General features: G+C 36.1%; 11 protein-coding genes and 3 pseudogenes across 12 annotated transcripts in view; 7 read left to right on the forward strand and 7 right to left on the reverse strand.

Annotated features, from left to right (window-relative positions):
• Positions 1-5,890: 5,890 nt before the first annotated feature.
• LOC143636040 (pentatricopeptide repeat-containing protein At4g21300-like) lies at positions 5,891-11,424 on the reverse strand (annotated as a pseudogene).
• A 1,115-nt stretch (positions 11,425-12,539) lies between these two features.
• Positions 12,540-15,418, reverse strand: LOC143636057 (uncharacterized). Its single transcript, XM_077103739.1, has 3 exons — positions 15,362-15,418; positions 14,491-14,719; positions 12,540-14,407 (listed from the first exon to the last, which is right to left on the reverse strand). Exons 1-3 carry the CDS (start codon positions 15,364-15,366, stop codon positions 12,740-12,742), a joined length of 1,902 nt encoding a protein of 633 aa, XP_076959854.1. The 5' UTR covers positions 15,367-15,418; the 3' UTR covers positions 12,540-12,739.
• Positions 15,419-19,737: 4,319 nt separating this feature from the next.
• On the forward strand, positions 19,738-21,780 carry LOC143636041 (early nodulin-like protein 17 pseudogene; annotated as a pseudogene).
• A 1,729-nt stretch (positions 21,781-23,509) lies between these two features.
• LOC143636058 (cyclin-dependent kinase C-2 C-like) lies at positions 23,510-27,178 on the forward strand. Its single transcript, XM_077103741.1, has 9 exons — positions 23,510-23,941; positions 24,104-24,388; positions 24,462-24,773; positions 24,848-25,075; positions 25,490-25,584; positions 25,675-25,759; positions 25,835-26,098; positions 26,174-26,276; positions 26,752-27,178. Exons 1-9 carry the CDS (start codon positions 23,564-23,566, stop codon positions 26,763-26,765), a joined length of 1,764 nt encoding a protein of 587 aa, XP_076959856.1. The 5' UTR covers positions 23,510-23,563; the 3' UTR covers positions 26,766-27,178.
• Positions 27,179-31,975: 4,797 nt separating this feature from the next.
• On the reverse strand, positions 31,976-34,801 carry LOC143636059 (uncharacterized). Its single transcript, XM_077103742.1, has 3 exons — positions 34,741-34,801; positions 33,346-33,673; positions 31,976-32,996 (listed from the first exon to the last, which is right to left on the reverse strand). Exons 2-3 carry the CDS (start codon positions 33,614-33,616, stop codon positions 32,917-32,919), a joined length of 351 nt encoding a protein of 116 aa, XP_076959857.1. The 5' UTR covers positions 33,617-33,673; positions 34,741-34,801; the 3' UTR covers positions 31,976-32,916.
• A 19,801-nt stretch (positions 34,802-54,602) lies between these two features.
• Positions 54,603-56,198, reverse strand: LOC143636004 (ethylene-responsive transcription factor ERN1-like). The gene has a single exon (XM_077103700.1). It carries the CDS (start codon positions 55,940-55,942, stop codon positions 54,791-54,793), a length of 1,152 nt encoding a protein of 383 aa, XP_076959815.1. The 5' UTR covers positions 55,943-56,198; the 3' UTR covers positions 54,603-54,790.
• A 12,044-nt stretch (positions 56,199-68,242) lies between these two features.
• LOC143636060 (ATP-dependent RNA helicase HAS1-like) lies at positions 68,243-71,742 on the forward strand. The gene is made up of 12 exons (XM_077103743.1): positions 68,243-68,775; positions 68,842-69,027; positions 69,474-69,659; positions 69,769-69,852; positions 69,964-70,005; positions 70,092-70,163; positions 70,246-70,545; positions 70,664-70,702; positions 70,780-70,884; positions 71,029-71,097; positions 71,198-71,323; positions 71,419-71,742. The coding sequence occupies exons 1-12, from the start codon at positions 68,395-68,397 to the stop codon at positions 71,587-71,589; spliced, it is 1,761 nt and encodes a 586-aa protein (XP_076959858.1). The 5' UTR covers positions 68,243-68,394; the 3' UTR covers positions 71,590-71,742.
• Positions 71,743-73,274: 1,532 nt separating this feature from the next.
• On the forward strand, positions 73,275-74,931 carry LOC143636061 (uncharacterized). The gene is made up of 2 exons (XM_077103744.1): positions 73,275-74,216; positions 74,668-74,931. The coding sequence occupies exons 1-2, from the start codon at positions 73,314-73,316 to the stop codon at positions 74,743-74,745; spliced, it is 981 nt and encodes a 326-aa protein (XP_076959859.1). The 5' UTR covers positions 73,275-73,313; the 3' UTR covers positions 74,746-74,931.
• A 10,727-nt stretch (positions 74,932-85,658) lies between these two features.
• On the forward strand, positions 85,659-89,042 carry LOC143636063 (phosphate transporter PHO1 homolog 9-like; annotated as a pseudogene). Its single transcript, XR_013154178.1, has 10 exons — positions 85,659-86,272; positions 86,348-86,606; positions 86,839-86,887; positions 86,957-87,028; positions 87,101-87,230; positions 87,330-87,709; positions 87,784-87,933; positions 88,004-88,153; positions 88,420-88,698; positions 88,780-89,042. The product of XR_013154178.1 is annotated as a phosphate transporter PHO1 homolog 9-like (transcript).
• Positions 89,043-90,107: 1,065 nt separating this feature from the next.
• LOC143636062 (phosphate transporter PHO1 homolog 9-like) lies at positions 90,108-94,022 on the forward strand. Its single transcript, XM_077103745.1, has 10 exons — positions 90,108-90,872; positions 91,151-91,418; positions 91,563-91,611; positions 91,688-91,759; positions 92,185-92,314; positions 92,404-92,783; positions 92,864-93,013; positions 93,094-93,243; positions 93,336-93,614; positions 93,715-94,022. Exons 1-10 carry the CDS (start codon positions 90,344-90,346, stop codon positions 93,949-93,951), a joined length of 2,244 nt encoding a protein of 747 aa, XP_076959860.1. The 5' UTR covers positions 90,108-90,343; the 3' UTR covers positions 93,952-94,022.
• Positions 94,023-96,523: 2,501 nt separating this feature from the next.
• Positions 96,524-99,196, forward strand: LOC143636064 (protein COBRA-like). Its single transcript, XM_077103746.1, has 6 exons — positions 96,524-96,731; positions 97,390-97,469; positions 97,632-98,088; positions 98,166-98,325; positions 98,408-98,685; positions 98,772-99,196. Exons 1-6 carry the CDS (start codon positions 96,647-96,649, stop codon positions 99,053-99,055), a joined length of 1,344 nt encoding a protein of 447 aa, XP_076959861.1. The 5' UTR covers positions 96,524-96,646; the 3' UTR covers positions 99,056-99,196.
• A 510-nt stretch (positions 99,197-99,706) lies between these two features.
• LOC143636042 (uncharacterized) lies at positions 99,707-100,054 on the reverse strand. The gene has a single exon (XM_077103727.1). The coding sequence runs from the start codon at positions 100,052-100,054 to the stop codon at positions 99,707-99,709; it is 348 nt and encodes a 115-aa protein (XP_076959842.1).
• Positions 100,055-133,828: 33,774 nt separating this feature from the next.
• On the reverse strand, positions 133,829-137,414 carry LOC143636065 (protein trichome birefringence-like 19). The gene is made up of 2 exons (XM_077103748.1): positions 136,727-137,414; positions 133,829-134,720 (listed from the first exon to the last, which is right to left on the reverse strand). The coding sequence occupies exons 1-2, from the start codon at positions 137,189-137,191 to the stop codon at positions 133,902-133,904; spliced, it is 1,284 nt and encodes a 427-aa protein (XP_076959863.1). The 5' UTR covers positions 137,192-137,414; the 3' UTR covers positions 133,829-133,901.
• A 5,559-nt stretch (positions 137,415-142,973) lies between these two features.
• Positions 142,974-144,179, reverse strand: part of LOC143636043 (uncharacterized) — a 1,414-nt gene continuing 208 nt past the window's right edge. Inside the window, exons 2-3 of the mRNA XM_077103728.1 lie at positions 144,074-144,179; positions 142,974-143,591 (exon numbers count right to left, since the gene is read on the reverse strand). The exon at positions 144,074-144,179 is cut by the window's right edge and continues 28 nt beyond it. Coding sequence (XP_076959843.1) covers positions 143,348-143,591; positions 144,074-144,179 — 350 coding nt within the window. The 3' untranslated portion in view covers positions 142,974-143,347. The remainder of the gene's footprint in view (positions 143,592-144,073) is intronic.

Raw genomic sequence — 144,179 nt, forward strand, 5'->3', positions numbered from 1 at the left:
TTGGTCGGTTGATGTGAAACACTTTAATTGCTTAATATCTATCATTATGATAAGATACATTTTTTAGATATGTTTGTTTTGTTTTGCCGTTTGTGTTCGTGTGAGAGAGAAGGAGTTACTAATTGCTGAACACGTTCGTAGTTGGAGGGCATTCATGGAAGAAGACTTTGGCGTCATGTTTCATTCGCATATTACCTGCTAAGTCTTTTCCATTTATCTAGCTTATTAACATTTGTTTTGCATTTGTTTTTAATTTTTAGAGTCTTAGTTTTTGTAGTCCGATTTTATTATATTTTTATTTTAAGTCTTCCTTATCCTTGCATTGAGGACAATGCAAAATTTAAGTGTGGGGATAGGATATTTGAGTCGTAGTTTAAATCGAGTTTAAATTTAAAAAAAAATATTTAAAAATTAAAAAAAATTTAAAAATTTGAAAAGAAAAAAAATTGAAAAATGTTTTAAAAATGTCCCTTGAATCTAGTTTTTGTTGCGTGAAAGTGGGAGATGATGATATTTATCGGAAATTGGTTTTTCAAACTACTAATAATATGAGATAAATAAAAGAAAGCGCACTTAACTTGGGATGTGTCGGTAGGCTCAACCTTGAAAATGAAAGGGCAAATTTGATAAAATGGTTAAAACGGAAATCTTTTGTGGGTAAAGCGTTTTATCCGTGGAAAATAAGTAATGAAAGGTCGGGCCATACTCAAGCCTCAATTATTTGTATGAAAAAGTGGAAATATTATAAATTTTAAAAATCTGAATACGTTATCATGTTTAAATATGTTTTTACTAATTAGTATTTGAGTATGATAAGGAGGTTGTATTCTAGTCTAATTAGGTTTTCATGTTTAAACTAATATATATACCCGAGCTTGTGTGTTATATCATTAAGTGAGATAAGAGTTTATGTATTGTAATTTTTCTAACTAATGAAAGTTATAAAGATCGAGCTTATGATCTAAATTTCTTTTTTGTGTTTATCGATCTTGGTCACCAAACTTCAATTTATTCCATGGGTGAGAATCATGCATGCAACGTTTATAAATTCTGAAAGGGGAAAAATGTTTGTAGACTTTGGAATTTGTCATCTCAGATAGCGGATCCCGGTCACCATTCTCTATGGAGTAATTTACTTCGTGATGATGTTGTAGAATAATGAAAACTCTGTAAGGTGTAATGTATTATTGATCAACTATATAGAGGAGTAAACCTGCCAATACTAGAACATACTCTAGAAAAATATAAATACTTCTAGACTTCTTCTCTACTGATACAAGTACAAACTTAAATGCAGCTAATACGTGACAATATATAGTGTGTACGTATATCACCTTTTCATTAGTGTCTAATTAAATAACGACGTCCCTATTGTATTAAGCCGACGTCCCTATTGTATTAAGCAGTGTATAGCTAGTACATGACTACAAAGTGGATAATATATAGTATTTCACATGAGTTTTTTGATGTTTTAGTCTTTTCATTTTTTATCTTCAGAATTTCAATCTCAAGAGGTTCAAGCACTTGAAGCACAAGTAGAGTTTATACACTCAAACCAATAATGGAGGTGCTGCGGTGACAACGGTTATGTTGGCGGTAGTTGGTGGTGGTGGTGGTGGTGGTGGTGGTGTAAAGAAAGTATGGTAAAGATGGAATGTAATAGAGAAAAGAGCAATGGAGTGTAGTAGAATAAGGGAATTAGAATATCCAAAGTTTATTACTTAAAAAATTAAGGGATATTGGTTTTTAATACTCCCAACTTTCCCTTATTGGTAGATAACACTTCCAACTTTTGATTTTTCGCCTACCACTCCCAACTTTCACCTTATTTTCTTATACCACTCCCCGTCTAAATGAACACTAACCTAGTTGATGTTTTGGACTAAAAATGTCATTCAAATTAGTTGAGGGGGTAAAACAGAATTTTTATTTTTAACACACATAAGCTACCAGAGAGAGAAAGAGAGTGTCAATTAAAGAAAGAGAAAGTCGATGAGAGGGAGAATTATGGTCTTCCATGTTTTCCGGTGACGATCTGGTCTGGCTTCCCTGTTCTTCGACGAACTCCCAATACAACGACAAGACGGGGACGGTGGTAATTGTACAACCTCAACAACCTTCATTTCCAGTGACCTCTTTTTTCCGGCGACCTCGTTTTTTCTGGCGAATTTGAGTTTTACGGCTATCTCGTCTTTCAGAAAATGGAGATGGTTCAAAGGTGTAAAAAGGTGATGGAGATCATGAAGATTGTGCACCAGTGGAGATATGATGAAGATGGTGCTCGCCGGAAATCTGCAACTCGTTTTTCCGGCACGTAGCGATCCCGGAAGGTGGCTGGGTGACACACTGGTGGTGGTGGGGGTTGCGGTTTTGGGGCGGTGGGCAGTGAAATAATGGATGTAGTGTTCGCCGAAAACCTGTAACTCGTTTTCCGGCTAGTAAAGGATTGCTTCAAATCGATATGTTGTAGATGGGTTCGTGTTGAATCAGAGGTGTAGTGGTGGTGGTAATAGATGAGGATGGAGTGGTAATGCTTGATCCAGGGTTGATTGGAGGTAAATTTGGTATATGTTAAACAATTTAATTTTCTTTTTCACCCCATCAACTAATTTGAATGACATTTTTAGTCCAAAACATTAACGAGGTTAGTGTTCATTTAGACGGGGAGTGGTACAGGAAAATAGGGTGAAAGTTGGGAGTGGTGGGTGACAAATCGAAAGCTGAGAGTGTTATCTACCAATAAGAGAAAGTTAGGAGTATTAAAAACCAAAATCCCAAAAATTAAAAACTAGATTGAGTTAAGACGATATATATATTAATAGATGTTTTTGTATCTTATTGGAGTTAAGACGATGGGCTACGTAGTTACTTTATCATAGGTGAAACCATAGAGTTTGTTACAAACACTAGCATAGCGACTCTAGATACATATATACTTTTTTCCTTAATTTTTTTTTTTTGGGTTACGGCCGGGAACACCTTTAACAAATCTGGTTCATGAAACTAAATGAGAGAGAGAGAGATTTGGAGGGATCAACCAATCAAATTTTATTTTGAAATTTTGTTCATCTATCAATTTTCAATGGAGGTGACACTCCCTCGTCAGTCCACTTCTCTCCATAATTTTACGTCATTCTCTATACATAATATTTTTAGAACATATACAACAAACCCATATAAACGTTACATTACATTCTTTTTTATTTTTTTTCAAAACCCTCACTTTCTTCTATAGCAACGAACTTGCACAAACGTCATTACAAAACATTAAACGTATATATTTATATGAGAGGAAAGAGAAAGCAGCTTCATTATGGTGTCCACCACTTATATGAAGACAATGATCTCACCCTACAAACTTTACTCCACTGAAGTTTATATATGTCTCCGTTGTTCACTTGATGTCAATTCACCCACCTGATGTCACCTAGATCTAAACATTGGAGTTTGGAGTTTATTATAAAAGCTCTTAATTCATCTAGTCATCTCTTTTATTTTAACATTTAGCCCCTTCCTTTGAGGCGCCAAACATCATGCCATCCTCAAGAAACAGGGCACCACCATGTCTCTAGCCAAAGAATTGGCGTCCACCAACACCATAAAAGGTGGGGTCAACCTTGTTTTTTCTCTAATATCTAATTAAACCATAAAATTAGTTTTTTGGGTTGGCTAGTTAATGAGAAAAACTAACAGCGTCAGGGCCAAAAGACAAACCGCGTAATATTTGAAAACATAAAGTATAAATCCTCACGCTTTTAAAGGTAAACAGCATACGTTAAAATCTTATATATTTATATTTTGTCATCCGAAAATGTTTTGAAAACCAAAACAGTGAGAGATACATTCTATCAGTTGATAATAACTCACGTTATCACGTAGACTCATACCACGTGGGGAATCAAGCGGAACAAACTAACAAGTGTTGTTTCACTCCTGCCACTTTCCAACACTACAAACCACAATTCACAACATTATCCTAATCGATTACACAATTTTTAAGATTACAAATACTAACTTCTGGAAAAAGTATATACACTCATTGTCAAAATAAACACCCCTCGTTAAATGTCCGGCTGTATTTTACCCGTCAGCGCTTGTTCCCAAAAAAGAAATAAAAATAGAAAACGCTACGACAGTCTCTTTCTACTAGGCGCCTGTTTTTAATATAAAAAAAATCAGGGAAACAGGCACCCATTATGAAAGAAAAGTTGGGCTCTTGAGAAGTTGGGCTTGGAAAAATAAAATCTAATAAAAAAAGCAGGCGGATGCCCATAGTAGCCGCTGGGTTTTCAAAAACAAGTCGGAGCGTGCTGGTTTCTAAAATCCAGACCGGCCGCCATGAACATTGTTGTGAGATTGTCTGACAAATAGGCAGGCAGGCAGAAACATTTTTGGCAGGATTAGTACACGTGTCTGTCAGTTATTGGTGTAAAATATATGGGCCACCCAAGCAATTTTGCAATGGACAGAACGAAGACTTGCGGATTTAGATAGACATTATAGGAATTGGGTCAAAATGGACCTTTTGGTCGTTTTCCCTATCTTGAGACATCTTTCTTTTAAATATAGTACAGCGCGAGAAAATGGTATGTGGCTGCACGTTTTTCCAGACTTTCTTAATTAACGTACGAATCAACCCGTTAGGCGCGATTGACATAATAAAAAAAAGTTGGTAATTCAAAAGAGAACAAATGCAGCTTCAAAATCATTTACCCAAGGCCTCATACCTCATCACCTAACTCCCAGGGGTGGGTGGACATGGACACTGGCCAGGTCCATTTTGTTGCATGCTTTAAGAGTAAAAAGTGTATAGTCTGTCACTTTAGTTTTCCTTGATGAATGACAAATAGGTTCTTGAAGATTTGGAACTCATCCAAGTTAAGAAATTAAACCACTACAACATCATTCACAAATCCCATATTCTTCATAATCTGCAGACGCAATCAAATGCAGCAAATTGAAATATATTGTATATTCAAATGGTTTTCTCTATGCGAATGTGAATAAAATAATATAGAAGGCCACGATAACTATTAATGATTAAAAAAAGTTACTGTTGGTGATTGCAATACTTATATTCTTATGCCTACAATACCATATGGTTTTTCAAAGACGCAAAAGACCATAATATGCTACGATCAACAAAGTTCAGTTGGATATAATCAAATTTTGCTAGCTGTAGCCTACAATAAGATTGATTAAATATGCATGATTAACTTCATGCACAGATTTACACAAAATACTTATGGTCTACACTGCAAGTTGTAACCTTTCTCTAAAAAGTGAGTTTCGTTGCTTTTGTGAGCTTCAATTGCACACATTAATTCTTCATTCTAAACCTAAAACTCTAAAAGTAAGAAACTTACACTGGATTCCTTTTCCTTGGATTTGAGCCTTAAATCTTTCTAAAGTAAGTTGTTGACTGCCAGACTGATTTAAGGTAGACAAAATCTAGCAACAGAAAATAACAAAAACCTGTTACTTATTACTGCATAAATTTACTGACAATAATATTGAACTATAATATTGAAATACAAGAAAGCTTACTGTTAAGATAGGTTGCAACAGAAGTAGAGAGATAAATATCTTCTGGACCTGCCCACGACATCGAATTCAAGACCGAAATATTCTGTCAAAGTAACAAATTTGCATTGGCAGCAGCCTCCCAATCTTCACTCTGCGCCTTAAAAGAACCCTAATCTTCTACAAGTACAAACCCCTATTTCCAATGATGAACAATAAAATAAAATTTTTTAACCCTAGTCAAATTAGTTGTTACATTACACAAACTAAAAACCAATAATAATCACCGAACCTTTTGCTTTGGTGTAGGGTTGGGCATTTTGTTGTAGTTAGTCAACAAAGGGAGTTACAGTCTTACAGACCGAAAACCATAAATCAAGTATAGCTTCTTGAATCACTTTTTAATTCGTAACCTTAACTCTGCGAAAATAATAGGCAATCGGGGAAATATCAAAATAGAATGATACCCACTGCTCATTACATTGTATAAATGTCTCTGAACAAGCATCTTTCATGATTACATAATGCCCATAATCTTTGAACACTACCGTTCTATTTCTATTAAGCTACAGCCCGTAGTTGTTTTCAAGCCTCTCTGCTTTGCAGTAGCTCTTATATGTGCAGCCTCATTCCATCTTTCACTTTCTGCATACAAGTTTGAAACCAACCCATAAGACCTTGAATTTTCAGGATCAAAATCCAAGAGCCACCTACCTAAAACCTCACCCATTTCACGGTTTCCATGAACCCTACACGCAGCCACCAGTGCACCAAGTGCAGACCCAATCTGTGTTGATGGAACACACATTTCAACAACTCAAACGCTTCCTTAAGTTGACCGGCCCGGCCCAACAAGTCAACCACACAACCATAATGCTCTTCACCAGGAACAAGACCCGTATTCCTCTTTCATCATCTTAAAAAGATTTAAACCTTGTTCTACTAAACCAGCATGACTGCAAGAAGATAACGCTGACATGAATGTCACCTCATCGGGAACGACTTTTTCTTTTTTCATTTCGTTTATTAATTCGAGTGCGCCAAAACAGTCACCGTGCATCCCTGATGCAGCTATCATTGTGTTACATGAAGCTAGACACTTGGTACGCATTTGACTGAACAAATCTCTTGATGTTTTGTACATTCCATATTTACTGTAATTAGTTAACAAAGAGTTCATGATGGTGATTTCATTCTCCATTGATACTCGAATCACATGACAATGAATCTCCTTAATTTGGCTGACACACCCGAGCCGAGAAAATGCTTGAAGCAAACAAGTTAAAGTGACCAAATCAGGGTTCGGTTGTTTTCCCGAGTTTACCATTTTGTAAAACAAGGTTATCACTTCATTGGCATGGCCAAGATTCTCGTAACCCTTCATCATTGATGTCCAAGATACCAAATCTTTGTGCTTTATATCATCAAAGACTCGCCTCGCATAGTCTAGATAATCACATTTTACATACATGTACATGATCTGATTAGCAATATCGGTTTTTGACTCAAACCCATGTGCAATCACAAATCCATGGATGCTTCTGCCATGTCTAATATCTTTCAGATCAGAAAATGCAGAAACTATGGTCAATACGGTAGCTTCGTTTTCAGTCAAACCAGATCTTCTCATGTTGTGGAATGATTTGATTACTTCACGGGGGTAACCATTTTGGAGATAGCCCGCCATCATCACGTTAAACAAAATGACATCTTTGTCCTTCATAATATCAAAAAGATTCTTAGCTTTGTCACAACTGTTACATTTTGAGTACATATCAATCAGAGCTGTCTTGGTGATAACATCAAGCTGAATCCCGGTTCTAAACATATAACCATGGATGCTCTTACCGACACGTAACAAGCCCAAACTAGCACAACTCAGAACCCCGTTTGCTAATGAAATTAGAACAACTTTATGACCTTCTTGAGCCATGAGAGAGAACAGATTCAAGGCTTCAAAAGGCCGACACGATTTCAGATGGCCATCTATCATTACATTCCAACAAACAGTCGTCTTTATGCTTATTTGATTAAAAACCGCGGCAGCCTTATGTAGCTCACCACACTTGACATACATGTCCATAAGACTCGTTTTCAAAACTTCATCAAAACAACCTATTCCTCTTCTAACCGCATAAGCATGAATAACATCCCCATAATTCAACAACCGCAACTTCGACGCTGCCTGTAATAACATCACCAAAGTCACACGGTTCAGTTCCACGTCATCAGCCTGCATCCGTTGAGCAACAGTAAACGCTTCATAAACAGCAGGATGATCATTCGTTTGAGTATACCCGGTTATCAAAGACGTACACGCAACAATATCTCTCTCAGTAATTTCATCAAACACCTTGTGTGCACCCACCATATCTTTACACATTGAATAAAACCCGACCAAAGACGAACCGACAAACCGGTCCGAATTCAAACCAAGCTTCAAAACATCAACATGAATAGCTTTTCCAAGTTCATGTCTACCCAACTGAACACAACTCTTTAAACTAAACGTAAATGCCGAACCATGTATTCCAATTTTCATTTGCTTGTAATTTAAATAAACCCTTAAAACTTTATTAAATTCGCCAGATTTAAAACACCCAACAAGAACTGATGAATCAGAAGGTAATTAAAATAAAATGGACTTTATTTCGACTATCAATATAAAAAAGGCTTTGATAATCTTAGAAATAGTAAGGGGAAGTCACATATTTTTTTTTATTTATCTTACTTGTCACAAAAATATGTATTTTTCAAATTATCACAAACCCAGGTTATTCACTTCAATAAGTTCAGATCTATTCTTCAGTATAATGGACCGTCTTTTTTTCTTAAGAATGAAATAAAGGATTTTTTTGAAAGACAAGGAATATTTGATTCCGAAGTAACACATAATCAACTTCCAAATTATGGAATGAATCCCTGGAAAAACTGGTTAAGAGGTCATTATCAATACGATTTATCTCAGATTACATGGTCTAGATTAGTCCCACAAAAAGGGCGAAATGGAAAAAAGAAATGCCAGACGTATCAAAATAAGGATCTAAACAAATGGTATTCCTATGAAAAAGACCCATTATTTGATTACAAAAAAAAAACTCGAAAGTCTATTTATTACCAAGTAAAGAAGATAATTTTCAAAAAAAACTATAGATATGATCGTTTATCATATAAATATATTGATTCTGAAACTAAAAAGAATGCCTATATTTATAGATCATCATTAGAAACAAATAAGAAGCAAGAAAATTCCACTAGAAAGAAAGAAAAAATTGTTAACATACTCAAAAATATTCATATCAAGAATTATCTAGGAAAAAGCAATTATATATATATGGAAAAAAATAAAGATAGAAAATATTTGGGTTGGAAATTGAATAAAAATATTCAGGTTGAACCTAATAAGGACCAAAACAAAATAGGGGATATAATTCATAATAATGGTCTTTTTTATCTTCCGATCGATTCAAATTCCGAAATCAATTACAAAAAGGTCTTTTTTGATTGGATGGGAATGAATGAAAAATTATTAATCTTAAATCGCCTCATATCAAATCCGAAAATTTTTTTCTTTCCAGAGGTTGTGATACTTTATCATAAATATAAAGAGAAACCTTGGTTTATCCCAAGCAACTTACTTCTTTTTAATTTGAATAGAAATCTAAATTTTAGTGAAAATCAAAATAGAAAGGGAAGGCAAGAGGAGGGTGAGGATTTTTTAAATTTTAGCCCATCCAATTCAAAACAATATTTTGAATTAAAGAATCAAAACAATATTGAAGAATCTTTTTTAGAATCAATTGAAAAACTAAACATATTATTTAAAGGAGATTTTCCTTTGCAATTAAGATTGACTGGACGTTTGAATCAATTGAATCAAAAAATGATGAATAATATCCAGATATACGGTCTCCTGGTTAGCCTCATAAATGTAAGAAATATTATTCAGGGTGTAAGGTGGATGAACAAAGAGAGTGAGAATTGATAGAGAATAAAGGGGTTGTTTTCTTTAAAGTTTTGATTACAGATGAGACGGGATACATAATTAATTACACAAAGATTAGCTTAATTCTTCTAGCGTTAATCTATTGCAAAACATTATATTAGTAATTCCGGTGAGTCTTCTCCGGAGACCCGGCTTCCGGTGTATATAAAATATTTAAAAAACATATTTTTCACAATCGATTGTTTTTTAAATAAACCTTTTAAGAATTTTTTTAATAAATTATGTGTATAATATTAAGGTGTTATCTGATAAAGTTCATGTTTATATACATACACGACTAAATATATTTGCTGCCAAGCATTTAGGGTGCGTTCGTCCCACATAATAGAATTCACGTAATGTGATGTAACTGGAACTTACATAGGATTTAGATTGTAAAGAATTGTATTTTGAATCTAAACATTCCAATATGAATTGGAATTGAAATCCAATTTCATTTTTGATGTGTTCGTTTGATAAATGAATTGGAATCGGTTTTTTTTTAACGAGGATAACGACGGAAACATTTTAGTTTGTTTAGATTTTTTTATTCATATTTTTGTGACATTGTTTTTTTTTATTATCTTTTTTGAAATTTTTTATGGGTTTTCTATCAAGATTAAAAACCCCTCAAAAAATATTCAAAAATAATATAAAAAAATTCACAACTTAAAATATAAATCAAAAACAAAAAAAATAAAAAAAACTAAAATTTTTTATTCGTTATCCTCGTTAAAAAAAACAAAAAAAAAACTCGAGAAAAGATTTCAATGAATTCACTTGAATCCTCTACATTTTGGAAGGATTTGGAATCCCTTTATTTAAAGGAATTTGAAGGAATTGAATATCAATTTCAATTCCAATTCTTTGACAACGAACACACTAAAATGGAATTGAGATTTCAATTCCAACGAATCGAACACGCTATCACATGGGATTTTAATTCCATTTTCTTTGAATTTCCACGAATTCTGTGAAACGAACGCGCTGTATGTGGGTGGGATTTTGTACAAATAAAAATTAAACTACTAAATATACAAATAACTGGAGTAATTACAGTTTTGAACTAGGGTAACTATGTTATAAAAATTAAAATAGCGTAATATAATTACTCTGATGTTAACATAATTACTCTAGTTATTTGTAATTTATCACGATAAAAATTATACGTATTTAACCAAAACCCTATAAGAATATATCATGTTTAGTGTCTATGTAAATATATCATCTATGCAACCAATAGTCAGTGTCATCATAAAGTCTCTTCTCGGTTATAACTAGTTGTTAATGTGAATGTTGCTCATATACAAAAACAAGCTGATTATATGTGTATCAACAAAGACATATACACACGTATGTAAGGGATGTTTGTTTTTTTCTCAAAAGCTCTTCATTGCCTCTTTTGTATGCGCTGCGCAGACCATGCGCAGACCTTGTGGTCTGCAGTGTGCTTGTTTTTCGAAAAACCTTTCATTAAAAAAGGTTTGTGCGTCTTCTCTTCCTAAGAGACATGGACCATAGTCTTTTGAACTCTTCTCTTTTTTTTTTCATCAGATATAACATAACATACATTCTCTTTTCCTGCAACTCTATAGAGGTGTGAATCAGGTAGACAATTTCGTCATTCTAACTTATATACATATAGAGAGAGTTTGTGACATATGGAAAGTCTGTTAAAGAGGGCGCTAAACCATTATCGATCATGGAAGCCACTAGCGTAACGTGGGAGGTATTTTGGATTGTATGGTCAATTGTTGCTCACTTGCTCATGTTTGGTTTATAAGATCAAATGCTCACATGACTAGAATTTGCATGTTGATCAAGACATTACGGACAAAGCTAGAGCAATGATTAACCTTCGAATCCAAAGATCCCTCACAAAACTTCGGTGGCTTCCATGTTCGATATTGGTCCATGGTCCTCTCTAACAAACCTCTAGAAATCATGATCTCTCTAGTCTCTGTTTATGATTTTTAAATTGTAAGATTGTCTACCTAAATACCTTTATAGTAAATGAATGTTTATGTCATTACCAATAGTTCAATACACACGCGTGATTAAATGTCTGTACATGAGCTAAGACTACCCACTATTGTGACCATTTATAACAACCAGTTGCAAGGTGGCACAAAATGACAAAAAAACATTTTAATTAAAAAATTGGAAATTCTTATTTGTCCACAACCGGTTGCAACCTTGGTTGTTCCAGCAACCCAAGTTTGCAACCAAACTTTTATATCTAACTTGATTTTTCATGAAAATTACAACTTTTAACCTTTTTTAAAAAAATGTAACAACATGGTTTTATTTATAAAAAAATACTGAACATTTTGATATAAAGTTTATAAAAAATGAAGCATTTTTATTTAATAAAATATTGGTTTAGGTTGGGTTGTGATAGTAAGTAAAATATTGGATTGGGATGGGTTGTATAAGTGGAAGAAAGAGAAATTAGTTTTTTAATAAATGGTTGGGTTGGTTTGAGTTGTGATAGTGGATAGTCTAAGGTTGTGTAGACAACGAAAATTTGCCGGTTAACTATCACCAAAGAAATGGTTTTTAATGATCCGCAACTGTAGATCGCCAAGAAAATACATTTACATATCATCAAAGCAAGTTTATGGCATGAAAATAAATATTTTAACACTTGGAAAAATAACTAACAGATGTTATGTATGTCTTGTCTACAAACATGATTATTATTTGACATGGCAATAAACATATAAAACTTAATTAGAAAAATGACTACTATTTAATTTTAAAAATAGTTGATCTTAAACCAACTCTAAATATATATTAATATTGAAAAAAAAACTTTATGTTTGGTTAAATAAAGTTAAGAATTGCGTTCACTATACAAAATATCTTTGTATATTTGATTTAATAATTTCATATGACCATATCTTCCAACAATGACATTGGTCCCAACTTTTGGTAGAACAAACTTATGTCACACGTTTTCCCCTGCCGACTTTTTGTCCATATGACATTGACTGACAAAATCTATGATATTTGAATCATATAAAATATTACGAATAAAAAATTAAAATAAAACCTCGTAACTAAAAACAAACAAAATTCGTTAGTAGTTGAGATTGTGAAGCACATGAACAAGCAAACTGTCTTTCCATTTATATCAAACTCATAAGACAAAATGTAGTTTATCAATTGTACAGGAGACATGATTTAAGAAGTCTACTGTATAATTATGTACAACAATATTGATTTGAATCAACACTTCAAAGCCAGAGAGTGATGATTATTACCATTTTGACATCTCTGCCTCGGCAAACGCCTCGTCTTTTTTCCCCACCCGCTAAGGCTTTTCCCGTCCAACGCCACCTCCCAACATACACTCTTCTCAACAGCCACCACAGCCACTGGCGGAGGCGGTGGTGGTGACGTTGATGGCAGCCGACGCCTGCCCCTGCCATTCTTACCACCTGTTTTCCTCTTTGGCTGCCAAGAAACACCAACACCATTAAATGCCTCTTCAAATGTCTGAAGATCTTCAGTCACTTCTCGCCTCGATAAAGAAACAATTCCCGGTAATACATCCCTCTGAAAATCTTTCCTCGCCTTACCCCGTTTCCCCTGTCCCCTTCTAGCCGCTCGTTTTGTCAGTAAACCGCCATCTTCTTCCTTTTCCTCCACAATCGGTGCATCATAGCAGTGGCACTCTTCCTTGGTTTCTTGCAGCTTTAATGTCATGTACTCAAAGTAATCCATACCTTCAGGAATACAATCTTCATCTTTATTCACATTTACTGAATCTTTGTAATCATTATCAGATTCAATAACCTCTGCCAACAACCACAGCAAAGTGTCGGCTGGTGGCGGCTCGGATGATGATATGGAGATAATAGCTTCAGCTGCAGATTTAACAAGTTCCTGATCATCAGCATCCATATGATCATCGTTTGGTTCGGTTTCAAGGGCTGCGGGAGTCTCTAGGTCAATCTCCATTAAAGCAACTTTGACAACGGCTTCGGGGATGTTTGGTGTTGATGAAGGATCTTCTTCTTCATTGAATGACAAATTTAAATCAAAAACTGGTCTTGATTCCAAATTGTGTTTACTTTTGTCAATTTCAGCATTCTTATCATGAGTAAGGGTGGTTAAATCTTGAACGTTAACGGGGACACCTAGAATTTTTGTAATTCCATGGAAATGATCAGTTTGAAGTTTCTCAGCTTTTTTGAAAAACTGCTGAGAATGTTGCTGCAGAGAATCCAAGTTCATCTGATAAAGTGTTGGTTCTTTCACTTTGGCTTTCACAAGCCAATGAGGCAGCTGTTTTCCAAACTTTTCATGGTTCTTTTTCCCATCAAAAACTTCATGTTTTAGACAGGGTTCAATCCAATGGCTACGGTTAACTGATGAAGCGTTTTGATCTTGTGAAGAAGACTGCGAAGTAACAAAAGATTGCTTATGGCTGCTTTCAGAAAGTTCAACACCAAATATTGTTCTGCTTCTGGATAAATGCTCATAGGCTTTCTTTGGCTCACCTTGCAAGCACCAAAACTTTGAATTTGTAGATGAATCTTGCTTTTGTAGTTTAGTAGTAGCACGATAATCACTATTAACAGATGCTGCAAATGACGCTTCTTCCATATGGACTGGTTCATTAAGATCAGCCAAATTATAAGCTCTTTTTGTGCTTAAATTATGAAGATTTTTTACTGCTTGGTTTCCTTCATTATAGTCAACCACATCAGCAGGAAGTTCTAAATCAATCACACTTCTCTGAGTATGCATATCTTTGAAAATCTGTGAAGAAATTTGACTTAAAAAATGACTCGAATTTGCAGCTGCTACTGTAAACGTGTAATGCTCTTTCATTGTGACTTCGTTCATCAAGTCTTTTTGTCTTTTATACAGGCGATGAAGTTCTTGAAGCTGAAAAAACGGCCACATCAGTAACACAGAAAGTTTAACAAAACTACATTCATCAATTTAACAAAATCACATTTCTTATGGACCTGATGCCTGAAGATTGACTCTTGCTTCAAAATCGTTAGCTTCATCTGTTCTTTCGGATATCCAGGGTGTCCATCCATGGTTTGACTCATCAAAAACGAGCTATAACCCTGGTTTCTATCACCATGATACGGTTCCCACATACCATTACACGAACCGTTGTTTAGATCCATCATCATCACAGAGCCCAGAAAATGTGTCTTAGTCTGTACTTTGGTAGCCATTCCTGCACTAAAATCAACCAACACAACACTTTGTACTCAATAACAGTTTCATATAGACTATGCCAACATAGTTATTGATTACAGTGATAGATCCTATGCTTTCAATTTTGCAAGTAACCTTAAGATAATAAATAATCCATAAATGATAGTTGTTTGGAAAGTGATAAAACCAATGAAAATACAACATCATCATATATATATAGGGGTTGGATCAAATACAAATGAAATTAATGTGTTAAACGTGAGAATCAAGTAGAGTAATTATATATAAAAGTAGAGTAATTATATAATTACTCTATGATTTTTTACATAATTACTCTACTTGTATATATAATTACTCTACTTGATTCTCACGTTTAGCACGTTAATTTCATTTGTACGTTAACCTTCCCCTATATATATATATATATATCACCAAACAATTAAAGTAGCTTTTGAACAAGTTTCAAACACAAAAGAGCACTAAAAACAAAGATAATAATAATAATAATAATAAACCTAAATTCAACTATCAATCCAAACTCAACAGCTTCACATAAACTGTAACTCTAAATCTAATACACAAGCATTTAAAGGAATTGAAATTAACGCAATTAAATTAAATCTAGAAGTAATTAAACGGTTAATTAATTAAAGAAGAATCTACTACCTCATGCCGTTAGGTTTCCGTCAAATCGTCTTCAAATTAAGCAAGCACGAATTTGAAATTTGAAGAAAAAATTATAAAAAGAAAAAAGAGGCGAAATAATAATAATAATAATAATAATAATAATATCCGATCTGCAGGTCCACTTTTCTTCTGTGATCAACAGATACGAGAGAGAGAGAGAGAAAGAAAGAAAGAGAGTGATTTGAGATAAGAATAATAATAATAAGATAGATAGATCTTCACTTTCACTTTCTCTCTCTAGAAATGAAGTGAAGGTTACTTTGATTCCATCAGTAATTGGTTTGGCCAGCAAATCTGTATGTATATATAATAAAGAATTTATATATTTATAAATAAACAAATAAATAAATGTGTTTCTGGTTTTCAGCTAAAGATAGATATAGAGAGGGAAACATATATGTATGTATGTATGTATCACCTATCAGTTCACATTTCTAGATTCTTTCTACCTTCCGTCCTTTTTGGCCTTTTGGCATCACATTATTATTAATTATTTTTTCTTATTATTCCGTCCATAACAAAATAATAATATTTTAATGTGCCAGATCCAATGGTGTTGCTTTAACTTGAAAAGAATAATATATTTATTTATTTGAGTAAATATTTTTAAAAAAAAAAAAATCTTACGTGATTTCTAGGTGGAAGTTGATTACTTGATTGTGCACATCATTTTGAATTGTGTCCACCATCTATGTAACATAAACAGCATGCGATACAAGTACTAGTACTTGGCATAATAAAATTAGTGATGTACATAGTAATTATAACCATCTATAAATAACCTCTCTTAAAACTTTCTCACTCCGTTAATATCATGGTTTCATATGTTCGTTTCAACCTTTTAGATTCAAACTTTTTTCTTATATAAATTTTCAAGCTACTACAAGTTTATCTAAAAACTAATAATATGCTTTCAGATACATTATATAAAGTAGGGGCATTCTTTGTGTTATTTATTCGGGTTTCGAATTGTTCGGGTTGGGTTGTTCGGGTCTGAGCTCAAAGCAAATTGACCCAAGAACTGACCCAAATAAGATCGGGTTGTTTGGGTTTTGGGTTCATTCGGGTCGGGTTTAACAAATAAAAAGTTTCACCTTTAACAAGATCATAAATAAAACCATAATTCAAACCTTTCATAAAACCATAATCAAGTCAATTTCAACATACAACCATATTTAACTATAACAAATTCAAAACCTTCATAATCTTAAAACGTAATAGAATAAAATGTTTGAAACGTAAAATTTGGTAAATATTATGGGAACTTATCATATTTAGCTATAACAAAATCCAAGACCTTTGGTTACCTAGGGTTATAAAACATTAGATCCAACTATTTGAGTTATTCGGGTTGTTCGAGTCAACCCGATTTCGGATATTTTAACCCAAATACTAACCCGAATGTTTATTCTCGGGTTCGGGTTGAGAGTTTAATCGGGTCGGGTTATTCGGGTCTTGGGTTGCTTCAGGTCGGGTTTTTTATTCAGGTTCGGTTAAAAAACACACCCCTAATATAAAGCTTCAAACGTCTTTCTTATAGAAATTTATAAAGTGAAAATAAATAACGTTCCCACTCGATGCTCAATTGAAAGATGCTTGGAAAATGCTCGTTCGATTGGCTCGGTTTGTAAATGAGCCAGTTGGCTCGATTCGATTTGTAAACAAGCCAAGCAGTTCGACTCATGAACAGGCCTAGGTTAGATTGGTGTTTCAAAATATCGGTTTTTATTTTTCAGATAAGGAAAACATTTTCTTTAACAGTGAATCTGAAACAAAGATAAAGACAAAGTTTTTAAACACCCAAGTTTGAAAAAAGAGATGTTTTGGGTTCAAGTCGTACAGAAGATATGGATTAAAAAAAATTCACCGCTAAAAAAATAGAAAAAGAGGGAAAAAAAAAAGGATTCTGGATTTCTGTCTAGACAAAGTATTATGGGCTATTCCTTTAAAATGATTCAAAATAAGAGCAGGTATATGCCTTTACTCATTACTTAAAAGTAGATACTCGTAAGATAATAATAATCTTTATATTATAAAGGTTTTGTAATACTATAATAGCTTATAATTATATTGTTGTTATAATAATAATAATTATTATTATTATTATTATTATTATTATTATTATTATTGTTATTATTATTATTATTATTATTATGTCTATGTCTATGTCTATGTATGTTATTGGATCAATCATTTCTATCTGGGCCCAATCAATAAGTTACGAGGCTGTAATGTTTAACAAGAGGCCCAATAAATTTTGAGGTTTTATTGTTTTGATGTTTTATCTAAAGGATCCTATAAATCTTTCAGTTTTATATTAAACTAGTAATTTACCTGCGCGTTGTCTGGTGAAATTTGTCGGTAAATCCGGGTGTGATACCGGCATGTCAACACGAATTCGGTAGGTATTGGCTACAATCGTTACGGTACCATAATTAAACATAAAAAATAAAATCGTCAAATTAACATGTTTAAACTAAAAAAAATAAAATAGCGGCAGTTATATAGCGTATCATACAAAAAAATTAGCAATTTATTCGGTTGGTAAACCGGGCCGTTAGTTCCCTGGCATTGGAAAACCCGAGCGTTATAACGGTGAGTAAACATGAATTTGGTCAAGCATTCAAACCCAACTAAATTCATCAAATTAACATATAAAAAATTAGATATTTAAAACGACATTTATTCGGTAGGTCAAACCGGGCGGTGGTAAAACCCAAGCGTTGTTGTTCCCAAGCATCGAGGCGGTAATTCTGCGTGACTTCGGTCGGTTTCGGTAATGCTCCTTACGATATCGGAACTAAATCAAAAACAAAAAAAAAAGTATAAAAATTGAGGTGGACAAACAGGGGTGCCATCGGTTGATAAAACCCGTGTATTGGTAAAACCCGGGTGTTTCCATCATGTCAGTTACAATTTTGGTCGGTTTAAGTTACCTTAGTTACGTTACCAAAACTAAAACTAAAAAAATAAAACTGGCGTTCGGTCGAGTACCGCTACGTTTCTATGGTATCGAAATTAAAAAAACAAATTTAATTGTAGTCCCGCCACTTAGCCCAATTACAGGCTTGCGGCCGAGCGTCGAGACAATGATTCGGCGTGAATTCGGTCTGTCTCGATTACGCTCCTTATGATATTGAAAATAAAACAAAAACAAAAAAGAAGTATAAAGTTGTGGTGGACCACTGGGGTGACGTCGGTCGATAAAACTTGGGTGTTGGTAAAACCCGGGCGTTTCCTTCATGTTCGTTAAAGTTTTGGTCGGCATCATATACGTTAGTTACGCTACCAAAAATAATTGTTTTTTGGTGTTCGGTCGATTACCACTACGTTTCTTATGATATTAAAACTAAAAACATAAAAAAATCAATAAAATTAATAGACCCACTTGGCCCAATCACGGCCTGCGGCACCAACATTGCCAAATTCGGTCGATTTCGATCACGTCAGTTACGGTTTCAAAACTAAAACTTAAAAAAACAAAAACAAAAAACATTGAGGTGGCCCAGTGGGGTGAGACATCAGTCGATAAAACTCGGGTGTCGGTAAAACCCAAGCATTATCGGCCCCGGGGCGTTGAAGTCGGTTAGGCTACCGATAGTTTCAGTGCCAGAACTAAAAACACAAAATAAGGCTGTTGGTTAAACCCGAGCATTTTCAGACCGACGTTAAGACGGTAAGTCTATGCAACGTCGATCAGTAAACGAAAAGAAAATACAATAACAAAGTCAAATTGCAAAAATTGGAAAAAGCAATAAAATAGCTTAAAATTCATTTACTCAATATCTATTTACAGGAAGGAAAAAGGAAAAACAGTAAAAGGTCAAATTGCAAATTTGCAAAAGATAAAAAAATAATAAAAAAACTTAAATCTATTCTTGTGAGTGTCTTTTACTTATATTAGATAATAAAAAAAACATATACATAATACATAAATTTAGTGCCTCGGAAAAACCGTGCCTAGGCCGGGTGCCCGACTCGGGCCCCGCTCTGTATAAGTAGATGGCAAAAGGCATCGTGTTTAACAAGTCAATCACAACATGACACAATATATTAACAGCAATCACGACATAACACAATATATTAACAACATGACACAATATATTAACAACATGACACAATATATTAACAAGAATAATCAACCTGGACACAACACACTATATTAACATGAATATAGAACCCGAACACAACTCATTTGACTCATAACACTTATTTAACCATGATACATGTATAAGGAAAACATTTAATACAAAGAGTCCAATTAAGTCAATTAACATTAGACAATACATTTTGTAGTACGTATAAATAGAAAACCTAAGACCTGTAAAAACCTTCAAACATTAATATTGGCAGTAATGTGCAGCTATAAATTGGTCTCAATGATCGGAGTGATGATGTTATTACTGATGATGCTACCAGATGTTTCTGCCAAACGGTACACCGTGGGCGGAAGCATGGGATGGACATCCAACGTCAACTATACTCTTTGGGCCGGAAACCAAACTTTCTACGTCCATGATTGGCCATGTAAGCAACAATTACACGTACCCGATCAGTTCTCATCTTCATCTTTGTTACATTTTGATTATATTCAGTAAACGCGATAAAAATATTATGTTAACCTTTTGGCCTAATTTTGCGTCATTTGAAATGAACGAATACCCAAAATTGTGTTAATCTTATAAATTATTCACTAAAGGTGTAAATAATCCGAGCCTGAGCTCAATTTAAATTACACTAAGCTTGACCTCGGTTTGTTTCAAGCCCTATTTCTTGCTCGTGATTAGTTTTTTAAGCTTGAAGTTGGCTCGGGCCTCTTCTTTATTATTTATTAATTAATTTATGTATATTTATAATTATTTTCATACAAATTATTAAACTATAAATTTATATATCTATAATATATATAAACGAAAACATAAAACTCTTATGTGTCGCGATGTGGTCGCTCCCCCTTTTTTTTTTGGAGTCACCAGATTTGCTTGATTTTTAAATGGAGATTTCCCATGCATTTGACCCGAATTCATGTGTATGGGTCTTACCAAACCCAGATATTCCTTAAACGGGTTATAACATCTCATTAAATAAAAAATTATTCTCACCAACTTATAGATGTAAAAATCCTATAAAATAGGAGATACTAAAAATTAATATCTTATTTATTTTAAAAAAGATATATATATTATTTAAATTACAAAACCAATTTTATAGTAAAAAAAATAAACGGGTCTTGGGTCTCATCAAAACCATATAGCTTTTAAACCGAGTTATAACATCTCATTTATTTGTGAAACAATTTATCATCAAACCATAAGTATATTATTAATATTCATACAATAAAAAAATATAAATTAAAAAAAAATAAATATTAGAACAAACAATATAAAACAACGCCTGATCAAACCATAAGTATATTATCAGCTATCATAAATATTATTTATAATTAAAAAAACCAACTTTATAGTAAAAAAAATAAACGGGTCTTGGGTCTCATCAAAACCATATAGATTTTAAACCGGGTTATAACATCTCATTTATTTGTGAAACAATTTATCATCAAACCATAAGTATATTATTAACTTTCATACAATAAAAAAATATAAATTTAAAAAATAAATAAATATTAGAACAAACAATATAAAACACCCCCCGTAATACGGGGGACAAAAACTAGTAACGTAATATATATTATATATTTTTATCATAATTTTACATATATTAATATTGATTAAATAAATATATACTATAAATAAAAATTATATAGATAATAGGCTTATTCAGGCTCGCGAGCTGGCTCGAACACGATAAGTGAAGCTCAGGCTTGTTTATGAAACAAGCTTATTGATCAGCTCGAGGTTATTTTAGCTTTGCTCGACTTAGGCTTTTTGCAAGCGGCTTGGCTCGTTTCCACCCCTAAATTTCAACCCGTATGAATGCATGATTAAGCATCCATGGTCATGGTGGTTCAATATCCTTGAAAACTGATTATGATCCAATCTTGACCATCCATTGACTATATCTCTGTTGTTGCAGATTTCGTTTATGATAGGTACCAGAACGATGTACTGGAAATGAACAAAACAAATTATGAATCATGTAATGCGGAACATCCGCTTCACAATTACACAACAGGAGCTGGAAGAGATGTGGTGTGGCTCAATGTGACCGGTGATTACTACTTTATTAGCAGCAAAGGGTTCTGCTACGGCGGCATGAAACTGCACGCGCATGTTAATAATCTGCCACCGCCCCAGCTCCTGCCGCTGAAAAGAGTCATTCTTCAAGATTTACAGTTGCTAGAGGCCAGTTTTTCGTTTCATTGGTTATTGCAGTAGCAGCAGGCATGTGGGACTTATTTTTGGTCTAAAAATCAACTTTTAAGCATACCAATATCATGTGGTGTTAAAACATGAAGCTTTCTTTATGATATGTTAAAATCTTTTTATGGTTTAGAAAAAGGAAAAGCTGTATAAAAGGTATGATCAGTGTATTCATAGGTTCATAGTTAAGTTGTCAAATATGTTCTGCAAAATGATATACTTTGGGTGCCCATGAATTTTCAATAACCTCACGAACCAAGACTTGCTCGAAATAGCTTCAAAAAAAGCTAGGTAGATATTGGCTCGTTTGTAAACAAGCCAAGCCGAGTCAAGATAAGCTCGCTTGTTGGCTTGTTCGTTTGGCTCGTTTAAATTGAAGTCCGAATTTTAATTCATATTATTATTAACCAAAATTATATCTTAATATTTTAATATATAAAAAGCATAAATTTTGTAATTTATAATTTGTGCGTTATCTGTATGGTAAAAATATTATTTTCTCGTTTTTATGTATATCATGCGTGTAAAAAATATAAAATTTAAAAAGTTTCAAATAATAACCGGGCTGGCTCTGAACCAAGCTCAAGCTAAACAGTTTAGCTCGTTAAGATAAACGAGCCGAGCCAAGTTGGGTCACTTGTTTAGCGGTGGGCTATTTTTGGCTTTTTGCTAGGGTTGGTTGAGTTATTTTCTTTAAATAGAAGCCTAGAGTCAAGAGAGGAGGGAAAATAGGAATATGATTGGGATTAGAGGTCGACGTTGAAACCAGGTTAGATCCGAAAACCGCTTACTTAACCGAAACCCATCCCATCAAGAACTGGTTCAGGAGAAATCGTTTTGAAATTGAAAAGAACCAAACTGCCAGTTTGAAATCAGTATGAGAACTTTGTTGAAATGGGTTAGCTTTGATTCAATCTGGTATGGTTTTGATCCAAACCGGTTTGTGCACCTCTAATTGGGACCAAACCGGTTTGTTCACAAGTTGATATCTTGAACTTGATACGAACTCGAACATTACATGGACCTGAAAATCATGTCACACCAATGAACACGAACACAACACGTGTGTTAGCAGGTTGACACGATTACACGAACATGACACGTTTAACTCGAACGTAATTTATTTTTATATTTTTTAAGTAATTATGTATGAACTATGTCAATCTATTTTATAATTTTAGCATAAGAATGCCTAGATAACTTAAGTTATGATATAAAAAAAATTAAATGCACATATATAATAATTATACGAATTTATCAACGACCCGTCAAGTTGAAATGAACACAACTCGTTAGTTATATAAAAAATTCACACCCTTAACTACACATTACACAAACTCTTCAAAGACCTTTATGGTTCAGTAAACATATTGAATGAGTGTTCTTAACTTCTTATAAACACTAATAGATTATAAAATACTGTGTGTAACAAAAAACTTTGTATTAATGACATTGCAATAAAAAAAATGAATGCTTACAAAAGGGTTATTTGAGAAAATTATGTAAAAAAATATGTATATTTAAGAAAAGCTGTGACGGTCAGTTTATAGTTGTTAATAATGGCGGGAAATGTTGACAAAGAGAAAAAGAGTGATGAAGAGAGAATAATGGTCCACCTCCTATGATGACAAACACGAAAACAACCAGTAGAACAGATCAAACCACCTTTCCTTAATTTTCCCGAAATTAGAGCTGATTTGTGTAATTTGAGAGTTTGTTTTCTGCAGGTTTATTTAAGGGGGCGTTCATCCCGTCATCAGTTTCAGGCCCGGTCGATTGATCCCCATCCATCTGGGTCTGGGTCTCCCCAAAATCTGTCAATTGATCTCCGTTGATTGATGGGTTTTGGGGGAAAATTTAAATGGGTTGCATCAGCTCCAAACATGTTGCCAACTCTACTGTTTCCCCTCTCCCTCATTCTTCCCTAACCCTTACTCATTCCTACAACAATCATGCTTACGCCTCCTCACCCGAAAAATACATTAAACATGAAACAAATGACGATAATAATAAGATCATTAACCGTGAGGATCCCCCCAATGATGATGAGGTGTTGAAACAGCGTTCTAATAACAAGCACTCCAAAAAGCCCTCGTTTACGTTTAACCTAAGGTTTGGAAGATCGAGTGTAGCGGAACATGTTGCCGCTGGTTGGCCTGCCTGGCTTAGTGCCGTCGCTGGTGAAGCCATTGATGGTTGGCTTCCTCAAAAGTCCGATGGTTACGAGAGATTTGAAAAGGTATGTTGAAAGAATTCAAAAGAACTGAAAAACTGTATTGTTTGAATAATATTTCATGTGCATTAAATAATAATTATAAAGCTAACCGACTAATGACAATGATAAAAAAAATTCAGATAATAATAATTATAATAGATAATAAACTCACTAATATTGATGTAGATTGGACAAGGGACATACAGCAACGTGTATCGTGCACGTGATCTCAAGACTGGTAGAATGATGGCTCTGAAAAAGGTGAGATTCGACAATTTCCAGCCCGAAAGTGTGAGATTTATGGCTCGTGAAATCACGATTCTTCGAAAGCTTGATCATCCAAACATCATGAAACTAGAGGGCATAATTACATCCCGCTTGTCATCCAATATTTACCTTGTTTTCGAGTACATGGAACATGATCTTGCAGGACTTATATCGTCCCCCAACATCAGATTCAACGACTCCCAGGTTTGCATCATTCAAACACCAAATACTTTCTTTGCCGACGTGAATCTTTTCAAAAAGATTTTGTGGAGTGCAGATCAAATGCTACATTCAGCAGTTGTTGAAAGGAATTGAGTACTTTCACTCGCAAGGAATTCTTCATCGCGACATCAAAACATCAAACATTCTGGTGAATAATGAAGGTCAATTAAAGATAGCCGATTTCGGCCTGGCAAATTTTGTTTCCAGCGGACAACCATTGACTAGCCGTGTGGTGACATTATGGTATCGTGCTCCTGAGCTTTTCTTAGGTTCCACAACATATGGAACATGTGTTGATATGTGGAGTGTGGGTTGCGTTTTTGCTGAACTTTTTGTCGGTAGGCCAATTCTCAAGGGAAGAACAGAGGTAAATAAAGTTTCAGAATGATTAAAGATCTTTACTTAATACCTATTTAGTTCTTAATCTAACCGCATATTCAGGTTGAACAATTGCACAAAATACTCATGCTTTCTGGCACGCCACCGGATGAGTATTGGAGTAAACCAACACTTCCTCTAGCCAAAATGTCTAAGCCGCGACGTTCTTACCAGAGCTCTCTTCGGGAACGCTGCAAAGAACTCCCGAAATCTGCTGTGAATTTACTCGAAGCTCTCCTTTCTGTAGAACCTGAAAAACGTGGGAGTGCCACATCAGCTCTTCAATCCGAGGTAACTAAAGAATTTAACGAAAAATGATATTGGTGAACAAAATTTTCTCTGTGTTGTTGACTAACTGAATACCAAATCTCTTAATATACAGAGATTACAATAAAAAGAATAATGAGAAAGCCAACCAACAGATGATAATGATGAAATGTCATAACTACACTAACATTCAAAAGGATATAGAATGATGACTAAGTATAGGACTTAATTACACGAATAGTCCCTATGGCATACCCATAATTCAATTTCGGTCCCTAAGTTCGAGAAATTGCTGGTTTAGACAAATAGTTTGCATAAATGTAACACATTTGATCCTTAAATTGGATGCCAGTTAACTTTTAAATCACAAGAATGGATCGTTGAGGAATCAAGCCATTCTTTATTTAAATGTGTTTCTTAATTTTTGTTGATTTTCAGTATTTCCACATGAGACCTTTTGCTTGTGATCCTGCAAGCTTGCCTAAATACCCGCCCAGCAAGGAGATTGATGCAAAGCTTCGTGAAGCACACTCGTATGTGGTTTTCTTTTACTTTGGTCGTAGACTAAAGTTTATAAAGATTTGTATGCAAGATAATATTTAATGTACACCTATGACTTTCAGAAACAAGCCCGGTGGCAGACTTCGGGCATCTCTGACTTCAAGAAATCTAAGAAAAGGCCGAACAGCTTTGCTGGAACAAACAGAGGTTTAACAAATTATTACATTCTGATTATTCTATATCACATTATCACTTTCTAATCTCAAACGTTTGGTTGGCCAGGCACGCCGGAATGCTTATTTTCATGGGCCTATAGGACTAGCTGATAGTAATGTTATATCATCAGATATTTCCCAAACCTCGGATGTATCTGAAGCTGACACAGTTAGCACACTGCCTGTGTTGGCGACCACGTCAGATGGGACACTCGGGTGGTCAACAAAAAGACGAAAACATGTCAGTTTTGTGACCCCAACAAGTCAAGATGTTCGGACAATTGAGCCAATTTTTGAGCATGATGCAACAGCTGATCAAGATTTATCATCTGTAAGGCATCTTTATATTGAGATGAAACAACCACTAACATATAAAAGATTAAAATATCAGTTTATTAACCTACAGGGTTGTCATAAAAAAGAAAGGATACGGCACTCAGGACCTATGGGAATCCCATCACATAGAACCAATAGAATGCAAGATGTTCCTAGATCACGGTTTTCTAAAGGTACTAGCAATATCTGACATTAGGTGTTAATAATGTGTTCATGTTGTGTTGGTGAGTTGGTGGGTTAAAGGATTTTGGTTTAACTGGTTGAATACGTGAATCTGACCAAGACCCGTATAACTATTTGTGTTAAAGATGTCAGCTTTAACTCGTACACACCTAAAAATTATGTCTTGTTTCGGCTGAGCGCTTTACTTAATTCATTTTGCAAATTGAGTAATCACCTGTGATGTGGTAACATCTTAAACAACTAATGATTCAAGCTATAATCAACTTTTCAAATAACCCCTCTCAAATCAAAACAGAAACTTCATAAAAAAAACACTCAAAATCAAACGAGTCAACCTATTTATTTAATGGGCCTTGTTCGGGTAATTCCGTTTATTAAATAGAACTTGATTATTTTTGTGTTGTGTAAATAAGAAACTAAAGGCTGGTTAATAATGTGATTAAGGATGTTTTTATTGGATTATAGATACAGAATTATGATGTAAAATAGAGGCAATTGTGGTTGGAAGTTGTACCATGAGCTTGGATGATTGTACTTAAGAATGAGAATAGGTAGGTGAAGAAGAAAAGAGAAATGGAATTGAAGTGACATGCATGGGAGAAATGGGAAGTGGAATACAAAGCACAAGTAAAGGCATCTTCTAATTTAAGAAGGTTGATGGAACATAAGGCTTGGTGCTCAAAATTTCACCTCTTGTCAACCCTTGATTGATTATACTTTGATTTTATTTGTTATTGTTGTGTTTTATATTGTTCATTTAGCCCTTTCTCTAACTTACTAGTTACTATTCAATGTGAGATATAATTGGTGCCTATCTTTGTTGCAATGGTGGTAGATAACTTTTTATACCCGATTTCATCACTTCGTTCACATTTTTCTCACTCCATGAATTGGTCTGGTATCCGGTACCATTTAAGGAATGGGAGAATACACAAGGTGAGATTTATTATTATCCAATAATAAATACTTTATTTATTTAGATAGTCACATCCATGTAAACTTTGTATTTAAACAAAAAAAAGAAAAAAAGAAAAGATTTTCTGAATCGGGGTAGAGGAAGGTTTGCTCTAATACCACCCTCTCCATACCCTACCAATAGCTTGCTCTAGGTGAAATTATACTGAGTAAGTTAGTTTGTTTCTAACTTACTACACACTCGTGTTAATAATATATTCATTCTTGGCATATATGTAAATTTATGTACAAATACATAGTTAAATGATATTAATCCAACTACATTTATACAGACACAGTTGTAAGGTACTTCTAGAAGTTAACAATCCCATTATGACGTAAAATAACTACTTTATGCATAGTTATTAGAGTGAGCAAACTTTAGACAGATTATAAACCAAATATAAAACTTCGACCCGTCAACCCATGATACTACCCATTTAACACAGGTATGTACAATGAAGAAGAAATGATGGTGCGTACCTGATAACAATTTTGTCGTGGTCATGAAAGAAGAGGTTTTCATTATAAGCATGCAAAAGCTTTCTTTCAGTGCAGTTAGAAAACAATATTTTCTGGGTTCATCACACCTTCCATGATCTACAGTCTTTCTCTGAGCTGTACAACATTATTTTTTCTGAATCCCTTCACCTTTCATCAAACTCTGCGTGCAAATAAGGAAATCATGAATATTTCCTTTCCAAAGAACACACAAAAGACACATTTGATGCCTTGATCACCATGATGCTCACGTGAAACCAAAAAGATGTATCTTTCTCATATGTTTCCAAGAGTTTGAAACATAAACTATAAATGGCGTATGTTGGGACTTGGGACATACAAAACACTACTATTAATAAAAAAGTAAAGGATGCTTACGTTCATATGCCACCGTGAACATTAAGAAAATCATCTGAATCAGATTCATAATTTTTGCTGACTGAATTGAACCATGATTCTTCTTGGCAGATCACTGCAAACCACATTACTTTCATTGGAAACAAAGTTTTATCATTGAATTATAAAAAGACAACAAAATAAAATAAATTACCGTTAATATTATATTGGCTGTGGTTGCATTCCATCTGAGTGAGGCTGAAAGTAGAATTTGATGATGTGTTTCTACAAAAGGTGATGGTATGAAATGAACAAAACTGTTTCCTGATTTGCTGTTCTGTTTCCTCATCTTCTTATGCTTGTAATCATAAAAAATTTGCACAATTAACTGGTTAAGTAATTCACCATATAGCTTGTAAGAAACAATAACACATCCAAAACAGGTTCAAGTGCAAAAAAATGATCATTTCCTTATTCTATAAGTTACCCGTTCGTTCACTCGAAGCAATTAACATTAATACATGTATCATAAAGCAATCCTCCTAAAAATTATGGTTGTCACAACATTGCTTCAATTGCAAATTTGTAATACATGAAACAATGTTCTAATCTACATGAAACAATGTTCTAATCATCAAATACAATTTTGCACTTATAAAAAGAAAGTTTGTCCATTCAATGTAATAAAAATGACTGAGCAGTATAAACTAGAAATTAACACACACAACAGATATTTGTAGTTTACTAGTTTTATTCATACATGGTGACGTAAATAAGTATATTTGTAGTTATTTGCATTTAAAAAATAATGCAAGTCTCACACAGGCATTTCATCGAGCAGTTGGTTTGCACATATCAAGTAGTGCGTAAAAATGACAAATTTGATTCAATTCAACCCTATAATCACAAGCTTATATATGTAAACTTCACAATTCAAAACTGATAAGAAAAAACTACCTGCAATCGAATGTCATGGTGAACGGTTGGCAGTTTGGAGTCAGGGCAAGCTCGGGCTAGGCTAGAATGTAAACCTGGCCCGGGCTCGAATCGTTTAAAAACCGGCCTCGGCTCGGCTCGGCTCGGCTCGACTTTTTGAACTTCAAGGGGTCTTGGTCGGCTAAAACACTGTTTTGGTAATAGATGGTGAGCTAGTTCAAGTATGTGATTACTTAACTATTTTCACGGGATTGAAATAAGTATGGTATAATATAATACCCACCCGATTACCATACCCGTTCACCCACGTCACTAGTAACCAATTTTGAAATTTGTTCCAATCAATCAGGTTATTGAACTTTCATTTTTGTTTCAATCCTAGATATTTTACCTGGATAGCAGGTATTCTAGGTTTTTTTTAAAAAAACCCTAAAAAAATTCAAAAAAATTAATAAAAAAACCATAATTCAAAATATAAAACAAAAACAAAAAAAAGTAAAAAAAAAAAACTAAAACGTTTCATTCGTTGTCCTCGTTCAACAAACAAAAAAACAAAAAAAAAACCGACCCGAAGCCCGTTTTGACCTTTCCGACCTGGACCCATTCCGACCCGGACCCGTTCTGACGCGAACTTGTTGACCCTAACCCGTTCCGACCCGAACCAAAACAACTCATTTTAGTCAAAACGTGCTGAAACGAGCTGTTAAGTGCTGAAACGAACTGAAAAATCGTTTAAACGAGCTGTTAGGTGCTGAAACGAACTAAAAAATCGCTTAAACGGGCTGTTAGGTGTTGAAACGAACTGAAAAATCGCTTAAACGGGCTGTTAGGTGCTGAAACAAACTGTAAAATCGCTTAAACGGGCTGTTAGGTGCTGAAACGAACTGAAAAATCGATTAAACGAGCTATTAAGTGCTGAAACGAGCTGTTAAGTGTTGAAACGAACTGAAAAAATCGCTTAAACGAGCTTTTGCTGTTAAAACGAGTTGTAACGTGTTGAAAACACACTGATTCGTTGGTCCAAAAAAAACTGACCGGAAACCCGTTTTGACTCGTTCCGACCTTGACCCATTCTAACCCGAACCTGTTGATCCTAACCAGTTCCGATCCGAACCAAAACAACCATTTTTTTAAGTGACCCGTTTCGACCCTAACACGTTCCGACCCATGACCCATTTTGACCCAACCCAACTCATTTGCCACATCTAAATTAACAATATAACTAAAAGGGTTGTATTTTTTTGCAATTTTCCAAAAAAAAATGAACATTTTTGCATATTTTTTTTTTCAATTTTTGCATTTTCTTTTTCAATTTTTGCAATTTATTGCAATTTTCTGAACTTTTTTTGCAAATTTTCGGAATTTTATAATTATATTTCGCATTTTTACTAATTTTCGTAACCTTTAAAAGTTATTATGTAAAGTAAAAACATTGAAAAATAAAAAAAAAAAACTAGATTTCCTGCTATCCAAATAAAATATCTATGATTGAAACAAAAATGAAAGTTCAATGACCTAATTGGAACAAAAGTTTTTATCAGTGACCTGAATGAAACAACTTTCAAAGTTTGTTACTATTCAATGAATGAAACAACTTTCAAAGTTTGTTACTATTCAATGGATGGAGTAAATATTATACAATCTTTAAAATAAAAGACATAACATGTTAATTTTATTAGAAACATAAAAATTATTGAGTTACGGTTTGAGTATTTTTAATTAAATTCACTTTTTACTTTGAAGTGAGATCAGGATTGAGTTTCACGTAGTAATTAACTAATTAACTATTCAACACCCACATATATTTTTATTTAAGTTCACTTTTTTACTTTTGAGGTGAGATCGGGATTGAGTTTCACATGGTAATCTTTAACCATAGGTCCACATCTATGCAATATCCACATCTATATATATATATAGAAACCCATAGAATAACAATAAATAGGTTGTATCATACTGGTATGAAACACGATTTTATGATCGAATATAAGAGTAACATCAGTGGCGGATCCAGGAATTTTTTTCAGGTGGTGCACAACTTTTAGATGATTCAATTTCATAGAATCGGGTATAAAAAATTCCGGGTCGGTTTGAGGTTCGGGTCGGTTAGATGGTTTGGGCAAAGTTCATTACATAATAAAAATACAATAATAAATTCCGGGTCCGTTTGAGGTTCGGGTCGGTTAGAAACCATATTCACACAATTAACCTTACCTCAACAAAAAACATCCACCAACACCACCACTCTTATCTTTCCAACCATTTTAACACCCAACACCAACAACCATTATTTGAAATATACTATTCGTGACCACAAGCCATTAAAACTAAATTTAACAAATAACCTAACAATTAAGTAGTTAGCAATCAAGAACAATTAACAAGTCAAGAACAATTAACATTTAACAAATGAATGCAAACTTACCTTCAAAGTGGGAGGATTCGAGCAATCGAGCTTCGAGGAAGAGTAGAAGACAGGAGGAGAGGAAGGCAGGAGGTTGGAGAATGGCCGGAAAAGCTGCGGTGGTGGTCGGGGAACGGCCGAAGGGGAAGAGGGGACAGGGGAGATAGCAGGCGCCATTGTGTTTAGTGTCTGTGTGTTTTATTTTTTGACTAATAAAACCCTAAATGGGTTGTGCAGTAGTTAGTAAAAAGGAAGAGTTCAAGAAAAAAAGTTCAAAAATTATATGGAAATCCGGAATCGAACTTGTGACCTTCAAGTTACAAAACCAGCATCTTACCAGCTGGCCAAACGTTTCAAATGTTTTTAATGTGGTTCCTTCCTAATTTATAAGGTGGTTCCTCTAATGTTTTATATATACAAATACATTATTATTTTGAAACTCGGGTGGTTCCGGGGAACCACCCATTTCTACTATAGATCCGCCCCTGAGTAACATTATCAAAAGTCAAAACCGGTCCCATGCTAACATGTTGGCACCCCAATCATTATCTTATCAATACACAAAAAAGACCCTCATCCTGCATGTTATTACTTTTTGTGTCCTCATAGTTTGAACTTTGAAGTTAACCAATCACTCATTGCATTTTCAAAAGAAAATTACTTAATTTGAAAGCTACAATTTCGGGTTTTGGTTCTTCACTTCGTCTTCCGTATGTGCTTGAATCACTTTCGAATATTATACGGCATTCTTCACGACAAAATTGAAAGCTACAAAGTTTGCTATTTTGGGCTTTTGTTCATCTAATAATGATGGGGTCCTTTTTCATACACCTTGTAAACCGTAGTTTACACAAAAGTAAACGATAATTTACTATATAATTTCCTTTTGCCTTTTTCCCTAGAGGTGTATGAAACCAGGACCCAAAGAATGTCATATTCTTGCAGACTTGCAGTCGGTTTTGGGCTGAACACTCAAAACTCCCAAATATAGTATCATACTATCATAGCAGTGAACAAAACCAGTTTTTGGGCCAAACTGAACCAGTTCAATAACCAGATCAAATCGAGTTAAACAAAGTCAAAATCAGTTGACCCAAACCAGATCGATTCAGAAACTAGTTCCTAAGAAGAAAACCATATCAGAACGGATCAGTTTCAAACCATATTCAAACTAGTTTTATCCACAAACGGGTTTCAAAGTATATGAATACCCAAACCGGTTCCAACCAGTAAACTGAATTGAATTGGAACCAGTTTCACCCAAACCGATTTCAGTGTGCACCTCTACCCAATACGAGAAACCCGATAATCATCATCCGACAAACAAAAAACCAAAAATCTATTACCACACACCAATGCTATAGTTTTAAAATTCGTAAAAAATCACTTCCAAAACAAAAACTTAACAAAACAATATTAACCTACGTAATAGGAAGGTGAAGCAAGTATGTTACATCCAGAATATACACCCAAACAGACCAGAATGAGCATATAATTTCTCAATAACTAGGAATGGCCGCAAAACGGTAGCCTTGTGCACCCCTCATTGAATAATACGCGATTCGAGTCTCATAGAAGCCTAAAACAGATTAAATATCATCAGAAGTTTAAAAAGAACCGTTCAAAGTTTTATGTTCATGATAGCATTTTGAAAAGTGTTAGTTGACACAAAACACACTCGGTTATAACAAAACAATTTCAGAGATCCTGTTTGGATTCAGTAATCAGTTGTTTGAGTGGTTGACGAACTCTGATTTTTAATGGTTTACATGAAAAAATGCCACTAAATTATCACAAAATCAAAATCACTTTCACTATACCCAAACACTAGAATCTAATTATCTGTGACTTGATAACATAATGAATTAATGAAATGCCAAACACCCCCCAAAACATCAAACATGTGTGAAGTGATATCATTAAGATACCTGGGAGGAAAGTGAGAACCCCGAGCCCTAACAGCCCGTATGCTTGTGATTTGTCTCCGCCCATGTGACCCGTGAAGATGAAGAATGATAGAAAAAGAAGTCCACATCCAAGAATAAGAAGAAAAAGGGCAAGCACAATAGATTTCCATGGAATTTCATCCATGCTGCCTGGCGAGTAATCGAACCGTGGGTCATACTTTCCTTCATTGCCTATATAGTCATTGTCCTCGTCAGGAAGACGAGTATAGTTAACGTTCCTCCTTGATGCCATGTCAATAACCTTAACTTTTCAGAAAGAGAAAAGACGTCCCGAAAAACCAGAAACACCCTTTGAACAAAAACATAGGACGATTAGGTTTACAGATAGTGTTAACTGATAAGAAGCCAAATTACCAAACCATTAAAGCATGCGTTATCATTTTATCAAAGACCTCTTTATATGGATTACCCTATTAGCTTTAAGGTAAGGCATTATTTAGTCCTTCTTAGCTACTACAAAAGGGTGCTAGCAGGTGAACCCTCATTGACTCATTTACACAATGTGTGAAATAAAAATTCTATTGAAAATTGGTTCATGGCACTTGATTACAGGATAAAACTCAGTTACTACTTTAATATTAATTGTTTATAAACCTTCTGAATACAGAAAACAAGTTTCTACAAGAAAAGGGTTTAACAGTTGGTGTGATTTATCGGTTATCGGCCCCCAAGCAAAATATCGGTTCAAAAATTGGTCAGAATATCAATACTGATATTATCGACGATATTGACCGATAATTAATCGATGCTTGACGGATATTTTGGATGCCTTGGTTAATGTGGACTTGGAGGAAGATTTCATGGCTTACGATCAGATCGTGTTTCAAATATTGAAACTTCTGAGTTTTGACTTTTGATATTACTATTAATATTATATATGTTTACGCTTTTTATACATGTATATATATAAATTATTATGCATGATACTATCCCACCGCGATAACCGATATCTCAAATCTCGGTCCTTGCTGATATTTTACCGCATTAACTGCATAGCTAACTTATAAGCATTTAAAAAGGTATGAGGTGATGGATGCTCTGTAAATAACGAATTTGTAACAGAAATACATACATATTAAAAAGCTTATATTCTAAAACCTAACCTAACTATGGAAGTGAACAGATAACTTCATTTGTGATAAACCAACAATGGAACCTCCAACAGATTCAGCATACAAGTTCGCTGTTAATATCGAGATTGATCATATAACTAACGGCCGATTGAAAAACAAAAGGCGAACTGAAATGATCTAAAACCTGACCGACGGATCTACTGAGAACATAGGTTATTAACAATGAATCACAGTGCAGTAATTAGGTTATATAGATATGATAAAGGCAAACATACATACATACCCGATTATTAGGTTTCCGTTACAGAGAGAGAATGGTCAACGATGGAGTTAATCAGAAAAATGGTATCGCCTACGCCTTACGTTTCCTACACGAAGAGAAGAATTTGCGACTTTTCTCACACCGGGCCTTTTACAGTAATGGGATGAGTTTGACACGGTATTGTTATTATTACTTTAGTCCATGGTACATAAATTTCTTCATGTTTTATTTTTCTGTTGTTGTTATTATTACTTTAGAAAATTAAAATTAGAAAAATAGTGAATATTCTATTCTTAAAGAGATATGGTCCCAGATCTGAGTCGAGACCGGATCTTCCAAAGAGACTAACATGTCAAAGGGAAACGAAAAGAGGAAATAACCCCACCGGCACGCACTCTTACTCAACTAGTCTAGAGACGTCACACAAATAAAGGTACAGAGACCATCGTTTGTACAATAACTGTGTGTGTGGGGGGGGGGGGGGTGAGCACCAGCAAAGTAACGCCACCTATATAGAAGGTACGCGTAGGGACCATTGTGATAGCTATATAAAGGAGGCAATGGTACTGCATAGTGGGACCTGTGCAAAATAGCATTCGGAATCTCTACTATGACGGTTGCGGAAGGAAAAACTTTGTATTACAATGACACATTGTCTAATAGACGTTCCTTACGTTCGACTATAGATTATAAACTCCATCAAATAGAAAAAATGTTCTATTATGGATCTCTCTTAACTATATTCTTATTAAATCATCACTTACAATACTGATTATCACGTCAAATGGTGGTTATAGGAAACCTTCCTGTAACGAGGCTAACGATGATATTAGTCTTGTATATCTAGCTTATTCACCCAGATACAAGATCCCAGGGTTGCAAAAGTCGTTAAGCGGACCCTAAACGGCCGACTGGGGAGTTAGGTGTACTCGAAGAGTACTCCGATATGGTAAATATAAAGAAAATTAATTTTGGGATATTATATCTATATGTCAAATATCATAAGTATACTAATCTATATCTATATCTCTAATAAAAGCCTACATTTTTTGCAACTTGTCACTTCCACATTAAACCCCACCAAATTTAACAAATTTATATTAATAAAATAATAGTTACTATTCTTAGAATTTTCTTCAAAATTTGTTAATTTAATATTTATTTTCTATTTTTTTTCTCAAACATTTTATATTTATAATTATCTTTTACTTTAAAATTGTTTTAAAGACTATTGTATAGCGACTGTATTAAATAGTGTTTAACAAGTTTATTGTTTCTTGTATACTGATTATTTGTTAAATATTGTATTTTCAAGAACTACCCGTGTAGTACACGGGCCTCAAACTAATTTTTATAACAAAATAAGCGAATATCAATATAAATAAGAAAAATATATTTTTAAATACTAAAAGATTCTAAAATTTGCTAATCATTAACTAAAAAATTATATTCTTTTTTTTAATATTATAGAAATATGAATTATGTTTTATTTTTTAAGTCAAAATCGGTCCTAATTGACCGACTAGATGCGACTCTTGCTGAGGTTGACCACATTTTGATCGATTCTTAATAATTAGACGGAGTTAAATAAACTCTCATCGGCGTCATACCTTGTAGCGAGTACTCGGGGAGTACTCGGTCTTGTAGACCTACTTTTACAACATTGCAAGATCCTCAATTCGCTCAACCTTGGGGAATACATGTCTAAACCCTGTTTTAGACTCGTGTTTATTCAATTCCAGTAACACCTGGCCTAATATCATTACAAACATTCAGACATAAATAAGAGACCTCATCAAACGGTAAAAGCATCTTGCTCTATCAACTCTCACTCCTTATTACCTATGATATTGATTTTCACATCGAAATGAGGTTACATGAAGTCCCCCTCCCTATAATGAGGCTAATGGTGTTGGTTAGTTTTGCAGATTCAGATCGCTCACTCGTATTCAAACCTTCGGTGTCAATATACCCTGTCGAAATTCTCTTTTAGACCTCGGTTTTAGTTCCGTGTTTCTCCAAGTGGATTACTATATTATCAGTAGACAAATAACATAATAATAAAAATGTTAGCATTCATTCAAATATACTAGTGCGTATTTTTTAGATAATCGGGCCAGGTATCGTATATGCCTATGTTGATTAATTATGTTATAGAAGATAAAGAACGCGTTGTAATCATAAATCGTTTATTTATGATCTCGTCGTATGTGGATAAGGAACTCCTCATGGTTTTGATGATGTTGGGTTCTCGGTTAGGGTGCATGATTATGATGGAGATGGGCAGAGAGAGAAAGGAGTAAAGAATAATGAATTGTGGTGTGATGACCGTCGTTCAAGTCAATCAAAAACCCAATTTAAACTAAATAGTTAGAGCAAGTAGGGTATCGTATCACAAGGAGTATGTGGTCAATGTAATTCATGTACAGATTTAATATTATGAAGTAACTAGTGTTTAGTGCTGATCACACAAGCAACTGAAATGAATTTAGAGAACTAAGCAACAAGCAAGTAAACGAGTTTTAAGCAGTTAACAAAGAAAATCACACCCGGGAATTCAAGTAAGCAACCTATAGTTATCTCTTGCAACCTATCAGATTAATTATAAATGATTAACTAAATACTGATTAATCAGACAAAACCTTAGACATCAACAATCACTTTACACACGGCACTGGTTATCAAACAGTCATTGCCAGTGTGACTCAGTTAAGGGTAATTGTATGTTTTATTGTATTCAATCTAACCAAACAGTTATATGATCAATTATCTAGCAGCTTGTAACATATCTTTCAGACTAACGTAAACCTAAACTGACCGAACACTCAAAAATACCAAACATCAATAATCATATATCAATCATCAATAATAAAACAATAATATTTTTAGTCACATGAGAAAAATTGTAAAGATTACAAACTATACATCCCGGGTGCGATTCTAGGAGATTAGCTGAGCCTTGACATCATTAGATCTTCAATACGGATAATATGTATCATGTGTAGGGTCTTGGCACAAGCTATGGTGGTGAAAATCGCCCCTTTGGTTGCTGGAAATCGCCTCTTGGTCGTTAAAACGAAGTTAGGGTTGTTTTTTATGAAGAATGGGATATAACCCTAATTTTCCCGTCGGCACCCCCCATCGCGATACGCGATGGGGTCTTCGCTGGTCAATCGCGTATCGCGATTGACCAGAAAGTCAACATTAATTTAAATCCCATCGCGTATGCCCATCACGTATCGCGATGGGCCTGGTCAACAGCAAACTTTATAAAACTTCCTCATTTCGCGTGCAGGACATCTCGGGTCTTCATTCCGTGTCACAACAGGTCCATATTGAGTACTTTAACACCTATGACCTGAAATCCAATAATACACGTATGAAGTATCGAAAGTTCTAGAATAAACGATTAAAACTAAATAATAAACAAACTAAAATATGTTCAAATTAACCGACCATCACATCCCCACACTTATCTTTTGCTTTCCCTCAAGCAAACTCTAAAGCAAACATCAACCTCCATCATAGGTATGTAGATTATCGTCATTAATACTAGTGAGGTTTAAGGTCATACCCAGTTTCCCAGACTGACACTTTTTATAGATTGACATCCCACAAATAAAGTTAAGTGCTATACTAAAATCAATAGAGCCGCCCAGACGAGTGTACTTTGTTTCCGGTTAAGGCACACATGTAATATAACATCTCTCCTCTCGGTTTAATATATGGACTAGCAAAAGATGTGCCAATATCACTTTGCTCTTAGTATCACTTATAAGCAAATATCCATACATAAAGCTGCTTTGACACAAATGCAAATCAAGAGGTCTTAAAAGGGTTGTAACGGGGCCAGGTGTAAGGGTATGGAAGGGAAATATTTAAGTAGCTCAAACGATACAACCTCTAAAAAAACAAACTAACATACATACTGATTTTTTTTAAACGAACTACTGAATACATAACTGAAGATACAAAGACATATTTTTGGCTTTTTCCTCAACTTTTTTAAGCATAATAACGTGATGCTTAATACTGGAACAAATACAAATACAAAATCAAAAACAAATATAATTACAGAAAAACCTAGTAAATCGGATCGTCTCGTAACATAATGTCAGGGTTAAACAAACGAAAAATAAGTCCAAGAAATGTTTTCTAAGGGACCAACCCCCCGCCCCTCACATTAACCATCCTCATATGTATAATGTATGAGGCCCCAACCCCCAGTATCCACACTCGCGCTCATCCAGACGAGGCTTAACCTAATTGCCTCTATCACTTTTGCATTTTGCCAACTACGATCCCGTAATCCATGAACATCAATGAAAGAACTCAAATGACATGTGTGTACTATATATTATATGTGTATTATATATATTTGGGTCATCTCACACAAGTACCAGAGGAATAGGGTTAACGATATAAACATGTGTACCTGTCCCTATGACTCGTTATCCCCGCCTAAACGACCTCATTTTCAACTTCTCGTTATAAAAACATTTGTGAGTAAGACTAATGAGAAGCTGAAAAACCAACCATGACCAGAAACCTATGACTTGGCATTAATGGCAATAATTAACAGTTAACAACTTTGGTTTCTGAACACTCTTCGAGGTACTATCGGGCTAAAATTTTTCAAATTTCCCCTATCCCCACACTTGAGGTTTACATTGTCCTCAATGTAAGAATACTTAAACATTGCCCTCAAAGTTAAAATAGATAAAATGATTAATGACATTTGAGGGACGGGGTTGAAATTGACTTTTTGACTATTAAGCAATTTTAAAATTCGAGGCTCAAATGTGGCGGTTCAACTAACACTTATAAAATTACACTTTTAACATTTAATGTAATAAAAACAAAATAAATTATGAATCTGAAATCACCAGACATCAATGGGACTGGAGAAGGACCAGTCGGCTCGTGAACTCTCAAAAACACTCGTGTACTCTCGTCTCATCCAATTACCAAACTGACAATCGAACCTGCAAAATCTCGAAGCGTGTAGAAGCAAGCTTCTCACAAGTGTAAGACATAGGTCTTTTAAGAGTTATGAAAATGAATATATGTTAATTTTATTAAAACAATTACCGAGCCAAATTAAGTCGTTTCATAATAAATTCTGTTAAATTAGTTAAAAACATTAAAAGACCTAACTCACTTTCGTAGGAATCACGATTGCATTTAGCGTATGCAACAAGCTCTGTAAACCTCCCGGTAGCCCGGGAGGACGAGTGGGGTCTCGTGAGGGTTTATATCGAACAACACCCACAAAGTTCGACTACAACAAACTATACAAATAAATCAAACACAGCAGCCATCAAAAGATATATAAACATATACACCCAACCGGTTACCCACACAGTATTCCCACGAATATAATATTAATATAATACAACCCATGAGAATAATAAAAACAAAATAAAGTAAAAAGGTAACTCAAAAATCTACTGCTGTGGCTGATCGTCAGCAATGTCCACTGCAGATCCACAGGCTACTCCACTGTGATAATCAATGACTGCGGGAGCGGTACCTGCGAAGAGAAAAATAACAAATGAAAATAGTCATCACGGCGGGCCAGATGGGCCCGCGTCTCCAGCCTATGTGCTCGGGCCCCCTCCATCTCGGGCCGAACCTCCTGTCGATGGGCTCGAGCCTCCTCCATCTCGGCCCGAGCCTCGTCCAATATCTGCTGCTGCCTCTGATAGATCATCGCTAGTGTGACAGGCGGCTGCGAAGATGATGATGCTGATGCCTGTCTCATCGGATGCTGCTACTGAGGTCGCTCAATGCGCGGGATCCGAATGCGCTGAGATGAGTCAGAATCCCCTGCTGCATGGCCACGTCAGCTGCAGTACCCTCTGGTGGTGGTACTTGTGGTCCCTGTCGGACCGGAATGAGCACCGGTGGATCGTCATAAGTAAAGATCCCGATCCTCTGAGTATCTGCCAACGCAAACGGCTCTGTAGCCGGGCCCGGTGTGAAGTACCCTACCGGATATCTGTCAAATACGCCCAATCTCTCTGAAATCCTGGTAATATACGGCCCCAATGCTAACTGGGCCGATGCACCATGTAAACTCAGGCCTCGTGCAAAAGATGTAAGGAGCAGCATCGCGATGTTGGCCTCCCTGCTAGTAATCATGGACAGGAGGCACAACAAATCTAGGTTGCTATACTTATCGCAGCCCGAATGACGGCTAGAGATAGTGTAAGCAACGATGCGGTGTAAGTATCGGTGGACGGGGTCCCTGATAGCAGATGCCACCACAGAACTCGAGTGGGCCCCGTCCGCGATCTGCCCCCAAAACTGAGCCAGATCAAGCTCAGTGAGCCAAAAATGTCGGTCCGCCTGCTGATGTTGCGTATAGCCGTGAAAGCTCTGTAAGAAATCAGGAGTCCGAACATACTCCTGAGTGTAGAAGCCCGTCGCAACAACAAAATCAGGTAACGACATCTCATACACATGTCGTCCAAGTGAAAACGACACAACATGTGGCTCGTCGAAGTCGGGGGCGGTGTATGAGAATGTCGAGTAAAACTCGCGTGTGAGCTCGACATATGAAATCGAGTCACACTCGAGTACTGCCCGCCACCGACCCAACATCAATCCCTGGAGTCTGGTATCTGCTTCCAGGGTAGCTAATAAAACCCAATCAAACGTCTTCATATGCAAAAGCTACAAACCTCTAATCCGGGTGTACTTGGCGTACTCCTCGAACGTAATCCCAAATCGGAGGACCTGATGCAGCGTGTGGCGTCCATCACCCATGATATCCGCACGCTCAACTCCAGCAATAATCAGCACCTCGTCGCCATCATACCGTATGGTGCGGGGCCCAGTCCGCTGTCTCTCGCGCCGGTGTGCGCGAGGACTCTGGTGCATCAGACATATCTGCAAAATCAAACATGCAAAATTAGATCTGTCAACGGTCAATATGATGACGACCTAATAGCATTTCGGTCGCGATCGTCCCACTTAACAAAATAATATTAAAATAATATAAAAATAATAAAATAAAAATGAAAAAATTCGGGGACACCCTGTGCATATTTCTCAAAACCAGATTACCCCGCCCGAATGGAGATTGAGCACGTACGGGTAATCAATCTTTAATTCAAAACAATTAAATTCAAACTAGGCAAGTGTCCCCGCAACTCGATTAACAACTCACAAACAGACTTGACTCGACTAGAAACAAACAGAAGCAATTAAGAAACCGACACAACCAGACAAGACAAAACAACACAAACCAACTGACTCTAACCAACAAGACACACAAACAATTTGTCCCGAATAACGTGCGAAGCAAACAAACGTGACGCGTCGGGTTTAGGCTATAACATGTTCATAAATCAATTTCAAAATATATCTTTTAATTCTGAACCTTCACATTCATTAAATTAATAATAAAATAATTACTTTACATTTTCAAACCAACCCGACACGTCACTCGTTAATCAATAACTCAATATTCATCCACCCAACAAACCCGACAACCATAAATCCAAAGCAAAGCAACAAATAAATAACCGAATAAATGTCCCGGCACACCCAACAAACCCGGCCTCCCAAATAGCAAACGACCTATAAAGCTGAAATCCGAATCAACCCGATAATAACCCGACAACCCAAAAGACAAAACTCCAACAATTCACGTATTTTAACGAGCAACTTCCTTTAAAATTCCGACATAAATAATAATAAAAAGCGTACCTCGATGTCGGTTTCGAATGAAAGAAGATAAAATGAGTGGTGGCAGTGGCGGTGGTAGTTATCGGTGATGATGGTGGGTAGGTGACTGGAAAACAGGAGTGGTTACAGGGATGGTGGTTATTGGTGGTGTTATGGTGGTGGGTAGGTGGGGTAGTGGTGTTGACAGTGGTGGACGACAGACGACGGTGATTATTGGTGATGGTATGGTGGTCGGCGGGGTGATTGGTGGTGAGGATGGTGGACAGCAGTGGTGAGTGTGAACGGTGGTAGGTTGTGGTAGGGATGAACGGCGACTGGTGGAGGCAGTGTGCAGCGGTGGGGGTTATGGTCGCTGGAGAGGAGGGAACGGAAGGGAAGATGGGAGAAAGAAGAAGAAAAGAAGAAGAGAAGAAGAAAAGGAAAGGTCATTGTAATAAAAACAATTTAGGTTAACCCGTGACCCATCGCGATACGCGATGTGTCAAAAGGGTGGCGATCGCGTATCGCCGCCTAATTGAGTTACAATTAGGGTTTGACCCATCGCGTATCGCGATGTGGTAGTTTATGACGTCATCGCGTATCGCGATGACATCATTTGCCAGGAATGCCAACCTCCATAGTGATACGCTATGGAGGTAATAACAAGCCCACCGCGTATCGCGATGGGCTCTGTTACAGAATCAACATTTTATAAAAATGCATCTTTTGACATCCCGACATTACCCTGCACATATTTCCAAACTCAAAATACCTTTACGTACCTGGAAAGATGTATAATTTGACCAACGCTTACCGAACTTCTCTAAATTCCCGTTCTTCAACGAACTACACAAAACTCGAGACGACAATTAGTATAAGACTCAATAAAATAAAAACAAACTGGACAGACACTTACAAACCCCGGGTTGCCTCCCGTAAGCGCTGAATTTAAAGTCTACAGCTCGACAATGCCTCGAACTCAGTTATCTTCATAAACCGGTGAAATCACAACGAAATTCATCGATTCCTCATCCAGCTCGTGTGTGTTCTTCATCTCCAAATATGGCTTCAGTCTATAGCCATTTCCCACTTATCTCAAATGATCATCAAAATCTTCAATCTCGTACTAACCATGATTCCCGCCTCTTACAATCGAATATGGGCCCGTCCACTAACTTCTTAACTTACCCGGGAAGAGCTTCATCCTTGTGTTGTATAACCACACTCGTTGACCAACTTCAAATTCTTCAACCGGATATTTGCATCATGAACTTTCTTCATCTTTGCCTTGTTAGCAGACGCGCAATCGTATGCCTCGTCTCTCAACTCCTCGATCTTGCACAAAGCCAATTTCCTCGCCTTACCAGCATCATCATAATCCATATTAACCTGTTTAGTGGCCCAAAACGCTCTTTGTGCAATTTCAACCGGTAAATGACAATCCTTTCCGTACACAAGTCTATAGGGAGTGGTTCCAATTGGCGTTTTATATGCGGTTCGGTAGGCCCATAGAGCATCGGTCAACTTATGTCACACCCCCATCTTAGGCCTAGGAGTGCGACTCGACAGTTGGTACCACATTTGTATATAAATCAGAGTTACGGGTTATTAGCGGAAGACTTTATAAAACATGTGTAAAAAATAAAAATATTTACATTACCAAAAGATGAGACGAAAGTCTCGTTTAGATTTACTTGTTTATAAGTTTTAACAAAATCATCATATTTTAATATTCAACAAAATATCCGAGCCATCGGATTCTTGAGCCTTCGTCCTTCAAGCTCTACTCTTGGTTACCTGCAAAATGTTATAAAAATACGTCAACAATGATTGCTGGTGAATATGCTGACGCAAAAAAAAATATTTTCTTTTTTACTTTGTTACCCCTCGAGGGTTACGCAAGCCTCGGCCCATCTTGGCTTAGGAATAACAAAGTTAAAACAACATCATTATAAACTTGAGTCTCTAAACTAGGTCACCCCAGCAAAACACCGCAGCGTTTCGACGTACTTAGGTACCATAAATATACACAAGGTCATTCTCACTCGAACATACTTTGGTTCGGCCTATCGTGGCTGGAGGTCGTGACCAGGCGTGGTGCGATGTGCCCACCGCACTTAACCACATATGTAAGGATCCAGACAAACGTATATTACAGCCTGAGGGCTAGGCTTTTACTCTTATTCATAATGTTTTTAGAGACGCTTAGTCTCATGTAAAGTTTTATAAATAACACATTTGATTTGTTTGAAAACAAGTTTATAAAAGTGGGGCGTATTCACCTTTGATTGGGATCGGTTTCCAACACCGTCCTTGTGTCTCTTTCTTGTTATCTCGCACCTATAGTACGAGTATAACTATTCGTTATTCAGATATACAATCCGGCTTAAGACCTTTAGTCTTTATTTTACCTCGATGAACCTTTAGTCCATTTCTCAATTACTTGAAAACCTTTAGTTTAAAAGTATTGTGTATAAACCTTTAGTTTATTATAAAAACCCTACGTTTCTTCTTTTTTTAAGAAACGCATTCTTTCCTTTATTATTTAAGAATACTCATTATACTTAAATAATAATAATAATTATAACAAAGAATTTATACAACACATAAGTATATATATATATATATATTTCTTTTCTTTCTTTCTTTTCTTTGTTATATCATTTATTCTCGAGGTATAGTATAATTTCGAATTAGGGCTTAAGCCTTTAATATAATATTATATTATATTCATTTGACATTACGCCTAACCTTGTTGGCGTCTTGGACTTCCTAAGGATTCGAGCAGCACTTCCACGCCACTTCATCAACCCTTCTTACGTCAACGAACCTCTTGTCGGCATGCTTTTCGAGGCATCAACACTTCACGGTATGCCCTCCAAAATGATCGCCGGGACGTCGGTACGGGATCACCTTCTCGATATACACATTGTCGGGAAATGGCACGCTTTTCGAGGTAGGGCACGGAAAACGAGGATTTGGGCACGTTTATCGAGATGGATCGTAGGCACAATTTTAGAGGTGTAGTGAGAGAATAGAGAGAAGATTGTATGTGAAATTTTGGTGTGAAGTTATGAAGACCCGAGGCTACTATTTATAGGCCGTTTCTAGGGTCCCATCACGGTATGCGACCGCCTTCAAGGCACCCGTCGCGTACCGCGACATAGCCTTGGTGACGCACTCAGTAGGTCTGCCACGTGTCGCCACGTGGCAGACGGTGTGCCACGTGTTAACACGTGGCAGACGACATGCCACGTGTCGCGACACGTGGCTACCGGTGTGCCACGTGTGGACACATGGTGAAAAGGTGTCAGACGTGTCAGGCCACGTCATCGCGGTACGCGATGACGTAGGCTCAACGGCGATCGCGTATCGCCGTTGATCTCTTCTAGAATCTAGAATCTCAACGGCGATTCTAGAATCTTTGACGTAGGCTCAACGGCGATCGGTACACGATGGGCTCATCCTTTGTCCGGTTGCGTATCACGATAGGACAAGAAAACAGAATTTTCATTTAGCCCTTAGAGTTTGGAAATCGGCAGAATTGATCCCTTAACTTTGGAAACTTGACATTTTTGGCCCAAAATTCCAGTGATGTTACAACTTAGTTGACCAATGCTTTCAGTCCGCCCGAACGGTTTTCTGCAAAATTTGTTTAATTTGCCTATTAGAAACCTCCACTTGTCCACTCGTTTGTGGATGGTAAGGAGTTGCTATTCTATGATCAACACCATATCGTTCAAGCAATTTCCCGAATTTAAAATTCTTAAAATGAGATCCCCCATCACTTATGATAGTTCGGGGAACTCCAAATCTCGAAAAAAATATTACTTTGAACGAAATTGCAAACGACTGTATGATCATTTGTCCTAGTGGCTAACTGGCTATTGCCTCGACCCATTTTGACACATAGTCAACGGCCACTAGAATATACAAATTACCGTGCGAATTAGGAAACGTGCCCATGAAACCTATCCCCCAAACATCAAAAATACCAACAACTAGGATCGGGTTCAAGGGCATCTCGTCCCTCTTAGAAATGCTCCCGAGTTGTTGACACTTTAAACAGTGTGTCGCAAACTCGTGAGCATCCTTAAACAAGGATGGCCAAAAGAAACCACTCGTTAAAACTTTTCGAGCGGTTTTCTGGCCACTAAAATGACCACCACACGCAGACGAATGTGCGTGTTCCAACACTGATCTGACATCCTCCTCAGGTATGCATCGTCTGATCATCTGATCGGCACCAATCTTGAACAGGTCCGGATCATCCCAAATATACTGTTTGGCCTGTGAAATCAACTGTTTCTTCTTCCTTCTTGGCCAATGCTCTGGTAAGTCACCTGAAACTTTAAAATTAACAATATGAGCAAACCAAGGATTTTGAGAAATTGACAAAATGTGCTCATCCGGGAAAGACTCGTTATTGAGCCCGTCCAAGTTTCCATCTTCCACAATGATCCAGGACAAGTGATCTGCAACAACATTTTCACTCCCTTTCTTGTCCTGAATCTCTAAATCAAATTCCTGTAACAAAAAAAACTCATCTGATAAGCCTCGGTTTTGCATCCTTCTTGTCCATGAGGCACCTGACAGCAGAATGGTCAGAATATATAGTGACTTTACTACCCTAAATATAAGACCGGAATTTATCTAGAGCATATACTACTGCTAGTAACTCCTTCTCGGTTGTGGTATGATTCAATTGAGCATCCGAGAGGGTTTTACTTGCATAGTATATAGCAATGGGTTTCTTGTCAACCCGTTGACCCAAAACAACCCCGATCGCATAATCGTTTGCATCACACATTATTTCAAAAGGTAAACTTCGATTGGGTGATTGCAAGATCGGGGCCTCCACTAATTTCAATTTCAGAATATCAAAGGCCTTAGCACATTCATCGTTAAAATCAAACGGGACATCCTTAAGTAATAAATTACATAAGGGTTTGGTAATGTCACTAAAACCCTTAATAAACCGTCTATAAAAACCAGCATGCCCCATGAACGATCTAATGCCTTTGACATTGGTGGGATGAGGTAGAGTAGAAATGACTTGGACCTTAGCCCGGTCCACCTCGATCCCACGACTCGACACAACATGGCCCAATACAATTCCCTATTGGACCATAAAATGGCTCTTTTCCCAACTAAGAACCAAATTCGTTTCAACACATCTTTTCAAAACTCTTTCGAGTTGATTTAAACATGACTCAAAAGATGTTCCAAAAATCGAAAAATCATCCATAAAGATTTCTAAAAGACTCCCCCACCATATCTGAAAAGATACTCATCATGAACCTTTGAAAGGTGGCGGGGGCGTTACATAATCCGAATGGCATTCGCCTAAACGCGAATGTGCCATACGGGCATGTAAACGTAGTATTCTCCTGATCCTCAGGATGAATAGCTATCTGGTTATACCCGGAATGCCCATCTAAAAAACAATAAAATTTTTGACCAGATAGATTTTCAACAATTTGATCGATAAACGGAAGCAGAAAATGATCTTTCGATGTTGCCGCGTTCAGTTTACGATAATCAATACAAATGCGCCACCCGGTTACCGGCCGGGTGGCGACCTCGGTACCTGATTCGTCCTTAACGACTTGGATGCCCGCTTTTTGAGGTACTGTCTGAGTCGGGCTCACCCACGTGCTGTCTGATATGGCAAAGATAATGCCAGCATCCAACCACTTCAGCACTTCCTTCTTCACCACTTCCCTCATGTTCGGATTCAACCTCCGCTGAGCATCATGTGCGGGTTTGACAGCCGAATCTGTTAAAATTTTGTGCATCACAATTGAGGGACTGATTCCCTTCAAATCCGCTATCGTCCACCCGATTGCTTCCTTATGCTCAACCAGCACCGCCATCAAAGCATTTTCCTATTCAACAGATAAGTTAGAAGCTATAATAACAGGCAATGTATTATTCTTACCAAGAAAAACATATTTTAAATGCTTTGGGAGCTCTTTCAGCTCGACTTACGATGCTTCCAGCATTGACGGTTTCAACCCGGTATCGATCTTCTCGGGAAGTGGTTCCACCTGAATTGACCATGGTGGACGGTCTCCTCGCACAACTGCGATCTCCAATTGTTTCTCCTCCTCTTCCAGTAACCCGTCTGTTTCCACCTGTAACCTGTCAAACAAAAAACACGTCTCCGCTGTGCCATCCGTGCTGACGACAGAGTCGTAAAGCGGGATGAACTCGTCAATGACATCGGCCATGAAGCACTCGTCATCAACCGGAGAATTATCTCCACGTGTGATAACATTAATCCTCAGCTTACGGTTACCAAATGCCATGTCAACAGTACCATTTCTGCAATTAATGTTGGCATTTGCGGTAACCAAAAATGTTCTACCGATGATAACCATAGGTTGTTTGGTCCCTTCACCCGAAACATAATCGAGGACCAAAAAGTCAAATGGAAAATAAAAGTCTTCCACCTTAACAATAACATCTGTCAGTATTCCTCGGGGAAGTTTCGGTGTATGGTCAGCCAAGACAACCGTGGTGGCAGCCGCGCGAAGCGGGCCAAAGTCATACTGATCGTATAGACTTCCCGAGAGAATACTGATGCTAGCTCCAAGATCTAGAAGCGCCCGAGTCATTTTAAAATCACCCACTTGAATGGGTATAATGGGCGTTCCCGGATCTTGTAGCTTCAGTGGAAGCGAACCCGAAAGAATTGCACTCACGTTATCGGTAAATCAATTTGTTTAGGAATCTTATGACTCCTTTTCTGTATGCACAACTCTTTCAAGTACTTAGCATATGCGGGAATTTGTTTTATGGGATCTAAAAGAGGAATGTTAATTTTAACTTGCTTAAATGTTTCCCACATTTCTTCTTGTTGCGGGCCTCGTTTTGATGCCATCTTCGCCTTCGATGGTGCCAACAAAGCATCGGGATAGGGAATGGTTTTCACCTTCTCCTTGTCCTTAGAGTTGTTGGTGTCATCATTCGGAACCAATTTATTAATTTTAGTTTCATTTTTCTTAGATACTGTTAATTTTATCGGTTCCGGCTCGTCATCACTGACGAGATTTTCATCAATCTCTTCCACCACCCCCTCAACCAATGGTGGTAGAACCCCAACTTTATTATCATACTTTTTACAACTACGTAAAATACTTACCTGATTGACGTGCTTTTTCGAACTGGAACTATAGTAGTTTGGGTTTATTGTGGTGTCGCTCGGGAGTTGGCTCGTGTTCTTCTGTAACGTTGCCACATCTGAAGCGAGCTGACCGATCTACTTCATCATTGCCTCTGACGACTTATCCAGTAACTCAAACTGTTGCTTTGTCTCGGTTTATGATCAGTCATGACTTTTAAAGACGCATCCAACTTTAAGTGCACCGACTCATCTGAATTCCCCGAAGACCCTTTCTGCTGATCCTGATTACCCGAAGAATTACCACCCCGGTTTTCGTCTCTGTTATATCCCTGATTATGGTTATACAAACCTGCTGCTGCTGATAACTGCCCTGGCGGATAATTACCTTGCGACCTGTTCTGGCTCGTTCCCTGAAAATTCGGGTTCAACTAAGAAGACGCGTTCCCATAGCGAAAGTTCGGGTGATTCCTCAGGCCCGGGTGATATGTGTTTGAATTGAACCCTTGGCCTTTGGAATCCCCGTAAGCATAGTTAACCTCCTCGGTATCATCCTCCTCATCATCATAAAACTCGGGGCAATTTTCTGTTTTATGCCCGAGCTCACCACAGTCATCACAAACCGGGAATTTAACACCAACTTTCCCGACTTCTTTCTTTTTACCCTTTCTATACCCAGCCAGTTCACGCTCCAACTCAGCAATTTTTTCAGACTCACTCGTGACTGACTTAACCAACCTGGAGGAGTTACCACATCTTCGTCTTTCAGCTGCTGCTTCTACCTTGTAATCTTCACACATAAACTCCAAAAAATCCCAATCATCCTCCTCAGGCTGATTCAGCAACTGACCGTTACACGAGGCCTTAAGATGCTTTCGATCCTCGTATGTCAAACCATCAACAAAACACTTCACCAGTTCCCACAGATCGATTTGATGATGTGGGCATTTTCTGATCATATCTTTATACCTGGTAAAGGCTTCGTGAAATAATTCACCCGATAACTGTGAAAAGTTTCGGATCTCCATTCGGGCTTCACTTGTCTTTTATTGCGAATAATACGCGTTTAAAAACAACTGTTGCATCTCTGCACAGTTCCCGACACTGTGCATCGGTAGCGAGTTAAACCAGTTATTTGCCTTGTCTTTTAATGAAAATTGGAACAACCGCAACCGAACCTCATCTTGATCATAAGTACCATCTCCAATTGACCCGCAGATAGCTGAAAAGTCAGTCAAATGAGAATACGGGTCTTTAGAAGCCATCCCGTGAAAATGAGGTACGATGTTGATGTATGACGGCCGGGACTTAAAAGTCGGTTGTCATGGCACTCGTTCCTGTGGGACCAACGAGGATGCTCCATCCGAAATAGCCAGTCCGAATAGACTGTTAACCTGAATACCCCGAACTCTTTTGGGCCGTTCCGCCCGATTCACCCTATCTCGACCCCTTCCATTTCTGTTAACTGCTTGTGCCCGTCTTTGATTAACTGGCTCTTCTACCTTTTCGTCCCCATTATCATCACCCACTGTCACACCCCGCCTCGGTGGAATCGCGATGGGTGACGAATGTGGTTGTCAAAGCATATGATTATTGCAAACACAAACACACAAATTGGATACATAGTTAAAATTCAGAGTTTACATCCAAAATCAACGTTTAAGTCTCAAAACATTTATTAAAAGACATTGTTTCTAAGATTTTGCCCATATGACCCAATACATGGGTTATACAAGTAAAATCCTTCAAAATGCGTATCCGACACTTGTGTGCGTGTTATCCTACGACGCTTTCCACATGAGTGATTGTGCTTTAAGTACCTGAAAAACATACTTTGAAATGTCAACGTAATTTTGGTGAGTTCACAGGTTTTAGCGTTTACAAGTTTGTAAAACCTCTTAGTATGAAAATGCTTCCACGTATACGATAAGCAAAAACAAGTAACGATTGACCTATCGTAAGCTTGTGACCTGAAATCCAATAATATTGAGTACTTTAACGCCTGTGACCTGAAATCCAATAATAAATGTATGAAGTATCGAAATTTCTAGAATAAATGATTAAAACTAAATAATAAACAAACTAAAATATGTACAAATTAACCGACCATCATGGTGTTTTCCTCATTCATATTCTCTATTTATACACACCTAAGGAGAAACCTTAAACATAAGAACAGTTACGTCCATCAAATAATTAACGTCATAGGATATTAATATTTGATCATTATAGTTATATAAATAATCGTATAGACCATTTAATCTATCTATTTTAATAAAAGCCTACCACTTTTGCCACTTGTCAATACCATAACCCTCCTCACTTTTTTTTCAATCAATTTTCATACATGGTCCTTATCTTTTAAATCATTTCAATATATGACATTAAAATTATAGGTTTATTCTATTCAAATTCATTACTACATATAATAAGTATTCTCCATATGGATTGACATTTGACAAGAGACTATTAGTGAATTTTGAAGTGTTTATTATGGTTATATTCAAAATAATAAACAATAAACATCAGATTCATAATATGTGGAATGAGAACAATCGACTTGGACTAAATTCTGATAACGTCAGCGGCTAAGGCTTAGCCTTTAATACCTAAAAATACATATGATTTTAAAACTAAAAGTTTTCAGGTTGACCCGAAACCTAGAATTCGGACCCAAGAATGAACCTGAATTACTTCGGTTCAGGTTTGGGTTAGTATTTTCTTGGGTTCGAGTTTTTCGGGTCAAGTTAGTTTGGGTTCAGGTATGGGTTTTCTTGGGTTGGGTTTCATGTTACGGGTAAAAGTGGCAACCCTACTTTCAACGATTATAAATAAGAATCACTACATTCATTTTATGCAACTTTAAATCTTCTAATATTATATTAAATCGGAATAGTCACAATTATTTGAACATAGTTTTAATGTTAGTATGTATTTTTCATTTTCTTGGCAATTACATTCATATGAAATAAACAAACCATTTTGTTATATTTAAATTTTCGGTTTTTATGTTGCTTGATTATACATTTTTTAATTGTAAAATATAAAGTCAACTAAAAATTTGTCATACACAGAATAATAATGACAACAAATTTGTCATGATCAAACAATTTCAAATTGTAAAGATTCTAAGGATAATTATATCATCATAGTTCAGGTATATGATTTTTGGGATAATCATGTTTTTTTTATAAAAATGAAGAGATGTTCTCAAATGACATCATATTAATTGATTAAAAACTATGATATTTTATGTGTATGAATATTTTTTATTAGTATCATTGATATATATTATCATTTATCCAGAGTTGGCATGTACTTGGAGAACCTTTTTTGTCACACGGGCAACTACATATAGCTATATCAAGAGTTATAAGCAGGCCTATATGTTACTTTATTAAGTTTTACAAGAAGACATGGACTAAAAATTTTGATTTTTGATCAACAATGTATACCTGCTAATACAATCACAAATTTAGTGTAAAATAAAGTTTTTATCTATTTGTAACATATTTGTGTAATCTTAGTTATGTATTTCTCTAATTTTAATTTAACTGTAATTGTATTAACAATATATGATCAATTTGTTGACTGTATTTCACTTAATGGTCAAAGTTTAAAATTTTCAATAATTACCTGTGTAATACACGGGCCTCAAACTAATAGATTAATATATAATTATTAACAAATAAATATACTAATATAAATTTATTAATATTAGAGTGGAAGGGGCACTTATGGGTACTGCCCATTTACCGATCAATCATACACCGTTATTTTATTTCAACCCTCAAGTACCCACAAATCATAAAATAATTGGAAACACCTACCCATAAGTTCCCTTTTTTTTGTTAAAATTTAAATATAGATAAAACAATTAAATGTAATTAAAATTTCATTAAAAATTAAAAATATTACATAATTGAAACCGGAAAAAAATAGGACGATCAAAACCAAAAAATTAAAACACGAACATCTAAACTAGATGATCTTTGGCCAATTATATTTTTCGTTACCTTTTTCGCAATCACGTCGAACGATTTTAGAAATGTGCGATGAAGTTGTCGTGTCTTCCTCTTTGGCTTGCTCAATGAGATCTTTGAAAAAGCGTATGCTACTATCATTTGAACAAAAAAAATCGTTATCGGAATCGTAGTGGAGGTATGAATATCCCGAGATCATCGTTTGAGAAATTAGCCATTAAGGGTTTGAGTGAACGGAAATAGCGAAGGTTGAGTGAATAATAATGGTAAAATGTTTGAGTGAATAAAAAATGGTGAAGAGTTAGTGGTATTTATATTTAATAAATTTATTATTAATGAGTATTTTAATTTCTCCAAAAGTCTTCAATAGTCATATAAACACAAGGTAAACCTTTGTGACATATTGTAATTTGACATACTACCCATATAGTTAGGGGTAGGTTTATCATGTGGTAAAGTACCTATAAACCTTACCCATACTAGTGCCACACTCCTCTTAAAAGTTTACAACCTAACCATGGAAATTTTTAAAATTAATATTATTCCCGATAACTAACCTATTACATGTTCCAAATATTTCGGTTTGAATTATGGTTGTTTACCACATCTACTTTTGTAAAGCGTTTATAACGTATGGTAAGATAACCAAGATGCAAGTAAAACTAGACTAGAAGGTGAGTGTCTCATCACTAGGATGGAAATGAATTCACTATTTCACTCCTAGCTCAGCCCACAAGTAGCTAGCCACTATACAGTGGCCTTCTTTTAACTCTAATCCAAACCTTTTGATTAACTAGAACTAAATAAACAAGTTAAATAAATAAAAATACATTTTCATAACTTAAAATAAACAGTTTTAAGTTCATGGAGATGTTTTAAGTTTGGTTGGCTAGCGGGTTATGACAACAAACATTGGTATGGCTGGTACTAACTTACTGTGAAGCAGTTTTAAGTTAGCAAGTTTTTACAAGAGTGAACTATATTGAACAAGTTGTTTAATTTAAGTGGACTCAAATTGAAGGATTGTATAACTTGAACTTTATTTATTTTACCCATATCAATTCGAGTATGATTATTATTCCTAATCTTAAGTCATGAACGCGTAACATCAACAGTTAAATTATCAATATAGTAAACAAGTCTCATGTCAAACGTTTCAAAGTCAGTAAATTCCAAACAACCTAGAATGTAATTTCATGGACCAATTAACATCACAAATTCATAATACAAAAAGCATTGCAACACTACATGGTCAGCTTGAAACTAACACCTCTTTAAACTATAAGCTTCAATTAACAAAACAAATTGTTGGAAGATCAAGAGAGCTCCATAATGATAACTCTCCATCAACAACATTACTTGCGGAAGAAACCGCACTACTCTCTCCTTCAACATCCTTCTTTGATTCTTCATCTTTCTTATTGAACCCTTGATTCATTTTGGACCTTTCTCTAGACTTTGAACCCCCTCCCAATCCAAGTTTCAGCTTCAAGCACTCTGGTATGCCGTTAAAAGCGTAAAGAGAAGCCGAATACTTTCGCTCATACTTCATCCTCTTCATTGCCTCGGATATTGTTAATGGCTCTTCACCTTCACCATTGTAAATCTCTTCATTGATGGAACTTGATGCTATCTCTTGAGCTATTTCGAAAGGAGAATAGTTACAAGATGACCCGATTTCATCAATGAACCCGAAATCAATCACTCCAACATCACTACACTCTTCTTCACCTTCATCTTCAATTACACCTCCATTGTTTGTGTCACCACTTGAACATAAAGATACTATTTGATCATCATGGTCATCATTGTCAACCGTATTAAGATTATCATCTTTAACGGGTAAAGATGGCATAATCTCATTGTTATAGTTGTTATAAGGAGTATACTCATCCGGGTCGTTTAGGAAATCAGTAAAGATTGAATCTTGGAACTCAGACATGTCATTAACTTCCGCTTGTTGCGTCTTGTCATCATAAACTTGATCATGATCAAGAGTTAACTGAGAAGTGTTATGAAATGAACCACTTGCACCCATGGCTGCTAAAGAGTTGTTTCTAGCTTTGAGCCGGTGAAGAAGTAGGTTCGTGATTTTGGATGGAAGGGCGGGTGCGGTTAAAGACGATTGAGGAGAAGGCCAGAAGTTGGTTCTAGTATTGGCTCCCCTTAGCAAGCAAGCAGCTTCATCATAAGCTCTAGCTGCTTCTTCAGCCGTGTCAAAGGTGCCTAGCCATACTCTAATTTTTTGTATGGTGTCTTTAATTTCCGCCACCCAACGACCTGAGGGCCGTTGGCGGACACCCACGAATCTCTTTCGAGCGCGTCGTGGGCCTCCTAGAGCCGGTGAGTCTTTAACCATCTCATCCCAAGAAGTGTTTTCTTCAGGATGGTCACTCATGTTGTGTTCTTGATCATTGGCAAGTTTTCTCTTCCTAGCCATTTGGACTCTAATATTATTATTAACTTTTGTGCTTGGTAAAGATATTAGTTGGTGATGTGTATCATATGAATTCTGATGCACTTATATATAGGCATGGAAAAGAAGCAACAGCTGAAAGGGTCTAATTATTCTTGTACACACCTCTTTGTTTTTTCAATATATAATTGTTTGTTTGTTAGTTTTGGGCCACTAGATTATATGGAACCATTTGGAGTTTGATTGGGGGAGAAGAGAGTAAAATACTCCATCTTTTGAATATATATTTAATAAATCGCTTGACCTAGTCCAAAGAGTGTATACTATGTAGCTTCCTCTTTCAAACTATAATTTAATAATGCATTCTCTTCATTTAATAATAATGAAAACGCGAAGTGTATATGTTAAATTGTTAAAATCTTCTTCCCAAAATATATTTATGTATAAATTTAGAGGTTAAGATTGATATTTATAAATTTTGTATTTAAATTTAAGTTAGTGACTGAAAGGGTCGAGGAGTAATAGGCTGATTTCGTCCGTATGTGTTTACCTTAGCATCTACAACAAGACACACCCTTAAGTTTTGTGGTGCCAAGTCCAAGGAAACAAAGTCCATGACTACAAACATGCTTCAAACTTGCATAGTGAGTATCTCCCCTCTTATACACACACATACTATATATACATATACATATGCATACATATTTAATATTTTTAATAAGGTTTGTGGATGTTTGTTGTTGTAGAAGAAAGTTGAGGTTTTTAAGGAAATTTTGGAATCTGATGTGGCAATGATATGTCGGTTTGTATGAGTTTGTTTTTGTGGATAGTTTCACGAAAACATCCCATCAACTCTTTTAAACTCAAGTAACTTTGTTTTTTTAAATATAACTAGTATATATGATAAAGTATAGCCTTGCTATCTAATAAAAAGTACATTTTTAATAGTTGTAAAGTATTATATGATAAAGTATAGCCTTGCTATTAACGATTTAACCAATGGGTGTTATTATCTCATTTTACATTGTGGAGTGCCTATAATGGTTTTGATTATGGTGTGTCCATGTCTATGATGGCTTTTTGCAATCGGGTGAAGCAAGTATATTCGAATAAGTATCACTTTCCTAGTTGTACTAAACTGTGGGATCATACTTGGATGTAACGCGCTAGTAGTTATGTTTTAAGGTCATATCCTAAGAGAAGCCTTGAAATTGTCACCCAATAGAAAATCATCGTACACTAAAATCATGCCAAAACAAAGAATCACATATCAAAAGTTGTCTTGTATATTAAGGACACATCACATATGTGATATGTATGTTAATGTATGTCCATCTAGCTAGCGTACTTCACACGGTAACCCCAAAAATAAAATTATGTGAACTTGGATCACAGAAGAGACAATTGGAGCAATTTACAAGAAAAGTTGCTTAGTCTTTTTTTCCCTATTAATTATATAATTAAAATTAATTCATCATCAGTGATCAATCAGTCTGTGTTTACATACATAGTTTTCTCCATAAAGCATGTACTACTGTTCTATGCTCAAGGAGCCACAACCCGCTAATGTATCTATTAACTACTAAGATATACAAGACTTACAACTATAACTTGGTATACAAAACTCTTTTAGTTATAGACTTATAGTATCATACCCTATGATTTCATTATTTCATATGAAAGTTTTCGCCTTTCGGGTACAAGTGGGATGTGGTTATGGTAACCGACTAACCGGAAGAGGCGGAGTCGGTTAGAAAAATTATATGTTCTATGTTATTTCACAATATCATTTATTATATGTTATTTGTGTATTCGATTTTCAAGTGTTATTGGTTCACACAACATTTTCATAAAGTGGCATTAGTAATTATAAAGCGAGTCCGCCAATGTATACGACAAAACGGATTCTTTGAAACGATAATGATACGTGATGCGCAAATAAAAGGTTAAAAAACTGTGAGTAGTTAGCGTATATAAACGAACGAACGGTTAATTATAAGGTAATGTCCAATAGAATTAACAAAAGAAGAGACAAAGAAAGGTTTGATATGCCAAAAACATCAACTTCTTGAGTTGTTTCTTATGATTTTAACTTCATCTTCTTGATCTTTACCATATCCATCTCTCTCATCTCCTCTCTCAAATAATTGTGATATGTCTCTTCTCAGGCTGCCACATGGATCGATAAGTTTCATTAACCCCACATATGCATATATATGGTGGCTCTGGTAGCAATCATACCAGAGTAGAATTCCTCAGTTATTATCCTAGCCTAAAGACTCCAATTTCTTAAAACATTCAGCATTGCAACGTTTTTCACCTTTTTGCAACCTACAAAGAAAAGGGAAAATTACCATACTCCCCTTTTTAGAGAGAGTAAATATGTTTTAGCCCTAAACTCTCCGGTATTCCAAAAATAGCTCATATAATTTGAACTGAGTTGACATATTGGGATAAAACCGACCAGATTTCTAAACCAATAGTATTTTGACACATGTAAAATTTCTTGAAATCCGACCAAATTTTTGAAAATCTTGAGGGTCCGTCCAAATTATTTCATTAAACCTTTTGCTAGAAAGCAGTCTTCCTAGACGGTTTTTTATGTTTCCTACCTGGTCTATACATATTCTAAAAATATTGAAAAATGTGCATTTAAGTTCTGTCTTCCAAGACACATTTGAGACGAATTGTACCAGGGAAACGATATATTCATTTTTCTCTTATAAGCTGAAATATCGTCCACACCGACAAGATTTATTTTTAACCCGTCCACACCTACAAGATTAAAGTTAATTCCGCCCACACCGACATGGAATATAAGATGAACTAATTTTCATTATTATTCATGTTTGTATATAACATTCTTCATCGTTTTTCGGGTTTCGGGTTTTTCGGGTTTCAAAGTTTTAAAACTTGACCCGAAACCCAACCAGAATCTCTCAAGGATTCATCGGGTTTGGGTTTTTTCGGGTTTGGTTAATCTGGTTTCAAGTATCCTGGAAAACAAAACAAAAAAATTTAAAAAACTACAATGCTAAAACTAAAACATTATATTATTCTTTGTTCGTAAACAAATAATCAAATAATAAGCCAGCATAACTTGATAACAATCCAAAAGTAGAGTAAAACTAATTCTAACCATAATCGTCTTCAATCGGCCGTGATTTGGTTGTTCGATTACGGTTGCTATTAGTAATAACGAGATACATAAATTAACGATAAACAATCGATCTATAATGGTTGTAATTACAGCAATCGATTATGACCAGATTCTGATAACGTTAGTGGCTAAGACTAAGCATATTATACCTAAAAATATATTAAATTTCAAAACTAAAAGTTTATTCAGGTTGACCCGAAACTTATATATCAAACCCGAGAACCAACCCAAATTACTTCGGTTCGGGTTCATGTTAGTCTTTTCTCAGGTTCGAGTTTTTCGGTTTAGTTAGTTCAGGTCAGGTACGTACATGTTTTATCGGGTTAAGTTCGGGTTTCGGATAAAAGTGATAGCCCTGCTATTTATTTTATTTTTACTGTAAATAGTGCATGATTGTTTTTAATTCTATGGCAATAATAATAATAATAATAATAATAGAAATCTGCAATTTGCCTCCATGGTTTATATCGTCGCTGGATGGGTTAATCACTGAAAAAGATTTTGCGAACTTTGGACCACTGTGAAATTTGGGCGGCTCAGTCTGTCTCCCTGCCGTCAGTTGACCGTGAGTTGACTAACAAAAAAACGTTGAAATGACCATTTTGCCCCTGAGCCTATAAATAATCCTAAAACTAAATATCCAAATTTCGTGTAAAGGGTGGGGTTCGAACCCCCAACCCCCCCAGTTTAATAACACACAACACCAACCAGTTGAACTGAACTAACATTTAATAAATCTATACAATATGTAATATATATTCACCATTTGAATTGAAACTTTAATTATGTAATATACTTATAGGGGTGAGTTATAATAAAAAGAAATAGTTTTCTAGAAAGAGTAAGAATAAATCTAGGCCATTGGATTTAGGATTTAGTGGTTGAGATTGATAGTTTTCAAAATAGCAATTAGTTTCCTAAGATCAAGGATTTAGGCTACATAGTTTCCTAACTCTAAATTTTATGAGTTTAGAGTGTCTACACTTCCTTTTATGAGTCTATATGTGCTGATTCTAATCTTAAACATTTAAACAGTAAAACAAGCAAGAAATCCTATCCATATTCATCAAGATAACATTAACATTTATTATTAAACCATACACTTTACCTTTACTGAGCTTGCTTGAGTGACACATGGCATTCTTGAACTGACATCTTTTTACTTAAATCTCATTCTCTGTTCGAGTCTAAGCATGTAGGATGCTTAAATCTCTCGAACTTTGCTTTGATACCAACTTGTAAGGCCCCGATCCCGGTGCCCTACTTTAGCGTCAGATTTACTCATAAATACAGTTCTTACAAATCAGAGTTAATTAAAACTTTCGCGGAATATAAAACTTAACCGTTTATTACAAAACATTTAATCTTTTCTTTAAAACCATAACATAAAATATCATATTTAAAACATCGTTTCTTCCATCTTCAGATGCCAGCCGTTCGATCCATGCCATGTGTCATCCTCATGCCGGCTCTTTAGTTTGCTCACCTGCGTGCATACTAAAAGTCAGCTACGCTGAGTGAGTTCTAGTTAATCAAGCAACTTACCATACAACCACTACATGCATTTATATACGTGTCTGAAGACACGTAGTCCACTGTCTAACCTGCTTACCTTACCGCTTAACCACTTAACTGCCCCTTACGTCTTAGCCAGTTGTTTACGGGAGCACAAAGAGGCTTGCCCTCCAACGCACTCACGTTATGCCACTTAATAACGAAATCACGTATAGGCTTACCTTACCACGCATTCACGTTATGCCACTTAATAACGAAGACACGTATAGGCTTAACCTATCACGCACTCACGTTATGCCACTTTAATAATGAGACACGTATAGGCTTACCCTACCATGCACTCACGTTATGCCACATAAATAATGAAGGCACGTATAGGCTTACCCTACCACGTACTATCGTCATGCCACTAACACTCTTAATAGACCCCTTACCACTTCTATCACACTTTCATCTATTTGTCTACAACACACTTCCTATCAGTTTAACATTTACATAATAAGCAAATCACACCATAACATTCACACACTTATAATCACTTAGAGGTCATTTCCTTTGCCGACACGTGCAATATCCGAAGATCGTTCACGTACCGACAAGCTTTCTTTCATAATGTTCATACATCATCCTTACATTACATAAAATATTCATATCTTTATTTATAATCTGACAGTACGTGCAATATCTGAAGATCGTTCACGTACAGACAAGCAATCATTTGTATCTATCACATATATCATACATGGCATACACTTACCATTTAAGGTAAGTGTATTAACTATCACATCGAGTATGCACACAGCCCCGAAAACATAACAAGGAAATGGGCTAGAAACTTACCTGGATCCTGTTCCTTTCTCCGTTAATCGTTAATCCTTTCTTTAGTTGAGCTCTGCTAACTGTTTATAAATCACACGTATTAAAATTCATCCTATTTGTATTCCAGTTGGAAATGACTAAGTCCGGTATGATCGGTTGGCCTTGTTTAGATTTCATTTACTTATTATTCTTCCTACGAACCCTAATGTAAGGTTTTATAGTTATCTTATTATTATTTTCTCTTTACTTAAACATTTTATTATTAATATAAAGGCTTTTGGATTATTTTAATATTATCTTTCTTTATCGAGTTCGCATCCCTCTTTAAACACTGTCATGTGTTTATAAGTATATGCTCATATTTAGATGTATGTGTATATGTATAGGACACACAGGTTATCCCATACTTGTGGACCTCCAAGTGTAATCTTAGGTGTACACTTAAACGAGTACTTATTCTTGGACGCTCAACGAGTTCGATTATAAGTAATCAAATCACTTCGTAATATAATCGAGTAGCTGCCCAAAGTAAGCGAACTATAAGTGATCGAGTATAGGGAGTGTAATAGGGCTCGGGTTTGTATATGGGCTTGGCTAGATTTTGGACTATGTATATTATATTTATAAAGGCCCAACCTTTCCCTAATTAACCATCAGGTCACTACTCTTCTTCTTCGTTCTTTTATTTCTTTTTGTTCTTCTTCCTGCCGTTCCAAGTAAACGATTCAAATGAACAGATCCGAGGTACAGTTAATATTTAATGAAATCAAAGCTCAGTGTAAGCGATGTAGGGTGATTTGGCTAATTGTAATCGATGGTCCAACGTAATCGATTTGAAGCTAATTGTAATCGATTCCCTTTGTAATCGGATCCTTGATAGCTGCTCCAAGGATAATCGGGTTTATCGTAATCGATTAGGACCTATGCTCAGACGCGATATAATCGACCATTCTGTTGGGTTTTAGTGTGGCTGTATGCGAGTGTGTATATGTATAAGTATTGTATGCGAGTTTGGGTGTAATATGTATAAGTGTTGTAAACGATTGCAGGGTATTAATCAACTTCTAATGTAATCGAGTTGGATTGTGATCGATGGTGATTTGCTTGGCTGTAAGGAAGCCGATGTCCTGATGGTTCTCCACTGTATTATTATTATTATTATTATTATTTATTTAATATATGAACCTTTAACATGAAGCCATCTTCCCCTTAAGCGCTCTCGTGACCATTTCCGGGTAAGACTTGACTCGGGAAATCATAAAGTTCGGATTTTTTAAGCTTAAAATGTTCAAGACTAGGTCTAGGGTTCATTTTAAACGAGCCGTTCATAGTACGAGTTCGTTAAGTTCCATTTTAACATCAAGTTTTCAACTTTAATGTTCGTTTATGCCCAATCTACTCTCGTTTCAAGTTTCAAGGCCCAACGTTAATAAAAATGTAAACTTTAAATATCAAGAACGTACCTTTGAACGTTTTTAGGTTACGGTTTAGCTTGGTTATCTTGTATTTAGCTTGTATATCATAGATCTATCAATATTTGGCTTGATTTTGGTCTTGGATCTTGTTTCTCTCTCTCTCTTGGTGGTTTATATATATATATATATATATAGTAAGGAGGGTGGGTGTGTGTTCTTGAGTTTGTAGAGATTAGGAAAGGATGGAAATGAGAGTTTGGGTTTTAGGAATGGTTTAAGGGAGTATTTATACATCTTAAAGCCCATGGACCTAAAGCCCATTACCCTTTAACCCATCTTAATTAATCTAAGTCCATTATCTTTTCTAGATTTAATATTAGTTAAATATTAACACCCAATAACTTAACACGACTTTTTCTATCTAATATTAAAATAATTATTTAACACACGTCAACTTAACGAAATCTTTATTTAATATTATAATTTAACATTATAATATTTAAGATGTTACATTATTTAGTAAACTTTTCGTCCGAAAACGACGAAACGGCCCATTTTTTAGTAAACTTTTTGTCCGAAAACGTCGACACGGCTCGTTTTTTAGTAAACTTTTCGTCCAAAAACGACGAAACGGCTCGTTTTTTAGTAAACTTTTCGTCCGAAAACAACGAAACGGCCCGTTTTTTAGTAAAGTTTTCTTCCGAAAACGACGAAACGGCTCGTTTTTTAGTAAACTTTTCGTCCGAAAACGACGAAACGGACCGTTTTTTAGTAAACTTTTTGTCCGAAAACGACGAAACGGCTCGTTTGTTAGTAAACTTTTCGTCCGAAAATGACGAAACGGCCCGTTTTTTTATCGTTTTTTAGTAAACTTTTCGTCCAAAAACAACGAAACGGATGGTTTTTTATTGTAATTTTAGCTCAAAATCGACGAAACGACCCGAACCCAAGCATCCGAACCCAAGCACCCGAACCCAACCCGAACACAAACATTTTTTTATATATATAACACGAACACAAAATACATATAACAAAACACCCGAATTATAAACTTCGGGATTTCACATACATAACATACTTATAATTATAATTATTATTCACACGAATTATAAACTTCGGGATTTTATAACGGTAGCATCCGTAGACGCGACCTAAGATTCCACGTACGGTGGAAGTTGATTTGGTTATGGCCGGCTAAGTTGACCAAAAACCAACCCGTAACCTCTCAGATCCGGAGCTCTATCCGGAGATTAATATCAATCGGGACTCCTAATAGAGCCCGATTGAAGTTCACGTTGATTATTAGAACCATCTTCAAGCCGGGGTACGACGGGAAGGGGAGACGGAGCCGGAGACGGTGGGAGCCGGAGAAGGTGGGAGCCAGTGCAACGGTTGGAGCCGGAGACACGGTGGGAGCCGGAGACACGGTGGAGGGGGCTACGGGTGGGTCGTCTTGGAAGAAGATGAAGATGGAGAATGAAGATGAAGTGTTGTGTTGAGGAATATGGAAAATGACTTCGGTGGTGGTGGGTATATATATATGAAGAAGGAGTATTGAGGAAGGAGAAGTTGAGAGGGGTAAGAAAAAGAAGAGGAAGTAGAGAGGATTTCTTAGGGGGAAAACAGGGAAGAAAATAATATCCTGTGGTCGGACTGTCATTTTTAGAGTCAAACTGGTTTTTCAAGCTTTTAAAAAAAAATAATAAAAAAAGTGGTACAGATGTAACCCGCCAAATTTCTATTTGTAAAAAGTCTAAAATACCCTCCAACTCAACGGCCTTTAACGGAATTATTTAACGGATGGGCACAGATTGACCCGCCCAAATTTCATAGTGTTCCAAAGTTCCCAAAATCTTTTTCAGTGGTTAACCCATCCAACGACGATATAAACCAGGGAGGAAAATTGCAGATTTCTCTAATAAAAATAATATAAGAGAGAGAGAGAGAGAGAGAGAGAGAGAGAGAGAGAGAGAGAGAGAGAGAGAGAGAGAGAGAGAGAGGTTGATACTAAAAATGTATACACATTTGTTAATAAAGTTGTCCGTCTAATTCTAGACTGATTTTCCTAGTTGAATGATTGACTAGTTGTTTGCACCTTTTACAACGACAAATGGCTCCGCTTTTGCCCATAACACCATTTACATTGACAAATGTCTCCATTTTTGGTTTTGTACAAATAACAAACTTCATCAATGGTATATAACTTCTTAATTAATTTTGACCAGTACCTCTATTTTTCCAACGTTGACCACTGATTTTATGAAAAGTTTTGTGACTCCAAAACTAAATAAAGTTTGCATATATTTTTAGTTCAATCAAAAACACATAATTTTAGTAGTTTATTTAATTTAAAAATATAAATATTAACCCCAAATTATATTTAACTTAAGCCCAAGTTTATTTACCTATAACCCAGCTTCCCTCGGATCCCCAAACATACCCACATTATCTAATTACTGGCATGCGTTAAGCCTGGTGACGGTGAGCACCATCATGTAGGTCATCCATAAGGAGAGAGAATCACTCGCTTACCTTTCGTTATACCTAGTGAGTGATGAGTGATCGATTTATTCTATGTACTTATATCTACATACTAATGATAGTAAAATAGTAAATGCATTATTATTATTATAATAATAATAATTATTATTATTATTATTATTATTATTATGTTTTCATAATTTTGTACATTACAGAGAAAAATAGCTAAAACGATCATATTAAGTTAACAATGATATAAAGGTTTAACTTATGTTTGATCAGTTTAATTGATCGATATATGATTATTATGGTCATCATTCTTAATATTACTTCACATGCAAATATGGTAGACAATTATGTAATATCATTGCTTTGATCAAACGTAAAACTAATGAAATGACTTATTTGGAGTTTGAACCAATTTTATGGATAATTACTACTATATGAAGTTTGGTGTCGCAAGTGTCATATTGGGCCACTTGGCGGCACCAAACTAGTCTGTATATTTTGCTTTTGTTTTTTAGTTTAGTCATCGTAACGAACGTAAAGAAAACCGACTTAACGTTAGATTTTTTTTTTGTTTCTTAGTTCCGGTAGCATAACTAACATAACGTCACCACATTTGTCCACCTCAATATTTATATATATTTTTGTTTTATATTTGGTTTTAGTTCCATACACACATAATCGAAACCGACCTAATTCATGTCAACCTGCCGACTCAACACTTGGGGTTTACCACCATTTGAGTTTTACCGACCTGCCAAAGTGCCAGGTAAAAAACTAGTTACAAAACAAAAGTAATTCATGTAACGTGTTGCAACTTGCAACAATCAATCGGAGTTTTGAGTTAGGCCAGTGGTGGAAAACGAAAATAGTATGAAAGGCACACAAAGAAAGTGGATTTTGGGCTTTCCGGAACTAAAAAGAGAGAGAATGCGTTTGCGGCTTTGGGTTGAATTCATTTTGGGGAAATTACCAAAGCAGGAGCGGATCTGAAGAGGTAGGTCCCAGCAGAGCCCAGTTGGACTCGCAAGACTCACCTTAAACAGGGACGTCTGCGCAGAGACCAACTGGATCCGCAGGACCAACCATGCTCAGAGACGTGACGTCCTTACGCGCAGTACGCAAGCTGGTCCCGCAGGAAAAGCCTCCCAATGGTGAAGGACTCCGCCTGTCCCCGCAGCCTCGGATACAAGCCATTAGGGAAGGCCACCCGCGCAGCATGGCTACACGCACAAGGCACTTAGCTCTCGATCATTCAGTGTCACCTGAAGGAATGAGCAAAGCCGGGAGCAATCCCGCACAGAGGCGGGAGGGGGAATACTCCCGCCCAAATAAGCCAGTCTGTATACTGAAGGATCTTTTACTGTACCTGACGAGGTATGGGCGAAAGATCTGATCAGAGATACGACAGCTCACTGATACAGTATGGCGAGTAGCATGCTCCTGTACTGTATCACTATTAGCCGCTGCCTACTCACCAACTACTGTCATACCACGTGCGTAGCCGGCAGTTGGTGGAAAGGGAATAGTATACAGCAGGCCTGGTCACTATCAGCCGCTGCCTACCCACCAACTACCAGCAGGACACGTGCGTAGGCTACTGTTGATGAACAGGAACACTGTTGCAGCCGGCCATACCTCCTTGGAAACCTACCTTCGGCTATAAATACCCCAAATGGTATGATCATCTGAACACATTACATTATCTTATATCATCATAATATACCTGATATCTGCTCTAGCAATCTCTTAATATACTTTTATATTTAAAGAGCAATCTAGTCTGATTCTCACGCCGGAGGGTGGTCACAAGGAGGAACCCCCCCTTCTCAGTGACGAGCTCACGGTGTCTGTTTTGCAGGTTATCAGAAGAACCATCTTCCAAGGGTCTAACCCCTCGTGGGAAACAGCTATCCAACCCCCAGGTTACCAGTAATCTGCCCGGGGTCCGGTTAGTGTTTCTTCAGGATCCAAATTTTCACAAAAGTAGACAAAAGAAACTAGACTTACAAACAATAACTTTAACTTTAGACAAGACTAGCTTAATATCGAAACTAGGGATGAGCAAAACGGCTATGTATACCGATTCAGGATCGACACCGAACCTGGTACCAATTTGGTATGTTGGTATCGAATAGGAAACAAGTTTTGAGTTTTCGGTACCGGTACCATACCGACAACTGCTCATCCCTAATTAAAACCCATGAAAAATTATATGGCACCATCAGGAACTAACATGTGTGACGCCTCATACTTAGGCTATATGGAGCCTATACGAAACTATTCAGCTAAAAAGGTGTCTTTCAGAATAAACTATGACTCCCACAATGGTTAACTATCAAGTGGCTTATAGACATGAGCAATGCCCATTTATTTGGTAAGAGCATTTTTGCCCAGCCCCATCCCAAAACACCTAAAACATACCCCATTGTAAATGTAATGGTGATCGAGGCGTTTTCGTATTATGTAGAGTGGAGGATACGACATTCACGTCCCCTTCATCATATGATTTAACTGAAAATAATACCTTTTGAATTCTATCTTCATTTTAACCCTATGTATATCTTTTATCTTAATCACAATCAATCATTTTATATTTTATCGTTTTAATATTGAGGCCGTGAATGCTCTATGTTACAAGAAAGAATGTGCTGGTAGTGGAATGATACATGAAAGACTTAGTTTTAACACCACCACAATGATGATTAGAGACTATGCAGTACGTGTTGTTCACTAGCTAGATCCTTGAACTGAACACTGAACGTGTTTTATATCATCGTACCGTCGTGCCTTTTGATGAATGTTCACGAGCGTCTGCCTTAGATGAAGGTTTTTCTCAAATCAAAAGACAAAGACGCGTGTATCCTCATATAGCCGGTAGCTTATTTGAAAAACTCGATAAATTAGCGGAATTTACGATAAAGCCCTTGAAACAACATAAACCCCATTAAACCCTAGTTCATATATTTTCTTGTACGCCGTTGTCTTCTTCGTCTACATAGCTGCTCATCTCTGGTTTCCTTCGATACCCAGATCAGTTAACTGAAGCCCGTAATCAGTAACAGCAGTTATCACCAGCTATGACGACTTTAGACCAAAACCCTAATCCCCAAATCGAAAACCCCAGTAAGAAGAAACGAAAAAGAAACAAAAACAAAAACAAGATTCAAGAAGAAGCGTCCGACGTGGCACCTGCACCACAGAATATTAATATCAGCGAACCAGAGGAAGTCAAAGAGAAGAAGAGTAAGAAGAAGAAGAAGTCAACTGAAGATGATGAAGAAGAAGAAACAGTTGCAGCAGATGAAACCAAACAAGAAGAACAAGTTTTGAATACAAAGAAGGTTAAAAAGACAAATGCTGATTCTGGTATTATGAGTACTGATGCTTTTACTTCATTGTCTTTGTCTGAACCAACTATGAAAGCTATTGCTGATATGGGTTTTCAGTTTATGACTCAGGTAAACATTTTTACTTATTAAACATTTGTATATTATTATTATTTTATGTTATTATGATTGTTGTAGATCCAATCTAGGGGAATTCCGCCTCTCTTGGAAGGGAAAGATGTTCTTGGAGCTGCGAGAACTGGTTCCGGTAAAACGTTAGCGTTTCTTGTGCCTACAGTTGAGTTGTTGTATAATGCGCACTTTGCTCCTCGAAATGGGACTGGTGTTGTTGTCATTTGCCCGACACGGGAGCTTGCGATACAGGTGACAGCGTGTTTATTTGCTTATTTGTTTATTGTTGTTAAGAGGTTTGAGTGTTTGATTGATTATGGTTTATGCATAGTGGCCTAAGATAAAAAAGCGCGTTTAAATAAAAAGATTAAAATATATTATGTATTAGAAAAATAGTGCTACTCTTTATGTAAAATAAACAAAAGCTATTATATAACATTATCAAAAGTTTTAAAAGAGTCGAATATTATTCCAAAACTCGAATGACATAATGTTCAAAGTAAAGTTCAAAAAGTAATAAATAGTAAAGGTTCAAATGATCATTATTCTTGAGCCGTCATCAATACTAATAGAGTTGTTGTAAACTTTAAAAGGCGATGGCCTAGGAACTGGAAGCACATATATTGGGCCTAGGCACAAGAAGTGAGGATTTCAATAACTATAGGTTTATGGTTTTGATTGATTGCTCACTTGTGCAGACTCATGCAGTTGCAAGTGATCTACTCAAGTATCATTCACAGACGCTTGGGCTGGTTATTGGTGGTGCAGCTCGACGAGGGGAAGCGGAGAGACTTGTGAAGGGAGTGAATTTGTTGGTGGCTACTCCTGGCCGACTTCTTGATCATCTGCAAAACACCAAAGGCTTTAACTTTAAGAACCTCAAGGTTGGTTTTGTCGCTAAGTATTTAACTTTATTAAAATGAAAATTGTTTTTATATATGCAATTTGATTAAGATGTAGTTCAAATATGAATTTTGAATTTTGATTTTGCAGTGCTTTGTGATTGATGAAGCTGATAGAATTTTGGAAGCTAACTTTGAAGAAGAAATGAAGCAGATCATTAAAATCTTACCAAAGGTATGATTTCTTGCAACTAAATTTCATATGTTTTTGTACAACTCAGTGTGATATTTGCATTCTTGCATTGTATTTGAGTTAAACTTATCGAGGTCTATATAATATATGCAGACAAGGCAAACTGCTCTCTTTTCTGCCACTCAGACAAAGAAGGTACAGTTCTGTTTAATTCAATTAATAATCAGTTTTTATTATCCTGTTTGCCTTTAGTTCAATTTATGTTTTATGTTTGTTTTCAGGTTGAGGATCTTGCACGCTTGTCATTTCAGACTACTCCGGTGTATATCGATGTAGATGATGGGAGATCCAAGGTAAAGAAATTAACTATTGTAATTCTTCATTTATGTTTGTTTTGTTTATACAAATGAATAATTATAGTATGATGTTGTTTAGGTGACTAATGAAGGTTTGCAACAAGGTTATTGTGTGATACCGAGTGCAAAGCGGTTTATACTACTATACTCTTTCTTGAAAAGGAATTTGTCAAAGAAAGTGATGGTTTTCTTTTCTTCATGCAATTCGGTTACATTTTACGCTGAACTTCTTAAGTACATTCATGTGGATTGTTATGATATTCACGGGAAGCAAAAGCAACAGAAACGAACTTCTACATTCTTTGACTTTTGCAAGGCAGAGAAAGGAATTTTGTTGTGCACCGATGTTGCTGCTCGTGGCCTTGATATCCCTGCAGTGGTATGCCCATTCTTCCATCCAAACAATATTTAATTCTTAATAAATAATTTCAGCTGAGACCTACAAGCCTGCAATCACCATGTGCGTATCGTTAGTAATTTTTTAAATTTGTTTTTAGGACTGGATTGTTCAGTATGATCCTCCAGATGAACCAAAGGTATAAGCTTTATCTTATTTTCTAAACCTATGATGTGTTTTTCTCTTTATCTTACACTTGTCATCTAATTTTTTCAGGAATATATCCATCGAGTAGGTCGAACTGCTCGTGGAGAGGGTGCAAAAGGAAATGCTCTACTTTTCCTTATCCCAGAAGAGTTGCAGTTTCTTAAATATCTCAAGGTGTTGTGTTGAGAAAAAATAATAATAATTTAATCTATGCTCTTTAAATTTGTTTGGTTCCAACTTGTAACTTAATATTTCGTGCGAAATATAAACCAACCAATCTTTTTTCTAATCAATATTGACTGGTGTTTTGGTCATTAGGCTGCAAAAGTACCAGTTAAGGAGTACGAGTTTGATGAAAAGAAGATGGCTAATGTACAATCTCACCTGGTAAGTAATATGCTTTATCGTAGAGATGACAAAATATTAGTCATAGGTATGTAAGGTGTTGTTTTGTTTGATGATGTATGTGTTGCTGGTGTTGATGCAGGAAAAATTGGTTGGCGAGAATTATTACTTGAACAAATCGGCTAAAGAAGCATATAGATCCTACCTATTGGCTTATAACTCACATTCAATGAAGGACATCTTTAATGTTCACCGCCTCGATATGCAGGTTTCTGTCTTTACCTTTTTCCAATACAGTAGGTTGCGGGTTTTATTTCCATATATGTGAATGTAGCCGATTAAAAGTGTATGTATTGATGACAGGCGGTGGCAACATCATTCTGCTTTTCAAATCCTCCAAAGGTGAACCTGAACATAGACAGCAATGCATCAATGTTCAGGCAGAAATCAAAAGGAAGAAGCCGAAATGGGTTTAGCGAAAGTAATCCATATGGCAGAAACCATCAAGGCAACACCCAAATCGTAAGATATTAGCAGCAGCCATGGCCGCTTTTGAAGCTAGTTAAACTTGGTTATGTTACATTTTATTGTTGTGCTTCTTACTACATGTCTTTATGGTGCTTTCGAGTTTATTATTTATTTGTAAACCAAGGACGATCTATTGGCCCAATTTTGTTTTGAGAATTTCAGCATTATATACTCTCTTGATTTGATAATGGTTATTAAAATAGCAACAAATAAACTAACATTTATGCTTTTTGTAAATAGTTATTTTATGCTAAAAGATTTTTATTATAATATTCAATAATAGATATGTCATATGTTGCCTCCCACTTTCCTTTTTAGTTTTGTTTTTTCTTTCTTTTTTTTCATTTTTGTAATTTGACCAAATGTGGATGAATAGCAATGACATTTTGATCTATAACCAAATAACCGTATTAAACCACACCATCCGGTTATCTTTCTTAAAAACCGGTCAAAGTGTGCAGATCACACCGGATTGGTCTAAAATTATCAACTACGGGCTACGACCCTCGAGGTCCATGGAACGGGCTACGACCCCAAGGTCTAGAGAATGTAGCGAAGCAGCGGACAAGTGGGAGGTCTAACTAGAGAGGATTTGTTGCTGCATACGTACCAATGGGCGGGGAAGGCTAGCCCCTCACTCTGACATCACATATATACATACATATCACGTATATATAATTTTGATAATCGTTTAATGGGGTTAGGTTTGTGAATGCTTGATATTGTGGAAGAAAGTGAATGTTTTTGAGAAAGTTTGAAATATGATGTGACCATGTGACGTTGATTTGTCGGTTTGTAAAGGTTTAGTGTCATCGACGTTCTAACATAGTTGGGGTGTTGAGCCAGTGAGCTTGAACAGAGGCTGGCCCGCTTATTAGCTCACTCAATTTATTTATTTAGTTTTAACCCATGTTAGTTAGCACTACTACTTAATTTTATCTCAATTTTAAAGCTTAGTTATTTTCGAAAACCACCAAAAGTGTTTAGATTACATTGGAACCGAACTTACAAGATTAGGCACATACAGTTAAGAGTGATTTTCTTCCTCTTGGACTCTGCCAGTTATCGGTCACACCATACCACTACTGCTACCCTAGTCCACTCCTAGTGTCCGATTCCTTAGAACCCGTCTCAGAGATGTCCTTCCAAAACATTGAAGATAACAGTCTAGAACTTCGAAGCATAATATTAACTATTAAGGGTATCTCTATATTGCCTTGCTTAAAACACGAGTCGAACTTGAGTTGGGTTCGACTTTACATGACATTTTGCTAGAGAAGAACCCTAAACATGTTTAATGATTAGACTCAAAATTTTCGGACAAAAACAATTAAATTTACAAAACGAACAAAAAAACGGGGAGGGGGACCCCAGGGCCTTTAATAAGCTATGCCCCTACCCACAATGGTCATTTCTTTTTTGATTGTGTTTATGAGTGAGTCATTCATAAAACGTTTATTATGATTATGAATAGTTGATATTCCGCTTAAAAAAACTCATTCAAATAGTGAGGACAGTTGTAAACCGTGTCACGATAAAAAAAAATAACACGGAAGAAAAATATTATTAGTTGATCATAAAATTACAGGAAATACCCACCGACGATATTAGTGATCCAAGAAGTCAAACTTAGTCAGACGTACAAGGTCATACTTATCATATATATATATATATATATATAAACAGTGTATTGGTCTGAATCCAATCCGATACCAAAATATCAATCAATCATGTCATACTACCCGAAAGGCCACCACTACGAATCCGGAGACGACGTCGATGACTTCGACGACTACGATCCCACCCCATACGGCGGAGGCTACGACATCGCCTTGACCTACGGCCGCCCTCTTCCGCCGTCAGAGGAAACATGCTACCCTGCTGCCACCACTTCCTCATCTGGGTTTGACTATGAAACCTCTAACTACTCCTCTTATGCTGAGCCTACTGCTTACGGTGAAGAGGCTCTTGATAATGAGTACAAGAACTATGTTCGTCGGAAGCCACATGGAGGTGTGACTCATCACCCTGGTGGTGGATCTGGTTATGGTCGTCCACAGGAACCGGGTTCTGAATATGGGTCGGGTTATGGCCGTCCACAGGAGCCGGTTTCTGAATACGGGTCGGGTTATGACCGACGCCAAGAGGAGCCGGTTTCAGAGTATGGATCTGGGTATGGCCGGAAACAGGAGGAGCCGGTTTCGGAGTATGGGTCGGGTTATGGCCGTCCACAGGAACCGGTTTCGGAATATGGATCTGGCTATGGACGTAGACAGGAGGAACCTGTTTCGGAATACGGATCCGGGTATGGCCGTAAGCAAGAGGAGTCCGAATACGGATCGGGTTATGGATCGGGTTATGGGCGTAGGCAGGAGGAGCATGAACATGGATCGGGTTATGGCCGTAGGCAGGAGGAGCCTGAATATGGAACGGGTTATGGCCGTAGGCAGGAGGAGCCGGTTTCTGAGTATGGATCGGGTTATGGTCGCAGGCCGGATCCTAATCCTGAGTATGGTTCGGGGTATGAGAGGAGGAATGAGGAAAGGTATGGCGGTGGGGAAGAGGAATATCAGAGGCCTAGTTACGGAAGGCGTGATGAGGAGGATGAAGGTTATGGTGGCCGTAAGAAATATGTAAGTTCGATCAATCCTCTTAACTCAAATTAGACAATGCCTCATTTTATTAATGCTGTTCAATGTGATTAGACCTATAGGATTGCTACCTTGATTAATTTTATAAGCTTATTCAGATTGAATTTGGTATAAATTAGCAAGATCATGAATTTTATTGTATATTTGTATGATTTTTGAGTAGAGGACTTGTTTCCGTAGCTTACGTTGCCTTCCTGTGCAATTACTTTCATTGCAGTTTGTATGGCATAAATGCGTAATTACAAGTCGTATTGTTATAGTGTTTTGTATCTCATGCTTTCAATGAACAAAGCATGATCCTTTAATATAGGGCACATGAAATTGGTATCCTACTTCCTTAAGAAGTTGTAAATTTTGGCCCTTAGTGGGATAATTATACGGAACAGTTAGCCATTTTGTTTGAGATATGCTAATAATTGCACTTAATTTGCAGGGAGATGATGATGGTTCTGATGAGGATGATGAGAGGAGGAAACACAGGCACCACCACCGCAAGCACTATGATGATTGAGGAACTTAAGTTTGGTTTGCGTGATTGATTGATGCTTCTCCATAAGCTACTACTAGTATGAATAAAGGAGTGGCATTTTGAACTTGTAATGTTTCATGTATTTCCAGCTGGTTTCTGTTTTCTAAGTGTGTCTTTGCATTGTGTTATAAAACATTTTGGTTTGGTTTGGTTTGGTTTGGTGATTATTAATAAAAATACTGAACTCTTGCGGTTTGTAATCCTCAGACTGTGACTGTTCTAATCTTGAGTTTTTTTTTATGAATCATCATGCTCCAAATCTCGCACACCAGTTTCATCATTCTTCAACTGTGAAATATTGGTAAGGTTTCTTTTGCAATATTATCTAGTTTTGTTGCGGGCTGAAGAATCGAAAACATTTGTTGCTTTCTAGTATCAAGTCCTTTTATTGATTAGTGATACCAAGGTTAGCTTGGTGCAAACAGTGACATTGTTTACTTTGAAAACACAACCTGTTTCAGTTACCGGGTTTTAGTGTTGTGTGCGGGTTCACAGACAGTATGCTTATATAATCCATTGGATTAGGACTGAACAATATTAGTCTGGATGCTAATAAAGTATGATCTCAAACTTAATTAACCTTCAAATATACATATTCTCAGTTTCTTACTCGTAAACTAACATGTATCCAAACACAAACTAGCAGTATGGTAATCTCTCTCATCTTCCTTTGATCTCTTCTATACTGTATACCGGCACTCTTCAGTTTTCAATTCGGTTAGTCAAAGACATTAAGGCAAATCTTATAACAACCAACGGGTTCGTTTCACATGAGGGTAATCATTACACCCTTAAAACAAAAATCCTCACTTTGTGGACTGGATGCCAAATGTCACAAATCGTTCCATTTTGTAGCCTCTCCACTACACATAACCTAATGGATTGGAATTGAAATTTGCGTAGGACTTGAAATTGGAATGAATTGGATTTGAAATCTGAACATTCCACTACAAATTGAAAGAGTAAGAAATTTGAATCCACTCCATTCATGATGTGTTCGTTTTAAAAATTAATTGGAATCAATCACCAATAATACCGCCGCATCTCCAGCCAACCCCACCACGTTCTGGTCAAGATCCCAGGTCGCATTCAGGTCAACATTCCGGTCGCATTCGAGTCGACCGAACGAGTCTACGTTTCGTGCCGCGTTTGGGTCGAGGTCGACGGCTCGGGTCTACGCTCTAGAACGCTTTTGGGTCAACGAATCGGGTTGCATTCGGGTCGACGTTTCAGGTCACGTTTGGATCGGTGATCCGGATCACTTTCGAGTCGACGGTCGGTAACACGTTCAATCCGTGTTTGCGCTGACGGTGCATGTCGCATTCATGTGGACAGTCGAACCGAATGCGAACTAACCTGGAGCTTCGAACCGAACGCACTTTGACACATAGTGTTGAACTGAACGCGAACTGACCAGGTCAAAGATTTCAACAAATTTACTTGAATTCCTCCATATTTAGAATTCCTTTATTTAATGGAATTTGAAGGAATTGAATTCCAATTCCAATTCTTTGTTAACCGAACACAACTAAATAGAATTTAGATTCCAATTTCAACGAAGTGAACATCTTAAAGAATGGAAATCAGTTCCAATTCCATTCCAAATCTTAAAGGATATTCGGTCCAATGATATCCGGTGCTATAGTAGGTGCTCCTTTCCTTTAGAGGTTGATGTTTCAAATCCTGTAGTTAAAAAACTAAAGTTGGTTTCGTTGTCCATTATTTAAACAATGACATTGCTCCAACATCCGTACATAAAAAACAAACAAAGCTAATGTTTGGGATCAGATCACGCGCTTTGATCCGATGAAGAATTATGTTGCAACTGCTCGACTATTCTCCTCAGATATATACGCCGATTTAGCCATTTAAGTAAGCAAAAAGATGCTATCGGTTATTGGAGTTGTAACATTAAAATGCATGATTTTGACTCGGCTAAGTAGCTCCACAACTTAAGGCGAGAGGAAACCAAAAGTGTGAAATACAAATGTTATAAATACATAGTTGGTGATGAAGACACACATTCTTTAAACAACTTTTAAATCAAGTTATCAACCTAGCCAATCGTGAAACCACTACTTTCAAGCCCACAAGAGCGGAAACCGGAAACACATGTTAGATCCATTATTCCTCTTTGATTTACTTAGATCGGATCTTGTCAAAAGTCAACTGTATATATATTTTTTTGGCACTCACACTCGGAACTCTTTTTGTCTAAAATGGATTAGTTTGAGTAGAAAACACGTGCATTAGAGCATAGAAAACAGCTTACATGCTCACTAATTTTTATTTAATTTTGAATTTGTCATCATGAACGGTTAATTTCGTATGATTAAATGTTAATATGAAAACCAGCAAAAAAATTCTGAATTTCAAAATCAATCTTTTAACAATTCTTTTATAATTGTAGAAAAATATAAAGGAAAATGTCAAAGATTAACATTATTGGAAAATTATGTGTATGACATAATCTTCTTAATTCAGCTGACAACACAAAGACTTCGAACATTTTTTGTGAAAACAACGCGTACGTGCATCTTTCTTTTCAATGCTTGCTTGTTATTAAGTGTTTCCAGCTCAAATGGTTTGAATCACTAGTTATTTAGCAGGTTGTTGCCTGTTGGCATATAAAAGTCATTATATATTGTTATTTTGTTATTCCTATACGTTAAGGGTCTGTTTGGTATGAACTAATGGAATGGATGATGGAATGGAATGAACGTGGTAATGGAATGGACAAAGAAATAGAATAGGTTATTACCATTCCAATGAAATATTTTGTTACCACATAGGAATGAAATGATTACTTTGCGTAGTTTGGTATGTAGGGAAAAAAGAAAAAATAATATTAAGACGGTAGTGAGTGGCGGTGGTGGTGGGAGGTAGGTGGCGGTAATGGCATTGGTGGGCGGTGATGGGGTGGTGGTGGTGGTTGGTGGTGGTGGGGTGGGTGGTGAGTGATGAGAGATAATGGTGGTTGGTGGTGGTGTTGGGGTGGGTGGTGGCGGGTAGCGGTGGTGGGAGTGGGCGGAGAGTGGTGTTGGTGAGGGGCAGGGGTGACAGTCGATGGTGGCGGCGAGCTGGTGGCGGTGGTGGGCGGTTGGAACTAATGGTGATGGTTAGTGGCGGTGGGTGGTGGTGGCGGTGGCGGTGGCGGTGAACGGCTGTGGTGGTGGTTGGTGGCAGTGGCAGTGGTGATGATGGGTGGTTAATGTTGATGATGGTGGGTGGTGGTGGTAGGAGGATGGTGGAGGTGATGTAGGGTGAAAGAGGGAAGGAATGAAAAAAAAACATGGGGGTATGGATGTAATGAAATTGAGGTGTTTTAGAGGGAATGAAATGGACTAGGTAATGGGTTATTTTAGTTCTTTGATTAACCAAACACACTTTTCTCAATTCCCTCACAATGGATCATTCCATTTCGCTCACCATTCATGCATACCAAACGCTACCTAACATGTTTGCTGTAAAAACTTATTTTGGTTACTAACCAATAAAACTTTTCATTTCTTTCAATTATTATGCAAGTATTGTAAAATCAAAAATAAAAGAAAAATATATAGCTCACGAACTTATTCATTATATGCAACTCACGAAGTTACACACATATATAACGAACGTATTCATTATATGCAACTCACGAAGTTACACACATATATTCATTATAACGAACTTATTCATTATAGGCATGTATATTTTAATAAGATATAAAAAAATTAAAAAGATTTGTTTTTTTAACGACCAACTAAGTAACGCCGGGTACTCCGTACGTGACCCCATTAGCTAAAGGTAGCCCGAGCCGGCCACGAGTTCGGACGGACAGCCCCTAGCGGTCCACCTATTAAGGGATTCCCCGGATAAAACCCGACCCCCACGCTCGTCAAACGGCACGACAGCGGGGAGCCGGTAAAACCGGGTGAGATCATGACTCGAACGCTGACAAGCCAGGGTCATCCCTCATATCTCCCATATAAATTTGTGATAGTAAGGTTTAAACCCCCTACCTCTCACTAGTAAAGTAAGTGCTCTATCACTAAGCCTCATCCAATTTATGAAAGATTTGTTGTCTTAAAAGTAGTTTTTTGGTGTCCCTTAAGTTTTTTTTTACGCATGATTTCTTTATCTACACAATGTTATTATATACTAGTTTAAGGCCCGTGTATTACACGGGTAGTTAATGAAAATTTTAAACTTTAACTATGAAGTGAGTTACCGTCAACAAAATCATCATTTATTGTTAATACAATTTATATAAAAATTACATAAATTACATAAACAAGATTACACAAAAATGTTACAAATAAGCAAAACTTTTCTTGTACACTACATTTGTGATTGAATTGGTTGGTTTACGTTGTTTATTAAAATCAAAACCTTTAGTCCATGTATGCTTGTAACTCTTGTTAAGGTAACATATATGTCTACTTATAACTTTTGATATAGTCATGTATAGTTATCTGTGTTATAAATAAGGTTATTCAAGTACATACCGGGACCCTAGATAAATGATAATATATATCCATGACACTAACAAAAAAATATTCATACACATAAAATGTCATACCTTTTGATCAAATTATTATATATGATGTAATTTGAGATCATTCGCTCATGTTTATCCAAAAAACATGATTATTAAAAAAAAAAAACAGATTACCTAAACTTTGTTGATATAATCATCCTTAGAGTCTTTAGAATCTGAAATTAATTGATCATGATAAATTATTTGTTGTTATTAATATACCGCATATGACAAATTTTAATTAATTTTATATATTAAAATTAACAACTGTATAATCAACAAACATATAAAACCCAAAATTTAAATATAACAAAATGATTTGTTTCATTTCATATGAGTGGAAAATGACAAAAAAAAATATATATAATAATAATAGCCTTAAAATCATGCTCAACTAACAGTACCTTTAAAATAAAAAAATTTGTGTATAACTTTATTATTTTGAATATAAACTTTAATAGACACTTTAATTATGTATTACTTAACATGTAACACTAACAAAACCTCAAATCGTTGTATTTGTATAAAAATAAAATTACTAAGTTAATATAATATTGAAATGATGTAAATAACTGATGAAACAATATTCCGGGTTTTCATATCCTAAATGATTTTTGGAACGTGAAAATAATGGAAAAGGATTGAAACATATTTTTTGGTTTAAATATTTGAATGTTTTTAATTAAGTAATTTATCTTATAAACATATTAAATTAAATATATTTGAATTTATAAAAAAAGTATAAATCAAATCATAAAATATATGTTTCTGGAAATTTCTGTCTAAGTTATGAAAGAAAAATATTGAAAACTAAATATTGATCTTCTTGTTGCTAACCATTTATACTACACAAAAAAGTTATATAAATAAATGATAGATAGTTCATATAGTATATCGTTATTCATATGTATTATAATTATAATATTCAACTTCAATGATTTAATGCTAAACACTAAGATATATATAATATGTATTCTTCATGTTTGCAATATTTATATAAAATGTTTAGAGAAATTAAGAAAATACACATTTTCTTGAGTTCAAATACATATGAAAAAATTTTAAATCCATATTTAAAACTAATCTTATGTAAAAAATTATGCACGACTGCTCCGATCCTAGTTTAAAAACAAGTTATAGTTTACTATGATTTTAATTATAAATTATTTTAAAATTTATTCTAATAGATCTGACGTCAATTTTGACATTTCCTTGTTTTATTATCTTTCACCATTAATATTAATGAATGAATCGAATATGATTTATATTTAATAAAAATAAACTTGAATTCATATATTGAAATAACTTAAAATATAAGGTTCATATGTTGAAAAGTTGAAAAGTTGAAAAAATGGTGAAGAGGGATATAAGAGTGACAAGTGACAAAAATTGGTAATTATTTATTAGAATAGATAGATATTAGGGGAAGAACAAAATAACTTGATATAAATTTAAAAGTTAGTAATTACAATTTTCAAACATATGATACAGTTTCTTACATTCCCTCAACGATTTTTAAATGATCATCTTTTTTGTACTTTCATATATTTTTTTAAAACATTATAAAATTGAGCATTTTATTCTCGAGTATGGTATTGTTATAATTTCTTTTAAAGTAAAAAACAAATTTAATCATCTAAATAACTTCGGACACTCATAGTCTTGGCTAGTTAATTTAACAAACTGGTTAGTTATATATATATATATATATATATATATCCTTCAATGTTCAATCCAGTTAATATCAATAATAGCAGTTAGTAATAGTAACGTGTTGCTTATAACCCTTTTCTAACATGTTTGAAATTGTCTACAACGAGATGGACTAAAAATATGTTTTTATATTTGTTTAATTTAATTTGTACAAACCGTACAAAAGATAATTCCAATATTTCATGCATGTGTTTCTGTTTTTTAGAAGTACATTTAAGTCGTTTTTGAAGTTATAGATTCAAACACAAACAACTGGTATGAGTTGTAATTAAGTGGGTAATAACAAGAAACACAACTAGTCAGTAGTTACTATGAGACACAAATTAGGTAAAGTAATCAACTATTTATTGAATTGGTGTAGTATGGTATTATAGCCCATTAATAAAATAGGTTTTTTTACCTCTGCAATTTCATAAGTCATAACTCATATGGTCATGTGTAGTGGGCGTAGGCTCAGACGATTTTTAGGCGAAATGGGGCTAGAACACCGCCCCCAGGCGATAAGTGGGTGATAAGGGGCGGGGGCGGGGTCTTTTTCTCGCCCAGCATGTCTGTTGTTTTGTTTGTTTATATTATTATTATATATATGTGTGTGTAAGATATATATATATATTATTATATTACTATTTGTATATGTATATATGTTGTGTGTGTATATGTATATGTATATATGTTGTGTGTGTGTGTATATATGTATATGCAAAATGAATCCTAGAAACAACCCGAACCAACCGAACCACCCATTCCCTCCTTTCGGTCAACACCATGGTTCGCAAAACTAACCGAACGTGAACCTACAATGGAACCCGATGAACCTAAACCAACCGAGCTATCCGTTTCAATTTCCTAACCCGAACTTAAATATGTACGCCAACCGAGCTATATGTTTTTTTTTTATATTTTTAGTTATGTATTTTTTTAGTTATGTATTTTTTTGTATTTCTTTTTAATATTAATGCATTTTTATATAATTATTTGAAGAAATTGGTTTTTATTTGATTAGTTTAATTATAAAAAGAAAATAATAAAAAAAGATACTGTGGGCCCAATTTGTAGCCCCTACACCATTACACCTCAAAAACAAATTCGCCCCATTTGCTGACTGGGCGTCACGTGTCACAATTCGCCCCCATTTGTAGCCCCTCCACTACACATAGCCTAGGGGGGGGGGGGGGGGTGGATGTGATGGCATCACTCATTACACACCCTACACAATCAAATGGTGTCACATCACCAATCCCAAATCCATCACATGTGATGGTTTTTTACTAGGGGTGGTGGTGTGGTGTGATGGTTCCATCCCAACGACTCTTTTCATTGTTTTTCACCCTTCTCCATGCATGATGGCCATCACTCAACTCCCCCATCACTCGCGTGATAAACCACCGGCGGCGGTGGGGGGTGAACCTGAAGAGATTATATATGATCCAGCCCAAGTAAAGCCCAAGGAAGCAAGCCCAATCTCTAAAGCCCAGGGTCTCTCAAGGACAGAAGGACAGGTCAACGAATGAGTGGTCCCTTTTGGAGCTATAAGCATCAGATCAAGATGAAGCACGTCTGAGGCAAAAGGGGAATCGTCTGACGGATAAAAGAGAGAGGCCTGTTTAAGTCAAAGAGGAAGATAAAAAACCAATGGATAATAGAGTGCATCTCCAGGCAACGGTTTGGAAGAAGAGATTCCTTTTAAACCCTTTATATAGATGATTTGTATAATGTAAATGGCATGTAAGAACCGAACTATTCATTTCAAATATAGATAGATCAGCCATCTCTTCGATTTCACAAGAGAAGCCTTTCATAATTAATCCCCAAACACACACATTATTCACGTACTATAATCTAGATTCATCTGAGGTTTCTACAGAACCCATACCGCGTGATGGGGGTTCCTCACGCAGTGCCCCTCCCCCCCTGGGTGGTGGAAATCTCATCACACACCCACCCAATCAAATTATGCCACGTTACCAACCCCAAATCCATCACATTTTGATGGAATTTAGTAGGGGTGGTGTGGTGTGATAGGTTTTGGTATATATACATATATATATATATATACATATAGGTTTCTTGTGTGAGTGAGAGAAGTGTATTTGGGGTGTATATATATGTATATAGAGAGGGAGAGAGTTCCATCACTCAAACCCATCACTTGCGTGATGGCCATCACACAACCATACCCATCACGCTTGAAGAAAGAACCGGGGGCGGTGTTCAATTACCCATCACGCGCACCGCCCCGTCCCCTAAGTAGTGATGATTTGGATCACTAAAGACTAAAGTATCAAGGCAATTAATGGTCTTTTCCAGAAAAAAAATGTGTATTAAAATTACATTATTATAATGAGTTGTAAAGTTTTGTGTTTTTATGCATATATTCTATGCCTTTTAAGTTGTTATGACTTATGCGATCTTACTTATACACGTATACTAAGTTATATATTTAACCTAAAAATACATGTTAGAATATATACCTTCCGATGGGTTATCTAATCAGTGAGACAAATGTTGGACACTAGATATAACCAGGCGTATGCCGAAGAGAAAAGAAAGAAAATTCATGCGGTTTTCTTGGTCAACTTTTGGATTTTATGGAATATTAGAATGATGCGATTTTCAATAATAGGAGATCGTAGGATTTATATGTACTGGAGTTGATAAAAAAGAAAGCTTATCTATGGTTGAAGACTAGATCTAACGTCCTGTTGCTTTAGTTACTCTATATATAACTAGACAAGTGCTCGCATAATGTGACAAATGTTTGAACACAGACTCTTGTAATCACGTAACAATTATGTATGCTTATGGTTCGATTTAAATCTTTACATCGTTTAAACTGGCCATCGATTAGCTATGTTTCACAATTGTTTTTTGTCTTTAATTTTCGTTTTCAATTTATAAAATATCGTTACCAACGGTTTGTCTCACATGTTTAACTTAAAGATCGTAAAAAACGAGGGGTGAACATCCGTATCTAACATGTTACTTTTTTAATTGAAAACTACAACAATATTATACTCAAATTAAAGAATAAAATGTTTTTTTATGGAATATATATTTTTCAAAAAAATATTATTTGAAAAAATTATGGTCGTTTAAAATTTTTTTTTTTGGTGGGGGGGGGGGGTGTTGGTTTAAAATAAAAATAAAAATAATATTTGATGAAATATGATGGACCAAACTTACAAGTATTCTTACATTTTTTAAAAATCTAGTAAAGTTGAGAGTGAAACATTGTAATATTTTCAAAGAATTAAAAATTCACGTGAGATTCTATGTTTGAAAGACATATTTATCCTTCTTCAACATGCTTAGTATGTCGTACAATGTGTTATATAGCTAGTAAATCTTTTAATACCATAATATTTTAATTTGTGTGTCTCTCATACATTATATATAGTACAAATATAGATATGTAATTATTTGTATTTTAGGTCTTATTACGTGTTTTACGGCGTTGGTTTTACTTGGGGCTTTGTTTATAATACACACCGTTTAACAAAAAAAAAATCATGTATGATATTGACTAATTTGTTGGTTGCAATTGTAATTTATATAATAATTAGCTTTAGAACTTGTGTGATATACGTAATGGTGAATAAATAATTACATTATAGAAATTAAATGATTAAATTAAAAAAACCTATATTTTATCATATTAAATGGTTTTATAAGTTCAAATTATACTTTCTAATGGAATATTCATACGAATACGTGGTGTATTCTTAGTTCTCATGCAAATTCTTCATAATTACGAAAAAGATGCACTAGGTGATTTTATTAGTTGTAATTATATTTTTTAATGAGATAACGAATTCTAACAAAAGATAATAAAAGGTTTCATCATGAATGACATTAAAAAAATAATATATAACGCCTTTTGTATTACAATTTCAAAAGGAATTCCTTGTAAGTTGAATAAATATGTGAGAATAAAATTGCGCGCTTATTCATAATTTCTTCTGGTTTTTATCATCTTAGACATATAAATTGATTTAATATAAAATAGGTAGATCTGATTTTATTAATATATATATATATATATGTATATATTGATTATATTGACATAAATACCCGTATATTTTTAATTCATATAATTTAGATAATTATTTATTTAATTAAAGGATAAATTGATATGTTTTGATGTGTTTGGATCAAATACAAATGAAATTAACGTGCTAAATGTGAGAATCAAGTAGAGTAATTATGTAATTACTCTATGATGTAATTAAATTACTCTACTTGTATATATAATTACTCTACTTGATTCTCATAATTAGAACGTTAATTTCTTCCTCATGTTTTGATTACATTGCAATAAATATGTTTTTATTAAAAATATAAGAATAGTTTGAGCGAGAAGTTTATGCTAGGAATAACTCCAAGTGATATGTGTCCACGATTATTTCTTTTATTAGAACAAGGTGATCGATTCCAAAAATTTGCTAGATCATGTTTATGTTCTTGCATAGACTATTATTATTTTAATTGAATAAATTGTATATAACATGACGTATATGATATATCATTAGTTCAAAACTTTATATTTTTGAAAACAATTTAAAATAAAAAAAATACTGCATGTTTTGAATTGTCATCCCTTGCCGGTGTGCCGGTGTCCATTAGTCCATGTCTGGAAAGCTTGACTGGGTACGTAACAAGACAACTATAAGACCATGAATGGTATTTAAACAAACTTATAATTAATCAATCTTAAAGCAACCCTTTAATGTGAATTAAGAATACAAACTTAAAATGAAGTTCGGAAAAGAATTCACTTCCCAGATGGTGCCTGAATGGGAGGAAGCTTACATGAACTACAATTACCTTAAAACAATCTTGAAACAAATCTTGATTTTTCGGCGACTGCAAACATCTCCACCACTCCAATCCCGGAAAATGGAGAGTTATTGGAAAGACACTTGCTTTATAGAGCTTTTAGTGGACTAACGAACCGATTTGATAGTTACAATGGCAGAAGTAATGATGATGAAGTGATTCTGGTAAGTGAAATACGACATGAGGAGGAACTGCAGGAGAGCTGGAATTACGAAACCATGTTTTTCCGGTCGTCCGAAGAAGGAGCAGAGAATGAGGTTGTGTTCTTTAGAAGGCTTGATGAGGAGTTTAATAAAGCAATATGTTTCTACAAACGCCAAGTGGATGAGGTGAAGATGGAGGCTGAGGAGTTGAATAAACAAATGGATGCTCTCTTTGCTCTTAAAGTCAGAATTAGTGATCCTCAGTTTCACAGTTTGTCTACACAGTCTAATTCAGGTAATTAGTCACTCAAGAACATGATAAAAACATGGGTCGTTTACTTGTTTAAGTATTTTTGGAAATTGTTTATAGGTTTATCACCATTTGAGGAGATTCGAGAACTTGAAGGAACTCCGGAAAGAGTCCAAACAAAGATGGTTTCGCTAGAGATTCTAAACCACGTGAAGATCAACGTTACACAAGAGTCGGCATTATCAACATTGAAAACTATATTTGATGGCACAAAATCTGATTTATCATTCAGCAAAAGAGAGCTTAGGACTGCGCAGGCGAAACTAAAACAAGCTTTTGTAGAGTTTCATAGAAAGCTCCGGCTTTTGAAAAGCTATTGGTAAGTTTTTAATCAATACGGGTTGGGTAAACGTATTCATTCCCCTAACTGTTCATTGTTGACGACGTAAAACAAGGTTTTTTTTTTGTTCGTTTAGGGCGTAAAGAAGGCACTAGTGATGTGACAAGTTAAAGGGTGAGGGTGTAAGCTAAAATTAGAGGGGGTGGGGTTAAAAATAAAGTGATATTCATCGATTTATGTTTAATCAGTTTTTTCTATTTGTTCTTGATAGTTTCTTGAATCAGTTGGCTTTCTCCAAGATCACGAAGAAGTATGACAAGGTCTTAAATTCCTAATTATGATCATAAAGTAATGGGGTGTGTCAAGTTTTGACATTATTATTTGTTTAGGTCATGTCAAGAAACGCATCAAAAGCTTACCTAGAGATGGTTAAAAGTTCTTACCTAAGCCAACCTGATGAGGTAAAATCGGAAATTGTCATGCTTTAATTTGCATATTAATCAAAAGTTAATATTAATTTTCTAGTTTTTCAGGTTACTAAACTTACGGAAAGAGTAGAATCTGCGTTTATTACACATTTTGCCAACGCAAATAGAAGTCAAGGAATGAGTGATCTAAGGCCAAGAGCTAAAAGAGACAAGCATCGGGTAACATTTTTTGTTGGTAAGTTGTGCCTGCATATATAAACAAACTTTGATCTAATTTCTTGGAAACCATTGCTGGAACCTGTTGTTATTTATGGTGGGCAATTTATGAATACAGGTTATTTCTTTGGCTGCTCGATAGCACTTGTGGTGGCAGTCGTCTTAACAATACACGCCAGAGATCTTCTTAAGAGTGCAGGTCGTGACCAATACATGAATAACATATTTCCGCTATACAGTTTGTTTGCATACACTTTATTACATATGCTAATGTATGCTGCAAACATATACTTTTGGAAGCGTTTTCATGTCAACTACACTTTCATCTTCGGGTTCAAACCGACAACAGATTTGGGTTATAAAGAAATCCTGCTTCTCACTTTTGCTCTTTTAGTTCTCACTCTTGCAGCTGTACTCCCAAATCTTGAAATGGAAATGGACGAAAGAACTCAAAGTTTCACAACTCTAACCGAATTGGTGCCTCTAGGTTTAGTCACAGTAAGAATTTCCAATTTTACTGTCATAGACTCCTCGAGCATGTATGATAACTAGTTCTAATTTCTATTTTGTAGATTGTTTTGTTGATCATGGTTTGTCCGTTTAACATCATGTATCGCTCAAGCCGATTCTTTCTCATAGTGAGCTTGTGGCATTGTGTTTGTGCACCTCTTTATAAGGTCACATTCCCTGATTTCTTCTTGGGCGATCAGTTGACTAGTCAGGTAATTCACCGTCTAAATACGTACATGTTATGTTTTAAACGTTTACATAACGCAATATTTCGTGTATCAGGTCCAATTGTTAAGGACTGTGGAATTCTATATATGCTACTATGGTTGGGGAGACTTCAAGAAGAGATCAAACACATGTAACCAAAGCAATGTTTATGAGTTATTTTATATACTTATCGCGGTTATCCCATACTGGTTTCGATTCCTACAGGTAATCGAACTTCACACACATCTTACCAAGTTCTATAATTTTTATTTGGTGTCACACACTTTTTCGCACTTACAGAAAAAAATATTTCTTAACTATAACTGTTTTCATTATCACCTCATAACATGACAAAACTTCAAGATGGTCATTAAAGTTAATGACATGTATGTTATCAAAAACATTTATAAGGCCAAAGTAGGTCAACTTTTTATAAGATAATTAACTTTCGTATCATGATATTTGGTGTAACACACTATGTTGTGGATCAGTGCATGAGACAAGTGTTTGAACAGAAAGATTATGGTCCTGGCATGAATGGGCTCAAGTACTTGTCGACAATTGTTGCGGTTGTAACAAGAACGATTTATGTTCAGAGGAGAGGAACAGCTATGAGAGTCATAGCCGCATCTAGCTCCGGTGTGACTACAATTTATAACACCTATTGGGATATGGTGAAGGATTGGGGTCTTCTTCGTAAGGACTCCGAGAACCCTTGGTTAAGAGATAAACTCATTTTACCAAACAAATCATTCTACTTTGTAGCAATGGTAATATATATATTAATTCAAGCTAGCGAGTTTATAATAGACCTTAATTTTGGATACTTATAATTGTTGATGAATTTATAGGTGATGAATGTTATACTGCGACTCGCATGGACGCAAACGGTTTTAGATTTCCATGAAGCTCCTTGGCTCCATCGAAGCACAATGATATTCATTGTTGCTTGTTTGGAGATTGTTCGTCGGGGTTTATGGAACTTTTTCAGAATGGAAAACGAGCATTTGAACAATGTTGGGAAATTTCGAGCTTTTAAATCGGTCCCCTTGCCCTTTAGCTACGATGATGACGGGTACAAGGAAATATGATTCACTAGCACACAAACCATCAAATATATGTTCAGCTTCAGTTTGGTTTATTTAAACGACTTAAACTTAATGTGATATGATTTAGGTTTTTTCTTTTATTCTTTCTTGAGATATAAGTATTTTCTTTGTACTTCAAGTTAATTAAAAGGTATCGTATATGACTGAATATTTAAACTGCTGTACTTGATAAAAACTAGTAGATGTACAACCATGTTTCGCGTTGGGAAATTTATAAGGCTAGTTTTAGAATAAATTTATGTGTAAAGGTATATAAAAAGTTTTGAAATTTGTGACATGAACCGGTGTTACTTTATATACAAAAACGAAACAATTATATAGCTATGATGACTTGTATGCGTGTGGTTCAATTAAAATTTACGCCACGTTGATAAAAATCAAAATGTGTGAACATGATGCAACGACATTTTTGGAGTTTAAAATTAAATCATGTTTAAAAGTAAAAAAAAAGAACAAATGTTGCCGCTAGATTTAATAAAAACATAAAATGCGAGGTAAATTAGTTTAACGATTTGATAGAGTGTTACACCAAATGATATCTAATAAAAAGAGAAGGTAAAAGAACTCATATTAGTATATTACCATACTCAGTTCTAAACATGGTTTATATCGAAATGTCACGTCGTGATGGTATAGTTGGAATTTAAGAAAACGCAATCGTTTAATAGGTTATAATATATGGTAAGATGAACTTTGCTAGCTAAAATTAGTTACAAACATTTAAGCTAAGAAAATACTTAGAATTTAAGAAAAAAAATATTGTTTACATGTTATAAAGATTATCAAAATTTCGCTAAAACTAATTCTAGGCATTAAACAAAAACATTTTAGAAAAGGGTCACGTTTGAAATTTCAAAGCCAAAGTAACGATCATGTTCGACTAGTTTTGATGTGATTTTTAAACCTAAACGATTAGTACTATTTCTGGGTAAAGGTAAACCGAATGTATTCATTTCCCTTATTAAAAATATCTCAAAAACTTTACAATAAATAAAAAAACAAAGTTTTCTAGTACAATAATAAAAGAATGAAACAAGATCCACTAGCGTCATTTTCAAATTGGATGAAGCATCCAACTGTTCCAGTGTCCGTTTCTGTAAAGCCTGAATGAGTAACAAGATATTTGTAAAACCGTTAAAAGGCATCACAATCAACGGCTCTTTAATTTGGCATTTAAATAAACATAATCAATCCCTTCAATTTGAATTGCCAAAACCAATTAATCTATTGGTAACCTACTTATTCAACAAACTTACGACATATTGTTGCTTCGTTTACCTGTCACTTTATTGTAACCAAAGTTAAAATGAAATTCGGGAAGGAGTTTGCTTCACAAATGGTGCCCGAATGGGAAGAAGCTTACATGAACTACAATTACCTTAAAACAATCTTGAAAGATATCTTGAACTTCCGGCTCGGGCATCCGAATCCTACATCTTCACCATACCCGTCTCCGAGAACAGGGAAGCTGTTGAAAAGACATTTTTATAAAGCATTTAGTGGGCTGACGAATCGGTTAGGTAGTTACAATGAAAAAAATAACAAGGATGAAGTGATTCTTGTAAGTGAAATACAACTAGATGAGCAACCACCAGAGAACCGGAGCTATGAAACAATGTTTTTCCGGTTGTCCGAGGAAGGAGCAGAGAATGAGGTTGTGGTTTTTAGAAGACTTGATGATGAGTATAATAAAGTTGTTGGTTTCTATAGAGGTAAGGTGGAGGAGGTGGTGATGGAGGCAGAGGAGTTGAATAAACAAATGGATGCTCTCTTTGCTCTTAAAGTCAGAATTAGTGATCCTCAGTTTCATAGTTCGCCTACACCATCAAATTCAGGTAATCAATCAACATGATTTAAAAAAACATGGGTTGTTTACAGAGGCAAAAATCATGTTGGGTTGGCGGGTTGAAATATGCAACCTGAACCCCACCTATATTATTATTCGTGTCAAACATTTCAACCCTAACTCTCGCATGCATAAATTTGGGTCAACCTAACTTGTTTTTTAAATGGATCGTGTTAGTCGACCCGTGTGTCTGGTTCATGTCATGTCAAGACTTGTCGTCCCTAGTTGTTTACTTTAAGCATCTTGCTAATCTTAGAAAGTTTTAAGGTGGATTGCCATTGGAGGGGATCATGGAACATGAAGAAAAACAAGAAAGGGTCCAAAGGAACCACACAAAGATGGTTTCTTTGGAGATTCTAAATCATGTAAAGATGAATGTCACGTCAGAATCTGCGATGTCAACCTTAAAAACCATATTTGATGGGACGAAAGCTAATTTATCATTCAACAAAGAAGAGCTCAAAAGTGCACAGACGAAACTAAAACAAGCTTTCGTAGAGTTCCATCGAAAGCTTCGGCTTTTGAAAAGCTACTGGTAAGTATTTTATATAGATTGGCTAAACGTACCACGTTCCCTAAATATAACTGACGTGACAAGTTAAAATACAGAAAGTAAATAAGGGGTAACATAATAGTGATATTGCTTGATTTATGCTTACTTTTTGTTTGATCTTAACAGTTACTTGAATCAACTGGCTTTCTCCAAGATCATGAAGAAGTATGACAAGGTCTTAAATTCTTGATTGTGATACTATATATGGTGTTAATGAGGTGGGCCAAGTTTTGACATTGTTATTCTTTTAGGTCACATCAAGAAATGCATCAAAAGCTTATCTAGAGATGATTAATAATTCTTACTTGAGCCAATCTGATGAGGTAACATAAGAAATTATTGTGCTTTAGTCAGGTTGATCATCTGCTCAATTTATTTAATTTGAGTCGAACCAAATTTAGGAAGTTCAAAACCGAGTGGTTCGATTCCAACGAATATAGCACTTTTTATTAGTATTCTTTACCATTATTTTTTATTGAATTGGGTTGGGCTAGAATAAGATTAGGCTAAAGTTGTAATTAAGTTGGCTAAATGACAACACTTAAATAACCATTATCTGAATTCATATATGATACATCTAAAGCCAAAAACCCAATTCAGTTTCCTCAAAAACTAAATATGCAATTCACTTTGGTTTTAAAGGGTTTTGATTTGGTTTTTAATTTAGTCGTTTCCAAACCAAATAATTAATACACCTACATTAGTAACGGGATCACAAAAAAAGTTTCGATTTTTCTTGTTATTTCAGGTTGTTAAACTCATTGAAAGAGTAGAATCCGCGTTTATTACACATTTTGCCCATGCAAATCGAAAGCAAGGAATAAGTGATCTAAGACCGAAAGCCAAAAGAGACAAGCATCGAATAACATTTTTAGTGGGTTAGTTGTGGGCGCAAAAACAAATAATTTTAAGCCAAACAACTTATGTTAATCGTTTCTAATTTGTGATGTGCAATTCATCGATACAGGCTGTTTCGTTGGCTGCTCGATAGCACTTGCGGTGGCAGTCATCTTAACAATACACGCAAGGGATCTTCTCAGGAGTCCAGGTCGCAACCAATACATGACCAACATATTTCCACTATACAGTTTCTTTGTATACATTGTGTTACATATGCTAATGTATGCTGCCAACATATACTTTTGGAAGCGTTATCGTGTCAACTATGCATACATTTTTGGCTTCAAACCGAATACAGAATTGGGTTATAAGGAAATCCTACTTCTCAGCTCTGGTCTGTTAGTACTCACTTTTGCAGCCGTGCTCTCAAATCTTGAAATGGAAATGGATGAAACAACTCAAAGTTTCGCAACTTTAACGGAACTGGTCCCTTTAGGTTTAGTCACTGTAAGAATCTCTTAGTTTTACCATTTTGTATATTACAACACAAACATGCTTGGTAAGTATTTTTAATTTTTGTTTTGTAGGTTGTACTATTGGTAACAATTTGTCCGTTTAACATCATGTATCGCTCAAGCCGGTTCTTTCTCATAGTGAGCCTATGGCATTGTGTTTGTGCACCTCTTTATAAGGTTACCTTTCCGGATTTCTTCTTGGGCGATCAGTTGACAAGTCAGGTAATTGATTTTGTACTAATTGACTAATTCGTGTTAGGTTTCAAACTAGTCGAGCTCAAACTTAATAATGTGTGTTTCAGGTCCAGTTGCTCAGGAATGTGGAATTCTATATATGCTACTACGGATGGGGAGACTTCAAGAGGAGATCAAACACATGTAACCAAAGCAATGTCTATGAAATGTTTTTTATATTTATCGCAGTTATTCCATACTGGTTTCGATTCCTACAGGTAATTGAAATTCACACATGTACATATTGTTGCCAAGTCTTGTTTTAGCTTTGGTATTGTAATATTTGGTGTAACACTTTGTTGTGGATTAGTGCATACGTCAAGTGTTTGAACAGAAAGATTATGGTCCTGGCATGAATGGGCTCAAGTACTTGTCGACAATTGTTGCGGTTGTAACAAGAACAATTTATGTTCAGAGGAGAGGAACGGCTATGAGAGTCATAGCTGCGTCTAGCTCGGGTGTGGCTACAATTTATAACACATATTGGGATATGGTGAAGGATTGGGGTCTTCTTCGTAAGGACTCCGAGAACCCTTGGTTAAGAGATAAACTCATTTTACCAAACAAATCATTCTACTTTGTAGCAATGGTAATATATATTAGTTGATGTAGATTTGATTCATTTAAAGCTGAGTTTATAATCTTTGGTTTATAAATTGGATTATACTTAATTGTTGATGAATTTGTAGGTGATGAATGTTATACTGCGACTCGCATGGATGCAATCGGTTTTAGATTTCCATGAAGCTCCTTGGCTCCATCGAAGCGCAATGCTATTCGTAGTTGCTAGTTTAGAGATTATTCGTCGCGGTTTATGGAATTTTTTCAGGGTGGAAAACGAGCATTTGAACAATGTTGGGAAATTTCGAGCTTTTAAATCGGTACCCTTGCCTTTTAGTTACGAAGACGGGTACAAGGAACTATGATTTACTAGCTTGGCTATACGTATTTTGTTTAATACAACGTTAAAAGTATTGCATATGACTGTATATTTCAAATGCTGTGTTTAGTAAAAATCATTTTGATATTCTTTTAATTTGTGTGTTTTATTTTATGGGTGGAAGTGTGTTTTAAAAACCGGTTAAAACAGGATTTCGCACAGCAGACCGGTATTTTGAGTCCGGTATTTTGACCGGTTTGCTAGGACATCGTACCGGAGGTTTTTGTCTAAAATACTAGTTTTTACCGTGTATGAAAATACTGTAAAAAAAATTTGAACGATCATTGAGATTTTTGTATAGATACGCCACTAATTTGTTAAACCCATTTTTTACAACCCTCTAACTTGATTAACACGCATACAACTTAATCGTTATTTGTTAACCTGTTTGACACTTCTATAAATAGGTTACATGAGTCGTGTTTAGATCACATAATTTTAACCGTTTGTGAGTTAGAGTTAATATGCTTACATAAATAGAAATATGGGTTGTTTTTGAGTTTATACTCGTCAACCCGACAAAAGTTGATATATTTAATTAATCAAACTACAACTTTATATACACATTTCTATATTTAGAAATGAAATTTGTGACAGCTTCCAACAATGAGTTTTATTCAACAACAAAATTTCGTCGTCATTGATGAGCTGGATATGAACACATCTTTTAGATTTATAATTTGATAAATACACCGACACCACTAATTGAACTATTTTACTTTTTAAACAATACAAAATCATCATTTAATAATTATGAGAAAACTCTGGTTTTCATTCACTTGATTTCTTCAAGTTAAAAGTTTAAAATCATCATTAGCTACTCTATGTCGATATTAACTCAATAAAAGTGATATAAATGTACTAAAAAAAAGAAAGCATGTAATAGTTTTATATGTAAATAAAGATATTTGAACAATCATGTCATCAATCATATAAATTATAAACCCTTAATCATTACGTATCATCGTTTTAAAAGTTAGAAATATCTTTAAAAACAATGGACAACTTTAATATAATCTGAAATCTTGAAAAACATTATACACGTAAAACTTATTAATCAAGTTTTAATTTCTACACAAATTTAGATATTTATAAGGATTTTCATTTATATCATAATTTTTGTTCTGAAAAGCATTTATATCAAAAAATAGTTAATATGTTTGTTAAAGACCATGACTATATCTTCTCCTATTCTCCATGCTTATACGTGTATATGACACATAACATATGTATGTATGTATGTATGTGTGTATGTATATATAGCACATGATACACAAGGGTATAATATGTATATGCACATATACATTGATTTGAAAATATGAGATGACTAGTGAGATATGCATTATGTAAATTATAGTGTAGAGTAAGTGTGAGAAATTATGGGTAAACCCATGTATAAATTTGCATGGGTATTTTTTTATTATCTGATATCCTTGCAAGTCGTAAGACTCATAAAAAGACCCTTTAGTTAGTTTTCTCATCATCATTTTGGTTTGTTTGGAAGACGAGGAATAATAATCTTTTCACTAATAAATTCTATTGAACGGGACTGGTAATGGAGATGATATAATCAGCTACGTTTCTTTGTATTAAGAAAAAGCGAGATGCATCTTTGTTGTTGAGAGAACCCTATTGTAGCGTTATTATTATTTTTTTTTTAGGAAAAAGACAAGCTATAATAAGAAACCTAGCAAGTGACTAGACCCAATAGAGAGCAAACCCACTACAAACAACAAACACCAAAGCGGAACAAAAAAAAGCAACATCTCACACCCCACTACACTACACCATATCCTAGAACAATCAAATATACATTAATTAGATCAATCCAGAGCTTGTATCTTGGTGTTTGATTCACGAAAATATGCTAACTTTAATACTTTCCGATCTGTCATAATATTACATCATTCCTAACTTTCCACAACCACCAACCAGCTAAACGCGGAAAAATATCGGATATCGGTGAAGGACCGGTATCTGAGATATCGGTTATCGCAGTGAGATACCGGTGGGATATCGGTAATTTTAATATCATGTAAAATTCATATATAGCAATTTAAAACTAATAATTCAGTATAGTCTCCTATCATTAACAAATTAACCTTTTGTAAATTGCAAAACACTAACAATCGTAGCAATTAAAAATTGATTAAGACTTAAAATAATAACATTGAACACCAAACGTTGATAATTGAGAGACTTAAAACACTTATATCGTGAATGTCGGTGGTATATCGGTCAAATATTAGTCCAATATCGTTGATATTATCGGTACCGATATTCTGATTTATATATCGCCAAAGGACCGATAACCGATATATCACTGATATATCGGCGATATCACTGCATAGCAAACAAGTAAATGATTAAGTTCCTAAACGGGATTTTTTTACCGTTAAAATAAAACGAATTAGATCTGATTTCAATAATTAGTTTATAATTATGTTCACTTACTCCAATAAAAAAAAACATCTTATATTTGACGCACAGGATGTATAAATTTCACCAAACGAATACATTTTAATCTAACGTGTCCGTAATTGGGTAAGCTTTTTTCTCTTTTAATAACGACCAAATCTCGGCTTTGTGTTACATCTCTCTCTCTCTCTCTCTCACACACACACACTTAAGAAAACAGGGCTACAAAGGCTCACGGATCTAGTGAATCTTGGAAGCAAGCAATGGATTGCTGCTTCAGATCTGTCACAAGATTCTCAATTTCCACAATTGTTCTTGCCATCTTGCTTTCTTCATTCACTTGTACAGGTTTCTATACTTACTCTGCATTTTTATAACCAATTTGGCTTCTAATTTTGCTTAATTTCATCCATTTTGACTTCAGTTAGTCAAGATTTGTACTTCTATGGTTCAATTGACTAATGGGTCTGTGAGATTTCGTAGAACTATAATATAGTGAGAAAGCTGGTTACTTGATTAGTGGGTAATTGGGTATTCGTCAGATTAGTTTTTGGGGGTTTGAGATTATAAAGATTCCATCTTTATTGATTTATGGCTCAATTGAATCATGGGTCTGTGAGATTTCAATTATCTTTAATTTATGCAAATTGGTAGTCAAGATCTTGAATCTTTAATGACCTGTTATGTTTTTTATTCATAGTTTTGGATCTCATTTTCTTTAATGTATTTGCCAATCCCTTGAGTGGTTTGTATTTGTTATTATGCAAAATTGCTTTTTAGACAAAGATTAGTTAATATTTATTAGTATTAGGTCTGTGTTTGACTTCTTCATGACATGTATGGGCTGGTTGTTGAGAGGTTCTTAGCAAAATGGTTAATTAACAGTTGTAATTTTCTATAATATTATATAATTCAGATCATGTGTCGCATCATATGATGATTTTCCATCTTTTGTAATTTTTTGGTTTTCTACTATTGACCCGTTCGTTTGTTTGTTAATTTGCAGAAGCCTATGATGCACTTGACCCGAATGGAAACATTACAATCAAATGGGATATTATAAGTTGGACCCCTGATGGCTATGTCGTAAGTATCAAACAGTATCTTTAAGTATTTAGGGTGTTTGGGATTGCTTATAAAAAACTGCTCAGCCGCTTATTGCGTTTTAATACAACAATTAGACAGTTTTGAATTTTGATGTTGATAATATATACTCAATAAATTTGATTTTTTGTGCTTTTTCCACAGGCCGTTGTTACAATGTACAACTTCCAACAGTACCGCCACATTCAACCACCAGGGTGGACCTTGGGTTGGACATGGGCTAAGAAAGAGGTCATATGGTCCATGATGGGCAGCCAAGCCACTGAGCAAGGAGACTGTTCAAAATATAAAAGTGCACAACCACATTGCTGCAAGAAAACTCCAACCATTGTTGATTTATTACCCGGAACCCCTTACAACCAGCAAATTGCAAATTGCTGTAAAGGTGGCGTTATCAACTCGTGGGCCCAAGATCCCAACAATTATGCCAGCTCATTCCAGGTTAGTGTCGGTGCAGCCGGAACCACCAACAAAACGGTCAAACCACCCAAGAACTTCACCTTGCTTGCACCTGGCCCCGGCTACACATGTGGCCCCGCTGTAGTTGGTAAACCAACAAAGTTCATTACTCCAGATGGTAGAAGAGTAACTCAAGCTATGAGTAAGTATACTTAAATACTTTTATTAAAATATATTACCTTTAACAAAAGCCTAATGTCGTAAATCTTTTTTCGCCAGTGACATGGAATGTTACATGTACATATTCACAATTTTTGGCTCAAAAAACTCCCACTTGTTGTGTATCTCTATCTTCTTTCTACAATGAGACAATCGTGCCCTGCCCTACGTGCACGTGTGGATGCCAAAATAATGCTACTCATCCCGGAAGTTGTGTAAAGTAAGTTTCTTTTTCATTTATTTAGTTTAGGTATATGGTTAAAAGGCGATTATTTATGTTAACGGATTAACTTCTTTTGCAGTGCGAACTCACCATATCTAGCTTCAGTTGTGAACGGCCCCGGTAAAAACAGTTTGACGCCTTTGGTTCAATGCACAAAACATATGTGCCCGATTCGAGTTCACTGGCACGTGAAGCTTAACTACAAGGATTATTGGCGCGTGAAGGTCACCATTACAAATTTTAACTATAGGATGAATTACTCGCAGTGGAATTTAGTTGTTCAACACCCCAACTTTGACAACCTTACTCAGATTTTCAGTTTCAATTACAAACCGTTGACTCCTTATTCATCCATAAGTGAGTTGACTTTTTTATTAATCATTTCTTGATTTACTGAAACGCAAGTTAAGTTCTAACTTATGTTTTTTTTAATGTTTTAACAGATGATACTGCTATGTTATGGGGGGTTAAGTTTTATAACGATTTTCTGAATCAAGCGGGACCGTTGGGAAATGTACAGTCAGAGTTGCTATTTCGCAAAGATAAATCGACTTTTACATTCGAAAAGGGTTGGGCTTTTCCAAGAAGAATATATTTTAATGGTGATAATTGTGTGATGCCACCGCCTGATGCATATCCGTATCTGCCAAACGCTGTTTCACGCTTAAGGTTCTCTTTGTTTAGTATGGTGTCGATTTGTTTGGCGGTTTTGTTTGTGTTTGTTTAATGTTTGAAAAGCCCTTGAAGTGTTCATCTGTTGGTCACACTACTGTTTTGTCTTGTAGAGTAGTTGAAGTTATGGTGTTGTTTACAGTTGTATAATTTAAACATACATTTGGTAAGTTAAATCCAATATTTGATTTTGGTTCTGTTACCTTGTTTTCTTCTTTTTTAGTTCATACTCTGTTAAAAGTTTTGTGGTGAATGGTGATTGTGAGAGATTAAAAGATTAAAGTGAGGATTTTATTAACAGAAAGACAATTGATTTTATAAAAGAGCTACATAAAAATATATCAAATGATTATATTAAAGCTAGATAAAGATATATTTAAAAAGTTCAATTAAAGAGCTAGAATATATTAAACCGATTTTGCATCAAAACAAATGAAATTTGTACAGTGTTACTGCTGGAAAAAAAATGTTTAGTAGATCATACATAATTTGATGTATACAAGATTCAAAAACATGAAATATTGGAGGTCAAGAAACCAAGCCTCAATAAGGCTTCAAAACATTTAAATCATTCACAAAACTCATCAAAACAATTCAAAACTAAATCAACTAAAGATTTACACAAACACCAATTCAAGAACAAACAACATTTAAACTCATCAAACTACTAACAACGCCTTAATTTCATCAACTGATCATCTTCGTCTCATAACAAATACGGTATCAATAGGGCTGGTGGCCTCTCCAAGACCATGTATCCCTCCGACTGCCTTCCGCCTAATTTCGCTAGCAAATCCGCACACTGGTTCTCATCTCTTCTGGTATGAATAAGGGTGCCTTTTTGCTCCGTCATCATTTTCTTAATGACATCAAGAACAGTCTTGAGCGACTGTTGATCATCCCTAAGTGTATAATAACCCGAGATTAACCCCACAACAGTTTCACAATCGGTCTCGATCAGCAAACGTGACATGTTCTTTTGAACCACTAGACGTAAGCCGTTGTATATGCTCCACACTTCAGCCTCAAGACTCGTATACGGTCCGCCTTCCATCTTGCCCATGTACCCGCACAACCATCTTCCATTACTGTCTCTAATCAAACCCCGAAACTCGATGGACGGGATTCCCTCGTGAACTCCCGTCCGTGTTTAACTTGAGAAAGGCATCGGCTGGTGGTAACATAACAGGTCGCACGTGAACAACAACATGGTGATGATGATGCATGTTAACATGTTGCGGAAGAACATAGACACGAGTCGCCATATTCTTTTTTTTTTTAGTTTTCTGGAAATTGATCGAAGAATTAGAAATATGTTTTGGTTGGTTGTGTAAGTGAGAATGTGAGACTGATATATTATCCGTGGTTATTTATATATATATATATATATAGTTAACCCTACTTTAATTACTTGCGCCCTAAGTCTCTTTTTCAAAATACTACATAACAAACTGAAAATATTAATAATCAGGTAGTTTCCAAATTTAAAAGATATCAATCCCATTCAAAATTTTAAAAAGATATCAATCAATAGGGAATAAAGATACAATATATTTTTATTGAATAATATTTGTTAAGTATAATGATAGATCGATAACAATAATAATTTGTAAAGTAAGTTTATTACCAACTTATTGATGATTAATTTTTAAAAGAAACACTATTGAAAATCAATCAATACATCAACAGGTAATATGTCGAAAACATGAATATGTTAAGGACAAATTATCCCTCCTTGTGAACCTCATAATTAGAGTGTACGAAACCGAGCTTTTTTTTTTTCTAATTAAATTGGTTTGGGTCATATTCGATTCCAATTTTGGTCAAAAAGAGTCAAAACCTAATATTTCGTCACACATGCACGTAAACTATTTTAGAAACATTTAATTTATGTTGTGACAATTGATTTAACGGAAGAGAGAAAGAGAACATGATAGGCAGCTACATAAGACATTGATATTATAATTAAAACAAAATGTACAATTGTAGATATAGTTCTTATACAAATGTACATTGCTATTTAAATTGGTTTTAATTGGCACAATAGTACAAACTTATGGGTGTTTGGGATTCCTTATTTTAACTCTTTATGAAGTAGTTATAAGTTACAAATTTGTAACTTATGACTTATACACTCACAAAACCTAATTTTTTCAAACATCTTTTAAGTTATAAAATAAGGAATTCCAAACGCCCCTCCGTATTAAATAAGATTCATTAAATAAGATGGTTATTATGTTAAAAGTGACAATATTTTATAAGATTCATTATGAAATGATTTGTGTGAACGACTTATAACATGACATTTTTTTGACATTTTTGATAGTTTAGTTTTAAATGGAAAGAACATATATCTTTTATGATATGTCGAAATTCATCCATTTTATTATTTCATAAAATGAACAAAATGTCACAAAAATATTAAATCTTAGAAAAATGAAAATATTCAAGTTGGATGATTAATATCCATCTATTGAGATCTGAAAGGCATGATATGAATAGTCGAGGACCTTAATGAGATGATAACATATCCTCATACTTTCTAAAACTCATTTATTTGCTTATTTGTTTATTGAAAAGTAAAAGATGTTTGGCAAAAACTGGCGATTTTCAAAAGTGATTTTCGTTTTTCAAAAAACAAATAAAACAAATAAGCAAATCTAAAAGCTCACCCAAACGCCCCTATTCTTAGATCAACAAGGAAACTTGAAAAGCAATTTCCCCTACTAAATATGTTATTTAATAAAATAATAAAGTAATAAAAACAATTTTAAAAAATATATAAAAGACTGGATGACAAAAATAAAAACCAAATAGTTTTTTATTTGATATTTTGAGTTGATTATAAATTAAAATAAGAAAATGTTCTAGACTAACATGTCAATTAAAAATGTTAAGGGAAATAAAAGTTTAGAGAACGAGGAGGGGCACGTTTAGCAAGGGAATGAGTGTGTTTAGTCTAATATGGATGCCAACGTGTATTAAATTTTCAACTTTTAAAGCTCTCTAAGTTTTCTTTAAGGACAAATGTAATACATTATATGCAATACATTATTATTAAATAAATTAAGTGACGGATGAGGAAGAAATGTTGAGAGATAGCATGTGCTAAAAATAATTTGATTCAGTTGTGGCATATTCATAAAAATAATAAGAAAAAAGAACTTTTTGCACTAAAGATGTAGTTTACTAATAAAGTTGAAGCGTTACCCCTCAACCTATGCTAAGCATAGATCCCTTCCTTATTATTTATACTTTTTTAAGTTTTTTTAAGGGCAAAGGTAGTGTACTATTATTTATAATAACAAGATGCAATAAAAAATGATACATCTAAAACAAGTGATGCCACCATGGAAATGCTTGGGCTTTGATATGAATGGCGGTGCTAGTGTGGCTAGACAGCCCATTATCTGTGAAGGTGCCCACTTTTCTCAATGAATTATTTATATATATTAAACATTAGAGTGGGAGATCGTTGTAAATTAAGGTGGGTAAAAAAACTCAAAAAACACTATGCTACTGTTTGGTATGCGAGAATGATAGCCAGAGGACGTTACGAAGGAATGAATATAAGTTGAATTTCATGACACCTCCGGAGTCTAGTTTTATGATCATTCTAAGATTAACTTTATCAGAATTTTAGACAAGCCTAACTTTGATTATGAGTTTGTTAATGCTTCCAGCATATTTATAATGCAAGGTTCTTCCAAACATTAAAATTACCTAGTGATTTTTTGAGATTTTACCGGGCTATTCTACATTTCTAATATCCATGATAATTAATCATCATGACCTTTCTCTCAAAAGATCTCTTTGGGATAAGCTTCTAACCTAAAGATTAAAGAACGCCCAATATATAGATGGATAACCAAAGAAAAAAAACTATTAAAGTAGGGACTTGAACTTGGGTTCAGGATAGTGCATCAAGAATTAGAAAGCATTCCGTCAACCATCAAACCAACTCAACAATTTAAAATAATCTTGAAAGTAAATACATAAATAGTCAAAGTTATAGCCTTAAAAACAAAGTGGTAGGCCGTATTGTCAAATCTCTTTCGTGAACCCAAAATACAAACATAAAATACTTAAAAGCAATATAAGAAGCTGGTAGAAAGGACACCGGATCAGCATCAAACAACATTGGTATATATTGAAACACCCGACAGATACATGAAAATTTCATAGAATACAGACTTACAGAGTGCCATATACCCGTGCATAATTCCACATAACAGGATCAAGGCCAAGCCAATTCTAAGTTTAACAAAAACGAGTTTGGGGCGACATCTGAATTAGAAGAATTTAGCGACAAACAAAAAAATATACACAATAAACTTCAAGCGGATTTAGTGGAACACATTACCCTACTTCATCCCAACATTCAAGTCTAGTTTTTATTGTATATTTATTTAAAAATTAAATTAATGACGTGACGGTTTCCGCATCCTTCTTTTTCACGCTCGATGATCGCCCCCCCAATTCCATATCGGCTGGCCTAAATAATAAAATTTTTTAAACGCCCAAACTTTTCAAAAAGTTTACGATTCGTTGCTTGCTCAATAAAAACTCGAATAAAACTAGTTAAAAAAAACTTAATTTGAAACAAACTGAGTCGAGCCGACCCACTTTTGTAAACGAATCGAGCTCGACCCAAGCTTGGCTCGGCTCGATGGCTCGATCTTAGGCTCGCTTAACTTCAAGCTCGAGCCAAGCCTAGCTGCCTCGTTTAATTTCGAGATCAAGCTCGAGCCCACCTTGTCTAGAATCGTGGACATCTAACGGGGCCTAAATAATAACCTATTCACCTCTAATCCGGGATGTCAATTGGAGTCGTCATCTTGTCTACCGAAAAGTGCTCGGTGATCGATGCTAGAACGATAGCAATATTATTAGCCATTACACGCTCAATCTTTCGCTTGTTGTATGATTTATCGAATCTGTCATCTTCCTCTTAGGTTTTCTAGAATTAGAACCGTATTAGCAATTTTAATTTCAACTATGAACTGCATTCAACTTCATTGCAATTATCTATGATTTGGATTTTAAATTAATGTGTTTCATAAAGAATTATTGTCGTAATGGTAGTAGGTCCAGCAGGTCACACAAAAAAAACAAACAAAAACTAACAATTGAATGGAGGTTTTCATAGTAGTAGATAAAAGTTCACTTCACAATAACTCACATGTGTGTTCCATTTACATCAAAACCCCTTCATGAATTGCCAAATATGTTTCATGTACAGCTGTAATACGATAGAGGAATATTTTGGGCCATAACATGATTGATATGTTGATACAACGTGTCGAATTTCGTTTTTTTATTTTTAAATACTTGGTAAAGGTATAGTTGTATACTTATAGATAATTCTATAAACACTCTTGCAATATTGCTTAAACATATATGAACTAGAACAAATCCTAACAAATGTTGTAATTTACATATTTGAATCATAATTATGCAAAACTCATCTTAGGTTCAGCTTCGTTATGTTCCTATGAGGCGTTTTCTCTATAAACCCGTCGCCTTCCATCTTTAACATTTCAAGCAAGAACTCGTTCCATGTGTCCACATGGCCCCGGCATGCACCAATCAACACAATCCGTGTAACTTTTATTATCGTTGGGCGGATGTCCAAAAGGGTTCAGGTGTCCATGGGGCCTCAGTATCATTCATCACTCGTTTCGAGTAATCTAAGTTTCAACCCCTTTTTTCACCTTTCTTTTGTGCTGCTTTGAACTCGTTCACTTGAGTCGAATGTGTCATTAACTTTTAATCGTCCAGCCTCATTTCCTGCTTTAAGATTACAATATAAAAGAAATAATCGTCTTTGGAAATATGTAATTTTACTCTAGAAGCCTACTTTCTTTTATTACGAAATAATATGGAATTATGGAACAAGTATTGCGTTAATATTTGCTTAAAAAGAATGAATGATTAGTTTTTGTAAAGTAATAGGCCCCCTAGAGTTGTTAAGATCGATATGTAAATTTTGGAACCACTATGGATATGTAAATTTTGGTTGATTTCTAAGCAATTTCTCAAGCAATTTGATTGATATTGGTCTTCTTTTGTAAAAAGCTGTAAACTTCTTAATTCTTATAGTAGATTTTTCAACAATTTGTATTTTATACTCTTATATTATAAATTTATAAATATATTAAAAGACTTCCGCTAAATAACTCAAACTCTGATATATTTACAAAACAAGTACCAACTATTGGTCACACGCCTAGATTCTAAGTCGGGGTGTGACATTTATGTTTACCCTACTCGGGAATGTAATTTGAAACTTTCTTATTAATAAACACTTGTATCTATGAGTATTTAATTTTTTTAATTCATTTTATATCCTCGTATTATTCAAACTTGTCAAACAATTCTATTTAAATATATGAATTACTTCAATAAAATCAATAGCTTAAACAAGTTTGAGAAATTTATTAATTAAAGTCCCAAACTAGGGTTTAAGCGAATGAAAATCCACTCAACCTTGGTATTAAACCAAGTTTGGTTCTAACACACCACAAACTTAAAAATTTAAATAATATAAAATGAAACATTAATGTTAGGAAATATTTTTGGTAATTTGAATAGTGACTAGCTCGTTAAAACGAGAAATTCGACTTTTACTCGGTTTTACCCGAAACTTGGTTTAAAATGAAAAATATTAAAAAAATATTTTTTTTAAAAGATTACTAATAAAAAATAAAAAACAAACAAAATAAAAAATTAAAGAAAGGAAAATACAACAAAAAGAAAAAAAACAATAAAATAATAAAAAAGACAACAAAAGGACAAAAAAAACACATTTTTCCAAAATACTCCATCAATATAACATGGATTGCTCAATCCGTGACTGATTGTATAGGTGTTTTGGAAAAACCTCATTATATATGTAGCAAACCCCTTTAAAAAAAGATGCACATTTGCTTTTTGTGACAAGGACCATCACTTGACACCATGCACCATTTTACAATCACTTAACACCATCGTATATGCAAGCCAGAGTTTCTTAGAATCATGATAATGCGGTCTTCACTAATTTGAGCTACAAATTATTGTAGGAAAAAAAGTTGGTGGCTGTATGCAGTGTTGTAGGAAAAAACGTTGGTGGCTGTATGCAGTGGTGGGTTCGGTCGGTTGAGATGGAGGTGGTGGATATGCATGGAGTTAGGATTTTATGAAAAGTAAAAATAAAATGATGGTGTGAGACCCACAAGTTTTATAAAAACTACCACATAAATATGTCAAATCATTAAAAAAGAGTCATTTCATAAAAGATAAAAATAAAAACAAAACTAACGTTCGTTCGTGTCATAAATATGCCAAATCATATTATAAAAAAACTAACGATGCTAAATCATTAAAAAAAAAAAGTAAAAGTCGTATCATAACAAAACTAACGTACTAGTTGGTGTCTATTAATTGGGAGTGTGAGAACTGAGAAATAAATAAAGTAAAAGTTGGGAGGTGGTAAATGCATTTAAGTCCAATAACTCACCCACCGTAGTATTTATAAAATAAACTGCTTATCTTCATTTTTCTTCTCATATGCTGTCATCAGAGAGAGAGAAAGGTGACTGTAGTTCGATGGTGAACTGTGGTTGTTCCGGCACAGATGTAGCACAAGTGGTGGTCGATTCGTGGTGCACTACGGTGGTGGTTAGATCAGTTCTAAAAAACCGGTGGAGGCGGTGGTGTTATGGTCTTGATCCTTGTTAAATCAACAGATCTGAAGGTTTGGAGGTTGATGGTGGTATTCCGACGACGGTTTAGGGATATTATATAACCAAAGGATATTGATGAAGGTAATAAACGCACGCCTAAACTTTCCTTAATTTTTGGTCGGTCTGATTCAAAAATTTAAAACCGTAACGAATGGTTTGGGTTACGGTTTGTATCGAAAACCAACGGTATAAACCGAACTGATCAGGACTGTATAGTTTAATTATATTTGGTTTTTTAAAAACTTTTAGGTGATATGTTAATTAATATATTTGTTGAATTAAAAAGGGTAGTGTATATATATATATATACTAATTTGATCCTCCCGTGTTACGGGAGGTTATTTAAAGCTTTGTTTTTAATCGTTTTGCTATTTCATGATGATTATTTTATTTTTTAATGTAGTTTTGTTTTAATATAATACATATATATATATATATATATATATATATATATATATATATATTAGTTTGTTATTATATTTTTTTTAACGTTTGGGTTTTATTAGTTGATATGTTTGGGTTTTTTAGATTTTTAACGAACAAACATAAACGAACACGAGCATATTGATTTTTTTAAATGTACAAACACGAACACAAATATTTGTCTAATGAAAAAAGAGGCGTTGATTTAGTTGACGATGGTGGGTAGTATTGGAAGTTAACCGACGATGGAGATGATAGACCAGCGACGAAGAACATGTAAAGCAAATAAATTAAATTAGGGTTTGATAATGAAAGAGTTTATCAATAAATGAGATCTTATAACCCATTTGAGGAATATTAGAGTTTGGTAAGACACATAACCCGTGAAAATTATTCTTTGATAATTAAGGGGTTATTTCACAAATAAATGAGATGCTATAACCTGTTTAAGGGTTATCCGGGTTTGGTGAGACCCATGACACGTGAAATTTATTGTTTGTTTATGAAATAGTTTTACAATTAAATGAGATGTTATAACCCATTTAAAGATTATCCGGGTTTGGTGAAACCCATACCCTCGAATTCGGGTCAATGCATGAGAAGCCTCTATTTATAAATCAAGCAATCTGATGGCTCTGGAGAATGGGGGGAACAACCTAAAAGCGACACCTAGGATTTTATGGTAGACAATTATATAGATAGTTAGATATATAACTAGTTTTTATCCCCGTATTACGGGTGTCGTTTTATATTATTTGTTTTTAATATTTATCTATTTTTTGAATTTTTATTATGTTATTGTATGAAATTTAATAATATACTTATGGTTTGATATTAAATTGTTTCACAAATAAATGAGATGTTATAACTCGGTTTAAAAGCTATATGAGTTTGATGGAACCCAAGACCCATTTATTTTTTTACTATAAAATTGTTTTTTTAATTATAAATAACATATATATTTTTTAAATAAATCAGACATTAATTTTTAGTATATTCCTACTTTATATGATTTTTGTATCAAATATTTAATGAGATTAGTTTTAAATTTAATGAGATGTTATAACCCGTTTAAGAAATATCTGGGTTTGATAAGACCCATACCCGTGAATTCGGGTCAAATGCATGAAAAGCCTCCATTTAAAAATCAAGCAAATCTGATGACTCCAAAAAAAGGGAAGCGATCACATCGTGACACGTAGGATTTTTATGTTTTCGTTTATATATATTATAGATATAATTAGATACGTGCCATCGGTGAATTAGAAAATGGTTCCAAACCACAAACTACCTTTATATTGTTAATAAAACCTTAAATGACTTTAGTCTTAGAATGCAAGAAGTCGTATACTTGTTGATGTATTTAGGCGCGGAGTTTAAGTTTGATCAGATAGTTATTTTGTTTTGTTTTCGGACAACTTGGATTTACACTTCACTATGACAAATGAACTATAAATATGTCATACATTATAATAAACAATTTGTATAAAAACCCAAAAGAGCACAAACCATGAAACCAAACAAGAACTAACGGTTCAGTTTAACATTTCTACGACTTGGTTTTGTTTTCAAAAACCGTTACCAACGGTTTGGTTCACGATTTGACCTAAAATCCGCGAAAATCGGACCGTGAATACTCCTACCATCCAACAATGTATTAATGCACTAAAAAGAATAATAATTAGGGCAACCAAACAACTAACGGATGAATGTCGATAATTAACAAGTATGATTATTATATACTTTAAGGGAAATTTACTTATATTGACATGATCCAAGTAGGACAATGGTGTTTATCATCTAATTTAATTGTTTTTATATGTATTAGTATTAGGTAATGATGGAAAATTGTTACTCTAAAAAGAATAAATCAAACTAAACTTCATATATACAACTAACGATTTAACAATCTTAGTTTTTTAATCTTCTTATGATGTATAATAGTTGTCACTAATTAATGAATTGGGCCAAGCCCAATGATCTATAGTTGGGTCGTGTCTAATGGTTATGTCTCGTTATGTAGTCCCAATGCGTATCGGGTCTTATTTCACAGAATCGCTTCCAAGTTCCGGGGATGGGTAATCGTCTCAAATGGTTAAACGTGTGCATTCTCATAGATTTTGTGTGAATCCGTTTCAAAAAAAATAACTTTAGCTAAATTGGTCACCCTTGTTTTTCGTATTTTAATCATTATTCGGTGAGGACGTGGCGGTGACAAAATACTCACATATTATACTTTAATAAAGATAAAAGAGAAAGCGTGCGTAACATACAAGATAAAGACAAAAGGAGAAACAAAAAGACAAGAGCATGTGACTTTACTTTATATAATGCATCTTATAACTATAAAGTAATAAAAGTTAAAGTAGTTTAAACTGAGACCAAATTAATTACACAATCTATCATCCGATTAATTTAAAATTAATCCGTTAAATTTATAAGCTACTCACTAAAATACTAGCTAACCAAACTTAAAAATACATTTGCTACATAATGCTTCTTGCATTGCTATCACAAACTTTCCGGGAATTTGTACAGGGCCATTGAAACCTAACTTGTAGTTGGACGGAATGATGTTCTTCAACACATCTCCACCGTTTGAGGACATGAACAAAAAATTCACCTTCATCGTCATATACGCTTGCGGTTGCAACAAAACACTGGTCACTTCAGAGACTTCCAAACTTGATAGAGGATTCGACGTTGACGGGACGTCATGGGAACATAGTCAGAGTCACCAACCACGAAATTCGGGCTTTATCACATTTTGCGCAGTAAACTGACCATAGTGAATAAGCAACCCAAAATCAGATGACAGATTGTGTAATTAATTATGGTCTTAGTCTAAACTACTTCTACTTTTATTACTTTATAACTATAAGATGCATTATTTTAAAGTTAAGTCACATGCTCTTATCTTTGTGTTTTCTCTTTATCTTATATGTTACGCTTTCTCTTTTATCTTTATTAAAGTATAATATGTGGGTTTTTTGTCGCCGCCACGTCCTCACCGAATAATGATTAAAAAACGAGTGACCAATTTAGCTAAATTTTTTGTTTTAAATGGATTCACACAAAATGTCTTAGAATGCACACATTTAACCGTTTAAGACGATTACACATCCCCAGAACTAGGAAGCGATTGTATGACATAAGATCCGGTATGCATTGGGACTACATAACGGGCCATAATCATTAGACACGGCCCACCTATAGATCACTGGGCTCGGCCCAATTCACCAAACCCACAAAATATTTTAGTTATATTTCACCAATATATGTTTAAGAATGTGCACTTAGAGCAAATTACATCTAGCGTGCCAACACAACTTTAAATATGCATCTTATAATTATAAATTAATGTATGTTAAAGTAGTTTAGACTGAGTCCATAATTAATTACACAATCTATCATTCGATTAATTTAAAATTAATTCGTTAAATTTATAAGCTACCCACTAAGATAACAACTAATCAAACTTAAAAACACCTTTGCTACATGATGCTTCTTGCATTGCTATCAGAAACTTTCCGGGAATTTGTATTGGGCCATCGAAACCTAACTTGCAGTGGAACGACGTGATGTTCTTCACCACATCTCCACCATTTAAGGACGGGAACGTAAAACTTCCCTTCACCGTCAGATGAGGTTGCGGTTGCAACAAAACACTAGTCACTTTAGAGGCTTCCAAACTTGATAGAGGAGTCGACATTAACGGGAGTGCCAAGGGAACCTAGTCAGAGCTACCAACCACGAAATTCGGGATTTTCACATTTTGCATAGTAAACCGACCATAGTGAATAAACAACCCAAAATCAGCGTCACAAGTTCCTTCACTCGTGACGTTGACCCCCGACGAAGTTAAAAGTGGGCAACGCTGCAGCGTTCGGGGTTAACTTCAGGGTATTCTGGCCTGCTTCATATTCGAGTGTGAGTGACAAAGTTGATTGAATTGTCGTACTGACAATATAATCAGGAAAAATCTCTGGAGTTTATGGTGTGGGTGAAGTTGTTACGGATAAGGGCAGGCTGTGGTTATGCATTGTGCGGCGAGTGACCGCCCACGTGATCGTGATTGAAAGGGCGATCAACATGAACAACACCACAGAGATGATAATGCATCGTCTGCGGTTGGTGGGTGCCGGTGGTGAGTTGGAAGTTTGATCTCGCCGCCCACGTGATCGTGATTGAAAGGGCGATCAACATGAACAACACCACAGAGATGATAATGCATCGTCTGCGGTTGGTGGGTGCCGGTGGTGAGTTGGAAGTTTGATCTCGCCGCCCACGTGATCGTGATTGAAAGGGCGATCAACATGAACAACACCACAGAGATGATAATGCATCGTCTGCGGTTGGTGGGTGCCGGTGGTGAGTTGGAAGTTTGATCTCGCCGCCCACGTGATCGTGATTGAAAGGGCGATCAACATGAACAACACCACAGAGATGATAATGCATCGTCTGCGGTTGGTGGGTGCCGGTGGTGAGTTGGAAGTTTGATCTCGCCGCCCACGTGATCGTGATTGAAAGGGCGATCAACATGAACAACACCACAGAGATGATAATGCATCGTCTGCGGTTGGTGGGTGCCGGTGGTGAGTTGGAAGTTTGATCGCCTAATCCGTCGTTACTGTTCAAAATCTTTTCAACATGAACGGATTAGGCGATCAAACTTCCAACTCACCACCGACACCCACCAACCGTAGACGATGCATTATCATCTCTGTGGTGTTGTTCATGTTGATCGCCCTTTCAATCACGATCACGTGGGCGGTCACTCGCCACACGACGCATCACCACAGCCTGCCCTTATCCGTAACAACTTCACCCACACCATAAACTCCAGAGATTTTTCCTGATTATATGGTCAGTACGACAATTCAATCAACTTTGTCACTCACACTCGAATATAAAGCAGGCCTGAATACCCTGAAGTTAACCCCGAACACTGTAGCGTTACCCACTTTTAGCTTGGCTGAGGTCAACGTCACGAGTGAAGGCACTGGTGACATTGATTTTGGATTGCTTATTCACTATGGTCAGTTTACTGCGCAAAATGTTATAAGCCCGAATTTCGTGGTTGGTAGCTCTGACTATGTTCCTTTGACGTGCCCGTTAACGTCGATTCCTCTATCAAGTTTGAAAGCCTCTAAAGTGACAAGTGTTTTGTTGCAATTGCAACCGTATCTGACGTTGAAGGGGAATTTTACGTTCCTGTCCTCAAACGGTGGAGATGTGTTGAAGAGCATCATGTCGTTCAACTGCAAGTTGGGTTTCGATGGCCCCGTACCTATTCATGGAAAGTTTGTGATAACAATGCAAAAAGCATCATGTAGCAAAGGTGTTTTTAAGTTTGGTTGGCTGTATCTTAGTGGGTAGCATATAAATTGAACGGATTAATTTTAAATTAATCGGATGATAAATTGTGTAATTAATTATGGTCTCAGTCTAGACTACTTTAACTTTTATTACTTTATAATTATATCATGCATTGTTTAAAGTTATGTCACATGCTCTTGTCTTTGTGTTTCTCCTTTTGTCTTTATCTTGTATGTTACACATACACTTTCTCTTTTTTTTATTAATGTATAATATGTGGGTTTTTTGTCACTGCCACGTTCTCACTGAATAATGATTAAAATATGAAAAAAAAAAACGAGTGACCAATTTAGCTACATTTTTTGTTTTAAATGGATTCACACAAAATGCCTTAGAATGCACACATTTAACCGTTTCACCATCCCAGAACTAGGAAGCGATTGTATGAAATAAGATCCGATACGCATTGGGACTACATAACGGGACATAACCATTAGACACGACCCAACTATAGATCATTGGGATCGGCCCAATTCACCAAACCCACAAAATATTTTAATTATACTTCACCAATATATGTTTAAGAATGCTCACTTAGAGAAAATTACATCTAGCGTGCCAACACACACTATGATCACACTTACAAGATAAACCTAAAAGAAGTATTATACATTAATTAGTGACAACTATTATACATTAAAAAAAAGATAAAGAAAACTAAGATTGTTTAATCGTTAGTTGTATATATGAAGTTTAGTTTGATTTTGGATTAAAAATATTTGCCAAGATACATCTCTATGATTTGCTGAGAAGCATTATATTACAATTTATGGTGTTTTATTTTTGCATTTTGGAAAAGAAATGATTGCTGATTGCTTGCGATGAAAAAAGTCAACTACTCTTTGTTGAAGTGAAGAACAATATTGTACTCTGAAATCAAACATGTGTTTATGATACGAACCCTATGAAGCTGGATAGAGGGAAACAAGATGGAGGGAAAACATTTGAAAGTTTACGAAGTGGGGGTGATACACGAAATCAGGAAGTGGGGATAACTGCCCCACTAACATTTAGTTATAAGTACTTGTTTCTGCATTTTGTTTGAGGCGTTCATGTTTTATTTATAAATTAGGGTTCTTAACCTTTGTAATTTGGAAACATAATCCTTCTCGAATTGGATTACAATCTATCAATTCCATCTGTTATTTTCTGGTTCTATCAGTTTATTTATGTATTTGTGTTTTAAGGATGGTTTGTTCTCCATCAAATAGAATGTCAGTAGTTAATTGTATGAGCTTTACCAACAAACATAATTTTATTATATAAAGTGTGTTTATTATCTTTTTTTTTCTTCAGCAGTTTGATAGAGCATGTGGCATGATTGAAGAATTGGAGAATGTGGATATTTTTGACAGGTAATTTTTTCACAAACTAATTTCACCCTTTTAAAAAGTTAAGGTTTGTTTTAGTTTGGTCCTACGATTGTTTGATTGTGTTTGTTTTCAGGTTCTTTTGGACTGATCGATGGATATGTATGTGTTTTTTACTGGATAGTACTGCTTCATTCTTTGATTTAGGTTTGTGCATGGTTTTATTTATTGGGGTGTTATCTTTCCCGTTTATTATAGTTTATATCTTATGCTCTAATTGTGTTTGTTGCAAGGTTAGTTTGGATTTTCCGATGGTCGTGCATGGTTTTTTTAGATAGTGTTGTTTCGTTCTTTGATTCAGGTATCTAACTTACTTCTCAGATTTTTACAAACCTATCTGCGTATGTTTGGTGTTTGTTGATTTTTGTATGTATTTTGTGTCAAAACCATGAAATTTGTTTATGGGGCTTGACTTTTTAAGGTGTCAATACACATGGAATTTGTATATGGAATACAACTATGGAATTTGACTTTACAAAGGCTTTTTGAAAAATAGGATTTGTATAAACTTTTTCTCTTTATCACCTTTTTTGGTAGTTTTGTTATTTTTTCTTGTCATTACTTTGATTATAAGTTTGATTTCAGATATTTTGAAAATGTCAGTATATGCAAGTCGTTTTAAGAAAAGCTATTCAGGGTTGGATGGGTTTTGATAGTTGGTCATCCGACTTTTACTAATTTACTGATTTGGCTCATTTATCTATTCCCTTTTGGTTTGACCCGTTTAAGATCAAGCAAAACCCAAGTCGACATGTTTTTATCCTATAATATTTACTTACTTCAGCGACACTTTGTCGAATATAGCTATAATAAACACCATAAGCCGTGCTCTCATAAACGTGATCTAACTTGGAAACGGGCCAGCCATATTATTATAATAAGTATTATTATTATTGTTGTTGTTGTTATTATTATTATTATTATTATCATCATCATCATCATCATCATCAGAAGAAGAAGAAGAAGAAGAAGAAGAAGAAAGAAGAAGAAAATATAAATTCCATCTTATTTGGGTCCGTGTCATGATGGTTAGAAATGACTGGCCTATGTGTAGGGTGTTTTCTTACTAGAAAAGTAACACTTCGAATCGAATCGAATCACATTTCAGGTCCTCGGGTTTCGTAACCATTCGAATCAAATCACATTTCAGGTCCTTGGATATTGGTTATTTAGATCATGATTCATGTCAAGTGAGTGACTGGTATATGCATTGTATGTACAGAGACACTGCAAGGACTAAATATTTTATATGCTTTTATGTAACTTGAATATGCGTTCAATCAAGTATGCACCTCAATAGCATAAAGATTCCTAATGTAATTAGTTGATATATGATGAATTCACTCATATTACTTCTTGACGTGTGAAAAGTTATGTAATACTTCTGCTACTACCACTTCTACTGATTTATACAAGTGTAGATATCAAGTTAATTTAGTAAAAATAATCAAAAAACAAGCCCGTATATTATCATTTTTTCCATTGAGTAGTGAATTTGCCTAAGCCATAATTTCCCCATTTACTTCGTTTGTTTTTGTATGTTTACATTGTTTGTGTTTGTAAGTTCTTAACTAACAAACATGAACCAGAAAGAATTTGTTCGATTGTTTGTTTGTGTTCGTAATATGCTAAAATGAACGTGCCCCAATACGTGTTCGTTGGTTTACGTGTTAGCGTTTATTTATGTTTGTTTACTTTAGTGTGTGTAATTTTGTGTTTGTATTTTTAACTAACAAACATGTTCGTTTTCTCAACGAACAATTATTTTTTTTAACAAACATCAACAAAAAAAATTAGTTCAATTAGTTGTTCATGTTCGTGTTTGGTTAAAGTAAATTTGAGCATGTCCTGTCCTGGGTTGTGTTCGTTTATGAATGCTTGCGTTTGTTATTGTCATTTGTTTACGTTCATTTAGATTTTCTACTAACGAATATGTTCATTTACTTAACGAACGGGTATTTCTTAATGGACGAACATGCACAAACAAATTTGCTCGCTTGGTTCGTGTTTGTAATCAAATAAAATTAATGGGTATATGTAAATATGATGACTGGCAAAATCGGTGAATTGGAAAACAAATAAAATCTTACAAAAATGTTCCTGATAATTAATAAAGATAAAGATGTAACATTTTATATTGTTCAATGTTCACTCATTTTTTAAACTAGAAGATGCACACTTACTAATAGGTTTGCAATGTTATGGAAAAAACACATCCTTCAGGATGTTTGCAGTCAAAGCGTATTATGGTAGAGCTCGGGTCATGTTCATTGTTGCGATCCTAATAACATTACTTATGTGGCTATAGAAACTTGGCCTATAAATTGTATAGCGTAAGCTTATGAACCTAATCAGATTGTCAAATTGCCTCATCTATGTTATGATTATATCATAATCCAACTTTGATTCCATATGTAAAACTTTGATTCCATATGTAAATGTGTTTTGTATTTAATATTTTTTTCCAATCCATGTGATACACGGGTCTTTAACATAGTATGATATATATGTTAATGTGTGAACCAATAACTATAAAAAATACAACCCTTTTGAAGTTAAATGCTAATTGTTGAAGGGTCACATCCATCTTTTGAAAAGAAGTGCAAATATCCGAAGAACAAAGGTGGTAAATCAAGTAGACCGGGTATTATGTACATAGGGCCGGCCTAGGGGTGTGGCCGGGTAGTCGACGGCCACAGGCCCGAAATCCCGCTAGGCTCGAAAAAATTTTTTAAAAAAAAAAATATATGTATTTTTATGAAAAAAATTATGTATAATGAATGTTTCAATATAATTTCATAACCTCTAGTTTGGTCTAGTGGCAAAGAGGTAAAACATCTAACCAAGAGGATGAGGGTTCTAGTCTTAGTTGAGACATTTTTATGAAGATTTTTACACAACTCAAATCATAATTAAGTAAGTCCATTTCAAATTAAATTGTTTAAACCCAAAATAAAATGTTCCTTTTACTTAAGGCTCAAAAAATTTTTCGTCTTTGGCCCAAAAAAAATTCGCTTTTTCGGAGCCGGCCCCGTATACAGGTGGAACGGATACCCGAACTAACAAAAAAAACCAGTACAGTTATTACCTGTGTTTTACAGGCATGTGGGCTAGCTCTTCAACTAAGATTCTGACATGTATGATTCCAAATAGAGGTGTTCAAAAAAACCGGTTACGGAACCGGTTTGGGCGGTTAACCGGAAAACCGGTTTTTTAAAAACCGGTTTTTTTAAAAACCGGTTTGACCGGTTTACGTAACCGGTTTACGTATCGGTTATACTTTTTGGAGCCAAAACCGGTTTTATAACCGGTTATAAAAAAAACCGGTTTTTTTTAATAACCGGTTATTAAAAAACCGGTTAACCGGTTTTTAAAATAACCGGTTTATAGCCGTTATAAAAAAACCGGTTAACCGGTTTTTTAATAACCGGTTAACCGGTTAAACCGGTTTTCGAACGTTACCAAACGGCTTTATAGCCGTTTTTTTTTTTTTTTGCCCGTTTTTTTAGCCGTTTTTTTGGTTTTTTTACCCCCACAAACATCTATATATAGTTTAGGTTGGGTATTGGTTAGATCACACTTGATTATACAACTCCAAAAGCTCTAAACGTTTATTTCATACGCGATTATAACTCCAAACGCTCTTCTTTCGTAGTCGTTTATTTCATACTCGAGTATACCACTCTTAATTCGTAGTCGATTATCATGGCCTCCCAAAGTGCTGCTTCATCGGTCAACATGGGTGCCTCGAACACGGGAGAAACCGTCGTTCGGGTCATCCCCACGAAACGAAACCAAGATATTTGGCAACATTTCGACCTATGCGAAATGTCTAACGGAACCCAAAAAGCTAGATGCAAACATTGTTTGAAGTTTTATAACAAAGAAGCAAACTCCAGTTTAAGAGCTCATGTAGAAAGGCCCTCTTGCAAGGTCTTGAAGGACGAATCCGGAAGTAGTTCGCAGCCGGAGATGACGAATCAAGGAACGGTGTTTACGTACGACCTTGAAGCGGTACGTCAACAGTTTGGCAACTTTGTGATTCAACAATCACTTCCTTTCAACCACTTCGACAACCCTCAATTCACGGAGATGATGCAAAAGTATGTTCAACCACGCTACCAACACGTAAGTCGTTCGACCCTTAGAAGAGATATGCTTAAAGCATGGAAAAACGCTAAATCCGAACTAATTTCATACTTTTCAAACTTACAAACTGGTGTGAACTTAACAACGGATGTGTGGTCGGTACCTAATGGTTCGCCCGACTCATACATTTGTGTGACGGCTCATTGGGTTGACCCCCGGTCGTGGCAAATGATGAAACGAACCGTTGCGTTTCAATTGTTTGATTACCCGCACACGGGTAGAAATATTTTTAAACTCTTGGATAAAGTCATTCGACAATACAAGATTGAAGATAAAATCTTTTCAATATCGTTTGATAACGCGTCCAACAATACGGCCGCGGTTGGCCATTTAAAATTAAAGTATAAACCTATTTGTGATGGAGCGTTTTTTCATAGCCGATGCATTGCACATATTATCAACTTGGCCGTGCAAGATGGGTTAAACGTGATCGAAACGCAAAGAAACAATTTTAAAAGAATGTTACGAGATGTTTTTAGCAACAATAAAACATTTTCAAGATACAAAAAATTTTGTGATGAAGCTAATTGTCAATGGTTGGGGCCCAATTGGGATTGTCCAACAAGATGGAACTCGACTTGTGATATGTTTGAGAAAGCCATCCAACAAAAAGAATCACTAGTTGCGTTTCATCAAATAATGTCAAGTAGGGGTAAATGTGCACCGTACGATCCTAGAAACTGGTTATTGATTGAGATCGTTACGGAGGTTCTTCAAATTTTTAAATCTTGCACAACTAGTTTATCCGGGGTTTACTATCCAACAAGCCCCATTGCTTTACCAAAAATTGCTGTCATGTGCACAAAGTTGACTGAAATTCATTGTAGGGGTGCACCTTATTTTGATATGGGTGCAAAAATGAAAGAAAAATTTATAAAATATTTTCAACAACTACCCGCTGTTTTGACCTGTGCGGCTGCGTTAAACCCTTGCATCAATGTTGGTGGTGTTGAAGCTTTAATAGAAAAAATTTGTGATGAGCTAGGGTTAAACGACGATCAAAACCCCTATTATAGCCAAACTTTAAAGAATGATTTCAACACCACATTGGCAAACATGTATGATGTTTACCTTACAAAACACGGGTCGTCTTCCCAAATTCATGACTCGTTAAGAGCTGTTGCCCAATCCCAATCCCAAACCGACCTTGAAATGGGGATGTACTACATGATTTGGGAAGACGCCGGTAAACGTCAAAGGGTAAACACCCCAAGCAGTGAACTTGGAAGGTATGGTGGTACCAACTTTGTGAAACACATGACTCCGGATGAATTTAGAAGTCTTGATTTGCTGGCTTGGTGGAGAGGTAAGGAGGATGAGTTTCCGATCCTCGCCGCCATGGCCAAAGATTTACTAACGGTCCAAGCTTCCACGGTAGCTTCGGAGTCTGCTTTTTCTGTTTCTGGCAGGGTTATATCGATTAGGAGGACTCGACTCACTCCAGCAGCTGTAGAGATGTCGATTTGCTACAAGGATTACTTGGACTCTTTAGACAGGGCACAACATCAACGCTCACTCGAGGGGGAAATGGACTATGAGGCGGCCTTGTATGAAGACGAGGTCAATCAAGGACACATTCAACCAATGACCGATGAAGAAGCCGCGTACGACGATTACCTAAGGAATAGCTCGGGATCGGGTAGCGAAGAAAATGAGTAACAAACATCAACTTGTTAATGTAATCGTGTCTAAGCATTCTTTAATGTTTGTATTTTTGAGTTACGAATATGCGATAACGATTTAATGTTTGTATTTTTAATGTAAAAGCTATAAATGAAAGTTATGTGTTTTTAATCTTCCAAGCAAAGAATGCTAACAACGAAACCCTAAACCCTAAACCCTAAAGAAAAGAAAGAAAAAAAAAAAAAAAAAAAAAAAAAAAAAAAAAAAACCGGTTAACCGGTTAGACCGGTTATTAAAAACCGGTTATAAAAAACCGGTTTAATAACCGGTTCTAACCGGTTTTTAAACCGGTCCAAACCGGTTTGGCCGGTTTGAGTTTTCAGCAATAAAAACCGGTTAATAACCGGTCCGGTTATTAACCGAACCGGTTTTTTTCTGGACAAAAAAAACCGGTCCGGTTAATAACCGAACCGGTTTTTTCAAAAAAACCGATTTGTGCACCTCTAATTCCAAATGTATTGCACCTAATTAAATTCGTTAATTTGAACCACAATTCTCCCTCGCTTTTTATATATTTTTTATAATAAAATTTATTAAATTATATTTGATATAAAAATTTGTGTAATTTGTTATGAAAACAAATAATTTGTTAGTAAAATAAACACATGATGCATTGAGATTGGGGTAATTTCCTGAAGAAACACTAACCGGACCCCGGGCAGATTACTGGTAACCTGGGGGTTGGATAGCTGTTTCCCACGAGAGGTTAGACCCTTGGAAGATGGTTCTTCTGATGACCTGCAAAACAGACACCGTGAGCTCGTCACTGAGAAGGGGGGGGGGGGTTCCTCCTTGTGACCACCCTCCGGCGTGAGAATCAGACTAGATTGCTCTTTAAATATAAAAGTATATTAAGAGATTGCTAGAGCAGATATCAGGTATATTATGATGATATAAGATAATGTAATGTGTTGAGATGATCATACCATTTGGGGTATTTATAGCCGAAGGTAGGTTTCCAAGGAGGTATGGCCGGCTGCAATAGTGTTCCTGTTCATCAACAGTAGCCTACGCACGTGCCCTGCTGGTAGTTGGTGGGTAGGCAGCGGCTGATAGTGACCAGGCCTGCTGTATACTATTCCCTTTCCACCAACTGCCGGCTACGCACGTGGTATGACAGTAGTTGGTGAGTAGGCAGCGGCTAATAGTGATACAGTACAGGAGCATGCTGCTCGCCATACTGTATCAGTGAGCTGTCGTATCTCTGATCAGATCTTTCGCCCATACCTCGTCAGGTACAGTAAAAGATCCTTCAGTATACAGACTGGCTTATTTGGGCGGGAGTATTCCCCCTCCCGCCTCTGTGCGGGATTGCTCCCGGCTTTGCTCATTCCTTCAGGTGACACTGAATGATCGAGAGCTAAGTGCCTTGTGCGTGTAGCCATGCTGCGCGGCTGGCCTTCCCTAATGGCTTGTATCCGAGGCTGCGGGGACAGGCGGAGTCCTTCACCATTGGGAGGCTTTTCCTGCGGGACCAGCTTGCGTACTGCGCGTAAGGACGTCACGTCTCTGAGCATGGTTGGTCCTGCGGATCCAGTTGGTCTCTGCGCAGACGTCCCTGTTTAAGGTGAGTCTTGCGGGTCCAACTGGGCTCTGCTGGGACCTACCTCTTCAAGTACCCCCAGTCCAATGTTCTTCTCATGCGTGTTTAATAAAGTGAGGTGAACTTTTGGACTTAAGCAAAGGGTTTTGAAAAGGGTTTTGTAAGGTTTTCCATGGGGATTCTTTCCGCGGAAGTCCTTGTCACTTGCAGAAATGCCCGAGTTTCCTGCTTGGTCTTTGGGTATGATGCGGGTAGGTCTGTAACCTCCTCGCAAGTCAGGAGCATTGAGTCCCAGTTGTATGGATTTTCCATGAGGTTTTGGTAGTTTTGAACATAGTGATCAATTATGTTAAAACCACCAGTTCCATTCTGGAGCTTCAAACAACGTAGTTCTCGACGTTCCTGCTATGCGGGGATGTTATTTCCGTTTCCGCAAGCATTGCCCAGAAGATCCTTCCTGGTTTCAATTCCCAGCGGAGCGCTAGGTATGTGAAGGGTTTTGCCTTAATACTGTACCAGCGCTCGTCTTACGGTTACTTTACTTCCAAGGTATTCCTGGCGTCAATTCCCTGCGGGTGCTAGGTATGTGAAGGGTTTTGCCTTTACACTGTACCCGCACCTGTCTTATAGTTACTTGGTAGCCGAGGAATATTTGGCTTCAATTCCCAGCGGGTGCTAGGTATGTGAAGGGTTTTGCCTTAATACTGTACCCGCATCCGTCTTATGGTTACTTGTTCGCCAAGGTTTACTTGGCTTCAATTCCCTGCGGGTGCTAGGTATGTGAAGGGTTTTGCCTTTACACTGTACCCGCATCCGTCTTACGGTTACTTGTTTGCCAAGGTTCTTGACTTCAATTCCCTGCGGGTGCTAGGTATGTGAAGGGTTTTGCCTTTACACTGTACCCGCATCCGTCTTACAGTTACTTGTTTGCCAAGGGGTAAGGGGTATTTTCCCGCTTACTTTTTAAAATTTTCGAATTTTGAATTTTGAAATTCGAAGAGTTGGTGAAAAGATAAGAACAGTCCAAACCTCTGAAACGTCGTGCGACGGTTTCTTCTGACTGTGTCAGGACGTGCAGGAAGTTATGGTGACGTGACAGTACATGGTCATTCCAGTCGCTTTTTCAGGCGCGTGGGCGCGAGTTTCCGGGCGCGTGGCCGCGAAATTACTGGCACGCGTCCTGTCAACAGCTGTTGCCAGCTTGATTTTTGCCACGTGTCATAGTTTCATTGCACCTTCGATTTCTCTCTCCTCCGCATTAAATTCACCGCATTAATTGCGATTAGTATATAAAGGGGAAGAGGGTTCTTTGTAATCCACACTTTTCACTCTTCTCTTCATCTTTTAAGGCGATTTCCGGCGAATACTCCTTTATTCAATCGAGCATTCTCTCGAAATCGTTCTCTTCTTCCTCTGCAAGATGTCTTCTCGTGATGCTGAAGCTATAGCTGACGACAGGGGTACTGCTGGCGAGTGCCAGTGTGCTCTGCCCGGCGATCAGTACCGGTATGTTGTCAGGAAGTTCATGCTCGATCATCTCGAGCCTGAGTTTCCTGAATCCCACCAGACCGTGTACGATGCCCCCAGAGGTAAGATCGGGGTTTATGCTGCATTTTTTGTCTATGGGAATCTTAGATTCCCATTGACAAAATTTGTTTACCGTGTCCTTGAGAGGCACGGTGTTCATTTGACCGAGCTGCACCCCATGGCGATCGCCAAGATTCGCCATTTTGAGTGGGTGTGCCGGATTTTGGGCATCGAGCCCCATGTGGACCGCCTGATGACCTTCTATACCTGGAGGTGCATCCAGGGGTGGTACACCCTGACGACCCGTATTAAGGGTCTGAAGATTTGCGACACCGAGCGCAGTCTTCGCGCGTGGAAGCAGGAATTCTTCTACATTTCTGCCCGCGCCATCCCCCTTGCCATGAAGTTTAAAAATGGCCAAGCGATACCGAGCCTTCACGCCCCCAACTACCAGGAGGCGGAATGGTTTTCGAAGATATCCCGGGTCCAATCTCCGGTTTACCGATTTGCGGAGTCCGGGATGGTCATGTTAGGGATGAGCCGGGTGTGGAAGGATGCGTCCCAGGTTCCCATCCTTCTCGAATACGGTTTGAACTCTATTCCCTATGGTATGTCTTGTCTTTCTTTTTGATACGAGTTTGTCTTCTAACTGTTTCTTTTCTTTCAGAGGGAAATGATTTGGAGTCGCTTCTGTACCCGCGGGAAACCGACGGTCCCGCGCGGATGGGTACTCGTGCTCTGGACGAGGGCGAGTTGCCCATCATGGAGCAAACGGCGGATCGGTTTGTGGAGGTCTATCCGCTGGGCCACGAGATCCTGAGCCACCGGCGGCCAGGTAAGGCGATATTCTTTCCTCAATCCCTCAATGCTGTACCCGCTGCTGGAATTCCTGACCTGTCTTCTGAGGAATCCTCAGATGCTCCTCCGTTGGTGCGGAAGAAGAAAGCTGCTGCCGGCGGGAAAGGGAAGGAGAAGGCCTCCACAGCTGATCCGGTGGTTCTATCTGACTCGGATAGTGAAGAGGTGGCGGGGAACCCCGGTGGTGAGAAGACCACTGCTCCGGAGGCTACGACCGTTACCTCCGGAGAACCAACGAAGACGACGGTGACCGGTACCAAGAGGCCGGCTCCATCGGGTTCCTCCCCGCCCGTCCGTACGTTCAGGCTCAAGAAAACCCGTAAGTACAATCATAATTTCTGCCTTTGTAGAATTATCACTGTAAATTTATCTAACACTTTCTTCTTTGTGCAGGCGTGGATGTTGACGCATTCCGGGGTGAAGCGCAGAGGAGTACCCTTCCGCCAATGACGGTAGGCTTGGTCAGCCTACCTGAGGCGTCGACCCAGGTGCCTGCGCCTGCTTCCGCTGGTTCAGTTGCTCCCTCTGAGCAGACTGTTCCAGCCGAGATGACGTCACCGCCGGCCGTGAGTGCGATTTTTACGGCATCCTTCACAGAGCCAGCGGTTACTGCTGCTGCTGACTACGAGGCGGCGACCACGGCGGCGACCACAACGGCGACCACGGCGGCTGCCACCATGCCCGCGCCACCGGAACCGACGGCCGGACCATCAGGTACGCGCAGGGCTTCCCGCCAATCTTTGCCACCTTCCCGTCTGCCTGACCTGTTGGATGGATTTCCTTTAGGTTCAGGTGATGGGTTTGGCGGTTATCGGCCTGTCATTGACCCTACAGGTGCGTAGGGTTCCTTTCTTTTTCCCTTATGTTTTTTATCATCTTTTCCTTACTGCCTTTGTTTCTTTTGCAGTGTCGGATTCCAATGAAGTGTATGTTCCACGATGGAACATCCGCCGAGGAACAACCCTTCGCACACCTGTGGAGTGCGTGGACTGGGTTCGCCACGCTGCTCCTCATGGTGCGTTGGGGGAAGCCATGGTTAGCTACCAGGAGGGTAGGCTAACCAATGAGCTTCGGGTTCTCCTGGCCCGGATGCAGCCACGCGTCGAGCTGCTTTGTCGTGAAAATGACAAGTTAAAAGCAGCTCGCGCAAAGGAAGTATCTGAAACGCGGGCTCTTCGGGAGGAGAACCAACAGCTGGCGGCAGCTGCCGCCGACAAGGAGAAGGCCTTCAAGGCCCTCGAGGTTGAAGTTCAGGCGCGACTCGAGGCCCGCTCCAAGGCTGCCCAAGCTGTGAATGAACAGCTTCGGCTGGCCAGGGAGACTGCGCGAAACGCAACCGAGAGGGCTGCCAAGGCTGAAGCCGTTGCTGAGCCTTTGCGTGTGGAGAATGAGGAGCTCAAGGCCAAATTAGAGGCTCTCCAACGCGCTCATGATGCCTTGGCAATGGAAGATGCCAAGAAACTCCAGGAAATCTTGGACCAGAGGGGGGTGCTTGACCATACCGAGCGGAAGCTTAAGGGCGTCGAAGAGGCTGCCGCAAAGGAAGTTTTACTTGCCAACCTTAACAAGAGCGAAGCCGAGCGCGCCCATAACGAAGCTCAAGCTGCCCTCCAATGGCTTCTTCGAGAAGCGCTGCCTCAGGTATGTTTAGCTTTATCTTCACGCTTTTCTTTTGTAAGAAAAGGTTCTAATACTTGTATTTTCTTTGTAGGTTGTGCGTCGGGTCTTTTCAGAGACCTCTTACGATGATGCTATGAGCGCAGCCCTCAACGCTTCTCATGAGGATGGGGAAAAGGCCGGCTTCCTGCTTGGTCTAGGGTTTGTTGAGAAAGGCGTCCCGCCTTCCAACTTCCCTTTGTTCGATGTGGATACCGAAGCCATTTATGACCAAGCAGTGAACCAATACGCCGCCTTCCCGCATCCAGTGATGGAGAAGGTGGACGAAGTAGCTGCTGCTGATGATGGGTTAGCTGTCCTCAAAGCGTTCCTCGAACCACCCCGTTCTTCTGACGGAGCGGGTCCAAGTTTAAGCGGCCCTGAAGCTTGATCCTGAAGATCCCTTCCCATTGCTAAGATAGACTTGTATAGTTTTATTCTTTTAGGCGGGTAGTTACCCGGCCATTCTTGTAATATATTATTGAAATATTAATCTTTTTGCTAAGATTGTTATTTCCTTCTTTGGGTTCCTTGCTTTATAAACTTATGACTTGTATACTTAGTTTAAATTAGCAATTTTCCAAGTGTTTAGAATAAGTTAACCTTTGAACGTGGTTGATAATGGGTTAAAGTTTCGCTTCCTCCTTCGTGATTGTGCGGGTAGAACCGTCACTTGCACTTGGTAGGATGGCTAAACTTTATCCTTCATCTGACCTGCGTGTAGGTTTTCCTTATCTCTCTTCGAAATTTCTAAGGCATTAGGATAAGTTAACCTTTATACGTGGTTGATAATGGATTAAAGTTTCGCTTCCTCTTTCGTGATTGTGCGGATAGGACCGTCACTTGCACTTAGTAGGATGGCTTAACTTTAAACCTATATCTGACCTGCGTGTAGGTTTTCCTTATCTTTTGAGGATAAGTTAACCTTTGAACGTGGTTGATAACAGGAAGTTTTGCTTCCTCTTTCGTGATTGTGCGGGTAGAACCGTCACTTGTACTTAGCAAGATGGCAAAACTTTACCCATATCTGACCTGCGTGTAGGTTTTTCTCATCCTTTTTTAAGTTTAGATTAACCGTTCAACGCACGGTTGTCAAAAGGTTTGGTTTCCTTTCATGATTTGTGCGGTTAAGACCGGCACTTTCACTTAGTGGGATAGCCAATGTTTACCAATGACTGACCTGCGTGAAGGTTTGTCACGTTTTTGGGTTCGTGCGGGTAGGACCGCCTTCCCACGCAACGACTTCATGTAATGTGAATGCCGTCACCAGTGTTGCATAGTTTAACCGTTCGACGCGCGGTTGTTGATAGGTTATTGTTCAGTTTCCTCATTATGATTCGTGCGGATAGACCGGCACTTTCATTATTGGGATGGCTGAACTTTTCCCCTTCAACTGACCTGCGTGAAGGTTTTGTCGTTTTTTGGGTTTATGCGGATTTTGCCGCCTTCCCCACGCAACGACTTTTCACGTAATTATGCGGTGAAAACCGTCATATTAGTGTTCATAAAAGTATAAACGTAAAATCATCAGCTTCGATGTTCTAAAGAGAATCATTTCCGTTAGAAGTGGCTCTTGGCCTTTTCTTTACAAATTGGAATTGATTACATGCAAACTGTGTAAATGAACTCCCATGTTGTTGGGATGTGAGTGCCATCGAGCCGATACGCACCTGGTTCGGGATCTCGTTCTTTACGCAGCATGTAGTTTCGACATTGAAGCTGGAATTTTTATTCGTGTTTTCTCCAGCTGGGGTTCTATACGCACCCGCCTGCTCAGCCTTTATTGAGCCACGAGGTGCGCGAGCGTCCCATCTCTGACAAATGCTTCGACCATGTCCTTTACGTCTATGCATTCTTCAGTGTTGTGGCCTTTTGTCTTGTGGAAGTCACAGTATTTGCTCCGATCAGCATCGTGACGATGTCGAATTATTGGAGGCTTTGGCCATGGGAGCTCTTCAGTGGCGAATATCTCAGTGACGCTTTTGGTGAGTGGCGTTCATCTGGAGTTCCGGTGCGACTGTACATTATCCCTTCCGCCCAACCGATGTTGCAAGCCGGATGAGGTGTCAAAGTTTACCCTTGACTGCCAAATGCTTAGCTTTCGTTTTTTATTTAGTCGGGCGGTGAGGACGTTGTCTTCTCTCGTCCTCTGGGTGTAGAGGTTTGTGCTCTGTGGGAGATCTTTACCCAGTTGCTTCTCCGTTTCCGCATAGCGTTTTGCTGCTGTCATGATGCCATCCCATGTGGATGGCATGCCATCTTTACCCGTTAGGGTGCGGATGAGCTCTGGGTCATGTGAGCCCTGGATGAAGGCAGCGCGGACGAGATCTTCGCTGATATTGCCCAAACTTAGCTTCTTTGAGTTGAAGCGAGTGATGAAGTTTGGCAGAGATTCATCTTCCTCTCGTATGCATTTGAGGATTGTCCATTGCTCCTCGGTATACTTTCTTTGCTGGCTGAAGTGTTGGCTAAACTTCTGCTGGAAGTCTGCCCAGTCGTAGATGTGGTTGACCGGTAGGCGATCAAACCACGCTCTAGCAGCCCCCACCAGCGTCATTTGGAACATGTAACACCACGTGGGTTCCGTCCAATTGCTGACGGTTGCCCCCGCTATGAACCTGTTCAAATGATCGTCTGGATCAGATATACCGTCATATGTGCCTATGTTAGTCATCTGTTTGGCACTTTTTGGGGCAATTGCTTCCGCAATGTCCCTTGCAAATTTGGACGTTCCCGCCTTTGCAACGTTTGGTCTGAACGTTTTGGAGAAGTCTCGTGGACTTCCATCTGTGCTTTTTGTTTTGAAGGCTTGTCCAAAATGCCTCTTCGGGTGGGTTTCCGTTTCCTTACGCTTCCCTTTTGCCCTATGGCGAGGGTTCGCGTCGGAGTCGGATTCCTCCGAGTCAAAGTATTCGAATTCGTCGGCCTGTTGGACGGAACGCAGGCGTTCGTCCAATTCAGCCTGGAATTCCTTTTGTCGTGCCTCCGCCCATGCCTTAACTTCATCGAGAGTCTGGCGGGGGAGTCTTCGTTTCTCAAACTGGATATCGGTGGATCCCAGTAGGTGATCATTTACTGCACTTGCCCCAGCTTTGGTAAGTGGGGTAGCGTTCGTAAAATTTACTTCACTTGCCCCGGCTTCGGTAGCCGGGGTAGTGTTCGTAAAAACTGTGTTGCCGGTATTCCCCCCAGTAGCTGGGGTTGTGGTTACCGGAATTTCTCTAACCATCTTTGTAGAAGTTTGAAAAAACTGGAGAAAATTGTAGTTCTAGCTTTATGCACGGATGGCGCCAATGAAGAAACACTAACCGGACCCCGGGCAGATTACTGGTAACCTGGGGGTTGGATAGCTGTTTCCCACGAGGGGTTAGACCCTTGGAAGATGGTTCTTCTGATGACCTGCAAAACAGACACCGTGAGCTCGTCACTGAGAAGGGGGGGGGTTCCTCCTTGTGACCACCCTCCGGCGTGAGAATCAGACTAGATTGCTCTTTAAATATAAAAGTATATTAAGAGATTGCTAGAGCAGATATCAGGTATATTATGATGATATAAGATAATGTAATGTGTTGAGATGATCATACCATTTGGGGTATTTATAGCCGAAGGTAGGTTTCCAAGGAGGTATGGCCGGCTGCAACAGTGTTCCTGTTCATCAACAGTAGCCTACGCACGTGCCCTGCTGGTAGTTGGTGGGTAGGCAGCGGCTGATAGTGACCAGGCCTGCTGTATACTATTCCCTTTCCACCAACTGCCGGCTACGCACGTGGTATGACAGTAGTTGGTGAGTAGGCAGCGGCTAATAGTGATACAGTACAGGAGCATGCTGCTCGCCATACTGTATCAGTGAGCTGTCGTATCTCTGATCAGATCTTTCGCCCATACCTCGTCAGGTACAGTAAAAGATCCTTCAGTATACAGACTGGCTTATTTGGGCGGGAGTATTCCCCCTCCCGCCTCTGTGCGGGATTGCTCCCGGCTTTGCTCATTCCTTCAGGTGACACTGAATGATCGAGAGCTAAGTGCCTTGTGCGTGTAGCCATGCTGCGCGGCTGGCCTTCCCTAATGGCTTGTATCCGAGGCTGCGGGGACAGGCGGAGTCCTTCACCATTGGGAGGCTTTTCCTGCGGGACCAGCTTGCGTACTGCGCGTAAGGACGTCACGTCTCTGAGCATGGTTGGTCCTGCGGATCCAGTTGGTCTCTGCGCAGACGTCCCTGTTTAAGGTGAGTCTTGCGGGTCCAACTGGGCTCTGCTGGGACCTACCTCTTCATTTCCCAAATGCATGGTGCGGCCGGTACATGATCCGGGTGATCACGTAGACCCAACAATGGTGTGGTTGAGGCGGTGGCATCACAATAAACGTACTTGATCAATCATTGCTATTCAACAATGTTCAAATATATTGAAAAAACTCGACACATGCATGAAATGATATTTGAAGACAAGATCAAAATATAAAGAAACTAATATCTCATCCATATTCTTTCAAATCATTAATGTAACATCTTAGAATATGACGAGCCATGTATATGTGCATAATTCTACAGAGGGCATGGCATCATGGATCAATGAAGAATAGTATGCCAGGCGTCTAGTGACACCCAAGTTTTGCGGAGATACACCATCACCTACCATAACTCCATCTAGGAAATGCAAAAAAAGAACTTATATACTCTTATATTTAAACTTTATACATAAAACCTGGGGAGTGTACGTTTTCTCCTTATCATACAAAACGTAAAATTAATCCTTCCTTGTCATGATTATACATGAAGTAAAATAATTACCCATGGATGGAGTAATAATGATTACACACGAAGAATATTAATTACACATGAAGAAAAATAATCAAGCATGAAGAAAAATAATCATGAACAAATTACACATGTTATACACACAACACATCTGCGTTTTTCTCAAATCATTTTTTAAAAGTATAATAATAGGGTACTCAAATTAAAAAAGAATAGAATGTTGAGTTTCATATTACAAAGTTATTAAAAAGACGAGGAAACTTGAAATATATAAAAAATTGTACATGATCTAAATTTGCAGTATACGTTGTTAAATTTAGAAAATTTATTGTGCGTCAAGAAAGAAATGGAGGGAAAGATGTGGGTGTCGGAATTTACAATATACGTTGTTAAATTTAGAAAATTTTAAAAAACTATAATTATATTAAAATTCATAAATAAAAAATAAAATTCACGTCGTCACTCAACGTCAACATAACAAAAAGGCTAAAAAAACATGTTAAAACCTTTAATTTAACAAAATATAAAATTTGAGTGACTTAATTGGAACACTTTTTAAAGTTAAGTGACCTAGCTAATTGAAACACTTTTGAAACTTTGTTACCATTCTATAAAATTGCCCCTATATTTAATTACGAGTCTATTTCGGTTATTGATCTTAATATTGATTAATATTAGCATTAACACCATAAATACGGTCATTAATATTATCGATACAATTTGCAACTTACTAAGAAACGTTTAATGAAAAATAATAAGCATCATCATTATGCATTTAAATAACAACAAACGTGGCTAACATCAGGGGCGTATGTTCGCCCCCCTCCGTCTTTTCGCTCGTTAGTGTAATTTTATCCTTTTGCAGTACAAAATTTTTATACATAGTGTAAATTTACCCGTTTCTGGCCGAAATTTTGAGTCTGGCCCCCTCCGTTTTTCGCTTGGTAGTGTAACTTTATCTTTTTTTAGCTGAAAAAATTGTATACATAGTGTAAATTTACCCGTTTCCGACCGAAAGCTCGACTCCTCTGTTTTTTCGCTCGTTAGTGGAAATTTATCCTTTATCGGCCGAAAATTCTTATACATGGTGTAAATATACCCTTTTCCGACCGAAATTTATGCCCACCCCCTCTAGTTTATGAATTTTTTTATAAATATTGAATCCGGATCCTCGACCTGTATGTTCAAGCTTCGCCACTAGCTATCATCACTTACTACATTTATTAAGATTGGTATTGTCATCATTGAGATGCACTAAGTGGTAATAAAAAATAACAGTAACTAGACACGGTTAAATAAATATTAACTTGACGTGGACGAATGGATAATAAGTGTCGGTAAAATATAAATTAACTAAGGGTATGTTTGGCGCGAACTATTTAGGAGCTTTAAGCTTCAAACTTTTAAGATAAAACTCATACTCAATTAAAGTTTTATTTGGTTTAAGGAGCTTGAAACTTTTAGGTCAGGAGAAAAAGTTTAAAGCTTAAAGCTTTTACATGGTTCATTTAGAAAGAGCTATAAACTTTTAGTATTTTAATTTACTTAAATAACCTTCCAAAATAAATACATTTACTATTATTGTTTATAATTATGTTCATTTTAGTAATTTTATACATTTTATTAAAAGATACGGTTACTCTGCCAAACATTTAAATATATCTAAAATGCTACATCTATCAGTTAGTTTTGTCAAACATACCCTAAATATGTAGTTATTTGATGATAAACGTGCCTTACTTGGATAGAAGATGATGGTTAGCCATTAGACGATATGAAATAGCTTGAACCGTGCGCACTCCACTATGTTATTTTTAAACTTCACCTGGTATTTTAGAGGCTGTTTGGCAACTGCTGAGCCATTAAGTGCTAAACAATTAAGATGTTTGAATGGTTAAGACGCTCTTAGCCAGTAAGTGCTGAACCAGTAAACTGTTGTTTGGTTGGATGTCTGAATAACTATGCAGAATGACTATTTTACCCCTATCATCTGTTTCGTGCTGAATGAAATATATTTGTTTGGTTAGAACTCTGATTGATAATAATCATACAAATAAAATACATAACATCATAGAAAATCCAAAAGAAAATACATAACATCGTAATGGGCCGTTACGAAAGAGTGAAATATAAGTTGAATTTCATGGCACTTCCGGAGTCTAGTTTTGTGATCATTCTAAGGTTAACTTTATTGTTAAAATATACAGTTGTATATATTCCAGTTTTATATCTTATATTTTTTCCATATTAGTTTTTCTTGTGTATATATTTTTGTGAGGAATGTTGTTATTGGGCCCGGTTTACATAACTTGGATGGGCTAGAGTCTAATGGGCTTTTGAGATGGAATGGGCTTGTACCGGTTTAAGTATCCAAACGGTGATATATGAAGAGAAGCATGGATATTATTTTTTGGTCAATCGTTTTAAATTCACTCAAACGAAAACTCTGTTGTTCTCTCTACGGTTTCACTGTGTTGGTGAAATGCCTATTCTTCATCTGTTGATTCAAGTTCTAATTGTGGCATTCCTAATCAAACTGTTTGTAATTGGTTGATTTTTGATCTTCTACTGTTTTGGTGAAGATCTGGTTATTGGAGTTTGTAACAACTGATCATAACTGAATCGAAGATTTTGTTTTGAGTTCTTGCCATTTATCAAATTTTTATACAAGTAACCTTGTTTTTTCTTGTTTCGTTTTGAAATGCCCCGACTGTTCATAAATCCCATGACCCGTAGCTTACTAGATAAAAAGTTAAAAACTCGAATAAAACTAACCAAAACAATCTAAGTCGAGCCGACTCATTTTTGTAACCAGGTCAAGCTCGACCTAAGCTTGGCTCGGCTCGTTGGCTCGATCTTAAGCTCATTTAACTTCAAGTTCGAGCATATATGAGTCAAGCTCAAACCCACCCTGGCTCGACTGGTGGACAGCCAAACGGGACCTAAATAATGAATATCTATCATTTGGATTTTGAATATTATCCCCCTGACCGACACTTTCTGTTCATGAAGAATGATTGTCGTAATGGTAGGTCCAGCCCTCAAGGTCACACATAACAAAACAAACAAAAACTAACTACTAAGTGGAGGTTTTCATAATTCTTACATGGTAGATAAAATTTAACTTCATTAATCAATAAATCACATGTGTGTTCCATCTACTTCCAATCCCCCTTATGACTTGTCAAATATGTTTTGATGTACAACTGTAATAGGCTTGATGAAGACATAGCAATAGAGGAATATTTTGGGTCATAACTGTTGGACGTAATTTCCGTTGGGCCGACTCATCGAGCCTATGATGAGTTCGTGTCTTGTTTATCAAGTTGAGCACGTGACTTGGTTTACATGAAATAAATTACTTGGTGAATAAGTCGAGCAAATGACTTGGACAACAAGGAATTTATTTATTAATTAATTGTTTAAATATGTTTTTACTAATTAGTGTTTGAGTATGATAAGAAGTTTGTATTCTAGTCTAATTAGGTTTTCATGTTTAAACTAGTATATATACCCGAGCTTGTGGGTTATATCATTGTGAGAAAGAGATATTGAGAGTTTATGCATTGTAATTTTTCGAGCTAATGAAAGTTACAAGGATCGAGCTTATGATCTAAATTCGTTTTGTGTTTTCGATTCTGGTTACCAAACTTCAATAACATGATTGATTTGTTGATTCAACTTGTCGAGTTTTGTTTCTTTATACATTAGTTGTATACTTATAGATAATTCTATAAACACTCTTGAAATATTGCTTAAACATATATGACCTAGATACAAATCCTAACAAATGTTGTAATTTACATATTTGAATCATAATTATGCAAAATTCATCGGAGGTTCAGCTTCGTGATGTTCCTTAGAGGCGTTTTCTCTATAAACCCGTCGCCTTCCATCTTTAACATTTCAAGCAAGAACTCGTTCCATGTGTCCACAGGGCCCGGCATGCACCAATGGACACAATCCGCGTAACTTTTGTTATCGTTGGCTGGATGTCCAAAATGGTTCGGGTGTCCATCGGGCCTCAGTATCATTGCGTCACTCGTGTCGAGCAATCTAAGTTTCAACCCCTTTTTTTCACCTTCCTTTTGTGCTGCTTTGAACTCGTTCACTTGAGTAGAATACATCATTAACTTGTACCCGTCTAGCCTCATTTCCTGCTTCGTGAACGGTCTTGTTCGCACGCAATTTCCTCCGTTGTTATACTCTCCATTCTCAAAATGCTGTGGTGAAAACGTTCTTAAAAATGTTAACCCGGTGTAGTTGTGGATATTTATCAGTGTGGTGAAGGTTGTTTTGAATGCCATTTGGTACGCGTAGTAAAGACTGATTTCCGTAACGTTTTCTTGGTTGCAGAAATGACAACCTATAAGTTGACCCTTTTCATAATACATAAATGGTCTGAAAAACCATTGTCCGGCTGAAAATATGATGATGTCAATGTTATCTAGCTCTGATGTCCATGCATCATCCGGCTCGTCTAAATACAGGTTCATTAGACTGTTGCGGGTGAAATTTTCAGGATTTGGGTCTCTGCTTTTAACCAATAGAGGAGACCAGATTGCTACTAGTGTGAAATTGTAAGGAGGAAAGTGCCATCTTCTGAATCTTGTATCACTTGTATATGAAACGTCAATGGGATAAGCTTCCTGGTAAATTTGATACATAAGAATTAGGTTTTTAACGATGCATTATCTACTATAATAAACAAGCATACTCAGTAAAAATCTCACTCGTAGCAGAGCTATTAGTAGGGTCTACTACGGGTGACATTCTTGACGGGTTGCGGATTAACATGTTCAACCCGAACATGACCCATATTGTATTCATGTCAATTCATCAACCCAAACCCGCACGTACACTCTTAACATCGTGTAACAAAAACGACCCATTTATCTAAATGTGACAAACATGAAGTTGTAAAGCTGTTAATCGGGTCGAGGGGTTGTAAAATTATGGGTTAAATGGGTCACATACGTGTTAGTGTGGCGACCTGTTTAACTAACCAGGTTAAACTGGTCAACTCGAACACGGCCCAGTAGGATAATCAACTCAACCCGAACACAAACATGCATTTTAAATTGGTCAGATATGCCAACAAAAAACCTGATTATTTTTGTGTCTTATTCGGGTTATGTCGGAAATTGACATCCTAGGGTCCAGGGAGGGTGGGACGAGGACGAACATTTCCTCTTCTCTATCCCATGGTTAGACCTCTAAAAGTTAAATGACATTTAAACATTATGAAAAAAGGTCCTTTCTTGGGGCTTTTAGTTAATTTTATAAAAGTTGAAGACTTCTAATCGTGTAAAAAGTAAAAGTTAATATGTACGGATTTTGCTAGAAGTTATATCTATATCTGATATTGATATGCATTATTGAATGAAATATGTTGTTACCTTTTCTTTTGGTGCATATGTGTTTCCAACCTACTTGTATTTCCACCTGCTAAATCTTTCTATTTGTTTGTATTTTACTTTCAATAATAGACGTTACTTGCCTTGCTAAAAAGACTGGGCCTTTTTGTGTCATTATTTTCTTTTTTTGCATTATTGCTTACTTTTTTTCTCTTGTGTTTTTCCTCTCAACTTATTACATGAAAGCATCCAACTTTAATAAATTATTTCTATTTCTACTATTTGTAGCAGTCAAGACCCTTTCAAATATTAAACGGATACTTGATATATGATGTTCCAGCTACCGAATACTACAATATGTCATCGTCACCACAGGGTATATTTTCGGTTTTTTTTTTAAACAAATATAAATTATTTATCAACATAATAATTGAAATTAAACTCTATTATTGATAATGCCGTTTCTTGTCATGGTCTTTTCTTATTATGGTGATACGTCTCACTCTTAGTCTTATCTTTTATATGTGTTTGTGTGTTTGGCTCTTACCGGTATTCATACACAACCACTGGTTTGGTCTAGGAGCAAAAATGTGTGCTTACAACCAAATGGCATAACTGTGGGTTCTAGTGAGACATGAAGCAAAAAAGGTGGAAAATAACTTTAGTTGTTCAAAAAAAAAAAACTTTATTCATGCGTTTCTAAATCCCTCATGGTTTTTTTTTTAATTTTTAAACATACTCATACACAATGTTGCAAAATCGCTAAGCGGACCCTAGACGGTCGACTGAGGAGTTGAAAGTACTCGGCCTTAGTCAATAAGTACTCGGGGATGGCTCACCTAGAACTCGACCCAGGCGGGGATTACTCGTTGAGTACTCCGCGCCTAGGCGCAATTTTTACAACCATGCGCATACATGATACATGATATATACATACATAAGTAACATATAACCATATATATCTTTATTGTAGTCAATATATGTAAGCCTCAAAAAGTTGGACCATTAAGGGTATGGTCTTAATTCTTTATACTTGTCTCAAACAGACAATATGCTACATAACAAAATATTACTTGTCAGAGTACTACCCACCATTTGTTGTTGCTTTCAGGGTAAAATCAATATATCATCCAACCCACCACTTAAAGATATACGTGTATAAAAGTATATATGTATCTTTAATTAACCTAAGTATTTTATTACTAAACCGCCATGTATGAACACTAAACTAGTTATTCAAGTTGATGAAATTATTCACTTAATACAATGAACTGATCAGGATTGTTTAGAAAACTTACACTTGCTAACATGCAAACCAATGATTGCATTTGGTTTCTTCCAACCGAATCACCGATAAACGCCAAGCTTTTCCCTCTGACAGCCTCCAAGAACTCTACCGCGTCAAATTCGGGCAAGTCACATTTATCGGGCTGCCATCTCCACTTCAAGAAGCTCGTATCGGGCCTCCCATATTTCATACAATTTTGTCGATCATCGATAACACATTTTGTTTCATTCGTATAATATGTTTCCCTCTCATCATCAAACACCCAACTTCCCTGAAAAACGTTACACTTGCCATCACCAGCGGGTGTAGACGGGTTAATTAGCGAGTGATCGGATAAGTTTCCGACGTATAGGTGGATTGTGATCAAAAGGGCTAAGGTGATTGTTGGGAGGATGAAGTGTTTGGTGTTGATGAGTGGTTTGTGGAGGTTGCCACCATTGGTGGTGGTGGGAAGTACAATAGGATTGGGCTTCATTGGTTGAAATAAGTTATAGGATTGAGTTTGAGCCTTTGAGATGCTTTATTTATATTCACTCAAAGTGTTGATGGTGACAAATATTAGTAAATCATTACCTTTTAAACTTTAATTATCAAAATAAATAAAAAGATTCAAGAGAGGTTTTGTATGAGCTGGATAGCAAATCATTACCCTTCTAAGGACAAACATTGGAGAATAATCTTGTTTCCTTTTTCCCCACCATTGCATGATACATTGATACATAAACTTGTAGGCCTGTAAATGAACCGTATGTTCGATGAACTGTATGTGAATTATTCGGCAGGAAATTTGTTTATTTAATAAACGAAAAAACATGAACACATGTTTCGTTTGTTCATTTATGCTCATGAGCATTTGTTTATGTTCATTATGTTTGTTTATTTATGTTCGTTTATGTATTAATAGAAAATAATTAAATATTATCTAGATAGGACATATACTTAAATGTTTTATATTTATTAATTTGTGTTAATTTAAGGGTTTTTTTTTGTTCATTTACATTTTTCATATATGTTCATTTATTTATGTTTAGTTATGTTCGTTTAGATTTTAAACAAACATGAACATAAATATTTGTTCGATTAAGTGTTCGTGTTCTTTGAAAGTTATGTTCGTGTCCGTTTGATTCGTATACAGACTTTCATTATTCATATTGATGAATAAAGCGGTCTCAGTCTCTAGGCTTTACCGATTTTATTTGTGTTCGTGAATACATTCATTTCCTTAGTGAACGAACGCGAACATAAAAATCTCGTTCGGTAAGTGTTCATGAACCTTTCGTAAATACATTATTTCCTTAACAAACAAACAAGAACAAGACCTTGTTTGTGTTCGTTCGGTTCGTTTACAACCCTACAAACTAACTTGTATATAAAGTGGATTATGTTCTTCATAGACTATGGGTAATTTGGTCATTCTGTATTGTGGGTGGGTCACTGGTGGGGAGTTTAATATTTTAAGTTATGTATTGGACGACACAAGTCATAGTATCTGTAAGAGCAACTTCTGTATGATTACCAACTACTCATCCTCACATGGTCTCTAGTTTATCCCTCGACATATGTTCTTGCCAGAGATATATGGTTTGTTTTCATGTGGGTACTGCATCAAGGCATTGTACACTGTGCATTAGTTTTTGTACATCGAGGTTGGATTATGAAACCAAAGTAACTTTTGTATCATGTTATCTATGAAATAGTTTTTTTTTTATAAATATATATATATATATATATATAAGGCATTCGTGTTGAGGTTTTTTAAAGAGGATTGACAGGCAGACATAAATAATAAATGTAAGAATCTATGGGTTTTAATTATAAAAGTGCATATGTTGGGAGAGGACCATATGGTCAATCATGACATTGGTTTTCCGTATGAGGTGAAGTAACTTGCTTCCCCATGTTCCCTTTTGGCAAATCAATTATTGTTTGCTTATTAGATATGATGATACTCATACACGGGTCGGTTTGGGCTTATTCGGGTTAGTTTATTATGAAAAAATAAACCGTCTAATACCCAAACCAAACATTCGCTAATTGTGTTACATGGTTGTAAATACAGTTTAAAAAGTTTTGGTCGTTATCATGGTTGTAAAATTGCACTAGGCGCTTGTAATCACTGATTTACAAATGAATCGTCATTTGATCAAAATCGGTCAAACTTAAAAATTATATATATAAAATTTGGTTGATTCATGTATATTTGAAAATTACATATAAATTCAAATCTGATTAATCATAATTAATCTCTATCAACCATGATTAATTGGTAGTCTCTTCCCACCGTCAAACTAGCGCCTGGCAAGTTCTACAACATTGGTTGTAATCTTTAACCAGTTAATGTCAACAACGAAGTACCGAGATCGAAGTATCCGAATTGCTTCAATATTGCTATATGTCTATACAACACAATATTGGTATTGCATATGTTCTTTATTCTCAGTTTTCCTAATTCAGCGTTAGTCTATTGAGAATTATAGAACTTTAAAAAGAGTCTTCTTTAATTTAAATTCTTCAAAATTAATATGCTTATCTTGATTAGGTGTGTGTTCACCGTTAATCAACTAACATAAAGAAAAGAAAACATTATATTCATAAAGTATTTTTATTTAATGTATCCAACGATGCTAACAAACGTTTTATTCATTTTGGGTGTCGGTGACAATGTGCTTTTGCAACATGTCGTTGTTTATATCTACAGGTCGATATTACCATATTCTGTTAAATTAATCAATTCATTATGATTTAATAGTTGGACCAAATCCTTTTCAACATTTTTTTAATATGTATTGGCCCAACTAATAATATACGATTTAGCTAATTTGAATTATATAAATAATGGGATTTCTTGAGGATAAGTTCTAGCTTCTAATGACAATTTCTTATATTTATGTATTATATTATATCCATCTAAATTATAAGTTAAAGACATCATATACTATCAACAACTTATATTTTAAGTATTTATTATTTGGTTATTGTGTGTATTAATGATTGACGAATAAACTGTTATGAAATATTGTAAATAAAAATTTGATCACTAAATATTCTAATACGTATAAAGAATTCAAGTCCTGGATTTTAGAATTAAGAGATATCAAGAATTCTTATTATTTCTTGGATTTCTTGACCCAATTCAATTAACTTAACTTGTTTAAGACAATAGGTGAAATTCTTATAATATTTAAGTAGGATGTCGAAAACAACTTGAATATGATCGGGAAACACAAAACCCGAAATAATATAGTCAAAAATTCAAGTATGAGATCACATATGGAATCAATATTCAAAAGATTTACAAGTTCGGAAAAAATATGATATTAGGTGATACTAGCTCGGAAAAACTGAATAACTAAATATATTAATGCAGTGTCCATTTTACAAAAGAATAAATAATTAGTATACATGTTCGATATTGTTAAATATATTTGAACTATCCAAAATTTTGATATTATTACAAGCGTAGTAGAGTAATTAATGCTTCAAGTCAACTTTCAGATGTATTTAAGGCGCATCCCAACAGTTATTTCGATGTTCATCGGCTTTACAATGTACCCATGAATGGATATAGAATCCCATGGGCGCGATGGATAATGAGTTACGGGTATCCGATGGGTACCAAATACAAAATATTTTATTAAAACAAGTGTTATTTATAAATGATTTGTTTAAAAAATGGAAAAAAAAAATCAAAGAGAATTTAATATCATATTACATGTGTATTTTATAGTAAAACTATTACTAAATTCCATTTTTTGTCTTGTGATTGTGGTTCCGTCATCTTTATCTGAAGTTTATTTTTCTTCTCATTACAAAATCACTATTTTAATGCTTATTTACGTTAAATGCATAAATATCCCATCAAGGTATCAAGCATTAGATACGATTCTCTCGGATTAGGAGTGAATACGAGTTTAAATCTAATTTAAGAACCGTTAGCCTTAAAAGAAATATATAAAAGTGGAAAGCCATAGTACACTATCTACAAAAGTTGAGTGCTTTTGAAATAATAATATTTATATCGAATATTGGGCAGAGGCCATTTTTTTAATTAAATATCGGCCACTTATCTTGAAAAAAATTATTTAAAGAACGTAAAAAGAATATAAAGACAAAATACGATTACAAAAAATCTTATAATATATCACCGACTCACCGAGTACAAAATACAAACTAAGCAAAAGCCTAGGCTCTTGCTGAGTCAGGCTGGGCCGGGCCGGGCTCAAAAGCGAAAGCTTTTGGGCAACTAATGTGAATGTTTTTCACTTTTTCTTGAAAACTCAAATTAGAGGTGTACAAAACCGGTTATAACCCAAACCGAACCGGTTTATAAAGCGAATCGGTTTGGTCAACGGCTGGTCAAAACCAGTTTGACTCAAATCAGTTCGGTTTATAAACCGGTTTAGAAGCAAGATAGGTCAGCCTAGTCACATTGGTTTGGTTTATAAACCGGTTTAACCGATTTTAAACCGGTTTTCTTCAAACCGGTTTGGTATATCTTAAAGGGAACCAGTTCTGAAACTGACGGTTTGGGAACCGGTTTTAAACCCAAACCGGTTTGGTTAGGTTTGCCAAAAACAGGTCCCAAACCAGTTTTTTTTACACCTCTAACTCAAATCACAAAATTAGCTGTTGAACAGCAGCTAGCTAGAATGTTGAATCAGTGAGTACTAACCGGAGCCTTATTTACCATCATGACTAGGCTAGCAAGTCTAAACAAACCTATTATTTAAATTAATACAACTTATTTTAATTTACGAATATTACTTAATGAATATTATTGTATATATTATTATGATAAAGTAACTGAATAGCATATACAAACTTATAATTATAAACGCAAATAAAATACGATACATGAATCAAGTTCGAGCTCAAGCTGGAAAAATTACCCAAGAGCCGGGCATATGTTATAGATATAGATCTTGAAGTGAAACTTCTCTTAAGTTAAATAAGTCAAGCTCGAGATTTGGCGAGCAAGGGGCTTAGCTCACACTCCTAACTTCAATGGTCCATAATTGTGGTGATTTTGGCATACAGATTAACATAACTAGAGCCAGTTTAGCATGAATGATGCTAAACAAATTAGAAGAAAATCAAACTAATCCTTTGTGTAGTAACAATGTAACATAGTTCTAACCGTAAAAACAGTAACATGAAAATCTGAAATTTATCTCACACACCGCATGCGAAGATACTTGCATTGGACACAGACCCACGGAGTTTGGGGTGGATCCAAACAATATGAATGAACGCAACGACTGTGACAACTATGACACCTTAACAAAAGTTCTTCAGGCTCGCGGCAACCACACTGGTAGCAAACTGGTGGTGGTGGTGGTGGTGGCTGTTCATCACAAAAAATAAATCAAAATTTTGTTAATAAAGACAATCTAATATGATCCAATAAATAAAACATAACAAAAACAAGAACAAAGATTTACCAAAGCCTGACGTGTAGATGATTCGCCATATGGGAGAATGTAAACATCCCAAACTGGACAGTGATTAGGAATTGTTTGAGAGTATATCTTTTGATCAGAAGATTCAGCATCTTGCATCTTTTGTATGCTATAAAAACTGGCTTTGCATAAAGGACATGTAGAAACCTTTTTCATTGAAACCTGTATGTACACATTATATACAAAATTTATAGTTATATATCATTGTTACTTGTGATCTTTTTCATTGAAACTGACAAGTGACAAGTGCAGAGGATTGTGAATAAAGGATAAAATGATACCATATGATCTGCCCAGTTTTGTATGCACGAAAAACAGAAGCGGTGTCCACATGGCAAAACTCCTCTGGTTGAACTAAAGTCTGTCCAACATATGACACATGATAAAAGCGCTTCTTTTGACAATATGGGTTCACGTTCCTTATTATAACCGCCATCACGATCAACTCCTGCAGAGTGATCTTGATGATTAGAAGTTGTATCCAAATCTTCAATCTCATCCAAGATCAAAGTTCTTCGTTTCCCATGATTATGAAACTTGGTTTTAAGAGGTATTTCGTTTTCACGAGTCCCAGAATAATTTGAAGGCTCACAAATGTCAATATCATTTTGGACAACTTCTGTACGCTGAACATCTTCCTCTGAATCTGAAGTAGATTTTAACGAGCTGTATATACTTTTTTGTATCAGTCTGCGACTTCTTTTGGAGGGTTCACTTATGGTGATATCTTTCTTTTTCTGTTCATACAATGTAAAATAGGAGAGCAAAAGTGTAAAACTTCAAAAAGAATATAATACTTGCAATGAATTTTTCATATAGCTAAATAACTATAGTAACTTCAACTAATTTACCTCTATTATTTCCAAGCCAGATGGAGAGTTGTCTAAACAGTATTTATTTGTCAGCAAATCATCCTGCCTCGAGGATCTCTTAGCGCCTTTTCTCTTTAATCTATCAGAACGATCCTTGCTCTGTTTCGTATCAGGAAGCAGGTTCTACATTGAAATTATTATGCAGAATAATAAGTACCTAAATTGTTAGTCAAACGCTATCTAAACATGCCATTAGGTCTATCACTAACAAGTTTATCTCTTAAAAACACAATCTACAATGATAAAATCATACCATCTGATCTGAATCCTAACTTAAAGCACATGTGGCGTCTGAGCTAATTAAGTTTTTGCAACACATTTATATAAAGTAAAAACATAAACTTTATAACAGTCAAGAATGATCTTGCATTTAACCTCTTTCAGCAACGAAGAATAAGTCCACTCATCATCATCATAACCAGACTCAACATCAATTACAGGTGTATTGGAGACGTTTCTAGTGGCGGATATTTCACCTAACACAGTTCTAACTTCATTACCAGCATTCGGGATCTCCAACAGCAAAGGCCCCACCTCAAATCCGCTACAAAGTTTTTAATCAAATCACATTTCAGTAACTTATCAAGCATTGCTAGGCCTATAAACGAACGAACATGAAATTTGTGTTCGTTTAACTAAACAAGCAAGCATGCACACATGCTTCATTCATTCATTTATGTCCGTAAACAATCGCTTATGTATGTTCGTTTGTGTCGGTGTACATATTAATAGAAAATAATTAAATGCCACCTGGATGAGTCATCTACTTAATGGTTTTATATTTGTTCGTTTGTGTTCATTTATCTTTGTTCAGTTACGTTCATGAACTCTTCGTTTGATTTAAAACAAACGAACACGAATATGCCCTTGTTCATATTTTAAACGAGCGAACACTAACATGCGCTTGTCGTGTCCGTTCGATTCGTTTACAAGTCTAAGCATTGCTCTACCCAAAATGTGCAGTATTACACAACATTAGTGCAAGAAAATAATAACATTAATGTTAAAAGCATTAGAAACTATTACCATTGCTTCGTATAGGGCCGCTCGGAGACACGCGTGCCTTGCTTTATACATTCCTCAATCCAACGATGATTCACCACGAATTTATTAAACTTTCTAGCAAATTCAT

Source organism: Bidens hawaiensis, unplaced genomic scaffold, assembly GCF_021521415.1.
Source record: "Bidens hawaiensis isolate Kalapana, Puna unplaced genomic scaffold, B.hawaiensis_p1.1 tig00007761_1, whole genome shotgun sequence".
Taxonomy (NCBI): domain Eukaryota; kingdom Viridiplantae; phylum Streptophyta; class Magnoliopsida; order Asterales; family Asteraceae; genus Bidens; species Bidens hawaiensis.

What these genes read in the sequence shown, in the direction of transcription:
- LOC143636057 (XM_077103739.1), bottom strand. An exon ending in AGTCAATCTTCAGGCATCAG is followed by an intron (nt 14,408 to 14,490) that starts GTCCATAAGAAA and finishes CCGTTTTTTCAG; the next exon opens with CTTCAAGAACTTCATCGCCT.
- LOC143636058 (XM_077103741.1), top strand. Translation starts at nt 23,564, where the DNA reads ATGGGTTGCATCAGCTCCAAACATGTTGCCAACTCTACTGTTTCCCCT. An exon ending in TCAGATTCAACGACTCCCAG is followed by an intron (nt 24,389 to 24,461) that starts GTTTGCATCATT and finishes TGTGGAGTGCAG; the next exon opens with ATCAAATGCTACATTCAGCA. An exon ending in TTCTCAAGGGAAGAACAGAG is followed by an intron (nt 24,774 to 24,847) that starts GTAAATAAAGTT and finishes CCGCATATTCAG; the next exon opens with GTTGAACAATTGCACAAAAT.
- LOC143636059 (XM_077103742.1), bottom strand. Translation starts at nt 33,616, where the DNA reads ATGGCATCAAGGAGGAACGTTAACTATACTCGTCTTCCTGACGAGGAC. An exon ending in GGTTCTCACTTTCCTCCCAG is followed by an intron (nt 32,997 to 33,345) that starts GTATCTTAATGA and finishes AATCTGTTTTAG; the next exon opens with GCTTCTATGAGACTCGAATC.
- LOC143636004 (XM_077103700.1), bottom strand. Translation starts at nt 55,942, where the DNA reads ATGGCTAGGAAGAGAAAACTTGCCAATGATCAAGAACACAACATGAGT.
- LOC143636060 (XM_077103743.1), top strand. Translation starts at nt 68,395, where the DNA reads ATGACGACTTTAGACCAAAACCCTAATCCCCAAATCGAAAACCCCAGT. An exon ending in GTTTTCAGTTTATGACTCAG is followed by an intron (nt 68,776 to 68,841) that starts GTAAACATTTTT and finishes TGATTGTTGTAG; the next exon opens with ATCCAATCTAGGGGAATTCC. An exon ending in CTAATGTACAATCTCACCTG is followed by an intron (nt 71,098 to 71,197) that starts GTAAGTAATATG and finishes GTGTTGATGCAG; the next exon opens with GAAAAATTGGTTGGCGAGAA.
- LOC143636061 (XM_077103744.1), top strand. Translation starts at nt 73,314, where the DNA reads ATGTCATACTACCCGAAAGGCCACCACTACGAATCCGGAGACGACGTC. An exon ending in ATGGTGGCCGTAAGAAATAT is followed by an intron (nt 74,217 to 74,667) that starts GTAAGTTCGATC and finishes CTTAATTTGCAG; the next exon opens with GGAGATGATGATGGTTCTGA.
- LOC143636062 (XM_077103745.1), top strand. Translation starts at nt 90,344, where the DNA reads ATGAAATTCGGGAAGGAGTTTGCTTCACAAATGGTGCCCGAATGGGAA. An exon ending in TCATGAAGAAGTATGACAAG is followed by an intron (nt 91,612 to 91,687) that starts GTCTTAAATTCT and finishes TTATTCTTTTAG; the next exon opens with GTCACATCAAGAAATGCATC. An exon ending in ACTGGTTTCGATTCCTACAG is followed by an intron (nt 93,244 to 93,335) that starts GTAATTGAAATT and finishes GTTGTGGATTAG; the next exon opens with TGCATACGTCAAGTGTTTGA.
- LOC143636064 (XM_077103746.1), top strand. Translation starts at nt 96,647, where the DNA reads ATGGATTGCTGCTTCAGATCTGTCACAAGATTCTCAATTTCCACAATT. An exon ending in AAGAGTAACTCAAGCTATGA is followed by an intron (nt 98,089 to 98,165) that starts GTAAGTATACTT and finishes TTTTTTCGCCAG; the next exon opens with TGACATGGAATGTTACATGT. An exon ending in GACTCCTTATTCATCCATAA is followed by an intron (nt 98,686 to 98,771) that starts GTGAGTTGACTT and finishes ATGTTTTAACAG; the next exon opens with ATGATACTGCTATGTTATGG.
- LOC143636042 (XM_077103727.1), bottom strand. Translation starts at nt 100,054, where the DNA reads ATGGAAGGCGGACCGTATACGAGTCTTGAGGCTGAAGTGTGGAGCATA.
- LOC143636065 (XM_077103748.1), bottom strand. Translation starts at nt 137,191, where the DNA reads ATGAAGCCCAATCCTATTGTACTTCCCACCACCACCAATGGTGGCAAC. An exon ending in TGGTTTGCATGTTAGCAAGT is followed by an intron (nt 134,721 to 136,726) that starts GTAAGTTTTCTA and finishes CAAATTTACCAG; the next exon opens with GAAGCTTATCCCATTGACGT.